The sequence below is a fragment of the Sus scrofa genome, chromosome 1 (assembly GCF_000003025.6).
Source record: "Sus scrofa isolate TJ Tabasco breed Duroc chromosome 1, Sscrofa11.1, whole genome shotgun sequence".
Classification (NCBI taxonomy): Eukaryota; Metazoa; Chordata; class Mammalia; order Artiodactyla; family Suidae; genus Sus; species Sus scrofa.
The window spans coordinates 65869735-66013913 of NC_010443.5; the positions used below are offsets into that span (position 1 = coordinate 65869735).

The window sequence follows — 144179 nt, forward strand, 5'->3', positions numbered from 1 at the left end:
ATCTTTTATTATTGAATAGCAGTGTCAATGGTGAACTTCATCTAATCATCACCACTTCTGTCATTTTTCATCAGATATAGAAGTTGAATATCCTGATTTGCCTTCCCACACAACAGTCCGTTGGCTTAGCAGTGGTAGTTTTATCTTGTTTTGTGTTGCTTTTGGCTGCCCTGAGGCATATGGAAGTTCCCAGGCCAGGGATCACATCTGAGCCACAGATGCGATCTATGCTGCAGCTGCAGCGATACCAGATCCTTAACCCACTGTGCCGGGCTGGGGCTCAAACCTGCACCCCAGCACTCCAAGATCTGCTGATCTTGTTGTGCCACAGCAGCAACTCCTATCATGAATTTTTGAGATCAGAGCTGATACCGAGATTTTTCTGATCAAGAAGAAATGCCCCTAACTGCTATAACAGAACGTGAAATGACTTTGGAATTGAGCTTTTGTGGCAGGCTGTTTCAACCAAAAGTTGAAACAACGTAAAACAGTAAGAACAGTTATTCCCACTGCATGTGGGATTCATTGGAATTCAGGGAAAAGCTTCAGATTCAAGGAGAGCTGCAGAGCGATGCCTCTCAAGGGGTAGCCCTCAGATCAGCAGCAGTAGCATCACCTACTATCATTAAAAATGCAAATTCTACTAAATCAAAAGCTGCTGGAGGTGAAGCCAGCAAAATAGTGTAAGTATCTACATTATCTCACTTTCGCCTCTTGACCCACAAAGTCTAAAATATTTACTCCCTGGCCCTTTATGAAAAACATTTGCTGACTTTTGCTCTAAAACCAGATGTTGTAGGGCATGCCAACAGGACAGCAACTCTCTCTCTTGGTTTCTTACAAGGAGGAGACTGGATTAACATTTCAATATTTTGAATGTCACATAGTACCTTCTTTACATTCTATAAGAGGATAAACACAGTACTACTAGTAACGGGCAACATTTACAATTTTAAAATTTGACATACTATATGGCTTAATTCAATAATATATTCTTATTCATTCAGTAACTATTCGCTGAATGCCTACTATTTTCCACATATATAAATTCACTCACTTAAGAACTTCGTGAGAGGTGGAATCCTTTCACATATGTACTGTTGAGGGTATCCTCAAAACTTCCCTAGAGATAGATATCTAGTAACTGTGCTAATTTTTAAACTAAACATGCTTTTTCTTAAATGACTATATCTTATAACAAGAAATTCTAGAATAGTGCTGTCCAGTGATAACCACTAGCCTCAGGTAACTACCGAACACTTGAAATGTCACTAGTATGACTGAAGGGTGGAATTTTTAATAAAGTTTAACTAAAATTAAGCAAAATAGCCACATATGGCTAATGGCTGCCATACTGGACAGCAGAGCTCCACAGGATCACCCTAGGATATGTGGACACTGGAAATGAACACTTTTCCTTGTGTGGGGAAAATAAATTTTGTCACACTATACATTTAATATTAGTTTACTATTCAAAACAGCCCTACCTTTTCATTACACGAAATATTTTCTGTCTACTTTCTTAGCAGCAGAACGAAATCAATTTACTATTTAACAAAACAATGTTTGTTTTGTTTTCTCTACTACAACTGATTTCTATTTATTTAAGGTGCTGGGGTACAGAAACAATAAATAAATAAAATCCGCATATAATTCAGAAGACTTTCCCTCTGGCAAATTTTTAAGGTATCTGCCTAAGAGTTGGAAAGCTATTTCATTTAGTAGTTTACCTCTGGTCCTTGATTATGCCCATTTTTCTTTCTTTCTTTTCTTTTCTTTTTTTTTTTTTTTTTTGCTTTTTAGGGCCACACATGCATGGAAGTTCCCAGGCTAGGGGTCGAATTGGAGCTACAGACGCCAGCCACAGCCACAACCATAGCAACTCGGGATCTGAGCCTCATCTGTGATCTTCACCACAGCTCATGGCAACGCTGGATCCACAACCCACTGAGTGAGGCCAGGGATGGAACCTTCATCCTCATGGATACTAGTCAGATTCATTTCCGCTGCACCACAATGGGAACCATTTTTCTATACTGTTATTATCCACTAGTAAAATAAATTAATATACCATAAGTGGAAAAACCAAAAATTTTCAAGTTGAAGAATATATCAACTTAGAAAAAAAATTATCTTAGGGAGTTATCCTGTGGGCAGTAGGTTACAGATCTGGCATTGTCACTGCAGCAGCTTAGGTCACTGCTGTGGCACAGGTTTAACCCCTGGTCCGGTAACATCTACATGTAACAGGCGTGGCCAAAAAAAAAAAAAGAAATTTTAACAGATGCAAAATAAGATTCTCCAACTGACTCTTCCAATTCTGTACATACCAAATTGAATACTGGCCAGACCATGAGGCTTATTATTAATAAGGCATCCATACATGCAGGTGTGAAAAATTACTTTTATTTAATGTTTTGCATAAATATCATGATACTTTATTGCTCAAAGTGCTCCTTTCAAAATAAGTTAAAATATTTCCATATTACTTTTATTAAACATGTAATTATTGACTAAAGCATAATATCACAGATTAACAAAAGATAAAAATAATATGAGCTACTCACACATTCTTAAAGTGCTTAAAATATTTTGTGATTTACATCATTACAATGATTACAATGTGCTTACATCATTGATTTAATGGACAATTCCATATTTTTCTTTAAAAGCCACTAATGTCTTAATGGGATACAAAGACATTCCCACCATTATAAAAACAAAACAAAACCAACCCGCAAACAAAACCCTACGAAAGCACATTAATTTTATTATAGAACATCTATTAAGTCATTGAGTAAAGCTCTTTTTTATGAACACTTTCGGAAAGCTCACATTGAGTTCTAGCACAGCTCTATTATCAATCTGGGAACAGAAGGACACATCGAGCAAGGAAAGATCTTTACAAGATTCCAGGAGTTTTCTTAAGGATGCTGGACTTACCATTCTTGTTCCTGTTGGGAAAAAAAACAAACAAAACATTATATAAACATTCACATAATGTCCCAATAAAAAGTCCCTTTATTGTTTATTATTTAAAATACACTTAAATAGCCTTTTAAATATTAAAAACATTTCTTAAAACAAAAGACTTCATATTGAAACAGTCCTCTTAAAAAAATACAAACTAAAATTCCCCAGCCAAGTTGGCATCTAGGACCTGAATTTTGTCAATACTCTACCCAGTCTATTTTCATTCCTATCACCCAGCCTTACCGATCAGCTCCTTCAAAGTTTCCTACTTATGTTCACCCCAGTTCAAAATTGCCTGCACATCTCATTTTCCTGAATAATGGGTCAGATCAGGCAGCAATACTTACAGTGATGCAACCTCTAACTCCATTCAGTGCAACTACTGAGCAACTACCCCCTAGAAGCTTCTCTTTCAGACACTGGAGATGCAAAGATGAGTAAGACATGTGTCTGCCTTAAGGAATACGTTGACAAGAGTAGAAAGCAAATAACCACAACACAATTTGATAAGTTTTATAGTAAGTGGTAGGTAGAAAATGGTATTACTGGAAGGATATTGAGTACTATTTAGCCCATGCTAAATCTGAAGAGACTATGGGGTATTCAGATGGAATATAAATCATGGAAATTATGTAAAACACCTGATCCATGGCAGGCACTCAATAAATACCAAATATCACTAGGCTCTAAGATGTCAACTGTTGGAACTACAGCTTTTTTTCTAGAGAGGAAAAAAAAAAAACCACAATCATATTACAAATACATATCTGGGATGGGGATTAAAGTTTCTGAAATGTTAGTCTATACATTTTTTTCTCTGAGAAATCCTTTCTCCCTTCCTTGCCATGGGCTCCAGAAGCTATAACTATACTGCTACTCTGGTTGGGCCTGGCTCCACAATAAATCCATACAGATTCTCCTGGAGATTCAGAACTGGAATTTAGTAAAGCCTCCAGTGCCCATATGATCTCTTGAATTAAAGACATGAAAAAATGGGTCAGGGGAAGCAGAGACGGCTGGCACGATGAGAAAAGAACAAAGCAAAACCAAGGGAGAAGCAGACACAAATGTCTTTGTGAGAGTAGAGCCTCAGAGGGTGGGGGGTCTGGGACAGGTCCTGAGAGTGAGGGGTAGGAAAAGGAAGGAAAAAGAAAAGTTTCCTTGTCTTCTGAGGGTTTTCTAGTCCCTTCTGAGGTCTGACTATAGCCAGCTTCTAGCCAAGGGATCTGAGAGGGACACCTGTATCTTCATTATCACTGTCTTTTTCTTAGGCCCCACATTATCTTGAGTGGGTTTCTGTTATATAAGATCAGAGAACCTCACCTAAGCCACAAGCCTCCGTGGCGTTTTTCATCTAGGGCTGTGACTGTTTTCTATTTGCCAGTCTTGGTCATTAGAATCTGAGCTTCCCGATAATTAGGAGTTCCTAAAGCCTCGGAGAATGCCAAGGAAGGAAGTCAGAGACTGAACATTTAATGAGGCGTAGGTCCCATGTTCTGTGCTCTCAGGGCACTCGTGCTGTTGTTTTTTTGGCCACGGAGGACATAATTCTGGTTTCAGTCAGCTTGCTCCTTTAGGACATGGTCATACCGATCTTATTCACTGACATATCTCTACTGTTTAAAACAATGCCAGACACAGTATGTGCTCAGTAAGTGTGTAAGGAATGAAAGAATGAAGGGATGGTGGTTAATTTCTTAATACCATCACCCTGGTTTAGACCCTCATTAGCTGGATTACTGCCAGTTCGATTATCTGGTTTTTAATCTCTTCCTTCTCCAATTCAACTACTACTCCAGGTTAAGTATTTTTTAAAAATGCAGCTCTAAATACATTACTCATACCCCAAACTAAAATCCAGGAAAAGCTCTTCCTTGTTTAATTTGGTGAGCCCATCCTGGTGTTCAAAACTCCCCATGATAACTTCATTATACCAACATTCTAAATCAAATTAGATTGCTGTTCTCTGAAGATATTCTGTGCTTAAGTCCTATGCTTTTGTTTCATACTACTCATTTTACCTAAAATCCCTCCTCCCCCAATTTCCTGTTCACTTTTCAAGGATATCTGTGAAATATCTATTAGCCTTTTTGATCAAGCTTTTCCTTATTTCTCTGATCATGTATATTCTCTTTTCTTTGCACCCCATCAAAATGGACTTGCTTCTGGTTTGCATTACAGTTATTTATATGCTTATTTTACTCCTTGCTGGTTATCAACTCCCTAAAAGTAGGGAATGTATCTTGCTCAGTTTTGTTGATCAGTAAATATTTTTAGTATGAATAAAATATACCACTTAACATTCATATGTGCTAATCACAAAATGACAAATAAAATAATGATTCTCAGCTTGGTTTCACTGAGAATCCCTTAAAAAAAATTAAGGATTCTCACAGTAAAGGATGAAAAGAAATAAAAAGACAACAATAAGGATAAAGAAAATACAGCATAGTGGTTAGAAGCACAGACTCTTTGTTCAAATCCAGATTCCTTACTAGTCGTGAGCCCTGAGCAAATTACTTGACCTCTTTCAGCCAGTTTCTTCCTCTGTGAAGAGTCTGAGACTAGATTTTAGGTCAAGGCTTTAAAACAAATGTATATATTGTATCCTTACCTAGTATGTCCAGTTGGCGTAATCTGGTACAATTACATGCCAGTTCTTCAATGTCTGTGTCACACACAGACCTGTTAGCTGTTAGGAAGAGTTTCTGCAAGTTCGGAAGCTGGCGGGCCAGTTTGGCAAAGCACCCAGTGCTGCTCTGCAGAGTGGGGCACCAACCAAGGTCAAGTTCTTCCAGAAGCGGACACCCAGAAGCCAGCTCTGCAATCCCATTCTCGGTGATATTCTTACATCTCCACAGATCCAGAGTGCGGAGTTTTTTACATTTGGCTCCTATCACGCTGGCTATCACATCGTAGTCTTCAATCTGGAAGTCACATAATTTCAATCTTTTCCGTTTTAGGCTCAGAAAAGCAAACTTTTCTGAGCATGTTAAAACATTCTTAGTCACCCCTTGTTGTTTGCTTCCATGTAAACACACCCACGTTGTCATTAATATAGTCCTGCCCACTCATCTCACAGATCTGCCATTGTTTCATCAAACAGTGAACATAATCACTGACTTAAAAATCCATTGTGGAGTTCCCGTCGTGGCGCAGTGGTTAACGAATCCGACCAGGAACCATGAGGTTGCGGGTGTGGTCCCTGCCCTTGCTCAGTGGGTTGACGATCCGGCGTTGCCGTGAGCTGTGGTGCAGGTTGCAGACGTGGCTCGGATCACGCGTTGCTGTGGCTCTGGTGTAGGCTGGTGGCTACAGCTCCGTTTAGACCCCTAGCCTGGGAATCTCCATATGCCGCGGGAGCGGCCCAAGAAATGGCAAAAAGACAAAAAAAAAAAAAAAATCCATTGAACAGAACTCCAGATAGAAGAAGTTAATGAATTAAGTCCCAAAGCAGTCTGAAATCCTTAGTCTCTCGTAAAGAATCTGAGAATCTGAGGATTATGTATTGTTGTTGTGTGCCTCCCATTTTGACCGTGCTGTTGCTGTTCTGATAGGTAAGATCTCCCTGATAAAGCTATGTGCTCTGCTAGGCTCTCAGAGAGCAAGTGAATATGATGATGGTACTAATATGGATACAAGTTTTGAGTTAGAGGAGGCTTTGGGGACGGGATAGACAACACACAACTATTAGACTGTGATACATTAGTTGTCAATTATTGGAGGTGTCCAATGATTTACTTCATGATCACAGGATAGGTTTCTACGAATCAAGGATTGGACATTTCAGTTCATGGGCTTTGTATGCTTTAATAATGTTTCTTTAAATAGATTCTCTGGGGAGTTTCCTTCGTGGTGCAGTGGAAACGAATCCAACTAGGAACCATGAGGGTGCAGGTTCAATCCCTGACCTCGCTCAGTGGGTTAAGGATTCGGTGTTGCTGTGAGCTGTGGTGTAGGTTGCAGATGCAGCTCAGATCTGATGTTGCTGTGGCTGTGGTGTAGGCCGGCAGCTGTAGCTCCAATTAGATCCCTAGCCTGGGAACCTCCATGTGTCGCAGGTGTGGCCCTAAAAAGCAAAAAATAAAAATAATAAATAGATAAATAAATTGTTAGATTATTTGAAGAGTTTCATTTGATTTTGTTATAATCAGGGATCAAAATTATCACTGGAAGTCAAAAGGAAACAAAACAGCAAACATTTTCAATGATTATTTCCTTTTGTTCATTTGTTTATTCATATTTTCATCTATGATGTGCCAGCAATACTCCAGATACTAGGAACAGCAGTAAACCAAAAAAACAAAAACAAAAACAAAAAAAACACGATTGTGTTCACACATTTCTTGGAAAGATAGACAAATAAATACAGACAAATGAGCAAAATAAATTCAGAGACTGGTAAGTGAATACAATAAAAGAGGGCGATGTTAGAGTGATCAGGGTCAGGAAGCAAGGGAAGGAGTGGTGGTTGCTAGGAGCTCTGGGAATGAACTTGGCACATTCAAGGAACAGAAATAAGATGGGTATGGCCCAAAGGGAGTGAGGGAGAGGCCTGGCCTTTGCCAGGGAGCTAGCAGAGGCCAGGCCATCAGGCCGTGAAGGACTTTGGATTTTTAATTAAAATAGTAAGAAGATCAATGGAGGATCTGAAACAAATATGATTTACATTAAAACAAAACCTGCTCTGGCTTCGGTCTGGAGGATGGTCTGGGGTGGGTAAGGACAGAAGAGGAAGCCCAGTGAAGAGGCCTGCCCTAGCTTAGAGGAGAGGTGCTGGGGCTGGGATTCAGGTACAGCAGTGGAGTTGAGAAGGGGACAGAATAGGGGCTATATTTTGAGTCAGCACCAAAGAGCTGATGGATGAGATATAATGGTGATGATTTCTAAGGTTCTTCAGAAACTATGGCTGACAGAATCACACAGAAGACCATGAGAAATGGCTTTGGGGAGAGTGAGTGGACCCAAACAACAGAGAACTGTAGCTTCGAGACTTAGTGCAATCAGTTAACATCTTTAGAAAGAAGCAATGTTTTAAACTTTCCAAAACCCATGATTCTGATTGATGTTATTTTGATAGTCAAAAATAAAATATCAAATGAATTATCCTGGCTTTTGCTCAACTAACAGGAAGGAAACTGAAATAAACATGGTACTAAAGTGTCAAGCAAGAGCTGTGTGCATTACTGTACAGGTAAACCCAGGTTTGCTGTGAAGTAAGAATAGTATTTCTACGACAAGTACAAAATGTTTCATTCATCACATTAGTAGTAGTATCAGCAATGTGAGCAGCATTTCTGAACTTCAAATGTCAAGTCCTTAAAACCTCATTTCCTGGCAAGCAGATATCAATGCTAACAATATTAGTAACTACATACTTTAATTTAAAAATAGCCTATTGTTCCCATAATATGTATTAATAGATGTAATATGGAAAAATGGATTCAATAGTCAGGCAAAGTTGGAAAACACTGGTTTAATCAAAGGCAAACAGTTTCTTTATGGCAGGACATACCATTAAAAACTCCAGGAGGAGGATACAGGAGCATCGTGTTCTAATTTTGACCCAGAATTCCTACTCCCATTACTTCCCCCCAACAACACACATCTTTTTACATTGAATATCTTTTAGGACTAATGTTCCATAGGACAACTCTGGAAAATGCAACTACACCTAACTCCAATTATAAGCATAATAATCCCATTTGGAAAGTGTCTGTGACCTAAGGCCTCCTTTTCTAGAGGATGCTGCTCTAGTTTAGGCAAAGGCAATTAGCGGGCAGAATAAGGTACCCCTAGTCAAAGTTAAAAGAGGGTCCTCACCAACCTAAAGGCGGCAAATTGGCAATAAGCAAAGACTCAAGTGGTAGTAACTGGCTGGAGTGTTGTCACGGAAAGAGCCATGGAATGTCACTGAGCCCATCTGGAAGAGCCACTAGAAGGACCCATCAGAAGCCCAGGAAATGGCTCACTAAGGTTAAAAAGTTGACCAGAAGTAAGGAAAACCTCATGCTGAGTTAGTGGGTTTCCGAGATTTTTTCCAGAGACAGGGATGGGCCGGAGCCTAACAAACTTCTCTGACCTTGCGTCCATTAGGTCTTCCTAATGCGTGGATGCAAAATTGGAATGGTTTAGGGTCTTCTGAATTTGCTTGTGGGTGGAAGGGGGTAAGGGAGTGCAGAGGAAAGGACTGCTCTATGGGCAATTCTATAGGGAGATGCAGTTCCTGTGAGTGTGCTTGCATGCTGAATACACATGCACACACACATGCATGTACATGCACACACACACACACACACACCCCAAGAGTTCTGTCGTCCCTCCTTTGAGTCTCAGTGTTATTTATAAATCATGTAATTTAGCTGAAAAACATTTAATTTATCCCATGAGCTCCTTCAATGACAGAAAATTATAAACTTAAATCTGAAAGGACTTGAAAGATTATTTATTCCAAGAGTCCCTAAGCTTTTGGATTTCATCAATCAGTAACATTTCAAAAAAATTTCAGTCCCAACATAGGATGTCTGTCCATCTTTTTATCTTATCCAGTAAGGACAGTAAAACAAACAAAATAAGCCAATCTACTATCATCATTTCTAAAAAATCATCTCAGAACTCAAAAACTAAATTTAGCATTGTGGAAAACTTAACTGAACTACTGGTATTTGGTTATGATTGATATATTATTTTGTAAAGAAGCCCAGAAAGGAAAATAGCCTGTCTGAGAGAACGTCTGGTTTGAGGCAGAACCAAACTCTTTCCATGTACTATTCTTTCCTTGTTTTCACAGATAAATAATGTCCATGTTCTGATAAGCAGTTATTTGTTGCAAAGAAAAACTTCTCAATTTAAGAAAAATGTTGGAAAGCAGGATACACAGTAGTTAACCATAAATCTGAAAAGCTGTGGTTGGGTATGGGCTGGGTGTGGGATAGGTCAGGATAAAATTCACCCCTCGGAAGAAAAAGAGAACCAGCAATTGAGTATAAAGAATTTTCAAATACTTACCATGACACAACTACCCAAACTGAGGTGCTGAAGCTCTGAGCAGAAGTTCAAAATGCTGAGCAGGCCTGTTTGCTGCCATCAGGAACCACATCAGAGGCAAATAAGGAAAGCGAAAGAAAGCAAAACGAAGAGAAGAGGTCAATTAGACATTAAAGGCTGTCACTGCTTCTCCTGAAACAGAGCTCAAAACCGAGGTTAGAGACACCACAAATGCCATTTAATGAGTCCCCGGGTGCTCCCACCATTGATTGGCTTGGAGTCAAGGTAATCATTACTCGTCTCCATGTAGGTCGTCACTTGGTGTATGATTTTGCATGCCCTCAAAGATACCTGTATTCCCCATGACCTCTCAGCTCATTTCCCAAAGCTAAGCAGTTTGAAAGTCTGGTGAAGACTGAACAGGACAGGCTAAACAATCCCTCCCTCCAAAAAAAAAGGAAAAAAAGAAAAAGAAAAAGAAAAAAAAAACCCCACAGAGGGCTGGTGACACTGTAGCACGGCGGCAGCTCTGACATTCCCCGATCAGCTGCAGCCTGATGGAACTGCCAATAGCTACCCCAAATCAGGACTGAGCTGGTGACTTTAATGTCAAAGGATTCTCTTTGCTGACAAGGATCCCAACAACCATTGAGCACCTGTCAAAGGCAACATGCTGAGTGAAACAAACATAATGGACACTTTCTAGTCATGTTCCTGCCATTTAAGCCCATCCATCCTGTGCAATGAAAACGGTCTCACCACTAAAGAAACCCAAAGGTGTGCTGGACTGCTACATAATCATGGTTCCTGAAAGAGCTCTAAACAGGCATAACTTCCCTTGATGACATGCCCGCCATGAAAAATTTAAAAACAAAAGGCAAAACTTTCAGATTTCTAGTTTTTCTTTTATGAATTAAAAAACAAATGCAACTCAAACATGTGGCAAAATTTCTTTCTAAACCTTTGAGCTAAATAAATCATATCTAACAAAATTAACATGATGTTATACAACCTCTTTAATCTGTTCCAAGTGTTCAGAAATGGAAAAATATCAATTGTGGAGGAGGTGAAGAATATGCCAATGACAATACAAAACATTTATTTGAAGCAAAGTAAAATAGTAAGTCCTAGAGTGATATTAAGTTTAAGGCTAACTGTTTCACTGTTGTGTATTTTTAAAAATTTAAGCCTAAAAAAGTTAATATTGATTTTATGTTTAAGTTTCAATGCAACTTATAACACTTACAAGACAATGCCATGTAGCTCTCAGAATGTCGACATCAGAAGAACTTTACAAAGAAAAGTTAATTTTCAGATACTTTCTAACACTTTGCTACTTTAACTTGCTGGTGGGAAAATGGCACTAGGTTTGTTTTTATCAAAATACCAGATCTTGTAACAAGGTTGTTTTATAAGATTTCACCAGAGCAAGATCCAGGACATATTAGAGAATTTTTAGAGAGGATCCCATATATTTTTGTGGATAAGAAATTTTAAGTTAAAATAATACACACACACACACACACACACACACACACACACACTTCATTCATGATTCATGGAACTTGTTTGGTAATTTACTTTTAAATTACTTAAAATGAAGAGTCTCAAATACTCAGATAAGTACAGAATCCAAGATAATGAATATCTCTGTAGTCACAATTCAGATTTATCAAATCTTAACATTTTGCCCTTCTTGGCTTATCCTGCTCTATTTGTGTGGTCCTCCATCCATTCACATACATTCTCAGAGGTGACCTTCATCATGACTCAGTGTTTAAAAACATGCTTCAAAATTTTATAATTTTATTACACATCATGGATCTCTAAGTAGCATATATTGTTCGACATGGTTTTTATATAAATGGGATTATAGTGGACATCTACTTCTGCATCTCCCTCAACCGTGGTTGTGAGGGATCCGTCCACATTGATACAGCTTTAGTTCCCTGACTCTTTAATTGCTGTGTATTAATCCATTACACAAATATATTGCAATGTACACTCTCATTTGATGAATATTTGGTTTAAAAGTTTACCATAACAAAGAACGCTATAATAAACAGTCTCATACATAGTTCTGTGTACATTTATAGAAGAATAGACCAGAAGAAGGAATTTCCAGGTGTTTAGGTAGGCTTCCATTTTATTGGATTTTGCAAAATAGCTCTACTGAGTGCTTGTATCAACTGATCCTACCACCAGCAGTCTAAGTGTTGGGTCCCCACTTCTTTATCAATGGATAGGATAGTCTTTTCAGTACAGTCGTTCAAATGTCTGCCTATCTGATGAGTATGGAATGGTGTAATCTGCATTAGTATGATTGCTAGTGAGGTTGAAGATTTTTCATATGTTTATTTCCTGGATTTCCAATCAGTTCTTTTTCACAACAATTGTTTTTGCTGTTTTAGCCTATCCATGTTCCATCAATTCTTGTTCTATTTAAAAAGATGTGTTCGGAGTTCCCGTCGTGGCGCAGTGGTTAACGAATCCGACTAGGAACCATGACGTTGCGGGTTCGGTCCCTGCCCTTGCTCAGTGGGTTAATGATCCGGCGTTGCCATGAGCTGTGGTGTAGGTCGCAGACGCGGCTTGGATCCCGCATTGCTGTGGCTTTGGCATAGGCTGGCAGCTACAGCTCCGATTAGACCCCTAGCCTGGGAACCTCCATATGCCGCGGGAGCGGCCCAAGAAATAGCAAAAAGACAAAAAAAATAAAACTAAAAATAAAAAAATAAAAAGATGTGTTCATGTATTTCTTTGACCTTCTATTCCCTTGACCTCACTCTTCTATTCTTCCCTGAGGGTCCTGCAGATTTCTCCCATCCAGAACTAGGGCTTCTACTGAAGGTGCAGTGGTCCTGGGGATATTGCTGAACCAGGAGGAGGCTTGGCTCAGTTCTGACCATGAGGTGCAGCCAGTCCAGGTCACTATATACTTTTTTTTTTTTTCTCATTTTTATTTTATTTTTTTTATATAGTGATTTTTATTTTCTTCCATTATAGCTGGTTTACAGTATTCTGTCAATTTTCTCCTATATACTTTTTGACATAACTACCCCAGTCCAAATCCCTCCATTTTCTAAGATTTCCACCCAACCCCTGGGGTTACTGGGATAGCCATCTAACACGGTCGAAGCAACTACCCCCATTCCGGGAGAGTAAGATTCTCTTGATGCAGTTTGAGATGAACTCCCTGTTGAATAAGTTCTTATAGTTAAAAATAAGAGTAACTAATACAACACTGGAAATCAACTATACTCCAATAAAATAAAATAAAATAAAATACAAGAATAAGACAAAAAAATACTTGTCAAGAGCACCACAATAACCTGTCTGGACTGTTCCTTAGAGGAGCCATATCTATTGCTTCCTATTTTAAAGACTGTAACTTTAAGACAGACTTAACTCATTTTTGAATTAACATTCTCATAATTATACATATATAGAAAACATCTGTGTAAAGGTCGATGTATTCTGGAGGAATTTCAAGTCATAGAAGAGGAATCCATGGCCTATTATACTTATTCAGGCAAATATTTTACAATAACTTACACAGTCTGCACATTCAATTGAGAATTTAAAAGTAATGTATAGTAGAGGGAATTATTATTCTTCATTCCTACCTCAAAAAAGGAACTAATGTAGAACATAAGAGATTGATGCTGAATGATATCATGCATCTTTGCTAAATAAGAGATGTGAGACCAAGATATGAGGGGACAAGAATGACCTTGGAAGAGATGCTGTGAGGAATGTAACAAGGAGTCAAACAGAAATAAATAAAGGGATTGACAGGTAGCACTGATGTGAGCAAGCACAAGTTAACAGTTTCCTGACTTTCTCTCCAGCAGAGTTCAGATAAGCCAGAGACTGTGGGGTACCCAGGTTTAGAGCACACATGCGTAGATCTGCTTACAATCTCTCCAAATCCAGTTATCCCATTTCCTCCTAGAATACCTTGAGATTCTTCTTTATCTATGCTATTAGTATTCAGAGTTAAAGTACTACTATTGATACTAAAGCCAAAAGGAGAAACCGACTTTTCACTTCCAGACATAAAACGACCTGATTTTAGAGAGAACACAGAATCAATGATTTAGAGCAAGAGGTGATAAAATACTGTCCATGGGCCAAATTCGGCTCATGGGCTGTTTCTATAAATAAAGTTTTATTGGATCATTTGGCACACTTATTCATTTATGTTTTGTCTACAGCTGTTTTCACTCTACAGAAGCAGGGCTGAGTAGTTATGAAGGACCATAAGGCCTGCAAGGCCTAAAATATTTACTATCCAGTCTTTCACAGACAGTTGGCCCATCCAGCTTAAAACAATTTTACCTTAATGAGTACCTGCAGCACTTATACACACAAATAGATGGACTAGAGCTATATTAAGCATACTACAAAAAAGGCATTTGGAAATTAAAACTGAACAATTTTATGAACCTCTCATTCAAGACTTAATATATCTTTTAGGTCCCCAAGTTGACAAATTCTGCTGCTTAGTTCTGTAAAACTCAAGAGAAGGACAAGAATAGTTCTATAAAATTACAATACAATTTAAATGGTTAGCAGCTTTAATAATGCAAGGCAGCAGATTCATTTTTAAAAGAGTTTGCCATTTTTAAAAAAAGGCCAAACATATTTAAATCACTGTGGAAAGGGAGTCACTAAGAAGTGACTGGATCCATATTAATTTCTTCTACAGAATTATCAAAACATTCTCTAGGTGAATGCTGCTATCTGGTAGTAAGATTTACGTTCATAAAGAAAGAATCCTTTTGCATTCCACATAAAATCTACCTACTAGCCCTGTTTAGCAACTTCAAAATCCAATGGATAACTATAAGTTACAGAGAATTATTATTGCCTCTATTGGTTATAAGGAAATTTATTGAGGTAAAAGAAGGCAGGAATGCAAATTTTCATTGATAGTTTTTAAGAGATGCTAACCATAAAGTTTATAACCTTCTATCCTCCAGACTTCTAAACTGCTAAGCAAAAATACTTACTAAAATAACTGTTTATTATACTCACGTATGTTTTAGACAGTTCAGATGTACATCTTAGTAGAGCTATATTTATGCATACCATGTACATTTTATAATATAATGAGACCTTAAATGAGCCACTATGCAATATTGTGTTCACTACTTCACATGAATATAGGCTCACAGTTATTATAACTAGTTAATAATTTTTACAATTAAAATTTTTTCAGTTAAAAATTGTTGCTCATCTTTAATAAAGAATACAATCCTTACTTGTGACACTCTTGGTATAGGAAGGTAGGATGCTAAATCAGTACTTTCTACTCTAAAACATGATTCCTAGAACATGTATTAAAGAAACATATCACAAGTTTATACAACACAGGCATACACTAGCTAAAATATAGAGGTTGGTGACATGACCAGATCACAAGTGTACTTTCACTGAAGATATATTTCAAACACATCAGAGCTGTATCTCAAGTAATGAGATGGGATTTTATAAAAGTATATTCACTAACTGAAAGTTTATAAATTCATATAACAGGAGTTCTCCTTGTGGCTAAGCAGAAACAAACACAACTAGTATTCATGAGGATGTGCGTTCAATCCCTAGCCTGGCTCAGTGGGTTAAGAATCTGGTGTTGTCCTGAGCTGTGGTGTAGGTCACAGACAAGGCTTGGATCTGGCATTGCTGTGGCTGTGGCATAGGCCAGTAGCTACAGCTCCAATTCAACCCCTAGCCTGGGAACTTCCATATGCCATGGGTATGGCCCTTAAAAAAAAGCAAAAAAGAAATAAATTTACATAACAAATACCACCAAAGAAATCTTAAGGACACAATCACTCAATTATTGCAATTTAAGATACACATATATGTATGAATTTCTAGTGTTCCAATCTCAACATATTTGGGGAAGGGATATATAGAAGCTGAAATATTTGAAGAACTATCAAAAGTACCTGAAACTATATTTAGAAATAAATAATTATCATTCCAGAATACTTAAGTTTAATTACTTTATAAATATTTAGTATGAACCATCTACTATAAATTGTTCTCTTTTATACATATTAAATATACAATACGGTATAATTTATATACTGATACATAATCACAACCTGAAAATAATATTGTCTTTTATAGCTTAAACTTGAATGTCAGCACTGAGGTAGAAAAGTTAGACTTTTTCTCTAAAACGAGAATGTTCAAGATTAAAATTGACATAAATTAATAAAGCCCTTATACATGCCTTTGAGGAAAAAAAGGAAAGTTCTCTAACCCCAACTGTAGACCTATCCTAAACTACAGACTCTGAAATTTCAGTATAAGGTTCAAATAAAGTGTTAAATTCCAAAAAGCCATGTATGTGAAAGAACAAAACCTAAGTCACACACACTTTCCTTGCCCTGTAGTCTCATTTCAAAACCTATTTTTACCATTGTAGTGGATCTCTTCTATAATAATACAGTTGAATATATCTTTGCTAACAGATGACTAAACTGATCAATTTCCATATCAACCCATGATGGATGATGGCAGAGATCTGCAGCCAGAAAGTCACGGCAATTTGCACTCCAGCTGGACTTGACTGTAACCTTATTACCTCTATAAAAGAAAGAATTGTTGATCAGAGGCATAAGGGATGGACTGTCAAAAGAGCATATAAGAAGAGTCTGAAGCATATGTTAGTTGACATTGTTCATCTAAATGATGCTCAGCTGAAGAGGGTGCACTGATCCAAAGGCTAGCTTCTCCCACTTCTCCACACTATTATATATAAAATTGATAACCAACAAAAACCTATTGTGTAGCACAGGGAAATATACTTAATATCTTATAGTAATCTATAGGGGAAAAGAATCTGGAAAAGAATATATATATATATATACATACACACACACAAACACACACACATATACTAAATCACTTTGCTGTGTACCTGAAACTAACACATTGTAAGTCAACTATACTTCGATAAAAAAATTTTTAAACACTAAAAAATTTTTTTGAAATGTTAAAAAAACCACATCTTTCCTTCCTGTTATAATGACGGTATCAATCTGTTTTGTGCTGATGGCATTTAAGCACTTAAGTCACATAACTAACACTCCCTGTTTTCATTCTAAACTCACCAAACAGGTCCTATTACTATAATTTGGTTTCCTTTATGATATGCCAACATCAAGAGCATGTGTTAATCAGCTGTCTCTAAAGAATGTGTCTTTTCCAGGTAGACTTCTTATACTTGGCATGCTGGTCACTGTCATGAATGTGGATGATAGTACCTAAGAGGCTTCTCAACTGTGAATAAACCACAGCCTATCCTGCAGATCTCACACACTCAATCCCACCGTAATCCTCGTATTCCCACTGGAACTTTTACAAAGCTATTCAAGACAGAAAACAAGTAGAGACATATTCTTACGTGAAGACATACATTAAAGACATTTAAATGTTTGTTAGTTTCAGAGTTCCTGTTGTGGCCTAGAGGTAACAAACCCAACTAGCATCCATGAGGAGTCAGGTTCAATCCCTGGCCCCTCTCAGTGGGTTAAGGATCCAGCATTGCCAAGCTGTGGTGTAGGTTGCAAAAGTGGCTCAGATCTGGTCTTGCTGTGGCTGTGGCGTAGGCTGAAGGCTACAGCTCCGATTCAACCCCCTAGCCTGGGAACTTCCATATACCGTGGGTGCAGCCTTAAAAAGACCAAAAAACCCCAAAGTTTGTTAGTTTCAGTATATAATAATATACTAAAAGTTATTCAAATCTTGATTCTTGATTCTATTTAAGAACAAAGTAATTATTAATGCCTTTTGTTTTATATGTTATCTAGCTAAATGAATCTGTCTGCAATGGGTCTGAATTTCAGGTGACAGCTAACAACAGCCTGCATTAGTCAATTTAGGTGACCAAAGCAGGTTCTCGCTACTTCAAGTCCTCCTCTTGAACTTAGTACTCAGCACTGGCTCTGGTGAGAGGCCATCCCTCTCCTGGAGTCTGTTAGCTGCACTGGCTCTACTAAAACAAAAGCCACCCATGCTTCTACTTAACAATATACAAGAATGTGTTCTTTAAATTAAGAATGCAATCAGGAAAACACTATTATCTATGTTTCAGAAAGTGCATTCATGGCACTCAATCAAATCATACTATTTTTAAAAGACAGTTTATGTATCTTTTGTAGGAAAGCCCAGGTGCTTGCATCAACAGACGGGGAAGGGGGGTATTATGCCTTTTTACTGATGCATCCACTCTGCTGAAGAAACTGGCACAGAAAAAAAGAAAACAGGAGGAGAGTTGTTGGTATCCAACAGAAGTAAAGACCAAAGACTTTTGCTGTCTCCTAGTTCATGAAGATGAAGGCAGTGGGATCCTTGAAACTGTCGTCTCAGCCTAGTAGGCCAAGTAAACAGTTGCTGAACCATACTTACGGATTACTGTCATATACTAGTCCCCTACAATACCTATAATCAGTTTTTTCACTTCTTCAGATTCTTTCAATTTATGCTCTATCATTCTTGAAGTGAGGCAATCAAAACTGGATGCAGGTGTTCCATTTATAACTCCAACTTTTAAAAAACACTCCTGGTTTTCTGTCTGCTGCTAAGCAACAGAATGACATTCTTACTGAGCTACCTAACATGCCCCATCTCACCCCCCATTCTTGATATTTTTTTCCCAAACAAAGAAAAGGTAAACAGCCTCAAACTTCCAACACAATCCAGATTGTTTTAGACAATGTGGAAGACTTCTCTTAAAGTCACTTTTTTATGCAATATGTTAAAAAGTTATCCTAGGCCATCCTTTAGAAGTTGCATAAGTTTGCTAGAACTGTCATGACAAAGTGCCATTGACGAGGTTGCTTAAACAAGAGAAATTTATTTTTTCACAACTCTGGAGGCTAGAATTCTGAGATCAAGGTGTCAGCAGGGTTCATTTTTTGTAAGGCCTCTCCTCTTGGCTTGAAATTGGCCATCTTCTTCCAGTATTTTCATATGGTCTTCCCTCTGTGTGTTTCTGTGTCCTAATCTCCTCTTCTCATAAGGACACCATTCATATTGGATTTGGCCCCACTCTAATTACCTCATTCAATTTTAATTACATCTTCAAAGACCTTATCTCCAAAGACTATCACATTATGAGGCACTGGGGTCAGGACTTCGACACATGAATTTGGGGGAAACACAATTTAGCCCGTGGCACAAATATTTAAGAAGAAGTTGTAGATATATGCCACTTTAGGAGTAAAGGAGAATTGTATCTTCTATCTACTTTCAAATGGTGCAGGAAAAAAAAAATACATACATACAGTAGGGGAATCTACTTTTTATGCAACTTTTCTGTAAGTCTAAAGTTATTTCAAAATAAAAGGTTATTCCTTTTAAGTGTTTAAAAGTGTACTTAATAAGTTAAATTTCCACAGCCCTTCTCTTATGAAAATACATCACCATGTATGGCTGAAGAAGTACCTGCCATGAGTATTTATCATATATAATAAGAATCTTGCAAATAGAGATGAAAAGAATAACTAACACCTACTCTCACTGGACTAGTGTAAAGGATTAAATAATATGCAAAATGTCTAGGATAGCAACCAGAATACATCAGTAAGTTTTCTCAAACTTTGGGACTAAAACTCAGGTCTCCAATATCCTCCAAAGCTTTATTCACTATTTATACAGATTTGCTTTCAAGTCTTATTAAAATGGCATACACACATTTTGTTTATTAATGTAAATTACATAGGTACATAAGATATAATTTAACTACATCATAAATCTGACCTCTCTGAAGATAATATGCTATAATACAGTTAATATTTTATATTACCAACTTTTATTTATTTTATAATTGTGCACCACTTAGGAGAAGAAGGGTAAAAGTACCACTGGATAATCTGTATTCCTTTAGACAACAACAACAACAACCCCTTTCCCAGGAAGTTCTTCTTCTCCCCATACATTTTCTTAGAGCAAACAGAGGCATCTGAAATCAACAGCTGTTCTTTCATTTCAAAACACTTTATAACATCTGAATATTCTGCCAATGAGTATGTAGAAGGTTCAGAGACAAGCCAATCCTCCAAATCTTGTCTCCTCACTCTATTTTCTCTCATCTGCCAACATCATTGAGTGCGGGACTGAAAGGGTGCATGTATGAAAGGGAAAATGGGGTGAGAGAATGCTTTGCTTATGTTACAAGGGAGGTGCTTACAGATGGATACCAATACCAGTGCTGTGGCTTCTGTTTGTTTTAAAAGAGACCAGTTGATTGTGTTGTCTTTTCCCTTTATTCTCTGAGTTACTTAGTGCCCATGTGGAAGTCTAATGCAGATCCCAAGAATAACAAGATAACAGAAGTGATAAAAGACAGGCAGAGAGAACTGAACACAGGGTTGGGAAGCTATGAATGCCTAGGTAGGTTTGTCTCAATTTTGAATTTTGGCATTTATTTTACTAAAATGATATATTTTTTAAAATTTTATTGTAAGTCAACTGTAAATCAATGAAAATCAATGTTATAATTTTTCTATGTACTAAATGTCACAAAAATTGTGTAACATAAATTTATAAATGATTTTATGGAATTTTAGCAGATGAACTAATAAAAACAAATTTTAATAGTAGTTAACATATAGTAAAAACCAAATTTTACTTAATGTAATCATACAATGATTTTGGATCTATGTTTAAGTAACTGAGGGAAGGTAAGCTGATGCTATTTAGACTTGTACACATAGAGGTCTCTGCTCTTGAGATACGAAATTTTCTCAGTCCCTATTAATCACTTTTTTAAAATATATAGTCACATTCTATCAATTTCTTGAGGTAAACTGAAGAAAACTGTGCACTATTTAATGATTCCATGACATGCTAATCATATTAATTTATAACATTTCAAAAGCATCACTTGGGAAATATTTTTATAAAAAAAATCACAGATGTAAGATGCCTAGCAAGTTTATATAATTTCTTGGTTTTTATCCTATTTTTCTTCCTGAAGCTTCACTTAATAATTATCTATGCTACTTTCTTCTTAAAGTTAACTTGAATCAGAAAAATTTTAAATGAGGTATTATCTTGCTTAGAGGATATCAGACCTATTAGCACACAGGACTATAAAATATTAAATACACCAGTAAAAAGCAGGTATGGCATAATTTCAGAATGGACAGGTCTATTTAAGAAAAGCTAGCTAACAATGTTATACCCATATAAATGCTGAGTCATTTCACCACAAACCAATAAAGACATGGGCCAACACTATCTTTAAACAGGCATTCAGTGCCAACAGTCTTCTCATTTTACAAATAAAGAATCTGGGAATGTGAGAGACTATGTGGGTTAACCTAGATCACTACACTAGTCACTGGTAGGGCCAGAACTAGAATCAAAGTCTTCTTTTCAACAAAATAGGTCACTGGTTAAACTCTAGCTAAACATTTTGCCCCAAATCAGGAATACTATATTCAGGCTTACACAGATTAGTTAAAAAAAAACTATGTCAAGAAAAAGATACCTACTCTGAGCTACCAATAAAAAGACTTATAGATATGGTCTTATAGATAAGTTCTATCTAATAGATAATTCTCACTTATTAAAGCTATTTCAGATCAAAGAAAAAGATGTATACTTCACAAATCATTTTGCTAGGATGTCATAATCCTAGCCCCAATCTGATAAAATGGCATGAAAGGGGAAAACACAGCTCAATTTCATTTAAGAAAGCAGATGTAAAAAGTGTTAAGTGTAAACCCTTAAAGAATATCACTATGAACAGGTACTGTGTAGACACTTTACATATGTTAAATCAGTTGATCCTCACAATAACTCTCTGAAAGGCATACTATCATTACCTCCACTTTATAGAAGGGAGAGCTGACGCACAGGGGGTCAAGAAACTTCCTCAAGGTAACATAATTAGTAAATGATACAGCTAGAATCCAAATCCAGGCATTTTGGCTCCAAAGTATTATAAATTAACCTTGCTATATAGTAAGTTAAAACATACAGTAATTACTCCAGGAACATAAAGCCTGCTCAACATAAGTCATTATATTAAGAAATAAGAGAAGAAAAAAGATCAGTATGATAATGAAGGCTTAAGAAACTTTAACTACAATACACATTTTGGGGGGGGGGTCTTTTTTTTTTTTTTTTTTTTTTGCCTTTTCTAGGGCCACTTCCTGTGGCATATGGAGGTTTCCAGGCTAGGGGCCTAATCGGAGCTGTAGACACTGGCCTACGCCAGAGCCACAGTTAACTCGGGATCCGAGCCGTGTCTGCAACCTACACCACAGCTCATGGCAACGTAGATCCTTAACCCACTGAGCAAGGCCGGGATCGAACCGCAACCTCATGGTTCCTAGTCGGATTCGTTAACCACTGTGCTACGATGGGAACTCCTATAATACACATTTTTAAATAAAATATTCTTAATCAAATGAGAATGATAAAGACTACACACCAGAAAGAAAATCAAGTAACATATAAAGTTAGTAAGTTACATAAGGAGTTGTCTGTTTAGTTCAATAATGAAGTCCCAGAGCCTAGAACAGTGCCAACATATAACAGGCATGCAAATATTTGTCATATAAATAGTTTTTAAAATTAAACATTAAAAACATTCCCTCTATATTAAAAATGACTAGTATACCTATTGTGACTCTATTATTCTACATTATTTATGAAGTTCTACTTAATGTAGCAACATTTTAAATACTGGAAAAGAAATAGTATATTAATTTCCAGATTTTATATAACTGTATCATTAGAAAGCCCAAAAGACATAAGTAAAGTTATTAGATCAACTATAAACATTCAATACAGTGAGCAGATACAAGATAAATATAAAAAGAACTAATTTTCCTTTATACTAACAATAACATATTAAAATTAAATAGAAGAAAATAGTACCTGAGATTATAAAATACTAGGGATAAAGTTAACCAGAAAGATATAAAACGTAAGTAAAGAAAACGGTAACATGCTCTTGGATGTAAAACAAGACCTGCATGAACAGATAAGAAGCCTTATTAAAGAGCAAAATGAAATATAAAAAGGCACTGAAAAATATATCTGGAAGAATAACACACAAGGATTTTTTAAGTTTAAAAAAATAGGTGACTTTCCCTACCACATGATAAAACACATTACAAAACTGCTATAATAATATTATTACTACTGTTATTAGCAGCTAATATTTATTGAGAGTTTACTAAGTGTTAGGCACCCTCTAAGTGACTTACATGTAATGAATTCTCACAATGACTCTATGAGATCTGTATTTTTATTATCTACATTTTAGATATGAGGAAACAGAAATAATGAGAGGCTGAATACTTGCCCAAGGACACATTAAGACAGGTGAGGAAGCAACTGGTACACCATTTTGGAAAAGTAATGTGGTGATCTTATTCATTTATTTAAATATTTACTGAACGCTCAATCTTTACTAAGTTCTCTACTAGATACCAGGAACATGGTCACAAAAAAGACAAGGCTCCTACCTTCATGAAACATATTCCAGGGTAAGGTGACAGATAATAGCAAGAAAACAAATAAGATAATTTTGGAGTGATGAGTCGCTCAAAAGAAAATGCACTGGGTGATATGACAGAACAAACTAGAAGTGGGGGGGGGGTCTACCTGTTATCAATGTCTAATAAGACATCTCTGAAAAAAAATATATATATATAAAGTTGGACACTGAGCTGACAAGAAGGCAGCCATGTAATGAGCTGCAAGGATAGCCCAGACAGGCAGAAGAGAAAAAGTCATGAGCTGGGACCAGATCAGAATGATCAATGAATAGAAAGAAGGCCAACATGACTGGAGCAGAGGAAATAAGCATAGCGCAGTAAGTGGGTATTCCTACAGGGGCTCAGGCACTCTTTGACCCAGCAGTACCACCTACAGAACTCTGTCCTGTAGCAATTAACAGCAGGTACATATAAAACTGTGCAAGAGAATGTTATGGCTAGATTTTTGTAAAAGAAAAACAGCTGAAAACACCTAAATGTTGATCATTTGGTAAACAGTTGAGTAGATTATGGTAAAACATGAGCTACACAGTTAGAGTCAGGTGGTATATGTGACAATCTGATAAGCTATCCAAGAGATATGTGAATAAAGCAAGGAGATAAATAAATATTACATGACTCCATTTTTAAAAATGAGACTCCTAAAATATGTTTTAGGAATTTTATCCAGGACCCATGTCTGGTCCTGGATAAATTCCACTTTGCTTCCTCCTACTCTAAGCAAATGTCTTTCTCCATACTTTCCTCCTTTCTCTTTCTCTAATTCCTTTTGGCTCACCTCAGCCCATTGATTGTTTCTTCACCTAGAAACATAAACAGCACTGCAAAAATTTTCAGAGCACAGAAGATAACATTTTCTTAACATGGAAAAAACAAAAAAACAAAAAAAAAACCCAAAACATAGCAGGCTAATTCTGAAATGACTGAATCAGCTCTAATGATTTTAGAATGCTCAGATGGCATAATATTCTTAATCTATTTAAAAATCAGAAATCACGTTATTATGAGCAATTATATGCACCTAAATATTCAGTTAGCTAATACACTAGCAAAGGTGTAAATCTTACCTCTACTTTTGTTCGATAGAGAATGAGTCGTTTAAGGCCGCATAATTTGGCAATGTGGTTGAAAGCCTGAGGTGGTAGTTTATCACAGGATGAGAGATTTAAGTCCTGTAGATTTGGACACATCTCAGAAATAATCTCCAAGCAAGTTTCATTAAGGAAATGGCTGCAAGATAATTCAAGGCGTACTAATTCAGATCCACAGACCTTCAGAAACCTGTAAAAACAATGTTCCATGTCAATTTTGTAAAACTAAAAGATATTTTTTGCAAGTACTTTGGAATTACAGAAACTCAAAGCAGACACTTTCAGAAGAATGGATTGCTTTTAGGGAAAATACAAAACTCGTTTCACTTAAATTCTCATTTACCGAATGCTGAAACAGGTATTGTTCCACTGGGGAAAAAGAATCATCCTGAGAAGATAAAATGCATTCACATAAAAAGTCAGCTAATGCTAGGTGGAAAATTAAGAAAGCAGAGGGTGTATTTCTTCTACTTACCTGTAATTCTCATCTGAGTTGGCAGAACCAAGAAACAAAACAAAAAAAAACTCTAAAACTCTTGGATGAGATTTTCTGCTCAACAGTATACACTCAGTAATGGATGATTTACTTTGAACGTGGCACCAAAGTGACAGCTTCAAATAAATGATCTCGGAACAAATCAGACCAGCTTCTTCTCAACTCAGAACATTTCCGGATTGGTTTAACTGTGTTGTTATGATATGTTTCTTGTAACTATTACTATTTAGCACCTAGACTGAGGTTGAAATTAATACAAGATATTTGACTTCAGCTTCCCATGAAATACACAGAAACTCTTCAATGTGGAGGACACAAAATCCCTTATCAGAGTAGGAATAACAATATTTATCTTCACTACAGGACAGATGGGGGAAAACAGTCCCATCCACAGTTATCATCTGATAATAAAAGTAAAAGGTGAGTCTGGGACTGTTACAATCCCTGAAACCTGATCATCTAACAAAGCAAACCCTTAAACAAATGCACCACACATTCCTGTCCAGGTCTCCTGACAGTTTCTTGCCCATCTCAGTATCAGTCACATACTGTTAGTTTATTTATGCCACATTTTTTTCTACATGATTTAATTAGTTTACAAATACATATGCAAGATAAAACTGACTAAATCAATCACTTATGAAAATAAAAGAAGTAACGCTGGACTTCGAAGTCAAAAGATGGGTGTTTTGCCCTGTTCCACTCTTTCCTAGCATGTGACCTGGGAAAAGCCCTCTACTCAAGTCTCAGCATTTCCTCAGCCTTAGAAGGCAGATTAGGATCACGTCATAGCACTTACTCAAAAACAGTGCTGTGTGGTTTCCAACAGCCAATAACAATGTGAGAGCAGGCTGCAAAGGTGAAAGCACCCCATGTACACTAAAAGTTAAATCCTGGCCAGTTCATATTCAAACACAATTAAAAACAAATTGCTACATATTTATTTTAAATATTGCAGTTAACTCAGTACCCTACACATCTTATTTACACTTAAACATCCATTTATTCTTAATCCATTGCAATATGTGTTTTGCGTTCTCCAAATTCACCCTTTCCTTTTAAATGCCAAATGCAAAGGCCTTTCTTTTCAGTCCTTGTACTAGAGTCACATTTCACACAACCACCCTCCTCCTCCGTCGAATTCTCTGACACTCCTCCAACTCCTCCCTGTCCTTGATTTCCTCCAACCTGTCTCACTAATGTGTCCTTTGCCAGCTGTAGTAGCTAGACTGCAGTTTGCATCAAGCACATTCATTCATTCATTCAATAAATTTTTACTGAGCTCCTACTTTGACCCAGGCATTACTCCAGGCACTGGGGAGTTAGCAGTGAGCAAGGTCCCTGCTCACATGGAGCTTATTCACGCCTTGGTCGGAGAGGGAGAGGATGAACAAATACATTCAATAAGGAAAAATAATAGTATTATTAGAGAGTGAAAAGTGCCAAGGAGGAAATAAAAGCAGGGAAGAGCAGCAGGAAGTGTCAAGGGTAGACAGGGTGTTGAGAGAGGCTTCACTGAGAAGGTGAGTCAAGACCCAGAGGAATCAAGGAGCTGAGCAAAGCAAGTTACCTAGAGAAGCGGCCCTCCAGGCAGAGGGAAAAGCCCTGGGGCAGGGGCTCCCAGACAGGACAACACCTAGAGACTGGAACTCCAGGGAGACACAAAGTGAGAGGGCAATGAGCAGAGCAGAGAAGGTCAGGAGCAGGTCATACAGTGTGTGTCCTATAAAGGCCCCAGCTTTCATTTTGAAGGAAATGGGCTTCTCAGTCATCAGAGGGTCTTGAACTGAGGCAGGGCCCCATCTGCTTGTGTTATAACAGAGTCACTCTGGTTTCTGTGCAGAGCACAGACTGAAGGGGCACAGGGCGGAAGGTAGGGGGACCATGAGGACAGCACAACGATATTCAGGGAAGAGATCCGGGTGGTCGCATTGGATGGGATGCTCAATCTTCAGACTCTGGATCTATTTCAAGGGGAGGCAACGTGTACTAAATTATGACATACAATCTACATACTGGACTAAAATCAAGCTCATCTAATATACAGATTTGTTTATGTTGAGTTTTATAACCTGCATCAAGTCCTTCAGCAAGTGAAATGGATTTTTGGTACACCTTGTTCTTACCATGTAAAAACTAAGTACATGCTACTTGTCAGGCATGTAAAAAACATTTGGTGAGGAGTCCCCATTGTGGCTCGGCCAGTGGTAACATACCCTACTAGTATCCACGAGGATGCAGGTTCGATCCCTGGCCCCGCTCAGTGGGTGAAGGATCCGGCATTGCCGTGAGCTGTGGTGTAGGTCACAGACTCTTCTTGGATCTGGCATTGCTGTGGCTGTGGTGTAGGCCAGCTGCTACAGTTCCTATTTGACCCCTAGTCTGGGAATCTCCATATGCCACAGATGCAGCCCTAAAAAGACAAAAATAAAAATATTTGATGAGTTTGTTGAATAAATCTTCCAATAACGAAAATTCGTTTGAAGAATTTAAATTTTGCCTCTTTTGGAAGAGACTAAATTCTATGGACCCAAGAGTATTTTTCCCTTAAGTGTGTCAAACCAATTCTAAGAAATATGACAAAATTAATATTTTTATCTTACTTTGAATATACATAGTAGTTATGGGTAGTTTTTATCCATAAGCTAGCAATCTAGAAATGAGTGAGGGGTATAAGAGAAGTAGAGTATCATATTTTGATTTGATACTTTTAAAATTATTTGCAGATTACAAAAGTTAAATGAGCATATTAACTCAAAATCTTTAGTCTTATCTCTCAAAGGTCTTATTTGGCAAAACATTTTCTTCTACAATTCTCTTTGGGATTAGACTTGGAATAGTTTAGTCTTTGCTCTCATTACCGAATTTTACCCTTCTAAAAATGGCAAGTCAATCACCAGAAAGTCAACTGTTATTACACTAAAAAAACTTCCCCAAAATGATAGAATTTGGAAGCATAATACAGATAATAGTCATATTTATATTACTTTTATGACTCTCTCTCTTTCCATATTGCATATTTTTACTCTGAGTGGATTACTTAGTCAATACCCCCATAGTCTTTCTTCCAAAACTTACAAAATCTATACTACCTACTTTTCCATAATATCTCCATTCCAAGAAGGCAGCAGTAGCAGCAAAAGCAGTTAATTAGCTGAACACGACTCATTTTTCTGCTTAATGCTCCGCATAAGATTTTATTTTAATGCATTAATTACATACATTTTTTTTGTCTTGGTCATCTATTTATTCATCTCAATTGTGATGAAAAGAGAACTATAACTTCTTTATTTGCTATGGCCTATTCATTCCATGTTATGAATTCTCATCAAGTATTTCTTGATATTGAGGGTATTAAGAGAAGACCTAAGTTCATATAAACAATCCCAAGCTAGGTCTCCTGCTACCACAAAAGGAGTCTCTGGAGAGAGAAATAAATTGCTTATCCTTATGAGGTGAATTAATTTGTCCAGAGTAATATAAGTACATAAGAAGTAATTTACTAAATGGTAACTTGCACCCTAAAATAATTAACATCACATGAATAAATGATTTAATCTGCATTTACTCGTCATAAAATAAAAGGCACTAATCTTTATAGCCAGCCTGAAGTATAAAGGTAAAGGGAAGAATTAGACATAAAATCCATGGCTTCTGATTCTTCATCTCATGTTTTGTTAGTTGACTAACACTGAGTTTTATAAGACAGCATATTTAAGATAGCTTTAATCCCAAATAGCTGGAGCACTATTTACTGTATCTGACCCCAAATCAAGTCAATAAAAACAAAACTTCTTGCTTAACTGTGTATGGAACTAACCAGCAATGGTAGAAGAAAGAATTCTTAAACTGTCTTTCATCTCTAGGACCTGACCATCTAAAAGGGATAACAGTATACAACATAGGCAGGCAGCTGAATAAACAAATATATGCATAGGTAAAAAGTCTCAATTCTATAAAACTGTAGCTCTGTGTCACAACATCAAGTCCTTGAATATGGGAAGCATCCAGTAATGTTTTCTGAAGGGAACAAGTAGAAGGGCTGGGGGTGGAAACTTCTATGTAACTGAGGTAGAGATCAAGGTGATTAGTTTGAGCAACTATCTGAAGAAAAATGATAGTAGAAAAACAAACCTAGTGCTTTTCAAACATCAGAAAGACATGATTAAGCAGAGCACAAACAGGTAGGGAGGTGAAGGAATACCCATGACTTTAGGAAAGTGTATTATAAAAGTGGAATTATAATAGATGTGACTTTAATGAGTAACGATATACATGAGCAGTCCTTGATGCTGCAAATTACAAATCTGCAAATAGAAGAGAATGTTAATAACTGATTAAAAGTTTTAAGTTCCTTTTACTCCATCTTAACCTATTTCCTTGCTGTTGTGAATAAAGTAATTTCCTAAGTTCTTTAAAATCCAGTGAAACAGTTTCAGCTTGTGAGGATAAGATTTTTAGGCAACAAAAATGAACTCTATCCAACTTCTCCCAAAGACTTGCTCAAAAACCAGCTCCTCACCATTGGTCTCTATTTTACATCGGTACTTTTTTTCTTTAAAGTATTATAAATAAGTCTTCTTCATAGTAATGAACATAAATAGATCATACTTATTCACAGATTATTCATTAATAATCAAGCCATGAATATTTATTGTTTATTCTGGGAATGCTGCCTACAAGCCATAATGACTATCAATTCAGCAGTCACGTCAAGGGGGTCACAGCAATCAGAAGGCAAATCTCCAGTATCTCTCACTTGAAAAAAAGATTCTTCCGCCCTGTTATTTAAACTTTTTATTTTCTGAATGGGAAAATGACCATGCTTAAAGGAATTTTATTAAGATTTATGGTTTTATAGGCTGAAATACTCCTGTGAAATAGAGAAAACTTAACTTTATGTATGTACTTTTGTGATTATTCAGGCAGCCCCATGGCAACTAAATGGCTGGGTTGAAAATGGAAGAGAAATTGCTGGTGAGAAAGTAGATTGGAGCTTTAACCTTGCAAAAGAAGATCTTTATCCATTATGCGTCTAAAATTTTAAAAGTAGCATTGTGAAGTTTTCTTCTCACAACTTACATTTCTAAGCTCATGCACCCAAAGACACTACATAAAGGGAGTTTTAAAAAATTGATTTTAAATGATCTTTACATTTTACCATGATTATATGCAACCTTTTGCCCAGAAAGCTGGATTTCAGCCATTTGTCACCAATGTTTTCTTTATTGTCTATACTTATTCATTGCCTCCCTGTCATTTATTTATAAAACTATAGGAAGAATATGTTTAAATGTTTATCCTGATATCTTTATCTTTTCTGTCTCAGGAACAATATTACTTATCTCTTTACAAGGCTCACAACACTCACCACAATGCCTTACACACTGAGGGCAAAAGCAAATACTTAATAAGTTCCTAATAGTGGGAAACACTGAAAAAAGAGCTGTGAGGGCAATTAAAATACTCCAAAGTCCTTATAATGTAAAATAATGCTTACTGATACCAATGGTTCTATCTGCTCTCTGAGACTGTCAGTATTGGTTTATGATCCATAGGGCAAATCTGAATACCCAGTCATCATTAGCTTCAGTTTTTCTCACTCCCATTAGCAGCGAGGAAAATTGGCCAAAGAAGTGTGTGTGTTTGTGGCAAAGGGAAGTAGAAAGGACTAAGCTGTGTTCTGCTGGAGAGCTGTCAAAGGTCCAGCAATTTTCAAAATGTATTCTATAAAAATTCACCCAAATCACACTGCCAAAAAGAAATGCCTTATTTTTCTTATATATATATATATATATATATATATACACACACATACCCTCTTAAGCAAATTTTCAAAATAAAAAAGAATTCTGTATACATAGCATGTTTAAAAATCTTTAGACCTGCCCACAGTCCCATGATATTTTATCTAAGAACCCCTCCCCGGCTCTATTTCTGGAAGAAAAGAAAACCTAAGTGCATCCTTGGTTTCAACATGTGCTATAAGCCATTCCTGCTTGTGTTTATTTTTTACTTTGTTGCATAAACAATCAATATTAGCATTCTGAACACACTGTTACTATTTCAAACATGATTTCGTCCAAATCTAATGACATCAAATATTTATTTCTGGGACGGCATCTTTATTTTTATAATCTAAGTCAAGAGGAAATAAAACTCAAAATACAAATTTCTAATTCATAAACCACTGTTCAGGAATGTATCCATGGGATGTGTGTAGTGAGGGCTGTAGATAATTTTAACTCCAAAAAACAGTATAGGAGAATATTCATTAATCAAAAACAAGCAATTTTTCCCAAAGAGTCTACTTCTTCATTATTTAACTTAATGAAATGAAGGGATTATATTGTAACATATAATGAGAATAACCATCATCAAGGTTAAGAGAAAAACACCTGTTTGTATCACAGGAACGATGACTATGGCATTACTAAATGAATATGCACTCATGCAAGCTTTCAAATGTTTAACAGGTGACATTTAATAGTAAGGAAACTAAATGCTTAAATAGAAAGGAGCAGAAACACCTGGGCAGGTCTGCAAGTGTGGTCGCCTATTTAACATGCAATTGCATTTTCAACATAATTAGTTTAAATGAGCTTCTAAATTTGGGTGATGTATTGCACATGTAATTAAGATTTAATTAAAAATGTTCTATAATAAATTGTTTTCCATTTCTGACAAATCACATTAGAGAGGTAGATTTTGATTTGGAAATAGTTTTTAAAATGTGTTAATCATCTGTGCTGAAAATATGAGAAAGAAAAAAACAGAAGGAGCCCTGTTGAAAGTTACTTGGGATTTTAAAAATGTGAGGTAAAGGGCATTATTTCCCTCCATCTTACAATGTCTAGCAGAAAAGGATGGTGAAACTCAACTACTTTTATAAGCAGAAGTATTCTGAACGTGAGACACAAAATGGATTTCTCTAAAGTATGTGGTACATAATTTCAAACTTTTATTATGGCAACTCTTCCAGAGTCAATACAGCCTGCTGGTGAAATCACCTCCAATGAGGCTTGGCACTAACCTGCTAAATCCTGCAACAGAGATGAAGCCCCTATTGCCAGTCCAAGATAAATTAAGCCACTGGACGAGAGTACAGCGAGCTTGCAGAAATTCCAGAGAGGTGTCATTTAGTTTTGCCCAGTATGGTTGCAGATTGAGGTGGATGTACTGCAGAGGATCACAGCAATGCTGGTTCAGTAGTTTGCACGTCTGTGCTAATCTACACAAATCTGGTAGTGTAAGATGATTCAGAATCAGTTGAATGAGCTACATAAAACAGAGAAACCAAGATCATCCAGACTGAAAAAAAAAAACAGTATCACTTTATGAAGCATATAATATGATCTAATAAAGACAACAGTATCATCTATTTTATAACAGTATCTTTACATACTAAATAAGTGAACACTCAACAGAATCATCCTTACACACATAGGGCTAATATGTATCATGTTTCAAGATTATTCAATGTATACTCAATTCATGCTGACTATTCATTTTTATTTGCAGCACAAAGATATATTTTGGTAATCTATTGAATAATAAAATTTTTAACAGACAGCATTTACTGAATATTGATTACATATCAAACACTGATGATAGAAGAGCTCTCACTTTCAGGGTTTTCAGAGTCCGATGGGGATTGGTCAGTACAATGACATGTTTTAATAGCTTTTGATAGACACGTACACTGCTACTAGAGCCTGACACAGACACAGGCTAACCATAGTGGAAGTGTACTTGTACCGGGAAGGTTCAGCTTTAAAGAGTGAGAGGCGAAACGAGAGAGGAAAGACTAGTTAGTGGCAAGGACGGGGTCACAGAGAGCATCACAGAGGAGCCTAGACTGATTCTGAAAGCAATGAGGAGTCTTGAAGGGATTTAAACTGCAGAATGACAGACTCAGGTTTGTTGTAGAAAGATCATTGCAGAGGGCTCTGGTGGAGACAGGAGGCAGGAAGGGAAACCAGCCAGGGGCTATTGCAGAATAACAAGGAAGCGGAGGCAGGGGCCTGCTTAAGGCACCTGACAGTGATGGTGGAGTGGTAAACAGATACCAAAAGCCATTAAGGAGGAGGAAGCAAAAAGATTTCTATCTCTAATTAGAATAGTTTCGGAGTTCCTGTCATGGCTCGGTGGTTAATGAATCCGACTAGGAACCATGAGGTTTCAGGTCGGATCCCTGGCCTTACTCAGTCCGTTAAGGATCCGGCGTTGCCGTGAGCTGTGGTGTAGGTCACAGATGCGGCTCGGATCCGGCCTTGCCTGTGGCTCTGGTGTAGGCCAGGGCTACAGCTCCGATTAGACCCCTAGCCTGGGAACCTCCATATGCCGTGGGTGTGGCCCTAGAAAAGGCAAAAAGACTAAATAAATAAATAAATAAGTTTCTTTGAACCAGTCCAAGATTTGTTTTTTGGGTTTTTTTCCTTGATGTTTATCAGTTAGGGACTTCTGAACTAATTTTCAAAGAATCACTGCTAAATAGCCTTTCTGAACCAAGAAACACAAAGAGAAAAAAAAAATCAAATATTTGCTAAACAGTAAAAATCTTGAGATATGAGAGAAAGGTTGAGTTTTTAACTCAATCTTTAGCATATTTATCTAGCTATACTTTTGTCTGGCAATTATGCCCTTTAACCTAAATGTTCTTTATTACTTTATTTAGCTGTGTAGGCTCAGTAGTAATTTCAGGTCAGAATTATCATTGTTGGAGGCTAAAATGTGACAAGAGTGACAACAACATATTTAAAATAAGCTTAAAGGAGTTCCCGTCGTGGCGCAGTGGTTAACGAATCCGACTAGGAACCATGAGGTTGCGGGTTCGATCCCTGCCCTTGCTCAGTGGGTTAACGATCCGGCGTTGCCGTGAGCTGTGGTGTAGGTTGCAGACGCGGCTCGGATCCCGCGTTGCTGTGGCTCTGGCGTAGGCCGGTGGCTACAGCTCCGATTCAACCCCTAGCCTGGGAATCTCCATATGCTGCGGGAGCGGCCCAAGAAATAGCAACAACAAAAAGACAAAAAATAAATAAATAAATAAATAAAATAAAATAAGCTTAAAGAGTACATATAAAATACAAATATTGCTGACTAACACATATATTGAGTATCAGAAAGTTTGGGGTGTTCTTGCTATTTATTTTTAACATTTGAACTGGGCTTTTGAAAAATAACATTAAGGGGTGTGTGTGTGTGTGTTTCAAAAACAATAAAATATAAAGAAATTAAAAATTAGCCTAAAGCTCATCATCCAGATAACATACAAATTGTCGTTAAGCAAAATATTATACAAATAACAAAAGAAAATTCAGGTAAAACATTGGAATATCCAAATATTGAAGATAGGTAGAAAATGAGAAGTTTTTCCTTCACCTTGAATCTAATAATCCATCTCCCCCTTGGTAAACATTATTAACATTATTATTAACTATTCTTGGATTTGTACTAAAAGAATCATACTCTATTCACTGTTCTGTGCCTTGCTTTTCTCATTGAATGATGTATCTTGCAGATATTTCTCTGTCTGCGCATACAAATCTATCCCATTCCACTTTATAGATGTGTCACACTAATTCAACTAATTTCTCATTGATGTACTTCCTGCTTTTTTTTCCTACTGCAAAGAACACTGCAATATCAGCGTGTATGTATGTGGGCATATCTTGGAAAAATTTGCAAATATATCTTAGGGTAAATTTCATGCATTTAAAAGTTTTGATATAAACACAAAATTGCCCTTCAGAATTTTTGCATCAATTTACCACAAACAGTGAATAAAAGTAACCATGCACTCATATCCTAGACAGCAGTGATGTCAATACTTTAAATGTTTGTCATTCTGAAAGGCAGGAAAAGGACAAAATAAAATAAAATAAAATAAAAAAGAGTATTGTGCTGATGTTTGGGGTTTTGTTTTGTTTTTAACTACAGAAGTGTAATCCCTTGCTGAGAGAGTTGCCAATGTTTCCTTCTTCCTGTTGATCTGTTTCTGGACTCTATACTGTTTCATTTATTTCTCCCATTTCAACAGCCCTCTGGGTCAAATAAATAGGTTTTGTTCTGAATTTTTCCAAGTTTGTGTGTGGGAATGCACTGGATTGTTTGGTTGCAGATGAGAATCTGTCTTCATTCTTGACGCACAAATAACAGTACTATGGCTTCATCATCTGCCTTATTATCTGGTTGGACTAATGTTCCCTCCATCACTCATCTTCTCCAGAATTTTCCTAGTTTCATGGTTTCTTAGGTGAACTTTTATATTAAAAAAATTCTGTTTGCATGTTACCTGAAACTTCCTTGAATACATAGATTATTTTAAGGAAAACTGACATCTTTATTGTGTCTTTCTACTCAAGGGCATGGCATGATTTATCATTTAATGACCATTTTTGATCGAGAGTTCCTAAAGCTATTGATTTTTGTCTATTTGTTTGTAACTTGTCAACTTACTTATTGTGCCTAATAGTTTTTGGTCTATTCTCCTGAGTATTCTTTTTTTTTTTTTCCCACTGTACAGCAAGGGGGTCAGGTTATCCTTACATGTATACATTACAATTACATTTTTTCCCCCACCCTTTCTTCTGTTGCAACATGAGTATCTAGACATAGTTCTCAATGCTATTCAGCAGGATCTCCTTGTAAATCTATTCTAAGTTGTGTCTGATAAGGCCAAGCTCCTGATCCCTCCCACTCCCTCCTCCATGCATAATGATATTATCTGCAAGTGATAATAATTTTACAGTCTTCTTTCCAAAAACCCTGCCTCTTATTTCTTTCTTGCATCTTCTAACATTGGATAGTACTTCCAGAACAATGTTAAATTAGCATGGTTTTCTTGTCTTTAATTATATGTGAACCATAAATGTGAAGCACATATGTAATTTTAAAAAGTAGTAATTACATTTATTATTTATTTATTTATTTTTGCTTTTACAGGGCTACACCTGCAACATATGGAAGTTCCAAGGCTAGGAGTTGAACTGGAGCTGAAGCTGCCAACCTACACCACAGTCACAGCAAGGTGGGATCCTAGCCACATCTGCAACCTACACTACAGCTCACGGCAATGACAGATCCTTAACCCACTGAGGGAGTCCAGGGATGGAACCTGCATCCTCATGAATACTAGTCGGGTTCATAACCTGCTGAGCCACAATGGGAACTCCAGTAACTACAATTTTTAAAAGTCAAATACAATACAGTACTGTATACTTGAAAGTTGCTGAGAGTAGATTAACTATTCTCACCACACACATACAACAGTTAACAAGGTGAGGTGACGTATGTGTCAATTACCTTGATCTTGGTAACCACTCTACAATGCATATGTACATCAAATCATGTTGTATACTTTAAATATATACAATTATATTTGTTAATTATTCCTCAAAGAAGTTAAAAAATAAATTCAAAAGAAATAGGTGATACTGACTGTAATATATTTTATTTGATGAGATATATTTAAATGGTCATCTCAACATGTGTTCAATATAAAAATTACTGGAGTTCCTGTTGTGGGTCAGCCGGTTAAGAACCTGACTAGTATCCATGAGGTTGAGGGTTTGATCCCCGGCCCCGCGCAGTGGGTTAAGGATCTGCTGCAAGCTGTGGTATAGGGCACAGATGTGGCTTGGAGCCCCACTTGCTATGGCTGTGGTGTAGGTCTGCAGCTCAGACTCCGATTCGACCCCTAGCCTGGGAACTTCCATATGCTGCGGGTATGGACATGAAAAGAAAAAATAATTAAAAAAATTTTTAAATATATAAAAGTTATTACTGAGATACTAAATCTTTTTTTGTCATATTAAGTCTTTGATATCCTGTGTGTACTTTGTACTTTCAGCTCATCTCAATTCAGACTAGTCTTAAAGTGCTCAACAGTACCTATGGCTAGTAGTGGCTACCATATTAGACAATGCATTTCTAGTGTTTGATAATTAAATATGATGTTAGCTTTTAGTTACTACTATTTGGTAGCAGACAATTCATAGATAGCTTAATAAGGTGTTTACTTTTTAACAGACACCGATAAAAATTTGGATATTTATCTGCCATTTGTCAACCAATTTTGATGATAGTAGGATTTTTCTTCTTTGACAATGTTATTTTATAGTACTATAATATTATTACACAGATTCTCTAATACCCAAACATCCTTGAATTCCAGGAATACATTCTGAATGACTTTCTTGTATTATATTTTAAAATAATTCTTTTCACTCTGTTTGCAGAAGAAAAATTAGTCTGTAATTTTATTTTATGTGCTATAGTGCTATATCAGCTTCATTAAAAAGTCAAAAACTTTACTTTTTGTTATTCTGTAAGAGTTTAAATACAGGATTTTTTTTTAATTTCTTTTTTTTTAAGTATTAAAGTATAGTTGATTTACAATGTTTCATCAAGTTCAGTTGTACAACAAAGTGACCCAATCACACATATTTCCCTGTGTTGTAAATAATACAGAATTTGATCATTTCTTAAATGTTTGAAGGAAACCATGAGCCATCGGGGCTTGGCAACATTAGGATCTTAAGTATCTGTAGAATGAATTAAAAATTTGTTGATTTAACTACAATATTAAAAGTTATTTCAGTAAAAATTTTAAGCAGTTAGTGCGAAGAGTCATTCAAAATATATCCCTGTATCATGGATAAATAATTTCCTTTTCCCAAATGATTTGTAATTTAAATAACTCCCAGCAATTGCTGGCATCATTCCAAACAAAAGTCACCAATATTAAAAGAGGTATATTGTGTGAAAACATTTTCTGAGCCTTAATATAAGCATATATCAAAATAGGAAAAGCATAATGAAAAGTTACTAAGACCATGAGATTGGCATGTGAAAAATCACTGGCTTTGGATTACGTAAAAGATAACAGGTTTCAGGCCCACAAGACAGTACCTATTAATCATTACTCATCAAGTATCTAGTGTCTGTCAAAACAAGTTTTTACATGGGGATATCAGAGCCTCAAGTACATCTGAGCACATGTTGAAAGTAGGATATGATACGGAGGGGAGGACTCTCAAAACACAGTTGATGTGCCCTCAAAACCCACTCTACTCATAATACTATTATTTTCTACCATGGAAACACTGCATCATGACATTTAAATGTGGAATTTTTTTTTTTTTTTTCCTTGAAATGACTTGGGTAACTTTTTTTTTTTTTCATTTTAAGTTTCTCTTTTCACTCACCTGTGACATCATTCAGTGGGCTGCAGCAGTAACTCTTTATGCACTATACTGCTTTCATCAGGCTAATTAAGTTCTCCAGGGTGACTGATTCTATCTCCCCGCCTCCTCTACAAGCCTTTGTTGTATTGATTAACCCCCTTGCATGTACTAGGAGCTTTTACTTTCTAGGCTCCTTCCCTACAGCACAGAAACATGGGAAAATCTCTCTCAACCCGCATCACAAACAGAAACCTTCCCATCCACTGCATCCACTTACTTTTCTCCCTTGAAAGGGTAAGTTAGAGCAAATAATACCTATAATAACTTCATACTCTCCCTCATTTTGATATGCCCTTTTCTGAGTTTGACATGAAGGCATGGAGTGTTAGAAAAGATGCCAAGTATTGTATACAGTTGATGGACAGTCTTACCAATGCTGAGTACATTAACGGAAGTATTGTTCTAATTATGCTCAGAGAACAAACACTTCTTGTTTCTGCTTCTGCCACCTCCTTGATGCCTTAACCAAGCATAATAAGGATTTTTCATCTCTCCCTATGGTCACAGTTTCACTGAACTGATGACGGTAAAGGACTGTCAGAGATCGCGCCATGACCAAAACCAGCAGGCACTTGTAACTGCGCTCTCTGCAGCAGTGTGGCTGACTACAGCTGTTTTATATTCTCTATACCTCTTTAGCTTCCTATCACTGATTTGAGGACACTCTCATCTTTGTCTCTGACTTGTCCTCCTCTAGAGACTCTTAGATATTTGTAGTCCCAGAATCCTATTCTTGGCCCTTTCGTCACACCCTCAGAGTTTTACTGGTCAGTTTCATATACCCTGGTGGCCCTCCCCTCTTCTGAGTAGACTCACACCAAGGTCAACTCAGACCCTCCTCTGGGTTTCAAACTCAAATAGCAACACTTACTGTCCTAATCTGATTGGCTGCTTTTGATGAATCATAGGCACCTCAAAGTCAATACACCCTACCCAACTTTATGCCCCGGTTTATGACTAATGGCATATCCATCTACCAGCTCATTTAAACCAGAAACACAAAAGTCCCTGTGCTGTTCTGCTTAATCTCCATATTCATGAGTTACTTTTGATTTTTATCTTCTGCATCTCTGGAATACTTCTCCTGCTCACCTCCTTTCCAAACGTGCCAATACCCAGGGCTTTGTCATTTCTCACCAAAATTACTGCAATAGCTCCCTAACTGGTATCCCTGCTCCTTTTGGTCTGTTCTTTTACCAACAGAGTAATCTGAGAAAGAAATCTCATTTGTTATTTTTTTTTACAATAAATAAAAGAAAACCTTCAGTGTTTCCCTACTGACTACAGAAAAGGCTCACAGTTTTTTCATACCATGACACACATGAAAGATAAACTTTACGTGAGGCCAAACACCTGGGCAGTTACTCTAATTGTGGGTCAAAGCATGTACAAAAATGCCTGCCTGTTGTGGATACTTCCTGGAATGCCAGCTATTACTCTACATCTTTTTCTCCCACTCAAAAAAGCATATGGGGACTATAAGAGAACACAAGAAAGGGAATGTGAAATTATTATAGGTATATTCTTGGATCTGCCCTCACTTTTTACCAAAAGTAAGTGATTTATAAAATCTAAAGTTATCGATAACTCCCCTCAACAGATTTTGCTGTGTATGGGACAGACACAGCACTCCAAGGACCACTGGTTGAAGAGATTCAATGAAAAGCTCTTGGGAAAACCCTAAGAGCCCTCTGTGATGCAGCAGGGTGGGCTGTGCACTGCCAGTGCTGGGATGTCCACGTCACTGTCATCCATGTGGACGGTGGCCTGCAGAGTGACGCACTGAGGCAGCTCTGAGCCCCTGTCCAAGTTCATTTCTTGCAGCTTCTACTGCCAAATCCTATTCCAGCCACACTGAAATACTAGAACCCCACAGAGGCCACACAGTGTCACTTCTTGCCTTGGGACACTCTCTTCCCTCTGCCTGCCGTTCCCCTCAGTTACTTATTTGAATGTGGTATGTCAAGCATTTTATCAGGTCTGGATACAACTCAACAAAACAAACTGTTTTAAAATGCATTGGCTGAATTTGTTTCGATTTTGTAGTTTTAGGAAGTGGGTAAGGATTAAAGAAATGAGTGAGTTTCCTTCAGAAAAACTGCTCCCACCACTGCCAGGACAGAGTGTCCTTGGAGGCCTGCGAAGCAACACTGTCAACATCCCACACTCCTCTGTCCCCAACCCAGCTCCTCCTCCATCTTTCCTCCCTTCCCCCACTAAGGGCCTGAGAATCTTGTCCAATCAAAGCTTGCTTCCATAACATAAGACTTGACGGAGAAGGTCTAGGTTGGGTCCTAGTCCCATGGTTTACTGACTAAATTATGTTGGATCCTTAAATTTAGCTTTATGTGGCAACTTTAGCTACTTCACAGTTCATAGGGTCTGAACTGTGAAAAGTTGAACAAGCACTAGAGTTACAAGTAGGCATTCAACAGGCTCTCTTATTGTTCCATGCATGTTAATTTACTTATATTATTACAATGGAACCTGAAGTATCCACCAACTTGAAAAGTTGAACTGGTTAGAGTTTGAGTTTATAAAATTTTCTTTAAAAGATCTGATTACATGATTTTAACCACACACAGCCCTTCTCTGCAAAGTACAGAAATGCTTGGCCCTACCCCTACCTCAGGGGTGTGCTATTGGCATTTGATGACTAGGAGCCAGGGATGCTAAACAGACTGTAGGAATATCCCTAGAGAGACACACTGAAAACAAGACTCTAGGTAAAGGCACTCAGTACCTGCCTAGACCAAAAATCATAGCTAGTGAGAAGAACATGGAATAGGGTTAAAATAGAAGAGTAAATGACACTTGGAGAAACTGCGTACTGTTAAAGAGAATCAGCATTCCTCTCGCAATCTTACTAATACTCTTATTTTTAATAGCAAATCATCTTTAACATAACTGGTATCAAGTCAAGTACATATTGCCCATACTTACATGGTGTAATTAGGAATTAAAGTGGAGTGTAATTTATTATTGGTTTATGCATTCTGGTTATTGTAAATCAGTGGTAAGATAACATATACTTAAAAGTTTACCCAGGATCACTAAAATCAAGCCAAAAAACAAAAGCAGTGAAGTTACTTAAGACAATTTTGTCTAGTTTTTCCAAAATCAAAATACACAATACAACAGATTATGTGCACCTTGCTAATGCTCCTATTTCTCTAGCAAAATAAACATTGATATATAAACATTTAAAAATTATAGTATGTCGAATATTGCTAGTGAATATCTGGCTTACCTCATAAGGTAGTTTATCAAAATATCCATTACTTGGCCCTTCCCTGAGGGCAATACTGCTAAACTTTTTGTTCAGATTGTCCATTCCACAACCATCCTTTTCTTCATAGTCATCTTCATCTAGATCATTCATGTCAATAAGTGAAGTCTTGAGAGAAAGCAGTGGCTTGTCCTTCACACCATGTAATACAACTGCATCTAATTCAGTGTAATAATCCAGAAGAGAACTATTTACTTCCAGCCGTATAAGATTTGTGGGGAAATTTATCTGCTTAATACAAGGTTTAAACTGGCGAGCCTGGGAAGCATTCACCTTCGTAGGTTTCTCTGACCAAAGAATCTCCCATCTGCCAAAGAAAAAAACTCCCCTATAATACAGTTTAGAATGAGATTTACTGTTATTAAGGTTAGGGGCCCAGCCCAATACATTATAGTGTGAAGCAAAGGCATTAAACACGGTGAACAGAATCAAACCAAGTATTATTTCCAGGACATGAAAAAAAATTTAAAACCTAATGCCATAGACCTTATTACTCAAAATACTTTCACTATTTAAGTTATTTTTACAGCTCCCTAGAAAGTCATGTTTTGGCAGCTTTCACCTTGGTTAGTTAAGACCTGAAATGGTAGTCAGAGGTTCTGAACAACATTCAGTTTTACAGAAAGAGTAAACGTGAAGTAGTAAAGCACACAGTTGAAAGCTCTCCTGTGTGTGTGCCCTAAACCCACAGTGGGAGCTAAACTGATCACCGTGCCTCACCAAGTTCCCCTTTACTATTTGTTACTGGCATCATACACACTCAACACTTTCATTATCTTTGATTTCCCCTTATCCAGTCATTAAGTTTTATCACATTTTTCAAGAAATTGTCTCTTATATACTGCCCCTCTCCTAAATATCCATTATTGTCATCTTCTGGGCCTCCTTGTATCCTCGTGGGGATACCTGGCCAATATCTAACATACGACAGGTGAGTAACATCTTCTCCTATTCCCCCAAAACGAACTTCCACTTTTCAGCCAGGCTGATCATTACTTTCCAGATAATAAACTTATTTCCACACAAAGGTATGTGCTCATGTTGCCTCCCCGCCAATGAAACAGCTAACCTGTAATTATCTGCCCATCTATTCTTCTTGACATAACTTATATTCTATCTCTTTATATCAGTCTTCTTATAAAATTGTTTTCCAAAATTATTTAAAGATTCTTCACAACACAGCATCATTAGGTATATAACATTCTCATATATATGGTATAAATACCCAGTTCTCTAATATTTTTCTGAATATATCAGAGATAATTAAAGACATAGACAAAAATATTTAAATGAACATCTCTCCCCTCTATTTACTTTAGTTATCAGAATATTTAAATAAAGATTTTATATCAAAGGCTAAGAACACTTAAGTCTCCCAATACATCCTATGAACTGCTTTCAAAGAAGTTTATGCCAACACTGTATAAGAATGATCACTGAAACTATTCTTCATTTTTAAAGGTTTTTTTTCCCCCTCCAATATATTCTCAGTTCATTTCCTTGGCCCAAAGGCCTATTGAGATCTAAGCAAAAATTGATGACAGCAAGGCATTTAGGAAACTGAAATAGACAAGAGTGTGAAACTCAGGGGAGAAATCTGAGCCAAGACTATAGAAGTCAGCAACATACAACTACCATAATGGTCTTTAGGCCAAGACAGGAGCAAGAAAGGCATAAAGCACAAATCTCCAAAGAACGGAGAAGGTAAGTATGGTAATTTCCACCTTTAGGTATAAAAGCATAAGGCATAAACTCCATGGGGATTCCAGTAAACATCTCACCAACCGTAACAGTAGGAATTTTACGGTTAACAGATCCTAATCACCCCATATTTGCTACATTTGCTACTTCTCTCCTGAAAACTAGGAATAAAGACATAAAGAGCCTGTGAGTATTTGTACTTGGAGACAATGCGAATGCAGGAATGGAGAGGCTGGTTCTGCTCTATAACCAACCTTGGGAGGCAGAAGAAGAGTTCTAAAGAATAGCGCAGGCTGTGGCAGATTTAAGGAGGAAACGAAAGGAGGCTAAGCATCTTCTTACTTCCTGTGACAAGGCAGAAAAGCAAATGTGGAATGCCAGCCTAGACCTAAGATGTGCCGCTAGAGCTTAAATGCAAAAATCTTGAGAGTTTCTAACAATGGAATTGATTCGAACGTTCTACTGAAAATCCACACAGTTAAACAGAGCCAGACATACAGGAACAGAAGTATGAGACATTTAAAACCATGTTAGTGGGAAAATGAATTCCTAGTTTTGGACAGTACATTTCCAAGAAATGGTGGAAGGTATGAGAAAATTCAGATTTTCGGTTCTGCTCACCCTTTCGTTGCTGCTGGAAAGTGACATCAGTGGATGCTGGAGAATGTCTCACGTCCAAGAAACAAGGACCACTCAGGACCCTGTGAAATAACTGCCTATACGGGTTCACAACACGTGGACTAAACCAGCCTATTTTATTGTTTGGCTTCAATGAGAAGTTTTTATGAGGCTTAACAGAAACACTGAAAATGTAATATAGAAATCACCTCTGCCAGGTCCTTTGCAATAAATAAAGACAGACAAAACATGTTCTTCATGTATAGCTTAACCTGCATCATAATGCAAATTACATTATAAAATTACAAATGTAAACTTAAACACAAGCATTGATTAGAGCAGAAATAGTCTATTGTAATAATGCATTAATCTATTAAAGTCCTCTCTCTCTTCACCTTGCAGAATAGACAAGGTTAAGATGATGCTTTAAATTGATTTCTACTGTGTTTAAACCTATGAGGGTTAAAGCTATTTTAGCATCATTTTTGCTTCTGACTTTTATATATCATGAACATTACATATTTAACATATAAGTTTAAATGTGATAGCATACTTAAAGTGGAATATCAAATCATCAGTTTTTAGAACTATTCTTAAATGTCTAAATATAAAAAACTCAAACATGTTTTTTTACATTTATGTTTTATTTATATTTTATTTTTATTTTTGATAACCTAAGAAGTAACAAAGAAGAATGGAAAAAAGATAGAATAAGTATTTTATAGGCCTGTGGTCATTTGAATTAAGTTAACATTAACTATGAGACCAACACAAATTGATTTTGGAGTAGCTGTATTAAATTGAATTTTTGTTCGAAATTCTAATAGAACTAGAATACATTATTTTAAATTTATAGAGAGGAAGAGATATGTTTACCCAACAAGAGAATATGCCAATATCTTTTTTTTAATTACACTGTAGTTGATTTACAATATTATATGAGTTTCAGGTATATAACATGGTGATTCAACATTTTTATAGATTATACTCCACTTAAGTTATTATAAAATAATGGCTATATTTCCTACGCCAATATCTTTTTATTCTAGGAAACCAAAGCCAGAGTTTTAAAAACTAGTCAGTGAAAACAAGAAAGCAAATACATACATGCATGTATACACACACAGACACATAATTTTCTGTGACACAGCCCTGACTCTTAATCCTTAGACCCAGAGCAGAGCTGGTGGGATTAAATTGCTTTAAGACATGTACTTTGTAGTCTGTAAATTTATATGCTAACTATATATGCCCCCCCCACCGTATTAATCTTCTGGACAAATTCAACAAACACTGTTCCATGTAAGTATTTTAAAACTGCAGTATCACATGCAAAATTCAGTTTGGGACCCCTTTCAGGCAGTGCCTCATCTGCACTTGGTGTATTCAGTCCTGGCATAGAAACCAGTATTCTCTTCACCAGCCCACCTATTTCTCCTCCTATTGATTGCACTGAATACCTATCATTGGTCTAGTGCTTGGAAACAAAGAAAAAAAAGCACATCTCTGTGACTGTTGACCTGACCTATTATTACCCTACTGAGAAAGTCTCTCTAAGGCTCCCAGGAAGCGGCAGGTAGACAAGAGAGGAAGAGAGATGCTCATCAATGGAAACCAGAGAAAGCAAATTTTCTAACGTATTCAGGTTGGAAGCCAGGCACATGGATGCAAAGAGCTTTTCCATAATCAGAATTTCTCCTGCTTAGTGAGTACATCTGGTAGCCAGCACAAAGAAAGTTCTCTTGCCAACACTGTTCCATTTTACCAGCTGGAAGCAAAGGGACAGAACAGGAAAACACACAAGAAGAAAATTAAAGGACTCAAATAGGTACACCTAAATACCCCTGCTTCTCAGCCTGTCTCTAATTGGAACTAACAAACTGGCATCTGCTTTAACAGGTACCAACCAGTAAAGGAGCTGATCATTTCTGACTTAAATGACAAAAATCATGCTTCTTGACTCACAAAGTGAAGGGGACCAGACCATGACCAATTCGTGAAATCACTGCCTAAGCAACTTCCTTTGGCAGCGAATTTTTTCTGTGACAGGCACTTTCTTTCTCCTTGCTTTCTTAGCTTCAATATTATAAAGTGAAAATGCTTTCAGTGCTTCAAAAAAAAAAAATTCCATACCACTAAATTCTAAATTTTATCCGCAAATAGCTTTATGCCATCAGTTTCTTTAATATGACCTCGATTTGTCATTCTCTTCCTCCTGTTTCCCCTTTCTTCCCATATGTAACCCAGCACTAGCCTATTTCTGACTCTTACACAGCATCTATTAAGATCTTATCCTCAGGACCAGGACACTCTATACTACCTTTTTCTTTTCTCTTAATAGAACACTAGGCAAGAAGTCAAAAGACTCTGAGATCTTATAGAACTACTTGTAACTTTTCTACTTCACTCACGGAACAAATGCAATCAGATAAAATGGGGAAGACTGCTTTTAAATTTTAAATGTTCTGGGACAAGTTCATTTCCCATAAACAAAAATTCCTGAGCTACTCCAACATACTCTTCTCTGTTAACTCCTAAGGTGGGCATAAAACTATGTGGTATTAATTTAAAATAATAGTCTGCATAGTTCAGTGGTTCCCAAGCAACAGTGTGTGATAGTTTTCCATGATTAAATGTGAAAAGTAAGGAATACATTGGTATATGTAAAGTTATGCACACATATACATGTAAAATTGCCAACTGCTCTTTGAGATTCTGACCATGCTAATTTCTCATTATAAACTATGGTTTCATAGTGATGAAAAATGATGTTGTTAGCAAAGTAAATAATCTGATAACCCTAAATCAGTTCCCTTTGATTATCAATACCATTATATCAGAGCTGACTTTCCGTATCTTGCTCTGCTTAAATCTCCTGGCTGGTTTTGGTGCCCTCCCCCAGGTCTGCTGGTCTGCTCCTAAGGGCTCCCAGCTGCCTCCTTCTACTGAGAACTCCTTGGGCTCCTGGAGCTTCTTCATCCTGAGAGTGGCATGTGCCTGGAAGACTTCCATTCCCCTTCCCACTCCCCTAGCCCACAGCCCAAGATGGGCAGGAGTGTCAGACCCCCTCCCTGGCAGCTCTGCCACCAGGCTAACTGGGACTTCACAGAGAATGGCATCCTTGCCCAACTTCTTCCCTTCCCTCCGGCGCTTTCCCACCACCTCACCTTCCCCACCCCTCACCTTCCCCACCCCTCACCTTCCCCATCCCACCCCCTCACCTGCCCCCCCCCACTGCCCCACCCCCTCACCTGCCCCACTCCCCTCACCTGCCCCACTCCCTTATGGGTTCTCCAGGAGCACTGTCCTAATAAGTCACTGGCAGAGGAACAGTCCTCCCAAGGTTGGCGTCTGAGAAACTGGATCCCAGAGCTCTATGAAATCTATAAATTCCCAAAGTCTGGAAAGCCCATGCATGTGGTCTTTGAATAGCCTGTTTCCTCCACTCTGGGACTCTTCTCACTTTTTGGAACACCCAGATCTCACCTCATGATTTCACCTTTGCACATGCTGGTGTCTCCCCACTTTTCCTACCTAAATGAATGCCTCACTTAACATTCAGGTCTCAGCTGAGTCCCTGCCTCTGGGAGGACTTCCCTGAGCCCCATGGCTTAGGTGTTGCCCTTTGCCAGCACATGTGTCCTGCAATCTTCCAGCCTTCCTCGAGGCTGGCCTGTAAAACTCACACAAGAGGCTATGTCTGTCCTGCTCTCTCTTTTGTTCCCAGGAGTGAGTGGGCAGAGAAGGTATTCAATCAATGTTTCTGATTATCTGAAGAAATTCACCAAAATGTTAACGGTTATTGAATCTGGGCAGAAGAATTTTCCCCTGTATATTTTCCTTTTTGGCATTTTCTAACAAATGTGTTAAACAATGAAACATCTACTGATTTCATAACCAATAAAATTTAAAAGGCCTTTTTTTATTCTGTAATAATATGTAGTGGTTAGAGTCTTTTTCTCTTAGAATTAATGGTATTTTCTGGGAATAAAGCTAAAAACCAGGCAAAGGAGAGAGACATCTGCAAATGAAGTTGTCACTTTAATCACAATCACACACTACAACTCTCAGCTAGGAACCCAAGAGCATGATTTATACTCAAAATCAGTTATTCAGACGCTAAGTTTTAGATGAAAGACATTACATGTTTCATAAATCTTATCCCCATATTTGTTCATCTTTTCTGAGAAAAAAGTAGATAACTGTGTAGGAAAGAGGCAAAGAATGGCAGAGTCCAACAAAACAATTTTCGCATAAGAAAGGATCCTACCCAAAGTATTTGTTTTCCTCTCAGGAAAAAAAAAAAAAAAATCTGTATATTAAAGGATGCTGGTTTTTCTGTGTTTTAAGAGAATTGATCCATTAATAATATTGTTCATAATGAATTATCATAATCTTTATTGTAAAAACAAGGATTATACCAGCAGTCTTCAGCTTGAGTTGAGCTGTACTGTGGATTTGCTTGCTGGTAGCCTGGGAGGTATTGCATGGGAGTTGAGAGGACAAGGAAGCAGTGTGTTAGGTGGCACTTGATCCCTGCCCCCACTCCTCCTCCATAGGCAGCTGGGGTCCTACAGTTCAACAGGTGCCCACAAATTGCCCTTGGGCTAGAATAAGCTTACAAGGGCAGGGATTTTTGTCTCTTTTGTTCATTGTTCACTAACGTTTCCCCATACCTAGAACAATGACTGAATGAAGCAATATAAAGATCTAAAAACTGATAAGATCAGTTAATTAATAGAGGAATAGGCAAATAACATGATAGTTCAAGAAGAAGGAAATATAGTTTCTAAACATAAAAAAGATATTCAACCTCAGAGGTGCGAAAAGAATTTTAACTTAAAGTTAACACTTTTCACCTACTAAATTGACAAGGTTTTGGCAAAACATGCATGCACATACACTGCTAGTGGGAATACAAATAGGTAGAACTTTGGAGGGAAATTTGGTACTATATATTAAAATTACAAATACATAGCCCCTTGGCCCAGCAATTCTTCTGGCAACTTATCCCACAGATATACTCGCACATATGTGAAGTGACTCACGACAAGCTTATTTACTGCATTAATATTAATAATAACAAAAATATGAAAACAGTGAAGAACCCATCAATAGGTGAATGGTTAATAAGCTGGGATACACATACACTGTGCTTGACCTGGTACTGTACAAAAGAATAAGGAAGATCTCTTTGGACTTAATGAAAAGATCTAACATAGCACTAGGTGAAACAATTAAGGTTCAGAACAATGCGAATAGTGTGCTTATTTTTGTGTATAAAGAAAATTAAAATATATTAGTATTTGCTTATATCTGCATAAGGAAACTATGGAACAAAGCAAGGGAAGTGGATAAAAGTGATTTCTTTGAGGCAGGGTGGATCCTAGGCACGTGGAGAACAGGGTACACGCCAGACTGCATTATGTACTTTTTAGATTATTGAACCATGCTAAGATATTACCTAATCAAATAACTGTATTTTTAAAAATCAGGAGACTAGACTACAAAAATGAGAGAGTGAGAGAGATGCTGCTTTGCAAAACAATGATGTAAATAAACAGGATTTTTTGGGAGAATGCATGAATACTTAAAGCAACATTTATTTTTAAGTGAATATGCCTGTTACAAAAACATCCACCTAACATTAAAGCTAATCCCCTAAGGACCTCCTCTAAAGTAGCACTCTGTAGGGCAACTTTGAGTTAAAGCATTTAAAATCAATATCATGACACCTGTTTGACAATATGTTAGAAATCATATTTCCAACTAACTTCTCAGACTGGCTCTTATCCCAATTAGTTCGAATCATGCTTTTCATATATAGTAAATTCACACACACAAATCTCACAATCTAAGAATATTATGGTGTGAGGTTTTATGGGTATAAAGAATGCATTAAATTTCGTATGTGTGATTTTTCTTTCCCTATTAGAAAACCAAGGAAAAATTTTAAAATTGGATTTGTTTAAATCACTTAAGAGAATGCTTCCAATGAAAAAAAGACCCCCCGACACTAAAACAACGAAAAGCTTTTAGTCTTAGAACGTGATCATTATAAAAGGAGTCTTACCTGACTTCCGCTGGTGGACTTGGGGAATAGGGATTTGCAGAACAAGCTAGAATTCTAATGACTGCTCCAGGATGGTAAGTTTCCAGAACGTGAACAGCTGTGGGATACACCTGCTGTTCAAAAGCAAGTTCCACGTAGTCTTGGCTCTGAAAGTTAGGTGGCGTCCTCTTGAACGGTACAGAAGCACTAGGACACTGGTCCCACCACGTTCCGTAAGTTCGAAACACAGCCGTCTGAGTGAAGTCACCAGAACTTGGGAACACGTTTGGGACACCTGCTAAGTTCCACATGGTATAGGACATGCTATTCTCACTCCCATAATGGGAGCTGAAATCAACCACTTCTTTGGCATACTGGACCACCTCTGCATTGAGAGGGGAAGCCCGGCTGTTTGATTCTATAGTCCTATGGCTGTTCATTATTTCTCCTCGTGTAGCTATCCTGGCTCGGCGCCGAAGGCACATATAATAAAACATAGTCAGAACTGTTAACATGGGAAAGACCGGTGACATCTAGATGTGAATTATGAGGCTTCAAAAGGTCAGGTGTCCTCGGTAAGACGCATGAACTCTTTGAAGGATGTTCTAAAAAGATGAATGGCTTGCTGAAGTAAAATAATATAAGTAAGCAGAAAAATGCATGGATAAAGGTAATAAACAGGCTTTTGACCCAATGTAATTCCCCAGAGTGAAGCGGAAAGAAAAAACAACTCTCACTGTAAATGTGAATCACTAATATAATTTATCTAACGTACTTTTAAGAAATCTAAATATTGAAAAAGTACACAATTTTATGCTATATGAGAAACAAAACTGATATTAAAAGGCAATGGAAGATGTATGACCAAAAGAAACATATTTTATATCAAATTATAACTATCCTTCCAGAAATACTAAGCCCTTGAACTTTTAAAACTAAAATTACTTAAAATATATGGAGAGCCACTAAAATACTGCTATAAATCCAAAAACATCTTAGGCATTTTATAACTTCACATTTTAACAAATTATTCCCTACTGTTAATTATTACTTCCAAACATGCTAAATACAGATTTCACATTATGGGAATATAGTTTTCAGGAGCTGACAGTTCATTCAGACCAACTAAATTAACTGCCTTACACATTACAGATTGCCAGATAGTGTTTAATTTATAACTCTTAGCATTATTTGTTAGGGCATCCACGGTTGGCTGGCATCCAGTTTGTTGCCAGCTACTCTCAGAGATCACTCACCCCAGGGAGAATGGTCGTAGGATATGCACTGGAAATGCAAAAGTTGGCACTCATCCATGTGGGCGGAAAATTACACGCTGATTTCAGATACAAATGTAGAAATAGGATATTCTTTTACCTGTAAGACGAGTTTTAGAAAATATTTTTTATTTCTAACTTAGGAAGTCAAACATCCCAACAAGATTATTATCACAGATAAATAGCTACTACTTAGGTACAGAATGTTCAGTTTGAACAGGTCACATGTTTCTGCATTTTTGTGGACAGTTTTGATTAATATATATTTAAAATAGATGCAAACAATTACATTTAGAATAGATTAGCAATGAGACCCTACTGTACAGCACAGGGGACTATACCCAGTCTCTTAGGACAAACCATGATGGAAGATAGTTTGAGAAAAAGAATGTATGTATACGCATGACTGGGTCACCATGCTGTACAGCAGAAAATGATTCAACATGGTAAATCTAATTAAAAAAGTATTACAGAATAAAAAAATATTAATGAATCTCTTCTATATATGGAGGATGCAAATCCATAGCTTATGAGTCAAATTGTGCCCACAGACAAACTGCATTGGGACCAAACAGTGATTTCTAAAATTTGGAGGCGTCTGCAATGTTTAACAGTCAAGAGGACCACTGTAGAAGAGGCCTGACCCGCCCTGGCAGCCACCACTGTTCCCAGACAGCTCTACCAGCTGACTACACAGGCCGGGCCCCTGTCTGCACTGACTACCTAATCTCTCATCTACTCAAACAAGGAAATCAAACATACCCTTTTTTTTTTTTTTTTTTTTTAGCCTGTGAAGTCTTGAGTTTAATTTCTAAATAAAAGATGGCACATGTGCAATGTGCTTTTTAATGGAGAAAACTGCTAGCCTTTTAAAACGCTGACAGTAAGATTACAAAACATTAAATATCTCTCCCACCCAAACCTCTCATGGTTTTTGTTCTTACCTACAAAATACAATTCAAATCCTTCAGTGTGATTATTCAAGGCTCTCCTCAAGCTTTCCCCATCTCTTCTTGTCTAAGGTAGTAAACTGTCACCTTCTAAACCATCTTCATGTTTTACTCAAATCTCTCTGCCTCTACCATTCTCTTTCCAAACTCTTTATTCTAGAAGTAGGATTATTCTCTGGCAGCATTTTTGTTTCAGATATCAGATACAAGCCCTCACTCCACGAAGGTCTACATTAGGCCCCAGTTTCTTGAAGGAAGGAATCTAGTCAAAGATTTCATTTCTCAAAGTACTCAGTATCTAGCAAGCACAAAATATCTGACATGTTGACATGAAGGAGAGAAGCAAACAAAAACAATTATAAAGGCCTAAAATAATTAAAAAATCACTAACAGCATCCTCTCAATCCTAGCCAGAGGCAAACACACTGCAAAATATAACCAGTAACACAGTAAAGAGCTGAGTTTTAAACAAGAAAAACCCACAGCTGTGAGAAACAAAAGGAAAGTCAAAAAGCAGAGAGCAGGAGCTGAAGCTAGCCTGACTAGTCATAGGTCTTAGTGGTTGTAATAAGGGGACTTTCTAACACCCCTGCAGAGAGGTTATTTCAAGCCACAGGTCACATGTGCAAGAACCCTCCTAAAGTCAAAATTCAGGAAAAATCACCCTATCTGTGAAAGCAGGAAGACAAAAACTTAGCTCATTGGCCAGGAAGCCCAAGGATGCTTGACATTAATCTAGGCAAGGGGAGGGGGGAAGTCACCAGAGGGAAAGCAGAACCCACTTAGGCATGTACCATGCAGAGTGTGGGCCCAAATTCATACTACCTTCATGGCTGAGAATCCCTACACCATGCCCAAGACAAAAAAAATCCAAAAAGAAGAAGTAGTCCTGAACTAGCAGTGACAGAAGTGAAACCTCTTCTTTGCAGGGACGCTTCCACAACACAGAACTGCCTACCTCTTCCTAAAGATGCATGAGACTGCAAAAGAAAATGAGCCCCAGTAATGGACAGTCAGCAGGTAGACTTACTAAACAGAGAAATGTGGGACCTAAGAAAAAGAAATAATGGAATACTCTGAACAATACATTTTCTGGGAGAGAGAAACAAAGCATGTATTAAAATAAATAAGATGTTTCTACAGCATGTGCTCTAATGCTGATATATCATGAGTCAATGAATCAGATTCAGCTCAGGACATATAACACCAAGTGCTGAAGTATAGGACACGTAGGGAAAAATAATTATCTAGAATAGCACTTCTCTTAAAACAATTTTTTTATTATAGTTGATTTATAATGTCCTGTCAATAGCCCTTCTTTAATCAAGCATTTCACCTGCTATAAGTATAAAGCTGCCAAAAAAATTACAAATGCACGAATATCAAATCTTTAATACTAAAACCTGAAATGACACAGCCCTTTCTTTTACCATACATACTTTATTTCAAAAGAGGGCCACAGGTAAATTAAGGAGGGTAATTTTCCAAAGAAGTTTCTTGGCCCTTCTCTTTCATAAAAGAAAATGAGTTAATGAAATAAGTTTAAACTGCAAAAAAGAAATTTAGGAAATAAAGAATAATGTAAAAGTATCCAAATCAATTGACAGATGAGCTAATTTGGAAGACTGTGGATGTTTCAACCCTGGAAATCTTCAAGGGGAGGACAGAAAACTATCTGTCAAGATGGATGGATGAGTCTGACTATATAATCTTTGGCTATCACTTCTCCTTCCGCAGTCTATAAATTGCTGCAACTAAGCTCCTGTTACTTTCTTTATAAAACTGCACTTATCAGAAAGTAATAGTTTTATAAAACCACAGAAACATCTGCAAAATAAGATATCATCATTCATGAGAACTTTCACAATCATTCTGGACAAAAAGACTGAGACAAATTGTGAAAGAAACTCTATTTGACCTACCCAGCCACAAACTTTATAATTGTTTCCCAGCTAGCTTTTACTATAATAGGTTATGGGATAATATCAAAAAGCAGCAAGACTGTCATGTGGGTACTATTGTTTTTAGGCTGTGTTAAAGTTGAGTAAAATCTTGCATTGAGGGCAACATATGTAAAAGTGAGTTATGAACTGTAAACATATGTATTATATGTTCAAACTTCTTCCAGTGTAGAAGAGAAATGTAAATGGATGCTTTATTTTTTCCCCCACTATGGATAACAATAATCTTTATAGAGTTAATTTTTTTGTGAGATAGAGCTTAAATGATAAAAAAATTTTTTGTATTTTTTTTTTAAAGTATTGAAAAAACAAATATATTTCTTTTCCCAGCCATACTATTTGGAAAAACGTAATGAAGTTAAAACCCCTTTTGGAAAATAAACACAGCATAGAAATAAAAAAGGGAAGTGTATAAACCCATTGGTAACATCCTTCATTGATTCTAAACTTCTTTCCAATCAACTAAGATGACACATGAAAGTATTTTGGGGGGAGGGGTGGGAATGAGCATGTGGAGAAGAAAGGACAGTTCACTCTACTTTTCCCTGGGAAATAAAGGCGAAAACACAAGGAGACCCACAGTTTCAGGACTCACGTGGGCAGCAACAACCAATGCACAAGTTCAAACTGTCCATGCACTGTCTGGACTCTTGCCAAGGCCTGGAAGCAATTTGTGATAACCAATGAATATCTCAGTGGGCAATGAACCAAATGCAAAAGGTGCAATAATTCCCCTTTAGGAGGAGAATGGAGTTCACAAACAAAATTATTTTTCTCACGTGGTGCAAATAAATAGATATTAGTCTGGTACAATAAATTTGTCCAAGAAGGTGACTATAAAATATATACCTTTAGGGAACATTTTCTTTTCTAGTTGATTCAAAAAGGCATGTTAAATTTTAAGGATTCTCACAACATATAAAAATATCATTTTTTTTTCCATTTAACAGAAAATCTTAATTAGAAACACGGTGATATTTTATAAGTTATTTAATTCAACCACTTAGCAACAATGGCTATGAAGTAAGAAATTCTCTGCAACACACTGAACTTTTAGCACGATCAAGGAATACAAAACAACAGCCACTTTAACCTGTGTCATGAGACTTTCATATACTCCTTAGGAAGCAACTTGCTTTATACAACGTGATTTTATTATAATACAACTTTATTGCCAACTACATCTTTCATATTATAAAATGCTTAACAAAGTAAATAATACAATTACAGAGAAAGCAATAACAGTAGAAAAGAGAAATTAAGAGGTAGAGACAAGGGAGAACATATGTTTACTACTGAGATTTGAAGTGAGATGGGGAGTCGATGAGGCGGAGAGAAGCGGGATGGCAGGAGCTGCAGAGAAGCCGGCAGAGGAGCAGGGAGGAAGGAAAGGGGCCTTTCTTGAAGCCAACAAAAGGAGGCAAGTGGAAGAACTCAAAGCTAGGTTGACAGGGTGATGGAAGAACCTGGAAAGCAAGCTTAAAACTCCAAAGAGGATTCTCAACTTACATTAAAGTGAAAAGATGGGGGCAAAAATAAAAAGGCCAGGGAAAAAGGCATAGGCATACACTGAAGGCAAGTCATAACACAATACTTACTTGTGAAATAGCCCACAGAGATGTCAATGAAGTGACAGAAAGAAAATGAAGGTTTTGAAAAAAGAAGTAGGTTGGTTGACATAGAAGAGTAAATGGAGTCACTAAACAATGACTGTTTAAGCAGAATTAATGAAGAGAAACAATAAGATAGAGATTATAAGCCTTTACTAGATGATCAGTAAGTATCAGTATTTGTTGAATTGCTCTAGCACCTACCTTCTTTCAACTATAACCGTTTTTTATGACAACAGATCTAAATATTTTCTTCCCTGGAATTAAAAATATTTCAAGCATATTCCTCAATGGCCCATACACTCATAGAAAATACTTCAAGCATATTTAAAGGTTTCAGCCTTGCAGGATGTTACCAAAATGTCACAGAGTGCAAAATATGGTAACACGTCAAGAAAAAAGGCTGAACCTTAAATGTTACCCTTTCTGAATCCTGCTGAAACTGATTAAGAGATACTACTTTGAGGAAAGGACTTTTCTGGTTGAGTCTAAAAAATCAAAACATGGGGGAACAGAGGAAAATATCAATCAAGAAAAGAATGGAATGATATTTGAACTTGGTGCAGCCACTGACATTCAGAATCAGCCCTCTTCCCTGGCCTGCCCCCTGTAGGCTTCTAGGTCACCACCTGCTTTTCCATCTCTCGGCCCCAACATCCCCCCACCCCCGATTCTTTGCTAACTTCCCAGTCTCCTCCTGGGTCTTCTTCCTCCTCATTCTTGTAAAATATACAGAAGTCCCACTACAGAAAGGCTTTTTGATAACAAGATACGCAAGAACTTCCCAGGCTTCTAGATGTCCCTTCCACTTCCAAACTCCACCACCCTTCCTGTAGAGCCACCAGAACATCCACTATGACCTCAACTGCACCTGTGCTTTCCCACCTCAGCATTTTCAAGCAGGCTGGGTGGCTTTGGAATTATCTTGCTCTTCCTCTGCCTAGCACCCTCTTACTCACCTTGAAGGTTCAGACTGATTCATCACCTACCTTTTCTTTGCTCTTTCATTTTGTGTGCCATTTCTCACATGCCGAGATATTTTTTCTCTCCTAATAGACTACGAATTCTCCAAGTTCAAAGAATGTGTCTTAATTATAACTACATCCTTAGGGCTTAGCTCATGGCAATATATGCTCAATTAACGTGTATTCTTGTTTTTTTGGGGGAGTGGAGCTGGTACTTTTTTTGTTTGTTTTGAGACTACCAGTGGCAGAAGAGAATTAAATAAGTTTAAACACAGAAATAAAACCAGTGGCCCTTCAAGATAAGGCACATATAGACCAAAAAATGAAGTAAAAAAAATATTCCATATCTTGGGATATAGAAAAAAAGAGGGGGAAATGGAGTTCCCATTGTGGCTCAGTGGTAATGAACCCAACTAGCATCCATGAGGATGCAGGTTCGATCCCTGGCCTTGCTGAGTCGGTTGAGGATCTGGCATTTCCATGAGCTGTGGTGTAGGTCAAAGATGCAGCTCAGATCCTGCATTGCTGTGGTTGTGGCGTAGGCCAGCAGCTATAGCTCTGATTCGACCCCTGGCCAGAGAACTTCCATATGCCTCAGGTGCAGCCCTAAAAAAAGGAGAAAAAAGAAAGAAAAAGAATAAAAAGAGGGGAAAATGGATAATAAAAAATGGATACACAATAGGTAAGAATCAAATGTATGACCTTCCTTGAAGCCCTCAAATACGGAATAGTATATATATTGAAATTTTACTGTTCAAAGAGAATGTAAAAAAGCGGTAACTTCTGTTAGTACAAAAGCAACCTTGAATACATAAAAGAGACCTGACCTTGGCCACAAAGAAACTCTGATTGAAATTAAAGGAAGATTCATGGAAGAGATGATTGGAGAGGTAAAAGAAAGCTATTTTCTCAAATATGATGATTTTTTGAACACTCCAAATCTATGTTAAGACCACACGGTGATTAGAGAGAACTGGAAAAATTGTGGATGAAAAAGAAGTTCTTTGAAAAAAGGAATACTTTCAGAGCAAAGGAGACAGGCCAAGACAGGCAATAATCTAAGAGTAAGGGTAAAAAGACAGGTTAATACTGTTCTGGTATTAGATGCTGGGGAGGAGCAAAGGCCATGTCTTAGCAAAAGCACCCCTTTTCCTTCATCATGATTATTTACAACATAGTAAATTGAAAAAAAGTAACAGTGTCAGTAAGGAGACTATTGGGTATGGAATACTGTGAATTTATGTGCCTCTCTCCTCCTCTAAGTAAATTCTTCTCCAGTTAAGACTTTTTACTATGATTATAGTTTTTAATGAACAAGGTCCCAATATCAAATAAACAGGTAGCATTCTTCACTATACCAAGAGGATGAACAGGGAGGACAGAGCCTCCTATCCAGCTTCAAGCCTTTTTGAAAATCCAGGCAAATAAAGCAGGAGAAGGCAGGGGAATTAATCAGGAAGCAACACCTAAAGACCAGGGGAAAATCTTGAAACCAAAGAAGTAAATAGTACCTCTCTCTTCTGAGAATCAAAGTAGGTCTCAAGAATACAAAAAGTATGCAACACAGCGAGTTGTTCAGCATGTCTACTGAGTTAATGAGTACCTTAGTTGGTGAGGACTAAGCAAGAAGTGCCTAACTAGTCAAACTAGGAATGAACTTGTCAGAAAACAAAGGATGAGGTTTAGAATCAATTTAAACTAGGAACCGACAATGGTTGGTTCCACAGGATGTTTTATTTCCCCTTTCTTTCCTATATTTTAACAAACTTATGCAATGTTTCATAATCTTTAGTAGTAAGAGAAAAGAATTAAGGAATCAATGGTTAAAAAAAATAGCAGAACTGCAGTACAAATGAATGGTCATTTTCTGATACAATAGATCTGGAAAACCTCTCCCCCCACCAAGATAATATCTCACAGGTGACAAAGAAAGAACATGTTTCTAATTACACAGGTATGATAGATACTAGAAAGTACCTTATTTACAAATGCCACTGTACTATATTATCTCTATTTTACATTTTTCTTTATTGTCTAATGATGAGTAAAGCATCTGAATGAGAACTATAAATGAGAATAATCCTAAACCTTAGCAGACACACAATGTATATTAAACTAAAACCTAGAGTATTAAAAATTAAGAATATCTGATTGAGGATAATTATAATGGATTCACTGGAGGGAAAAAAAAAACTCTCTTTAGCTGTTAAAATCATGAAGTAAAAGTGAATTTATTTTAGCCAAATACTAGCTACATTTGTACTTTACAGTAAAGAGCATTTTACCCAATAAAAATATATTGAATTTAGCGAGTTCCTAACAAAAATCCAAGTACAAGATCATAGGTATGTCACTGCTAGCCATTTAAGCTAAAAGAACAATTAATTTAAAAGGTGTAATACTATTAAATTAACTTTGGGGTATAACTTTCATTCCAAAACACATACTCCCATTTTAAGTATACAGTTCAATGAGTTCTGACAAAGACACATGTCAATGCAACCACCACCAGGACCAAGATACAGAATATTTTTATTCCTCCGATCACCCATCCACTTCTTGTGCCAAGGGAAAAAAACTGGTCTGCTTGCTGTCACTATGAATCAGATTGTCTTTCATTCTAGAGTTACATATAAGTGAAATATATGCATGTACTTTTGTGTATAATTTATTTTGCTCAGTATAACTGAGATTTATCCCTGTTGTTGTTATCAGTAGTTTGTTCCTTTAGTGCTGAATCACCTCTTTTATACATATTCATTCACCTGTTGTTAGACATTTGGGTTGTTTCTAGGGCCAAAATGTCTGTAACATGTTATATTCCCACCAGCAATCTATGAGAGTTCTAGTTGCTCCACATCTTGGCCAATGGTTAATACTGTCAGTCTTTAGCCATTCCAGAGGGTAGGTGGTAATATCCTATAGTTTTAATTTGTATTTTTCAAGTGACTAGTAATGATGTGGAGCATCTTTTCATGCCCTTATCTGTCATTTGTATATTCTCTAGGGAAATATCCATTTTGTCCATTTTTAATGTAGTTTTTGTTTTCTTATTATTTATTGAGTTGTAAGAGCTCTTTATACATCCTAGATAAAATCTCTTATCATATATATGTTTTGCAAATATTGTCTCCCAGTCTGTGCATGCCTTTTCATCTATTTGATAATATCTTTTAAAGAAAGCTTTCAATTTTTAACTCCAATTTATCATTTTTTTTTCTTTTACGACGTATTTCTGTGTGTACTAGCAAACATTTAAGAGCACTTTCAAAAGAATAAACCCTAAGACAGATAGTATTTAATATCTTAAAACTAAATGGGAATAGTTAAATACAGATTAATCAAATTTTGAGATGATATCAAATTGGATGTTACAAAACGGCAGTCACTTTGGGAAAGTTTGATAAATTCTTATAGAATTTAACATACCCTTATGAAACCATCCAGCAATCCTACTCCTAGGTATTTACCCAAGTGTACCATATGCAAACAAAAATCTGTACACAAATGTTTATAGCAGATTTATTCATAATTATTCCAATCTGGAAATATCCAAAATGTCCTTCAACAGGCAAATGGATAAATAGTGGTATACCTGTCCAATGAGATACTACTCAGTAATAACAAGGAATGAATCACTGATTCAGGCAGTAGCAGAGATGACTCTTTAAATGCATTTTGTTAAGTGAAAGAAAACACGCACAAAGTCTACATATTGTTTAATTTCATATATGTGATATTCTGGAAAAGGAAAAATTAGGGAAGGAAAACAGATCAGTGGTTACCAGGGAGTTAGGGGAGAAGACAAGTTTTCTCCAAAGACTACAAAGGGGCCACACAAAGGAATTCTTAGGGCAACGGAACTGTTCTGTACGCTTCTGTTCTCAGTCTTTTCTTTGGACCAAGACAGTTAAGTTGGAGATGTGATAGCCCAGTATTGGCTTGTTTATGGGCATCCTTGCTTATAAATCTGTTCTTGACCAGCACACCCTGAAAAGATATCTACTAGTTGGTATGTCCTGCCTATTCATTGTGCCCAGGGCAAACCCTGAACTCAGAGCCCCAGCCACTCAGTTGGTCTCCAGAAAAGAGAACTTCATGACTTCAGAGAGATTCCTGACTGGAACAAATGAGTTACTACAGATCTACATTTATACATATGAGTAAAATTAACCACTTTACAGATAGAGAAACAACTTGAGCAACTAGAGCAAATGGTCACCAACAAAAGTTAATGCAAAAAATAAGAGTTTTAAAATAATAACCATTATTTTAGTGTGAATTAATAGCCCATAAAAACAATACAGGCTAATTTTAAAGAAAAAAGAATTTAAGTTCTTAGAAATTAAAATCATGGTGGTCAAAATAAATTGAAATTTTAAATGGAAAAATTAATAAGTAACCTGGAACACATGCAAAAAATCTAATATCTATATAAAATGAATTTGAGAAGGGACTGAAGTTGATGAAAATGCTAGAAGATTCTGTAATATTTTAGAAATATTAAAGAACTGAATCGAACTCTTATTCACACAGAAAAAAAAGCACCAACGAAACGAAAACTATTTCTGAACACGCAAGTATACTTCCCATAACTCTTCTTAAACATTACTCAAGAAAGTATCCCAATCAAAAAGTTTTTTTAACCAATGCAAAATAAATGAATAAAGACAAATTTTCAAATGGGAGGAAGGAAGGCTAGAAGGAAAAATACAAGTCTAGCTAGATGATGTTTGATATTTATAAGAGAGGCAAGTAAACAAAATGATGTAGAAAAGTGGGAAGAAAGACATGGGTAATAAAGACCCATCCAGTACACACAAATCTGATAGAAATGGGAATAGTAATATCAGACAACACAGACTACAAGGCAGGAATCATTAAACAGGGCAGAAAAAAAAACTTACTTAGACTTTATAAGATTAAAATCCACTGAGAACAAATATAGTAATCTACAAGTATGAATCTAACCAAATTCACAGTCACAGTAAGAAATTAACATATTTTGCTTACTGATTTGTCAGTTTTGAGAAAATAATAAATCAGGATATAGTATGATAAATATATCAAGCCAAAAAACAGAGAAAGGAAAGCTTATCAAAATGTTTAGGGAAAATGTCTGTGCATTTAGAAAAGCAAATTTGGAATACAGTTGATCCCTGAACAATGCAGGGGTTAAGAGAACTGACCCTCTGCGCAGCTGAACAGCCATGTATAACTTATCATTGGCCCTGCACATACATGGTTCCTCCTTATCTGCAGTTCCACACCTGCAGATTCAACCAACAATGGATTGTGTAGTACTGAGCATTTACTATTGAAAAAAAAAATCCACATACATGTGGACTCGTGCAGTTCAAACTCATGTTATTCAAGGGTCATCTGTATTATCAAAGCAACCATTAAAAAAAATCTAAACATATAGCACAAAATATCCAATAAGAGAATACCCATACAAAGAGTATTTTAACAATCTTGGGGTGGAAACTCAGAAGGCCATAAAGAAGAGAATACAGAACTGACAACATAAATGTTAAAGAATTCTATGTGGTAAAAACTCCCAGACGCATTTAAAGAATAAACTATGAAAAATACTAGCAAATGGTATAACAAGTCACTGATAGTCACTACATGTAAAGAGCTATTATAAATCAATAAGAAAAAGAGGAACACTGAAAACTAAGCAAAAAATATCAACAGGCAAGTAATAAGACATTTACAGATATTCAACTTGATCAATAAGCAAAGAAATGCAAAATCAAAACAGTAATAAAATAGTACTTTTCACCCATAAAATTACTAACATGTAAAAAATGATATTTTAGCAGTGATTGTCTTGGGACAATTCTTCATAGGTCTCTCACATTTCTGCACATCTTATAAGCAGGGGCACTGACATTCTCTGTTCTAGACTATCTTTTCAAGGGTATTTAAGCTTCGAACACTGTCAGCAGATAAAGAGAGGTCTCCCTCTAGAGTAGAGGGCAGGTTTTTTTACTAATAAAGACAATGTCCCTCGCTCTATGACAAAGGTTAGGCAGGTTTTCTTGCAGCCTATTATGAAAGAGTCAGGTTCCCTAAGGTCAGGGTACATCTCCTGTAATGCAATCAACTGCATGTGTTAGAAAAATCTGGCTACAATACCCTGTGGAAATTAGGGTTCAAGGAAGTGGCACAAGAAAATGATGACTCTCTGGCTACTGTTATTGTTATGCTCTGTCTCGAACTCAGGATCTCATGTCTTCCACCAGCATTCATGAGACTCTAACTTTCAAGGAGGATAAAATTCAGCCTTAACAGTTTCTGGCAATGATACAATAGGAGGCAGCAGTCTCACAAATTGTATAAATTTACTCTTATGACCTTTTGAAGAGAAATGTGGAACAATCTTCCATAATTTTAAATTTATATAGCCTTTGACCCAGCAATTCCACATCTAAACATTCATACTAAGGCCCTAAATAAATGTACAAATATATATACACACACAAAAGCCATCCCCAAGGCTTTGTTTCTAATAGAAATAAATCTGGAATAGCCTAAATATCAATAGGGGATAAGCTAAATAAATTTTGGGTTATCCCTACAATGAAATATCAAAAAGACTTTTAGATATAACGTCATATGCATTGACACAGAAAGATGTTCATCAATTATTAGTAACTGGAAGTTGCTGAAAATTATATAGTCTCCTGCCATTTATGAAACACATGTAAACTTGTATACATGTATTTTTAATGTCTGGAAAGAGAGAGAACAAATGCTTAAATAGTGATGATCTCTGGGGAATGGAGTTACTGAATAGGTGGCATTCAACACTTTTCTCCTTTGGCTATTTCTGTATTATTTGATTTTTTTTAAGAATGTATATTTATTATGACCTAATAAATTGCTAAGTATCTACTCTAGCAACACTTGAAAATGAATTATATTTAAGATGTTCATCTGGGATAGTAAAATACAAATGGACATAGGACAGCCACAAGGATCATTTATTTCTATAGGCCTTTATCCCTTAGAACTACTGAAACCAGGTACAGAATGACCTGAGTCATAGCCAATGAGGCATACACACTCCACTTAGTAGTACACAATGCAAAGTCAAAAGACATACAGATTTGAATTGAGCTGCTCTTCTAGGTTCTCTGAGGAGCGAATCTAACCTGGAAAATTCTGTTAGCAAGAGAAGGGGTTTATTTAATAATGGCTAATGATTCAACTGACAATGAGAAGGGCAAGCTAAAAATAATCTCAAGAAGAGGTAGAAACTTTAAAGATGGGGTGGTGTAGGAAGGAAAAGGGTAAAAAAAAAAAAAAAAAAGGAAGTCAACTTACCCCCACTAAATGTATTTTATTCCAAAAATATTTAGTGATGTCTACAATATGCCAGGCACCGTTTGAAACACTAGACATTAAAACACATTATAAAGCTAGAGTTGTAAGAGCAGCATGGTATCAGCACAGGAAGCCAGAGATCACCAAACATTAATTCAGAAAAAGTTCCAAGAATATACAAGAAATAGTCTCAGGTAAATGTAGTACTTGCCATCAGTAGGGAAAAAGAGAATTCAACAAAAGATGATAGAGACGTTGGCAAAAAACTATGAGAGGAAAAAAAAAAACCAGCCTTACTGCCTTTTTACACTAAAATATAATGAGGTAGGCTGAAGATTTAAATATGAAGAATAAGACCATTAAAAGCACTAGAGGAAAACAGAGGTGGGTATTTATATACAATTCATGTGGCAAAAGGTCTTTCTTAAGAGGATACGAGTTAGATCCCTGAAGTTAAAACCAATTATGGTGATCGCAGCAAAATTTAAAAGGATGAGGCAATGAGACTAATAACCCCTAGAGAAAGAAGGGGCAGTTTTTGTTAACTGACCATATTTAGAAGTAAAAGGTAAATAGTAACGTTTTAAGATTCCACTGTACAGAGGACTATAAATGCATTACTGGATCGTGGCGTTAGTAAAAAAGTATTAACCGTCTTACTTTAAGCTGATCTTTCTGATTTTCGACTCCAAAAAAAGACGGGATGAGCATGAAAATGTAAGGCTCAGAAAAGCCGAAATTTGGGACAGTAGTTTAAAAACAGAGAGAATGAGAAAAAAAGAAAGAGAACTTAGTATCTAATAAAGGACTATAGATGCGTTGATACATTAGGAAAATCTCCCCTCTACTCAACGAACAGGTACAATAAGTAATATAGGACAGCAGAAGCATGAAGTGAACTCTAAGTGGGGGAAAAAATGTAAGTATAAGTCTGAACTTAAGTGCACGCCATGCAGCAGTAAAGGCAACTTGGGTCCTCCCACAGACCACAGCAAGCGCGATCCCCGCACCTGGTGTGAGTCCTCGAGGGTATAAAGTCAGACACATATCTGCCAACGCAACTACCTGACCCCAGGTTTATATCATCTTTACTTCCTAATTTGTATATTTTAATTAGTGATTGCATCCGAAGCTTTGGGGCAATGAGCATTTGGGAAAACATCAAGGAAATCCAAAACCACTCCCATAGCAAACTTGTTGACAAGGAGGCCAAGCCGATGTTCACCATCTCAGTACATTCTAAGAATACCCCTAAACACAGAAACAGGGCTGCTGCCAGGTATCTCGTGGCAGTCCTGAAGAAAGGCAGGGGCCTAGTTAAGCAAAAACCAACGGGTGCCAGAAAGAAATCTATGCAGCACGCACAGGTGCAACAAGCACCCAGGCGGGCAGGTGGCCAACTCGGGGCTGGGGCTGCAGGGTCAGCACTACCCGCCAACCCCGCGGTGTAAACAACCCTGCGCCGCGCGCGGGGCGACGCCTCACGCGAAACAGAAAAACTGGGGCAAAGAAGCCGTGCCCGATGCAACTAAGCTGTTTGCTGGATCCCAGCAAGCCCCCAAGCGCAGCGCGGGAAGCGGGGCACGGAAGGCCGGGGCGGGGACCTCTGACGAGCGCCCAAGCTCCCCGAAACGAAGCTTTCCGCCCGGGCCCGGCCCAGCCCCAGCGTCGAAAGAGGAAGACGGAGACCCGCAGGAGGAAGAAGTAAAAGGGCCGTACCCTGCAGGGTCCGGGAGAGGCGCGCGCCGTGGGCTTCAACAGCTACCGGGCGGCGCGGGGAGGCCGGGGCGCCGGGGGGCGGCTCCCAGGCTCCCGCGCAGCGGCGCGACGGCTGCGAGCCCGGCCCAGCGCGACCCGGAAGGAAGATGCGCTGGCCGCGGGGAGGGGCGGGGCCGAGGACAGGGCGGGGCCACGGCGGCGTCTGGACCGCCCTCTCCGGCGCCCAGGGGCGGGGTTTCCTACTATTGCCTTCTGGGCCGGAGTCCTTTGCTGAACGTTACCAGTTACTTCTCAGCGTTCGCAGTTCGCAAATCTACTGCGGAAATAATCTCTTCCTCTCATCTGCCCGCCATCTGTAGTGTAGTCCTGCTAGAGCTTCTTCAGTCCAGAGTTGCTGGGTCGGGGATTCACAGGGATTACGAGTGTTAAAATTCTCAGAGGAAAAGTGGAAGAAAAGTTATAGGCGCTCTAAAGGCATTATTCACGAAGTTTGCAAACCTCTTCCGCCTCAGATACAGGTCTTTCCCGCAGGCTCATCTTCCTTCCAACATTCTGAAACCCAAGATCATTATCTCGATTGAAGAGGATGCTCTCAAAGTCTCCCTTAATCATTTTTTGTTTTCAGTAAATACAATGTTACCTCCTTTTTTTTTAGTTTGCATATTTATCTCGTTACAAGATTTCCATTAAGATGGAAAACATTTAATAATAAAGAAACGTTGAACTACACATTACTTGCTATCTAGGCAAAATTATAAGGATATTTATTTATAAAGTATATGCATGAACTCAGCTAATATATGATGTGCAATATAAATTGTATACGAAAATGAAAAAGTTTTAAAGGAATTGAAGCTTAATCCCTATTCCACCCTCAACTCACCTTGAGTGTGGCCACCACTTGATAATTTGCTTCCAAAGAATATGGAAAGGAGAGAAAGGCAGCTTTGCTGTGGAGAAACCTAAGAAACACTACCTTGGCCAGATGGAGGTTAAAACCTGTTAGTGATAAGCCAAGTTTATACCACGTGCCTTGATAGTGTGTCATGGGAGGGGCACTTCATCTCTGCACTATTCATTCTCAAAACCCCTAAACCCAGTCTAACCTTTAGAAAACATCAGAAAACCCAGGTGCCCTATTTTTAAAAAGCCTGAACAAACTGCTAATTTAATGAAAGAGAAAAAAAAAAAAAAGGAAAAACTGAGAAATTGTCACAGATGAGAGCTCCCTCCCTTAGAAGACAGGACCACTACATATAACATGGTATTTTGAATGGGATCCTGAAACTTGAAAAATATATTAGTGGGGAAACTAGGGATACTGGAATAAAGAGTGGAATTTAGTTAATAGTGATGTACCAGTGTTTGTTTCTTAGTTGTAACTAGTATTGTAACATAAAATGTTAACAATAAAGGGAACAATAAAGGGAAAATGGCTGAGTGGTATAAGGGACCTCTCTGGACCATGTTGTAACTTCTCTGTGAATTTTAATCTATTCTAAAATAAAGAGGGGATTACAAATAATTAATTGTACATAAACGAAACTGACCCTTTTATGGTTACCAGTGAGATTTATCGGGTTGATGTCCATAGAGCACTCAGACTCAGTCTTACTAAAACAATTTCTCATTTCTAATATAATTTCTAAGTAACCTTTTCATTGACGTATAAAATGTATTCAGAAAAATATATGTAATATATGTGCAGAGTTTGATGAAAAGTGAACACACCCATGTATTCACCATTCAGATAAAAAAAAGTAATTACTAGCACTCAGAAGCCTCTCACTTGCTCTCATAAACCTCTACCTTTTATTCCTCCTCAAAGGTCACCATTATCCCGACTTCTAATACCAGAGATTAATTTGACTTATGTAGATGGATTCATACAGTATACATTCTTTTAAATCTGGCTTTATTCTCTCAACATTAGGTTTAGAAGATTTATTCATGTTATTGAGTGGAGTGGTAATTTCTTGAGTTTCTGTTGTACAGGTATACCCTAATTTATTTACTATTCTGCTCCTGATTGGCATTAAAACTGTTTTTAGTTTTGATTGTTACAAGTGATGCTACTATGAACACCCTTATTCATATCTTTTGATGCCTATCTTTTGTACACCTTTCTACATGTTTATTTTGGTGGGTTTTTTTTTTGATATGTAAGAGATGGTGCTTTTTTTGATATGTAAGCATTGGTGCTGCTGTTTTGTTTAGTGTTTTTGTTTAGTTTTGTTTTTAAAGGTACTTGAAGATCTACTTGGAAAGCATGTAAGTTTATAATTAAGGAAAGGAGAAGACTAGGGCAAAGTTCCATTTCTATGACTAGATGGAATTTGGACCATCATTGTTCAATCAATCTCCTTCCAATCTTCTCATCTTAAGGGCCTTGTCATTGCCATACTTTGCTTGCTGGGCGGAAGAGCCAAGTGAGGCCAAGGAAAAGGGTGTTATCAGTTGGTGATGGCGCTGATTTAATGGGTGAACCAATGCCTCCTTATCAAATGGAATGTTGTTTGGAGCTGAACAGCATCCCACGCCCTAACAGCGCTATTACAAATAAAGTCCCAACAAAGCTTAATTGTGCATAAAGTCACCAGCTCAGCAGGCTGGTTGTGATCCATTCTGTGTTAGCTTCAAAAGTCACAATGTTCTTCTCAGACAGGGAGGCAGGCAAAGAAGCAACAGGTTCAGAATTCTCCTTTGTTTCTAACTCTTGAAACACTTGCCATTATGCCCTCCACTATTCTCAAGTGATTTTTCTTCATCTTAAAAAGAAATGTCTACTATTTATAAACCTCCCAGGCAAAGAGTAAGCCTGACTATAAGATACTATACCAGAGAGGCAGAGATATCATTCACCATGCTGCCAGGAGGACCAAAAATGTCTTCACAATGAGCTCTCTTGGGCTTTCTGTCACTGGTTCCCCAGTATGTTCTTCTGTCAAGACCTCTCAGAAAATGCAGTTCCATACATTTCTTATATACTCAGCCAAAATAATTTACCCCTCTGAGAAATCTTAAGTTAACTAGTTTGTTGGAAAGTGGCATTCAATCAGTAATATTAGCCCAAGGTTTTTAGTACACCAGTGGCTAAAGAGCACAAATAACTGGCAGTAGAAGTAGTCTTTTAGTGTACTTTTTTTTTTTGGCTGCACCTGTGGCATGTGGAAGTTCCACCCAGAGACTGAACCTGTGCCAGCAGCATCCAAGCCACGGCAGTGACAATACCAGATCCTTAACCTACTGAGCCACCAGGGAACTTCTAGTGTACCGTCTAAAAACCTCTTACAATCTAGACAAAATTTCACTTTCATATTAACCTATCACAAAATTAGTCTAGACATAGTCACGGCCATTGAGAAGAAAATAAATATTTTAAGCAAGTGCAAATCCCTTTTTTTACAGATGAGGAAACTGAGGCTTAGACAGGTTAAATGACTTCCCCAAATCAGTGTCAGAACTCGCCATAAAACCTAGTGCTCTGACTTTAAATCTAGAGTTTTTTTTTTAATGATACCACTTTTCCGTTTTATGATTTAACAAATCTTAACTAATCATGCTTCCATATTATCATAATCTTGAATGAACTGAATACAATAGAAAGAAAATTGAACTTGGGAGGAGCTTTGCTAAGTAACTCTGTGATCTTGGATAAACTACAACTTCTCTGAGCTTGTTCTCATGTCTACGAAACATGCCTAACTCACAGGCACTGGAGGGATTTAAAAGAAATCGTACACGTGAAAGCACTTTGTGAGCTATAAAGTAGTATGCAAATATATGAATATTATTAATATTTGTTAAAACATGTTGAGGATCAGAAATTGAGTCCTTCCAGCACAAAATGTCAGAACAAAACCTTCAATTTCATCCTAGTCTAATCCTTCCCATTGTTAACAGAGGAAAGCAAAGCCTAGAAAAAGTGAGTAATTTACCCAAAAACCTATGGTAAGTTGATGGCAAAGCCAAGACTTGAATATAGGTCTTGTAACTTATGACTTCTAATTACATGAATACTAATTACAAACCAGTAAGATGGTCTAAAATAACTAGGTAAAACTTTAAACAATTTACCCAGGCCTAGCAGGGATATCTTGAAATACATATATATTTTTTCTTTTTCTTTTCTTTTCTTTCTTTCTTTCTTTCTTTCTTGCTTGCTTGCTTGCTGCTTTCCTTCCTTCCTTCCTTCCTTCCTACCTTCCTTCCTTCCTTCCTTCCTTCCTTCCTTCCTTCCTTCCTCTCTCTCTCTCTCCCTCTCTCTCTCTCTCTCTCTCTTTCTTTCTTTCTTTCTTTCTTTGTAAGGGCCCAACATGAAGCATATGGAAGTTCCCCGGCTTGGGGTCAAATCAGAGCTATAGCTGTTTTTGTTGTTTTGTTTTTTTCATTTTAGGGCTGCACCTGCAGCATATGGAAGCAACGCAGGATCCAAGCCACATCTGTAACTTATACCACAGCCTGCAGCAACACTGAGTGAGGCCAGGGATTGAACCCGCATCCTCACAGACACTATGTTGAGTTCTTAACCTGCTGAGCCACAATAGGAGCTCTGGGGTGTTTTTATTTTAAAATTTTTATTTATTTGTTTATTTACTTTTTAGGGCTGCACCTGTGGCATATGGAAGTTCCCAGACTAGGGGTTGAATTGGAGCTATAGCTGTTGTCCTACGCCACAACCACAAAAACTCAGGGTCCGAGCCACATCTATGACCTACACCACAGCTCATGGCAATGCCAGATCCTTAACCCATTGAGCAAGGCCAGAGATTGAACCTGCATCCTCATGGATCCTAGCCAGGTTCGTTTCCACTGAGCCACTACAGGAACTCCTTGAAATATTTTTAAAAATATTTGAAGTATGTATTTTCAAAATAACTTCTCTAACTTATCCTGTTTGTGCTGTTTTGTACTATTCTTTCTTCTGCAGCTGGTATCATTTACTTAAAAATTTAGCATTAATAAAAGATGTCAGTGGTCGAGCAGAATACAGAGAAACACTACCTGGAGACAGTGGACAGAATAGATCTCTTCCAGAGACATCTTCATGCCTGTGATTCCATGATGAGTGGAATACACAGCTGTGAAAATGAAGCCTGTGGGCCGGACCTCCAGGAAGCCCAATGGAGGCTACAATCCTTCTCCTTCCTACTTTTTCCTTTTTATATGGAGATGCTTTTGAAAGAGGTCCTCTGTATCTGCGTTAAACGGATCCCTGTGGTCTCTTCACAGAGTGGCGTGGTAGTTGATAGAAAAAAAGCCAAGATTCTCTGTCCACACAAGTAAAGCAAAAGCAATATGTGACTCTCTGAGGGTTTCAATAGTAATGTTGCATATAATTCAGAGTCTTTAATTCCTCACAATTATTTTGTCCTCAGTGGAAGATTTGAGGGAGTGGGATTATCCAGATGAACACTCGGTATTCATTCATTTATTTGTGCCCTGACACAAGTGTGGTTATTTCTCCCCATTGTAACATCATCTGTGTATTTATTCTAAAAAGTATAAAAATATGATTTTTCCACATTACCCACATCTGTTGTAACATAAAGAAGTGTATTCTATTTTTGTTATTGAACCAAAAATATTGTGAGTTCCCTTGTGGTACAGAGGGTTAAGGTACAGTGGGTTAAGCATTGTTACTGAAGCACCTCTGGTCACTGCTATGGTGTGGGTCTGATCCCTGGCCTGGGAACTTCCACATGCTGCCAGCACAGCTAAAAAAAAGGGAGGGGGGATATTTTCCTCATCTAGTTAATGTGAATAATATAATGTATTTAGTAAATACAAGTGACTCAAGAATAATTTGTTAACCATAATTTAAAATGAAATCTTCATGATAATTGGTGAACTTTAATAATAAAGCTTTGTCCCAACCCAGTAGTACCCTTTGATGGTGCATTTCCTTCATCCAGCAGTATCTCTCGTGGATAGTGTGTGAAAGGTCAAAGGTCATCTGGCAAGATGCTCCCTAAAAGTGCATCTTTAAATGCACAGGATGTGATACTATAACTGTTGAGGATTTCTTGGTTAGAATTCCCCGTGCCTTATTGGGAAAAAAATCTTCTATGTCAAAGAAATATACAAAAAAATTTTTAAAGTACTTTCTTTTTTTCTTCTCTCTTCTGGTTATAAACTGGTAGAAGGTCTCCAAGTTTTGAGGAGAAATAGACTTCCCTCTTTGGTGCATTTCTCAAAGTGTTACCAAGGAAAAAATTCCCTATTACTCAGTCTCCTTTTGCTATTTTTTTCCTTGCTTATCATTTCAGTCTTTTACGCTGAGAGATCTGATTGCTTTAGAGTAGGGGGTCTTTCCTCCTAATCAAATGACTCACAAAGCAAGTCACTAAAAGAAGAGGGTGAGAAGCCAAGCTGGGCTGCTGGCAGCATTTCTCTTTCCGCCCGCCTCTTGGCCTCCTGCCCCCTGAGATTGCCTGCAACTGCCAGGACAGCACAAGCATCTTGGAGATGGGCCAGACAAGATTTAACAATGGTCAGCTGGGATCGATCTGTTACGGACCCAGCACTTTATTTACTATTTCCTAAGTAGACTGCTATTCATATCGTGTTGAACTATTTTATAGGATGTGAGGTCTTGATCTCATTTCATATTTGTATGTCCTATTTCCCTAATAATGAATATTTTTCCATAGCCGTTGGCGGGGCTAGAAAGCAAGCTTAATGCAATCACTCAAAAGTACCTCTTTAGGGAAACAACACAAGTATTTGAAATTCAGAAGAAGGGTTTTTGAGCTACTTTCTGTGAAGGTCATATTTTGAGGATGGGAGAGGCCATTTTTTGGTAAGGACAATAACAGTATTTATTCTCCCACTAATAAGAATTTATGTTCATTTAGACTGAGACTTGGACCTCACATACAAATTGTGTTTGTTGCCCTATTCTATTCCAATTTTGTCTGTGCTTAGTGAGAATCTAAGCAGGCATTCTTTTACAGGGAATGCCTAACAAATACCATTTGTACTAAAAATAGCAAAAGCCGTATATGCCAGTACTTCTCAAACTTTAATGTGCATATGAACCTCCTAGGATAGAGATTCCGATTTTGGGTGGAGCCTGAGTTCTGAATGTCTAACAAGCTCCCAGGTGATATGGATGCTGCTGAGCCCTGAACTACACTTTGAATTTAGAAAGTTTTAGGCCATTTCACTTGACAAATATTGTATTGAACTCTAAAGACGTAGCATGACCAAGTACCAATATTGCAGAGCAATATCTCAACTTTAACTGGAGTCTTGAACAGGGCAGTAAATGAATACAACCTTGTTAAATGTGTGTGACTCCTTTAGATGGTTTTAAATTTCCTGGGGAATAGAGGGAGGTAATCTATATTCTATTTTCATTTTACTGAAAAGGCAGGTGCAAGAGAAAATCTATGCAACTATAGCACAAGTGGGCATCTTTTTCTTTGTTTGTTTATTTATTTATTGCTTTTTAGGTCCTCACCCACAGCACATGGAAGTTCCCAGGCTAGGAGTCAAATAAAAGCTGCACCTGCCAGCCTACACCCCAGCCATGGCAATGCCAGATCTTAACCCACTGAGTGAGGCCAGAGATCGAACCCATATCCTCATGGATAGTAGTCAGGTTCGTTACCTCTGAGCATGTCTCTGAGGACTATAGCTGGCCCATCTTGCAAGGTACTTGAGGAAAGCAGCAGTCAGTCTTAAAGGGTCTTGGAGATAGGATTCTGGCATGTGCCAAGAATTACATGAGCAGGATGAGTTTAGCTTTCTATGTGTCAAAGTTCCCAACTACTAATGCCAATCTTGAGCTGCTATCCTGCTCTGGCCTGCTTTTGTTTTCACCAAGTGCAAGTGCAGCACAGAAATGAGGGCATGAGAAAAATATCAGATTTGTTATTCACAGCAAGAGCTCCTAGCCCAGACAGCTCCAAAGTAAATCTGAGCAAGGTCTTGCTGTGACTTTGGGACCAAAGACTTAATGTTCTCATACCATTAGTGGACTCTGGCACTTTATCAAACCTGTGATATTGACTAACTACCAGTAATTGCTGATTTATGGGCAAAATTTTCTCTGCCTTGTTTTCTTCAGGATTCTAATATACCTTCATCTTCTGGAAATGTGTTGAAGCAGTCAGTTCACGTTCTCTGTGAGCTTTGCTATTGATATATCTAAACAGAGGACATCTTGCTCCTTTACCTATTGCTATTGAGGTGACCTTGTTGTGCTTTACCTGCCTTAAGTTATCCCTTTAGAAAAACAACCACATTTTCATGCATTCAGGGAGGGCAGTTAACAGACTAGAGCATTTGGGAAATAAAGTTTATTGTTCTATAATTTTCAAAAGCTCTTTACTTAGGATAAGATAATGATATGACTAGAAAGATTTCTAAAGAGCATCTATAGGTGACAAATGGGTTTCACCTCCAGTGCTAGAGGACAGAGTCATATGAGAGTGGATGTGCCTTTTATTTTCCAATCCAGATCTAGTACCAACCCTAACTTCTTTTTTTTTTATAATTTTTTAATTTTCCCACTGTACAGCAAGGGGGTTAGGTTATCCTTACATGTATACATTACAATTACATTTTCCCCCCACCCTTTGTTCTGTTGCAACATGAGTATCTAGACAAAGTTCTCAATGCTATTCAGCAGGATCTCCTTGTAAATCTATTCTAAGTTGTGTCTGATAAGCCCAAGCTCCCGATCCCTCCCACTCCCTCCCCCTCCCATCAGGCAGCCACAAGTCTCTTCTCCAAGTCCATGATTTTCTTTTCTGAGGAGATCCAACCCTAACTTCTAATCTAAGCTCTTCTCCTCTCTGTCTCTTTCATTATTTGGCACTCTCTGTCTAGATGCAAGTACCAACCAGGCCTCAAAATTACCTCTATGGGAAGACTGGGGACATACCAAGAGACTAGGACTACTCTGCCCTCTTCACCTCCCCTTCAAACTTCTACCCCTTATTCCATGTTTGACCAGCACCTGGGGCTCCCCAGAACCGCATCCATGGCAACCTTTGCCCTCTGGCATTTTTAAAGGGGTCCACATTATGACTAGGTGCTTTGAACCTGATTCCATGCTCACAAATGATCATGTAACAGCAACCCTTCAACCATACTACATAATGTTTCTGACCAAGCCACAGCTCACAATAGTTGGGTACTTAGATGTATCTTTGGTGTCCATTTATATCCTTTTCCAGATTCAAGGCCTCAAAACTGCTGTCAGGTGCCTCCTTCTCTTTTCACACTTCCTCATTTATTATGTATCACTGGAAGGGAGACAGAGGTTGGTGACAGTGACATTTAAGATCTTATAATATTTTGAAAGCATCTGAGTATAGAAATATATTTTGTCTTGTTTATTTCTGGATACAGGAGAGTGTTAATTGCAGCCAAGAGGCCTAGAGCTGATTTAGATCTCTCTCTAATAACGTGACCTTGGCTAAGTTACTTCACCTTTTTGATATTTTGTCAAGTGCAGATAATGGCATCTGCTCTTAAATGTGGTTAATCAAAGATATGCAAAAGAAATTTGCTCTCACCACAGGAAAGGTTCTAGTCTATATAAACACAAGGAATTATTAAGATACTGATATTTTCAGACTGAGTTAAGTGTGATTGAATTTTACACCATTAAATGTGCATGTTCAGTGATTTCCTTATTGGTGGGCTGATTCTTGGTATGGTAATGAAGACCTATGTATAGTTTTCTTGATTAACTCATGGCTCAGGACTTGTTACTTCAAGCACCAAACAAGATTCAGTTTTTTGAGGCATTGCATCCAATATCTCAATTATTCATCTTAGGAATTAGTATAAAATTAGCACAGATCCCTGTTCATATGGAAATAGATGGGTTATGTTAATTGAAATGCTGTAGCTGGAAAAAAATCTTGCATAATGAAAGGATTGATATTAATACCTTTGAATGGAAGATGTATATTATATCATTAATAAGGAACAATTCATTCATGTGTACTTGTTCAAAATGATTATTTTATGTAATTTACCTTGCTTCTAAAGTAGAATCTATTCAATATATCTAGCAAATATTTTGAAATAGAAATACTCCAATACACTTTTTAACTTAAAGTAAAAGCTAGGTTAAAACATTGAAAATTTTTTCTTGCTCCTTCTCGTCATATTTTCTATCACTTTCCATGTTCAGATTTTCACACTCAGCTGCTGTAAGGATGTATTAATTCTTAATCAGAACAAAATAATTAGGGGTGAACTTCCATCAACCATCCAGATTAAACACTTGGTGTTTGTGGTAAGCTGCCATCACTAAAATTCTTTGGTTCTCTCAGATAAGTGCTATGGAGTCTTTTCTGAAATTAAACGCAAAGTTCAGCCCCAGTAATGGGAACAATAATTTATAGAAATGCTGAAGGATATGAGACAGTAATTTACATTGCATATAAATAAATACATGTTTATACTTATGTATATACCTGTACATACACATTCACACCAGACTTCTAATCAGTTTTAAATTCATGAAGCTTATTATATGATAAAAACACATCATATAAATCTCATTATAATAATACAACCTTAGTATAATATTTCACCATTCCTTGTCATTTAGAAATTTAACTCAGAAATTTAACTTAACATACTTGTTTTGAGGACCTCTTATGTGAAAGGCATCCTGCTAAATATAGAGGAAATAAATACTAACAAAGACCTCACTGTTGGGAGTTCCCATCGTGGCTCAGTGGTTACTGAATCCGATTAGGAACCATGAGGTTGCGGGTTCGGTCCCTGGCCCTGCTCAGTGGGTTAAGGATCCGGCGTTGCTGTGAGCTGTGGTGTGGGTCACTGACGTGGCTTGGATCTGGCATTGCTGTGGCTCTGGCGTAGGCCGGTGGCTACAGCTCCAATTAGACCCCTAGCCTGGGAACCTCCATATGCCACGGGAGCGGCCGAGAAAAGGTAAAAAGACAGAAAAAAAAGAAAAAGGAAAAAACCCACAAAACCTCACTGTCTAGCCAGGGACATAATCCACGTGTGCAAATATCTTAATCACAAGAAGAGGATTTAAAAGCATTACTAATAACATTCTGTGGGAGCATGAAGTTGGATAAGATGCCACCAAGCATGGTTACTTAAAAGAGCTGGCAGGTTTAACTGGGCTAAAAAGATAGGTACCATTCCAGGAATTTCCAGGCAGAGGCAAGGACATGAAGAAAAGCCTGCAGGGGAAAAAGAGGCAGGAAGAATTTGGGGATGATGGTGATGGGGGAGAGTTGCAAAGAGTAGTACTGATACCTCCACTTTTTCTCTATACACAGCATATTGTGATCATTTTACCTCCTTTTCATCAATGCTGTGAAAATATTGTTTTTGAACACAGATAGATATGTGAAGAAATTCTAAAGCAGAAGCGATCTTCTAGGGAGCACATACATGGTAATTTCACCACTTCAAATGGCCCAAGATAACTGAGATTGGCAATAATTAACATTGTCAGCATTGACTGGAAGCCTAAGGAGAGCCCAAAAGGAAAAAAATGAATTATCTAGTGATACTGTGTTGACAACCATCTGACAAGCCCAGTGCCGAGAGAAGAGGGTTGGCGGGGGGCACAGGAGGCCCCTGGGATGAGGGGCCATCTGCTGGGACTGCAAGACTTGGCACCTGGTACTACTTCATACTCCAGTGCAAGGGGAATAGGAGTTAGATGTAAAAACATTGAGCAAGTAGTCCTAAAATAGAGGGGCTTCTCCAACCATTTCTAACTCAAAATTCTGAGAAGAGAACCCCTAAGCGTACTATTTATCTACTCGTTTGCACAAAGGGTCTATTCCACTTACTATGACCACACAGCAAATGACTCCAAAACTTGGTGGAGGAAAACAAAAATTTATTATCCTCATAGATTCTGTGGAGTCAGGTTTTGGGCCGAGTATAGGGACGTTAGCTTGTCTTTGTTCTATACTTTCTGAGTTTCAGCTGGAAGACTTCAAAGCTGAGGGCTGGAATTATCTAGAGACTCAGTCACATGTTCTGCAGTTAACACTGGCTGTCAGCTGGGGGCTGGGCTTCCTCTCCACTTGGGCTTCTCCATGTGGTCTCTGGGCAAAAAAATGCTAACCTGACTTCCTCACAATATGATGGCAGAATTCAGAGGGCAAGCATCCTAAGGGAGAGAGTGAAATGCAGGCTATATCCTTTCTACACCCCAGCTTTCCAAGTTTTACCATCATTTCCGTCATCTTTTACTTGTTGAAATGGTTACCTCCTGCCCAAAATCACAGTGAGAAAACAGAGACCCCACCTCTTAGGGGCAAGAATGACAAGGCTCAGATATATTGAACTGGACATATTGTCATAGCCATATCAGGAAAACCTGCCCCAGGGCCTTGGAGAGTTCATAGGACCAATACTGTGCACTATTTCTGCCTTTCCCTCCCTTTCCTATACTCCTGTAGTGGTTGAAATTTCTAGAATAAAGAGAGGGGCAGGAGTTCCCATCGTGGCACTGTGGTTACTGAATCCGACTAGGAACCATGAGGTTTCAGGTTCGATCCCTGGCCTTGCTCAGTAGGTTAAAGATCTGGCGTTGCCATGACCTGTGGTATAGGTTGCAGATGCGGCCTGGATCCCACGTTGCTGTGGCTCTGGCGTAGGCTGGTGGCTACAGCTCCAATTAGACCCCTAGCCTGGGAACCTCCATCTGCCACGAGAGCGGCCCAAGAAATGGCAAAAAGACAAAAAAATAAAAATAAAATTAAAAAAAAAAAGAGTGGGGCAGAGTGCTTAATAGGAAGTCCGGACTCTGCTTAGGGGAATTGTTAATAAAGTTTGTTGTGGGTTTTTAAAACCCAAACTCAGTACAGATTAATATTCCTGGAGCATGGGAAGGTAAATGTATTTACAGAGGTGGGGACTTTATTTTTATTTATTTATTTATTTATTATTTTATTATTTTTATTTTTTGCCATTTCTTGGGCCACTCTCGCGGAATATGGAGGTTCCCAGGCTAGGGGTCAAATAGGAGCTGTAGCTACCGGCCTATGCCAGAGCCACAGCAAAGCGGGATCCAAGCTGTGTCCGCGACCTACATCACAACTCATGGCCACACCAGATCCTTAACCCACTGAGCAAGGCCAGGGATCGAATCCGCAACCACATGGCTCCTAGTCGGATTCCTTAACCACTGCACCACGAGGGGAACTCCCAGAGGTGGGGACTTTAAATGTCATGCTGAGAATTCAGGTTTTCTGCTGGACTCAGGACTTTGTTCTGGGGCAATGGAGAAATGGTTGCATGGTTTTGGACCAGTGAGCGACATAATCATTTAGGAAAATGACTCCCTCTGAAAGCTCTGGGCAGAAAGGATCAGAATGGCAAGAGATTGGAAACTGAGAGAAGGCAGAAGTTCTCTTAACTGATCCCCTCTTGACTGAAATGCCTCATTACTCCCAGCTCTCCATGCTGCCTCTCAGGTCCCTGGATGCTGAGACTAGGGAGAGGCCCTCAACACACCTTGTATTCCTCCGCCTTCCAGGTGAGGCGCCTGCTCACCAACAGTCAGGAGGTGTATTCCCAAATCGGTGTACGAACTTCAGCTGCAACTGCATCGTTTAATTAAATATTTTAAGACAAAGTTAATTATGAGAGCAAGAGGAAAGAGAGTGTTTCTGTAAAAACCAAACTACCTGCTTTGGGAAAGACTAAATAAGTTTAATAATTGCTCCGTGGGTGAACGAAGTTAAAAGACTAGGGAGAGGGAATGAAAATCTAGAAAGATGCTATAGTCAGGTTACTTTGTAAGAGTTTTGCACTTTCAGAGTGTAGGATGTTGCTTCAAAGCCTGTAAAGCTGAAGTTCCAGCTGTGATGTAACGGGATCAGCAGCGTCTCTCCAGCACCAGGACTCAGGTTCAGTTCCCGGCCTGGCCCAGGGGCTTAAAGGATCCGGCATTGCCACAAAGGTCACAACTGTGGCTCAGATCTGATGATCCCTGGCCAAGGAACTCCATATGCCACTGGGTGGCCAAAAAAGAAAAACAAACAAATAAACAAAAGCTTGTAGAGCTAAACTTAAATATAATTCGAGTTTACCATTTGCTATCTATTTGACTTCAGGTAATTTCCTTATTGTATGTGTCCCAGTTTCATTACCTGCAGAATAGAGTTACTAATAGTACCTACCTCATAGTTTGCAGTAAGAATTAATAGAGTTTAAATTTGTTAAAATGCATATGAGAGTGTCTGCTACATTGGAAGTGTTAAAAAAGGGTTTTTATTATTATTATTATTTCTATTATTATTATCCACTATGGAATTGAATTTTTAGGAGGATGATACAGACCAGCAATAAACGGATCAATAGTCAGGAGCATGTTCTGGCTGTATTAAAAGACGAGTGAGGATTTCCCATCATGGTTCAGTGGTTAACGAATCCGACTAGGAACCACGAGGTCCCTGGCCTTGCTCAGTGGGTTAAGGATCTGCACTGCTGTGAGCTGTGGTGTAGGCACAGCTTGGATCTGGCGTTGCTGTGGCTCTGGTATGGGCCAGCGGCTTCAGCTCTGATTGGACCCCTAGCCTGGGAACCTCCATATGCCGTGGGTGTGGCCCTAGAAAAGAAAAAAAAAAAAAAGAGATGAGTGAGTGAATGTACATTTGTATATTCCCAAGGAAATGAGTGTCACTTTTTAGAAATCCTTGCTTAAATAGACTTAAAAACAACATTGATAAGCCATTGGTCCCAATGATCTCAAATGAGAGCCTTTTGTATCTGGAGGGCTCTTGGCAGGTGGATTATGTTAGGGTCTGGGGAGGGGAGGGGGAATGGAAAGTAAGGGGCAGAGAGGAGAAGCCTGATGAGAGGAGATTCAAAGGAGAGGAGGACTATGACCTGAAGGTTTGAGCCTGAGTGCTTGGAAAGATATTCATTACAGGTGAGAATCTAGTTTGGAAAGGGAATGACGAAAACACTTTATTTAAATATAATTGATTCAAACTTTGGTATTTGCCAGTGTTTGGTCCAGGGCTCTCTTCATTTCTTCCCACAAACACTCTCTAGACAAACTCATCTCGTGCCTTTGGTTAGCATATTCTAACCCTGCCAAAATTCATGATCCAAACCTCTCTGCTGAATTTGAGACTAGTATATACAGCTGGCTCCCACTCATACCTCTTCTTGCACATTCCATAGAACATTCACTGAACATTCAATATGTGCAAAGCAATCTATAATCTTCCCACTAACACCTGCTCCTTTTCCAAATTACCTTAACAAATGATACCATCATTCACCCAATCACTCAGGCCATGGATGATCTGGAAACCAATCTAAATGTCTCCCTTACCTTACGCTTCACATTTATTTGGTCTGTAAGACTTGGCATTTCACCTTTTAAATATGATTTGAATCTATCCCTTCTGCCTCCCAACTCCTGACTTCATAACTGGTATCTTGGCCCTCATGCTTTCTTCCTTCTAAACCATACCTCCCATTGAAAGATTTATATTTATAAACTCCAGTATGATCATACTATACAAATGGTTCAAACTCTTCCATGGCTCTCCATTGTCTAAGGGTCTATCCCCAAATTCTCTAGATGGTACATAACAGACAGGACACATCGTGATCTGCTCTCTGCATCTCTCTCCAGATTCATCTCTACCCTTTGTACCCTATGGTCAGCCATATAGAATTATCATGCAACTAACTCTACCTCCCAGAATTTACTGTTCAAAAACTTCGCACCATGGAATTCTCAGGACATGAGATCTTACCGATATCAATGAAGAGCGTCTTTATTTGCTTCAAGGAATCTTTCAAGAAATAGAGAAAAACAATCTCAATCCAAACTTTCGGAATTCAGGAGTTCCTCTTGTAGCTCAGTGGGTTCGGAACCCAACGTAATTTTCATGAGAATGTGGGTTCCATCCTGGCCTGGCTCAGTGGGTTAAGGATTTGGTGTTGCCACCAGTTGCAATGTAGGTCACAGACACAGCTCGGATCACTTGTTCCTGTGGCTGTGGTGTAGGCCTCAGCTGCAGCTCTAATTCAACTCCTAGCCTGGGAACTTCCAAATGCTGCAGGTATGGCCCTAAAAAGAAGGAAAACAAAACAGACTTTCTGAATTCGTTTTAAGAATGCTTACCTAGTATAATTCCACAGAGAAAAATTCTCAAAAAAAAGGACGTTTGCAATATATATTTCATTCTAAGTATTTATTTTATGAATTTATAAATATTTACCTCTAATTAACTATACTTTGTAATTTTCTTACATCTACTTCTATGATTAAATTTAGTTATTTTTACAGTATGAATAGGACCAGAACTCTGATTCTCAGCACTGTATCTATAGGACTTTATCTAAAGAATTTGCCTAAGAATGACATGACTTCCAACAATCATACAATGAAGCAATTATGCTGTCAGAAGTACCCTATGCACAAAGATAGAAATGAAAAAGAGAACAGAGAGGATATTAAAAGAACTCCAAGAAAATGCTTTGCACATCTCTATAATAATAAAATCAGAAAGAAATGAACAGTAGTCTAAGAAAATATAAATTACCAAAATTGGCCCTTGAAGAGGTAGAAAATCTAAATAAATCAATTTTCATGGAAAAAATAAAGTTGTCACAGAACTACTCCTCAAAAATGTGCAGGACCCAGATGGTTTTACAGATGAATTATTTCAAACTTTCCAGGAACAAATTGTTTCTATGTTATATAAACTGGTCCAGAACATAGATATAGAAAGAAACTGTTTCTCTTCCTTATATGAAGTTAGCATCCATTCTAGCAAGGAGAATACAAACTTCAAACCAATTGCCCTTAAAAGAACTGACACAAAACTCCTAAGTAAGAAGTGTGCCCATTTACTTTGAATATTTTTAAATGTTAAAGAATGACCTAGCAAAGTTAATTTCAAAAATGCAAGAATAGGAGTTCCCCTGTGGCTCAGTGGGTTAAGGATCCCACATTGTCACTGCTGTTGCTCTGGTTACAGTTGTGTCACTGGTTCAGTCCCTGGCCTGGGAACTTCCACATGCTGAAGACATAGCCAAAAAAAAAATTTTTTTTTACATGCAAGGATAATTCAGTAGTGAAAATACATTAATAGATCAGAAGAGGAGAATCATATTATCATCCAATAATGCCAAAAACAACATTTAATTTATTTTGATAAACTTGAACTAGGAAAATGCTAACAGTCCAAATTTGGCATAACTATCACCTTGCTCATAAAAAGTGTATGAAAATGGAGTTCCCCAGTGGCCTAGTGGTTAAGGATTTGGCATTGTCATTGCTATGGCTTGGGTTCAGCCTGTGGCCTGGGAACTTCCACATGCCATGGGCACAGCCAAAAAAAAAAAAAAAAAAAAAAAAAAAGTATAACATGGTTAAACAACAAAACCCTGAGATGCAACAAGGTATCAGAAACTCCATACATTCTGTGCAATGGAAGAGGCTGTTTTGGTCTAATTCTGTCTGCTTCCTCCTCCCGCAAATGGAGGGTGAGAGGCAAAGTGCTTCCCCTTGTACTACCCTGAAGCAGAGTGAGTATAGACAGAGCACAAGGAGACAAGGCAGGAGCAGAGAGCACTGCATAGCTATAAAAGCCCCACTTCTGGCCAAGCAGGCAGTCACAAGAGGCATCTCAATGGCATGCTGTAAGGGAGAAATACAACTGAGGAAGCAACTGCTCATGCAGAGGCTGTTCATTCTCTGGAACTGACATCACAGATCTGGTGTAAAGAAGGGATCACTTTTTGCTTTTTGTGTGTGTGTGTGTGTGCCTTTTTTTTTAGGGCCACACCTGTGGCATATGGAAGTTCCCAGGCTAGCGGTGGTTGAGGTGGAGCTGCTGCCACAGCCACAGAAATGCCAGATCTGAGCCACATCTGCGAACTACACCATAGCTCATGGCAATGCGGAATCCTTAACCCACTGAGCAAGGCTGGGGATGGAACCTGCATCCTCATGGATACTAGTCAGGTTTGTAACCCACTGAGCCACAGCGGGTACTCCCAAGAGGTGATCATTTAACATAGACTATCAAAGACCTGATGAGTGGGAGACAGAGGAAAAAAGGATCAGTGATCCAGCTCAAACTAAGAAGAGCTTCAGAACTGGGGCAGGGTAGAACCTGTCACCTTAGCCACACCTGGAACCACACTGGGGATGTGCCATAGTTTGGGATGTTTATTTGTAGCTGAGTTCATCATACAGTCTGCAGGGTGAAGAAAGAGGGAGGTACTGATCATGTTACACAAGCCTGTGAAGACCTAAAGCCCTGTGTATACACTGCCCCTTTCTAAGAAGAGTCTCCTAAACTTTTTGTTTTCCTTTATTTTTTTTCCTTCCTTTAAAAGCTGGGGTGAGATGTGCCTCCAGCTTCAAGTGAAAACCACCTACCACTGTAGTCACTGCTGATTGGAGAAGAAATTGGTCTTCTTCAAGCAACTTTAGAGTGGAGCCATGAACTAGGCATTAAGCCAATATAAGATGATTCAAATTGTTTAGAATACATTTAAATTTCAGTGAAAAGATGATGTTTGAACTCTAAGTACATGATTACTTCTTAAGAACATAATTTTGTTGAAGTTCTCATTGTGGCTCAGCAGGTTAAGGACCTGAAAGATGTAGTATCCATGAGGATGCAGGTTTGATCCCTGGCCTCACTCAGTGGGTTAAGGATCCAGCGTTTCCAAAAGCTTCAGCCTGACTAGCAGATGTGTCTTGGATCCAGCATTGCTGTGGCTGTGGTGTAGGCTGGTAACTACAGCTCTGATTCCATCCCTAGCCCAGGAACTCCCATATGCCGCAGGTGTGGTCATAAAAAGAAAAAAAAAATTATACACAAAAAAATTATACACACACACACACATACACTTTGGTGGTTTGTATGCATAGGCAGCTATGTCAAGAGTTCCAATATCACTGTCCGGCTGAACTATTTGCTGAAAGGACCCACAGGACTCAGGAAAATTGTTGTGCTTGTGGTTAGGATTTATTACAGGGAAAAGATACAGATAAAGATAAGGATAAAGCTACATAGGGTAAAGTCCAGGAAACATCAGGCCCAAGTTTCCAAGTGTTCCATCTAGTGGAATAGCACAGGCACACTTAATTCCACCAGCAATGATATTTGACAACAAATACAAGGGTTTATTCTGAAGGTTAGTCAAACAGGCCTGCAGGGCTAAATGAATGACCTCAGCTACACAGACTATGCCCATCTGCCCGGAGCAAAAACAGGCATTCACTGTAAGCCACATTTTATTTTTTAAATATATTTCATTTCAGAGCAATTTTAGGTTCACAGCAATGAAGCAGAAGGCACAGAGATTTATAAATTGCTATAATCAATGAACCTACATTGACAAATCATGATCACCCAAAGTCCACAGTTAACTTTAGGGTTCATGCTTTGGTATTGTATAGTCTGTGGGTTTGGATACATGTGTAATAACATGTATCCACCATTATAATATCACACAGAATAATTTTACTGCTCCAAATATTTTTTGTGCTCAGCCTTTTCATTCTTCCTTCCCCCCTCATTCCTGGAGGTATCTGATCTTTATACAGTCTTCATAGTTTTGCATTTTCCAAACGTCACACAGAATCATACACTGTGGAACTTTCTGATTGACTTTTTCCACTTAGTAATAGACATTGAAGTTTCCTCCATGTCTTTTCATGGCTTAATAGTTCTGTTCTTCTTAGTACTGTATAATATTCCATTGCTTGGATAGACCGCATATATTTATCCATTCACCTACTGAAGGACATCTTGGTTGCTTCCAAGTTTTGGAAATTATTAATACAGCAATAATAAACATACATCAGCAGATTTTTATATGGACATAAATTCTCAATTCATTTGGGTAAATACCAAGGAACATGACTGGTAGATCATATGGTAAGTGTGTGTTCAGTTTTGCGAGAAACCACCACACTGTGTTCTAAAATAGCTGCACAACTTTGCATTCCCACTGGTGGTGAGAGTTCCTGTTGCTCCACACATAAATCATATTTTTAGGGTAAGCATATCTGATTAATCAGGTGTATCCTGGCCTGAGACCTCAGGCACTCTTAGCTGGCAGAATATGACAAGGTCTCAGAGGTTATCTCCCAGGAGCTGGCCAAGGACCAGCCCTAAAGACACAACTTTCTTTGGAATGGGCTGATTTGAGCAACCAAGGTCTGCTGAGATTATGCTTTCCTGCTCCATAGCACCTAGCTTCTGAGAGAACAGTTGCTCTTTTTTTTTTTTTTTTTTTTTTTTTTGTCCCATCTGCAGCATATGGAAATTCCCCAGGCCAGGGATTGAACCCATGCCATAGCAGCAACATAAGCCACTGCAGTGACAACACTGCAGGATCCTTAACCCACTGAGTCACAAAGGAACTATCAGCTGCTCTTGCTAAGAACTTGTTCTATGCCCACTTAGCAAGAGAAGAGGGAGTACACTATGATTTTCCCCCAAGCAGCCTTAAGTAACAGGAAATGTCCACTGCCTAAAATGCTGGGCCTTCTCTGCTCAGACTTGGTGTTTTCACTGTTCCTGAGGTGATGCTACTCAAACCCCCAGTTCTCACTACTTCTAGCTAGCACTGTACCCTGACTAGACAGTCGAGAAATAAAGTCCTTTACTGTTCCCTGGGCTAGAAATGCAACCCCTCCCTATCCGTGTGATCTGAAGGAGGCTGGAAGGAAGCATTGAAGCTTGCCTGGATTTGATCTGGCATTGTCTTCTTAAAGAATCCATTTGGTTAGAGGAAAAGAACCTGCTCTCAGCTTCTTCTTTGGAATTAAGCAAAATAGTAACCTTTACCTAGATTGCTTTAGAAAAGGGGCAATTCTTTGTAAGTCTGGGATGCAACCCTACAGAGTGAAGCATGTGCTCTGGACTGGCCATGTTTCATCTCTCTCCTAGCCAGAATGTTTAGGTCTGGGACACAAAGAGGGAGTAAGAATAATGCCCCTCATAATGATACCTAAGTACCCACTCTAACCAAAAGAGATAGACAAGGCCAGACCAAGAAAAATAATGCATACATATTAAGAAAGCTGGGATTTATCCTGGAGGTAATGGGAAGTTATTGAAGGAATTTATAAGGGCAAACTAAAATTTACATTTTTCAAATATTGCTTTGAACACAATGGGTATGGAGGGAAAGAAGAATGGATGCCAATTTAGGAGATTAGTGCATTAATTAAGGCAAAACTGGATGGATTAAGACAGTATCAGTGGGAATGGAGAGGATTTTGGATAAGAGGTTTTCAGAGGAAACTGACATGTGCTGGAAAGAAGTTGGCATGATGTCCATATTCTGGGCTGGAAGAGAGAAGGATGGAGAATCTATTAGTCCAGGGCTTCCAGTAGGAAATACAGAGGAAGGAGTATTTCCAGCATGGTGGACTACACTTAGGTGGGATAAACACATCTTTTTAAGTCGAATGTCAGAGAGGAATTTTAGGAAGACTATTCCATAAGTCACAGGCCCCAGTTAAGGGAGAAACAAAAGCCAGAGAGACCTCCATTAGGGTGTGGCAGAAAAAAATAGGAAAGGACTAAGCACTGGTAAAAGAAAAATCTGGGTGACACTCCACTCACATCTTCAAAGACACAGGCACCCATGGGCTCAGTCTGTCCTGCTCACTGCTGCACCCAGAGCCTGGGGCATGGCAGTGGCTGAATGGAAGCCAGGAATAAGTGGTCTGCTGAGAAATGCTGGAGCTGGAGGCCTCTGCAGGTCACAGCTGCTGCAGAAGGCCCTGTGCCTGGAGCAAGAAGGGGACTCAGCCTGGGAAATCAAGACTGCAAAAGCCAGCAGAGCTGCCGGGAGTCAGGCCCGGGGCTGTATTTCCCCCCACCCCCCCACCCCAGTTAGTTTTAGGCTCCTCTTCTTGGGGAAGAGGGTCAGGGCCACAGCATAGGGTAGTCACATACCTGGTCCTACCTGTTTCCTCATTTGCAAGAGGTGTTGAGGTTGAGAGGGAGACCCTGCAATGCCTGGGTCCCTCAGATGCCCTGGCTTCCTTTTCTGCTCAGAGCCTTGAACTTGGTGACTGTGTGCTTGGTCCTGGGACCACTACCAAAGAGTTCTGCCTTGCCCTGAGTTGGTAGCTGAAGTTGCCTTTGTTTTTCCACTTTATTTTTGACATTTAGGGATTCCTCTTGTAATTCAGCCCATTTTTAAAAAGAATTACATGAAATATTTTTTAAAAAGAAAAATATGTAACTTGAAATCATAAAACTTCTAGAAGAAAATATACGCAGTAAACTCCTTGGCATTGCTCTTGGCAATGATTTTATTTTGGATTTAACACCAAAAGCAAAGGCAAAAAAAAAAAAAAAAACAGAAATAAACACGTGGGACTACATCAAACTAAAAACTTTCTGCACAATGAAGAAAACCATCAACAAAATGAAAAAGCAATCCACCCAGTGGGAGAAATATTTGCAAAACATGTATCTGATAGTGATTAATATCCAAAATATATAAAGTATTCATACAACTTAATAGTAAAAAAACAAACAATATGATTAAAACATGTGCAAAAGATGTGAATAGATTTTTTTTTCCAGAGAAGAAGTCAGATGGCCAACAGGTACGTGAAAATGTGCCCAATATCAGTAACTATCAGAGAAATGCAAATTAAAATGACAATGAGATATCACCACTCACCTGTTTGAATATTATCAAAAAAGTCTACGAATAGCAAGTGTTGGCTAGGATGTGGAGAAAACAGAACTTTTAGGAGTTCCCATCATGGCTCAGTGGTTAGCGAATCTGACTAGGAACCATGAGGTTGTGGGTTCGGTCCCTGGCCTTGCTCAGTGGGTTAAGGATCTGGCATTGCCGTGAGCTGTGGTGTAGGTCGCAGACATGGCTCGGATCCCGTGTTGCTGTGCCTCTGGAGTAGGCTGGCGGCTACAGCTCCGATTAGACCCCTAGCCTGGGAACCTCCATGTGCCGTAGGAACGGCCTAGGAAAGGCAAAAAGACAAAAAAAAAAAAGAGAGAGAGAGAGAACTTTTATGCACTACTGATGGGAATGCAAATTAGTACAGCCAGTATGGAAAACAGTATGGAGTTTCCTCAAAAATTAAAAATCATACTACCAGAGTTCCTGCTGGTGCGCAACGGGATCAGTGGTGTCTTGGGAGCGCTGGAACACAGATTTGCTTCCTGGCCCAGCACAGTGGGTTAGGAATCCAGCACTCCTGCAGCGTCAGCTTAGGTCACAACTTCAGCTTGGATCTGATCCCTGTCCCAGGGACTCCACATGCCACAGGGAGGCCAAAAAAGGAAAAAAAAAAAATAGAACTACCCACATGATCCAGCAATTCCACTTCTGGCTATTTGTCTGAAGAAAAAAACCCACTAACTTGAAAAAATATGTGCACCCTCACGTTCATTGCAACATTATTCACAATAGCCAAGACACAGAAGCAACCTAAGTATCTATCATTTTTGGATGAATGGATAGAGCAAATGTACTCATATATTTAGCCTTAAAAAGGAATGAAATTTTGCCATTTGCAACAATATGGATGGACCTTGAGGGCACTACGTTAAGTGAAATAAGTCAGACAGAGAAAGACAAATACTGTACAATCTCACTTATATGTGGAGTCTAACAAACATACAAAAGAAGAATTCATAATTCTGATATTGATTAATAGAATAAAATGTATGATGGGGAAAAATGTTATTTAAAGATGATTCCTGTCTTCCAACTTTTAGTTTCTGGAGAAAGTACCAATGTCACATGACAGGAGTACCATAGATAAATAATACTATTAATTCTAATAAGAAACTTCAATTTGAATTTTTATTGTATGGTTATTTATTTTCCATTTGGCAAAAAAAGGCTCATTATGCTTACCACCACTATCATTGGGAAAAGAGGTTTTCTTGTCCAGAATTAAGCTGATTTCCAAATTATCATTTGTTTAATGACAAAGTTTAAGTGCCATAGCTTTTGTTTCTTCATATTTCTTGTTCCCTGATGAATGGAGATTACGTTTGTGTGACTGTTTAACGCAACAGGTTTTAAAGCCCGATTATAATTTTAGTGCGATATGTTTGAATTTTTTATCCACATTTAAATATCTGAAAAACATTTGGAAACTTCAGCTGGAAGACCAAAAATTTTCGTCACAAAGGTTCCTGACCTTTCTATATTTCTGAGAAAAGGATTAAGACTTGAGGCTTTTTAAATACACATTTGAACTGAAGTTCATTGACTGAGAGCTTTCTGTTCTGCATTTGTCTCCTTGGCTCCAACTAACGTCAGTGGGAATTCTGTGGCTCTCCATCCATTACTTTCTCTTTTCTCTTCTGACGTCTATAAAGTTCAAGTGACTTTTAGTAGAGTAAATACAAGTCCAGATCCTGTTTGGGTTTGAGCAAGTATTATCAAAGTGGTCAGAGTCTTAAACTGGGAAGCTAAGCCATCAATAATCTTAACACTGGCTGGCAGAGGATTCACTTAAATTTGAATCCTCAGTCTTATTTTTATTTTAGGACAACTGGATATTTTCCACTTCTTCATTTATTCATTCAGTGATTCTTTATTGGGGCTGTACTGTGTGCCAGATGCTTGGGATACGTCAGTGAACAGAACAAAGTTCTTTTCTGCATACAGCTTACGCTTGACTAAGGATATAAAACAATAAACACAGAGTTCCCTGGTAGCCTAGAGGTTAAAGATTCAATGTATTTTCACTGCTGTGGCTTAGGTTAGGTCCCTGGCCCTGGAACGTCTCCATGCTGCAGATAAGGCTAAAAAGGGGTAGAGGGGGGCGTAATAAATAAGTAAATCTATAATATGTGAAGAGGCGAGAACAAGAAAAAGTGGAGCAGGCTAGGGAGTATTTAGGAGAGAGGGCTGGTAGAAAAAAAGTTGCTATATTAAATGTGGAGATCAAGGTGGGCCTCATGGAGGACATGAGATAGTGGCATAAGACTGAAGGACATGAGGGAATTAGACAGAAAGATATCTGGGGAAAGAACATTTCAGGCAGAGGAAACAGCAAAAGCAAAGACCTTAAGGCAGGATGGTGGCTAGAATGTTCAAGAAACAGTAAGGATTGGGGCTTAGGGGTATTGGCAGGGAATGTGGGCTGTTGCAAGCATAGACATGGGTGGGGACTCAGAAATTCCTGTTGACAAACTCAAGGCCCCATTTGATCTGGCCATAACTATGAATATTCTGCTTGTTAAACTCATATGTTCACCAGTCCTTCTAGATTTATGTCTATTTCTACCTCTCTGCTCATGCACATTCCTCTTGCAATATTATTTTGTACCTTTTTCTTAGTAGTAAGATCCTTTTCTTTGCATGGATAGACTTGGAGGGCATTATATTAAATGAAATAAATTGGGCAGAGAAAGACAAATACTTATAAGATATCACCTATATGTGGAGCCTGAAAAATACAACTAACTAGTGAGTATAATAAAAAAAAGAAGCAGACTCACACAGAGAACAAATTAGTGAGGAGAAGAAATCGGGAAGGGCAATAAAGGTGTAGGGGATTAAGAGGTACAAACTATTAGGTATAAAATAAGCTACCAAGGGGAGTTCCCCTTGTGGCTCATGGGGTTATGAACCTGACTAGTATCCATGAGGATTCAGGTTCGATCCCTGGCCTCTTTCTGTGGGTTGAAGGATATGACATTGCTCTGGGATGCCGTGTAGGTCACAGACATGGCTCTGGTGTTGCTGTGGCTGTGGTGAAGGCCAGCAGCTGCAGCTTGGATTCAACTCCTAGCCTGGAAACTTCCACATGCTGCAGGTGCGGCCCTAAAATGCAAAAAAATTAAAATAGAAACAATAAAAAATAAAATAAGCTATAAAGATATGTTGCAAAAAATGGGGAATATAGCCAATATTTTATAAAACTATATAGGGAGTATAACCTTTAAACTTTGTAAGTCACTATATTGTACTCCTGTAACATGTAATATTATACAGCAACTATACTTCCTTTTTTTTTAAATTAGGCAAAAAATAAATTCTCCTCTTTGTTAAGATCCACCTCATGTTCATTCATTCTCGAGGATGTTTCCCTAACTTCACTTACATTTTTTTTTTCATTTACTCAGTGCTACATATTTTATCCTTTAAGTGTTTGCTGTCTTGTGTTATTCCTTTATTCCATCATGCATGTTATTCTTTTCTTATAGGGTCTATGCTTCCTGAAGTCCCAGATCACATGTCATACTTCATCTATATTTGACTAGCCCTAGACTAGCAGAGTATTTATGTCAAATCAGGCACTGGTTGTACAGAGATGAGTAAGACTCCAACTGTATCCTGGAGGAGTTCAATCTGGAGAGAAAATGACAGGCAAATCAATAAAGATGATACTATACAATCAACGTACAACTAGGATCCTGAGAGTGACAGCACTACTGAATAGAGAGGAAAAGGGGAACCAATATGTATTACGTGCCACACGTTATCTCATTTAATTCCTACAGTAGTCTGGCAGATAGAGGTTATAAACCTCATTTTAGAAGATGAGGAAATTGAGGTCCAGAGAGGTGAAGTTTCTTGACCATGGTTACTCTGGCAGATTTGATCGGGCCTGGGACAGGAACTAGCCCTTTGATTTTCATTTAAGTACACAATTCTTCCACTTACCTATTATCTTTTACCAGTCCAAAGAACACAGCAACTAAGAAATATGTTTTATACCAGCCAAATAAAAAAGCAATTTCTTTCATTTGCCTTATGTTGCCTTTCAAATATCAGAGGATGCCGTGGTAAACATACTTTGCTTTATTTCATAAACTTCAATCTTGTCTCTCCTCAGACTTTGATTTTTAAAAAAATGAAATCTAGTTCCAGCTATATGTTCCTCTTACAATCCTTATTATATGTTTGTTTAAAGATCAGTTGTGAAACGAAAATGTCAAGTTTGAATTCTAACTCTGCCTTTATTTATAATAGGTTACTCAATTTAGCGGTTTTAGGTCACCCCATTTGTGAAATAGAGATATCAAGATGAGGACCCTGGTAGAATTAATTAATATTTTTAAAACATTTGATACTATGCAGATGAAAAATATTATTTCAGTGGACAGAGTTACTTTTTTTTTTTTTAGGGCCACACCCTCACAATATGGAGGTTCCTAGGCTAGGGGTCGAATAGGAGCTACAGCTGCCAGCTTAAGCCACAGCCACAGCAACCCAGGATCTGAGCCACGTCTGTGACCTGCACCACATCCCACAGCAACGCTGGATCCTTAACCCACTGAGGGAGGCCAGGGATCAAACCTGAAACCTCACGGTTCCTAGTCATATTCATTTCTGCTGTGCCATGCTGGGCAGAATTATTCTTTTCTTCACATGCATAAAAAATTATAGGATACATGCATTAGACAATTATATGACTTCTCAAACATCTGTTGTGGGAAAAAAAAACATTCAAATGGGAACAAACAGAGGGTATTCATTCAGAGCTTACTATATAGCAAGAGAGTCAATCACTATCATTTACATGTTAGCAGAGACTCGAAGGCAGGCAGAGGAGTGGGAAAGCTTTATAGCAGAAGAAAAGGGAACCCTCAGGTTGCCCTGACTGAAGGCTGTTGGTGTGGAGAAGCTGTAGACAGGCCATCAAGAAGTGAGGCTTCCTGCATGATTAGTTAAGAGTATGTACTTGACTTTCTCTAGTTTGTCCTCAGGTGGAACCTGGGATGACAATTAGGGGAGCAGTCAGTTATTAAGTCCTGGCCACTTTGTTACATGGGTTACTATTTGGCTTTCTGGGTTGGTTGCTAGAGATAGTGGTCTGACTACAAGCCTGACTTTTGGCAGGTTCGCTCCTTAAGACTAGTTGCTGTAGATAATGGATTGGTTTCCTCATCTGGTTGCAGTGGATTGTGGGGCAGAGTTTTATTTTTATATATGCCCTGGCCATTGTCTTGTTGGATATTCATTCTCTTACTGCAGATCTATCAAGAGTTGATTTAGGAGTTCCTGTCTTGGCACAGTGGAAACAAATACGACTAGGAACCATGAGGTTGTGGGTTCAATCCCTGGCCTTGCTCCAGTGGATTAAGGATCCAGCGTTGCCATGAGCTGTGGTGTAGGTCGCAGACGGGGCTTGGATCTGGCATTGCTGTGGCTGTGGTGTAGGCCAGCAGCAACCCTAGCCTGGGAACCTCCATATGCCGTGGGAGTGCCATAAAAATACAAAAGATTTAAAAAAAAAAAAAAAAAGGGAGTTGATTTAGCAGGACTTTCTGATTTATAGACCTTTATGTTTTAATTTATTTCTGGAATCATCTAGAGTACATGTACCAATTTTTTCTAAACATTAATCTCATTAAATTTAGTATATTAACTTGAGTTATTACTATATTATTAATATATTATTATCTTATAATATAATAGTGTTAATTATTAATATAGCATTTCCTTCTCTTGTCAAAACTTTTAGCTAAATATTCCAAATGTGACCTAAAATTTCTGTTATGTTTTATTAGACAATATGTTCTGGGTGGAAAAGTCATTGTTGAATTCTAGAGTTTATTACCATTGTTAACTACCATTATTATCATTGTTAATTAGCCCTCCCAAAAGAAGTTAAGCCAATCATATATGTGTTTGTATTCTTCAAAGGTTGATAGGCAATAAAAACTATAGTTGAAACTCAAGGTGCTCTACACTAAGCAACATGACATTTCTGGAAAATGCAAACACTTTCAAAAATCTCCATGACACCCAGCAAATGTAATTCAGATACAGGCTGAGGGAGTCATAAGACTACTATCAACATTGTGGCTTTAGGAGTTCCCATTGTGGCTCAGTGGTAATGAACCCAACTAGTATCCATGAAGATGCGGGTTCAATCCCTGGCCTTGCTCAGTGGGTTGATGATCTGGTGTTGCCATGAGCTGTGGTGTTGGTCACAGATGCAGCTCAGATCTGACATTGCTGTGGCTGTGTGGTATAGGCCAGCAGCTGCAGCTCTGATTCAGCCTTTAGCCTGGGAACTTCCATATGCTGCAGGTGTGGCCCTAAAAAGCAAAAACAAAAAAACAAACAAAACAAAAAAACCCCCAAACCATTGTGGCTTTAGTAACTATTCTTTTGGTCGCTTCCCATGAAGGTGGCCAGAAAGACAGAGTGGACATTTGTTGTTTGCCTGCCTGGATATTTTTTTATTAGTGACACACACCCTTCCACTCTCAGCTCTCATTGTCAGGAGTTCGATGAGGTTCCTTTACTAGCCCTGCAGGGTAGACCCAGTTGTAAGCCACTCAACTTGTCAAATTTTATGACCAATGGTATTGGTTCAAAGACTTAAATCGGTCCAATCAAAATAAATGTCCAGAGTTTAAAGGAGAACACTGGAACAAATACTCTCACTTTCTGGGCAAGCATGAGCCAGAAATCCTATAGCCCAAGGCCAGTTGGCAGCCATCTTGCTCTCACAAGGAGAGTGCAAGTTTGAAAATAAGATCAACAGAGGAGGAACACAGTCTAGCAGTAAAGAGACTGAAACCAGAAAGCAACTGATGATATTGTCTGCATCTGAGTATTTTTTGTTTATAACTTTATAGTCTTTTCCTAATTATAAAACAAAGATGGCAAAGCGTAAAGGCAACATAAACGAGGCTAAAGAAGCAAATATCCCACTGCCCATAAGCCTTAGTATCTAGAGAGAACCACGCTGACTTTTCAAAAGGCAGAATTTCAAAAGGCAGAGTCAACTGGATGAAGACAAGCTTGTCGCTGGAAAGTGAGGGATGTATTGGGGAAGCAAACTAGAATGACAACATCACACAACACACATCATCAAGTAATCAACAGCAATTGCCATGCCAGGCAGGATAATTTCTTTGGTGAAAACCCTGTGGCAAAGATGATTCTTTCTCATGAGCAGCAACTGTGGCCCCAAACTGAAAAGTAGGCTTTGACTAAGCCACATTTTATAAGACAGATTCACACATGTAATCTCAGTGTCAAAAAAAAACTGTGGTCACTAAATGACGTCAAGATGAAAGTCATGGCTCTGAAGGCAAGCATCTGTTGAGATGTCACTAAGGCTCCCCTGTCTGCAGGAAGCTTTCCGTGGAGTTGTGCTTCTCAGCCCCTAGCAAAAGCGAGATTAGCAGCCATGTGTTTATTTAGTGTGATTTCAGGATGACAAATCCTCACTTGATCAGAAAAGTGCCTTCACTTTGGGCCTTTTGATGAGCCAAAAAAATCCCACCCCCAGAGACATTTCTGTGCATGACAGAACAAAAGCCTAGTGCGTTAGTCCTAAAGAGGTTTTTTTTTTTTAACCTCTAAAAGAAACCAAAAAAATTGAGCCAGAGTTATGTAAATGAGCCAGAGACAGCCCCTGCGCCTTCACCTAAAATGGCCCTAGCGTTACTGACTTCACAGCAGGCTCAGACCTTCAGCCCACAGCCAGCCGGGCGCCAATCTCAAATTCTCACACATCCAGTTGCTTTAAATAGAATCCAAATAAACATATTTTTAGCCATTTGAAGCCTACCTACTTTACATGAAACTGCACCCAGTATCTGCTAACCATGGATAAGACAAAGCTTTTAGCTCTAAAAGACGTCAAACTGGGAGTTCCCGTTGTGGCTCAGCAGGTTACAAACCTGACTAGTATCCATGAGGATGCCAGTCTGATCCCTGACCTCACTCAGTGGGTTAAGGATACAGCATTGCCTCAAGCTGCAGTGTAGGTTGGAGATGTGGCTCTCGGATCCAGCGTTGCAGTGGCTCTGGCATAGGACAGTGGCCGCAGCTCCAGTTCAACTCCTAGCCCAGGGAACTTCCCGATGCTGGAATGTGCAGCCCTAAAAAAGCAAAAAGCAATAAATAAATAAATAAATAAATAAATAAATAAAGACATCAAATCACTATTACCCTTTGAAGCTCTCAGACCCAGAAACTCCCCACCTACCAGCCGAGCAACATCACTAGACACAAAGCACCCACCCCCACCTCCTGTTTCCCCTTAGGCCCACGTCCCCTTTTAGGTGGTGGCCTCATGCTGCAGTCTTTGGAAAGTCTCCTGCTGGGAGGGGCTTTGCTGTCCTGCAGTCCCCCTCAGTAGAGCAGCTTGTGTGTTACTGCCTCTCGTAGTCGCACCTTTTCTTTTTTCAATCCCAACATCTCTGAATTTACCAGGGCCAGCTGAGTCACAGTCTTCCTAATGCCTTTGTACCATTTCATTTAGAAGAAATGTGTTCCTCAAATATTATTATTATTTATTTTATATTAATATTAGTACATTTCCCCTGTTCACACACATTCTGAACTGACTGAGAAATAAAGGAGTCAAGGGAAGAGGACCACATTTCTGATAAACTCTACTGAAGTCTATGGCATTCATATGTGAGTGGGCTTCTGAATGTGGCAGCCAGAATGGTGAGGCAGATTTCCTCACTGAGTCTCAGAAGGGCTTGGAGATCCAAGCTGCCCACTCCCAGGGCAGATCAAATCTCATGCACACTCCAGGCAACCGGGCAGATGCACCCAAAGTGTGATGGGCCAAGAAAGGGGTCAGCTTTTTCCTAAGTGCATCAGTCAGGGAGGCCACCGAGTGATGGGGAAATAGGCCAAGGGTTTCCTAATGGATGACCATCCACATATAAGGAAACAGCAGCGTTAGGAGGAAGTCTTCCCCTAATAATCCTGTTTTCTGTGTGCTTGCAGCTTATAACAGTAGAGCTGTTTCTGGAGAGAAAATCTAAATCCAAGATGATATGGATGATTTTACTTGAGAACCACCACTATTATAATCACACATTTTAAGGAGGAATATTATTATATCTTTGGATAAAATGTTCATTGGGTTCACTGGGATGCTCAAACTATATCATTGAAAATGACTAAATTTATTTTGATATTTAGGGTAATAATATATGTGCCTAGAAAGGTCTCAGTGTACCTGAATGTAACCCCATGGAATGAAACAACTAGCCAGTAGTTTAGTCTATGATGGTAATTTCAGATTCTATTCCATGCAAGAAAACATACCACAGGGTGCAGTGTGTTTAGAACCTCTTCTAGTGATTGTAGTTACTTTTCTTTTCAAAATGAACAGTTCTGTCTTGGTTCTAAGAAAGAAGAGGCACTAACCTTCAGCAGTGGTGATAGCCTAAAATATAGCTACAGAGGAAGGAAGACACAGGTAAGACCACATCATCCTAAAAGGCTCGAAAGCAGGTTGTACTGAAGTGTTTATCCAGTCACAACATTTATTACCAATTCCATAAGCTCACATGTCTGCCTGGAAGGCGTCTGTATTTTTAGCCGTGCTTGTAAATATCCATTGGGCAGAAATGCACACAAAACTGAAGTCCCAGGAAATGAGAAGGGAAAAGTTTGGAGCACATGAGAATGAGAGGTTATATGAGGGTACTGCGGCTTTAACTGTAAGCCCTGAAACCCTGAGCGTGTTGTGACATTGTTGTGACATTTAAGAAGAGTTACACCAGACAATTTAGATTTCACTGTGACATATGCTGTATAAATTCTTTAATGTTTAGCTTATCTTGCACTAAACAGCAGAAGAATACTTAGTAAGTGCAAGTAGGTCAACATCACTTTAATTTGCATTATCAGTTCAGAAGAACATTTTACACTATATGTGTTGTGATAAAACACTGTGTCATTTCTGTCACCCAATGCAGAGTATTTTTAGGTCTTTGCACATTATGTGTAGAGATATTTGGTATTGCCTTTAATGTAACTTGCCATCTGTGTTCTAGTTTCTAAGCTTTGGCAGAAGTGAGCTAAAAGCATTGGCCAAACTTCAAGGGGTTAAGATTTTTGCTAACAAATATGGACTATTTGATATGAAAACCATCATTGTTTGATATGTCAAATAAAACATTTGTCAATCAAAAGTCTTTAAGCACTGGGCTATGTGACATTTACTCTTTTATAAACCAACAAAGTCCCTGGTGGCCTGCCTTTTTTCCTCTCATTTAAATAGTGGTCGGAGAACAAATCATACTTCAGGGCAAGTTGATAACTGCCAGTCACGATTCCTGCCTTGTTTACTATAATGAGGAGGGTAATAAATGCATCTGACCATTTCAGCTGGCATTTGCATAGATGAATGATTTGTCCAGTCACTTGCTCTCCAGTGATTTGGGTCTTTTTGTCAGCACAAAGAGCATTCAGTCTCTCTGGAATTTACAGCAGCCAAGCTCTCATTAGCAAACATCCTTTACCATGAATGATTCAAATAATTACCACTGAAATAATAAACTGTTTCACAAAAACATTTTATTTGATGGCTCCAAACATCAACTTTTCTGAATTGTTGACATTCAAATAAGCCAGAGAGCTTCATTGTTCAGGAACAATGGCACTCTTGTTAAAGGGTGGGCATTGTTTTACCTCCCTTAGACCTTTAAACTTGGCCAGCTATCAAATGCGTCCCTCAAACTGCCAGCCAACATTCTCGGTAATCAGAGGGCATGTACCAGATGGAGCTGTTAAAACTTTACATATTCAAACTCCAGGAAATATTCTTTAGATTTTCTTTGGAGGTTGCAAACCTAGAACTCCAGATTAATTAGCAGCTGTTACTTGTATCTTTTTTGCACCTCTTGGAGCCAAATAATATTAAATGTCCTCACTTACATTGAGCTATTCAAGTGCACGTTCTTCGCTGTAATGGTATTCTATGTGTATAATTAAGTGTTATTTGATATAGTTGCAGAGTTCAAACAAATGAGCAAGCAACAATTATACCTTATTATGATCTTCTCTAGCACATAGCCATGGGGTCGCTCTCGGTGCGTTACCAAATTCATAGCACCAGGCAGACAGCAGATCCTGTTATCAACTTTTTTCACTCTCTGCGCCATGCATAATTTAGAGAGTTTTATTAATTTTGAGCTGGTTTAATGTATGCGCATGTTCTCAAGATCTAGGTAGATTGTATGACTAAGTTTAGCTTTCATAGTGCAATTGTTTATGCATGTAAATGTCTGAAAAATATTTTCCCTCAAAGCTTAAAAAGCTACGGTTTCATTTAAATTGATTAACTTGCACATTGCACCTTCTTCTTTACCTGCAAGAAAAAAATTCAGGAAGGGAATAAGTGGAATATATTTCTGTGCTCTGCAAATTTCCTCATTACTTTGCTTTCACTTTCAAATTTAGACATTTTATATATAGCAAGAATGGAAAACCGTCAACAATACTGAAATACCTTGATGTTCATACAAAATTATAACTCAATACAGGAAAATCGTGATCATTGGTAAGCAAAATTTTAAAATGTTAACTTCGTGGAATAGCTTAAGGGTATTAATAATACCAAGTGGATTTTATAGACTCTATAGCCATGTTCTCCTAGAAGTCAAGGACATCACCCTTACCCTTCATGATGTACCTGATATAGACAGCCGCTTAAAATGGCATACAATTCCTTAAGCTTCCATTTCTAGCCCACAAAGATGGGTGCAAATTAGAAGCATAATTTGTTGTATTTAAAATAATTTACTTTCCTTTATTGGGACTTTGTGTCCAAATTCTTGCTTCTCCTTTGCCGCTAGCACATCATGGTGTGGCTTTTTGTATCCCCTTTCTTGTGCTGTCTGCTCTGGTTGTAATCATGGTCAAGAACACAGAGCCCATTTTTCATTTTGTTATTTGCCTTGTCAAATCAAAGGTCAAGAGATGATGAAGGAACCCCCAAATTGAGCAAGATTGGCACATTTTCCCCCAAGTTTTCTAACAGAATTCGGTGCTTATGAAAGTGAGGTAATATAGAACTGGCTAGAGCCATAAATCATGCAAGCAAGAGCTTTCCAAGTTTTGCACAGTTTCACTGCATAGTGCCTAAAGGTCCAGGAAAGAAAAGCAGGTGTCCTCCCATTGACAGTGCTGTCCCTATAACAGCACAGCTCCAGGCACACAAAGACAACTTCCATCACCTGTGACTGGAGAGATGTGGACAAAGAGTAAATGCAAAAAAAAAAAAAAAAAAAAATTTAAGGAGTTCCCGTCATGGCGCAGTGGTTAATGAATCCGACTAGGAACCATGAGGTTGTGGGTTCGATCCCTGGCCTTGCTCAGTGGGTTAAGGGTCCGGCATTGCCGTGAGCTGTGGTGTAGGTTGCAGACTCGGCTTGGATCCCGCATTGCTGTGGCTCTGGTGTAGGCTGGCGGCTACAGCTTCGATTAGACCCCTAGCCTGGGAACCTCCATATGCCGAGGAAGCGGCCCTAGAAAAGTCAAAAAAAAAAAAAAAAAAAAAGTAAATGCAGCCTTACCTCTTTAGCTGTGATCCCTTTCAGACATGACTTGATAGAGGACGGATATAAAATCATAGACTGGACAGGAGCAACATCAGAATCACAGTAAGTGGCAAAACTTGTACTTGAACCCAGGGCTCTAGACAGTGAAGGCAAAGGTCATTCTCTTAATGTTAGAGAACAGAGATGTGCCCCTAAGGGGTCAACCTTTCAGGTGAGGACCTTTCTCACAACAAATTACAATAAGCACTTGCCTGAAACAGGCATGAACTTTTTTTCATGTGTGTAACGACGACTCCACACAGTGCTACACTTGCTCAGCAGGTCTTTTAGTGGTGATGTCATTCCCAGGGCGAGGACAAGATCAGTCACCCTGGGGTTGTCATTTCTTGCCCAGTGACGGAAAGGAGAATTGTCTGGTATTGTGCTCATAGAGTCTGGGGAACACACTCTTTGTAAAAGGCAGGGATTTTTGTTTGTTTGCATAATAAAATGTTAGTGAGACTATGATTAAGTTGCTTAGATGTTTTTAAGCCCAAATCTTCAACTCATATGAACAAAGTATTATTTTCAGATCTCTTTGGAGGGGAAAAGAAAAAACCCCATTTGGCCTTTTGAAAGTTGTCCCAAAATCCTGATATGTGTGACATTGCAATTTGGTAGTAGAATTCAGGCAAGAATTTCCTCGTTAATAAACGCTCTGATGATATTTCATTTTGCTTGAAGCTCTATATTACCCCTGCCCCCAGACTCAGAGGTTGAAGCCATCAACTCCAGTATCTCAGAATGTGATTGTATTTGGAAATAGGGCCTTTTAAAGGGTGGTTATGTTAAAATGAACCTGTGAGGGTGATCCTCATCCAATTTGACCGGTGTGCTTATAAGGAAAGAAAGTATGGACACAAAAAAGAGATACCAGGGGGGTACTCTCAGGCAGAGAAAAGACCACTTGAAGAGGCAGCAAGAGGGCACCCAGCTGCAAGTCAAAGAGAGAGGCCTCAGAGGAAGCCAAGCCACCCTTGCCAGAATCTTGATCTTGGATGTCCAGCCTCCAGAACTGAGAGGCTTCAGAACTCCTGTTATTTAAGCTACACAACCTGTGTTACTTTGTTATGGAAACCCCAGCACACTAATACCTGTTCCTCTTTAACTCTTAAAGAGGAGCCCTTGCCAAACCCTCTGCCTAAAATGCATTTCCTCCCCTCTGTCTTTTGCTTCCCTAACTCCTTCTCATCCTTCAGTTCTTGGCTTGGACAACACCTCCTCCAAGAGGACTTCCTTCTGTGCAGCCCTGGTCTACACCCCTCTTTGGGGTCCGTAGAGTGTCATGGGATATCAGATGGTACTAAGGAGGAAACCTGAGTTTGAACTCTCACAAGCAGCAGCCAAGAGTTAATAGGTTTGGCACTTGATTCTGCTCTGCCCGGTTTTAATGGGAAAACGCATTATGTTACAAATGGGAAATCACCAACTTGAGACATAGAATAAACAGTCATGTAAAAGTAGAGTTGTTAAGGTCCTGAACTTAGATCCATAGACTTGTAAAATCCTGTGCCATGCTGACTGCTGGTCTACTAGAGACCACACGTGCAGATATGCACACACCTATGTGCACACACACACACACACACACACACGCTCATACTTACATACCTGGGTACACACATGTGCATGTGCATTTGAGGGAGAGGTAAATTGGACGAGCCCAGAAGGGAGCTGTCACTCATTGATGCTTTACCTAACAATGTATATTTTTCCTGTTTAGCTTTTATTAGCCGCTGTGAGAATGTTTTGCATATCCAGTCTGACATGGAAAGCCTTAATGGGCACCATTTCATAAAGCAAGAATTCCATAAAGGAACTCCCTTCCCATAAGTTCCCTGAGAGCAGGAATGCTTCCATGCCACCCTCAGGGCTCCTCAGGGCCCAAGGGCACAGGACCTGCACTTAGAATAATGCCCAATAAATGTTGTTCCCCAAGTGAAAAGAACTGAGTGAGAGAGAAAGAGTGAAAGTGAGAGAGAGGAAGAGAGCAAGCTTCCTTACTCTTCTTTATTCCCAGCAACTTGTCTCAAAACCTACAGCCTCCAGTATTGCATTCGTCTTTTTTATACCTGAACTTCTCTTAAATGACCGTGTTCCTCTTTTGCTGTCATTTTGAAAGGGATAGATTTGGAGAGTTCCCATTGTGGCTCAGCCAGCTAAGAACCCAACTAGTATCCATGATGATTCGGGTTTGATCCCCAGCCTGGCCTCGCTCAGTGGGTTAAGGATCCGGCATTGCCACAACCTGTGGTGTAGGTTGAAGATGTGGCTCCAATGCAGTGTTGCTGTGGCTATGGTGTAGGCCGGCTGCTGCAGCTCCAATTCGATTCCTAGCCCAGGAAATTTCATATGCCATGGGTGGACAAAAAATAAAAGGGATAGATTTGAACTCAAGTTTTCTGAGCTAGGCTGACAAAATTCTGCCTTTCCTGGCTTTCTAGATAAATATTCAACCACAAACCTCCGGTAACTTCTCCTGTTTGACTCTAGATCCATACAGATGCCTTCTCCTGTTATGTGGAATAATTTTCCCTCCCGCCCCCACCCCTAAACTTATTCACTAAGCTTTAATCACAACAAAAAATGTATTTATGCAAGGAAATAGCAAGTTATTCACTCAGCTCATTTTATTCACCATTGTCTTCTGATTTCTTCACACTACTTAATTTAGCACATCAAGGGGAAATGATTAGTTTATCTCACCTTGACACGGCTAGAGTCCACTGACAAAACATGTGTGTGACATTCTTGTTGCCTACTTCCTCCCTAGTAATAGCAACCCCCGGAATTACCTACTGTTGGTTGATATTTCCAAGTCAGAATAGGTATGTGACCAGCAGGTAAATTGGGTTGATAATAAATCAGAACTGTAAGGGCATCAAAGAAAATGCCATCTCCTAGGACCACTCCACATGATAAGTGGTTGTTTCAGATCAACATCTGCTTTTACTCCTCTTGATGATAAGAAAAGCCCAATTAACACCCGCAGTTTAAAAAGATGCAACTTTTTATTTATCTAGGACTCTACTGCTAAAAACCTTGCCAGATTTACAATTCTAAAGACAACAGCTTTTTGTAAATGTGTTTTATTTGCAGTTATAATATCTATAGTTAAATCAGTTCATTAAAAATAGAGTTGTAAACTCTCTCCCAAACTGCCTTAGTTGAGCGTTTAAAGCAAAAAATGATTAAATCATATTCTGGTACCACGTTGGGGTAGAACTGTGAGGTCATCTGGGATATAAAATAATGTTCTTAGATAGGAAATCCTTTCTTAATTAAGATAGAGGTTAGGATCTTGTAATCTTATGTTACACATGTAGTCACTCAGCCTAGAATTAAATGAGCGTTGTCCCCAAGCACCTTACCAGGGAAAGCATTTGCTGCACGAAACTTCTGAGGAGTTGTTACCTATCCAGGTCTCAGAGCAAATGAGCAACAGCATTTAATCATAGAAAAATTGACGCCTTCTTAAGCCCAGAAATGATCATGTTACACACTATAGGTAGGTGCAAAGCCTCAAGTCTGGGCAAAAGCAGGCTGTATTTTGCCTTTTGAATTATTTCTTACATACTTGGTGCCATTCTTTTCACAAGAAAGCTGAGGGACTTTTTTTTTTAACAGGAGCTGAAAAGATCTTACGGCTTCCCCAAGGCTCTGCTCTGGAAAGAGTCCTGTGCATGAGGGTGTACTAGAGCTCTGACCCAGGGCCTGAAACTGGGTCCCAAGGGCAGCCCTGCTCTGCTGATTGTGTGGTTTGGGCTTGTCTCTTAATCACTCTGTACCTTTCTGTCTCCATTGTTAAACCAGGAATACTAATAGCTGCCCTGCCTGCATAGTTGTTATGAGGATCAAATGAATTAATAAATGTGAGAGTGCTTTGGAAAAGTTAAAAGTGCCCCTCTAGCACTTATTCTTATTTGGCTTTCATATGCTTAGAAAACCCCATTTGTAACAAGCCTCTCCTGGAGAAGTGGCTGTTTCTCGAAATCCCATGAAAGCTTTGTCTTTGTATTATCTCTTATGGGTTCCCTGGGAAGTCTTTGCTCCCTGCTGTGCTGTGCATACATTGCCCAAAGCCATTCCAGGACCCGCCTTTGTGATGGTCAGATTGATCACTGAGGATCTGAGCTATGGCAATTAGATTAAAAATGCATATACTGGAGTTCCCATTATGGCTCAGTGGTAATGAATCTGGCTAGTATCCATGAGGATGAGGGTGCGATCCCTGGCCTCACTCAGTGGGGTAAGGATCCAGCATTGCCTTGAGCTGTGGTATAGACTGCAGACTCAGCTCGGATTCCACGTTGCTATGGCTGTGGCATAGGACAGAAGCTATAGCTTGGATTTGACCCCTAGCCTAGCTGGGGATTTCCATATGACATATGATGGGGTGGGGATGGGGAGGGGCTAAAAAGACCAAAAAAAAAAAAATGCCTACACTATTTATGGTGTTTTTCCAATTATGAAAGTAATGCATATTCTCAGTAGCACATTTTGAAATGACAGGAGCTCACAAAGAAAGAAAAAAATGTAAATTACCGCCAATCCTACTACTTAATACTAGAGCAAACATTAGTATTTTGATGTGTATCCTTCAGGCCTCTTTCTGTGTATCTCTAATACATGATGTGTATTTGTAAATATACATGTGACTTGCTATGGACTGGATGTTTGTGCCATCAACGCCCCCCCAACACCCACCTTTCTTATGTTGAAGCCTTAACTCTCAATGTGACTGTGTGTGGAAATAGGGCTTTTAGGAGGTAACTGAGATTAGTGATGGCATAAGAATGGAGCCCTAATCAGATAGATCAATATTTTTATTAATTAAGAAGAGGCATCAGAGAGTTTCTTCTCTTTCTCTTTTTTTCTATCTCTGTGAGGACACAGAGAGACATCAACTCCCTTCCACAAGCCAGACAGAAAATTCTCACCAGGAGCCACATTGATGGCTGCAAGTCCATTGATCTTGGACTTCCCACAGCCTTTGGAACTGTGAGAAATAAATTTCTGTTGTTTAAGCCACCCAGTCTATGATATTCTGTTATGATACTTGGAACAGACTGATACATGTGTATTATACCCTGCTATCATTTGTGTTTTTTCCATTTAGTATGTGATGAATATTTCTCCAGGCATTAACTAATCTACAATGATTTTTTAATGACTTCAAAGTATGAAAAACATAGATGCAACCTAAATTTTTTTTCTTTTTACAGCTACGTGTACAGCATATGGAAGTTCCTGGGCCAGGGGTTGAATCAGAGCTGCCGCTGTCAGCATACACCACAGTCCCAGAAACGTAGGATCTGAGCCACATCTGTGACCTATGCTGCAGATTGTGTGACCTATGCAGCAACAATGAATCCTTAACCCACTGAGCAAAGCCATGGATTAAACCCCCATCCTCAAGGATACTATGTCAGGTTCTAAACTCACTAAGCCACAATAGTAATTTTGCAACCTAAATTTTTAATAATCCTCTATTGCTGGATATTTTGATGGTTTTCAATTTTTTTATTATTATTATAAGTATTGGGGTAATGAATATCCTTGGATTTACTTCTTTGTGTAGCTCTCATTCCTCAATGCAGAACTGATCAGAAAAAAAAATGAATATTTTGTTTTTGATACATGTATCAAACATCCTCTAGAAAGACTGTATCAACTTACCCTTTTATTGACATTTATTCGAGGTTGCCGATTTTCAAGAGCTCCCACCAATAATAGTCTCTGTCATTGTAAAATGATTGTGAGGGCAAAAAGTTCTCTCATTGCTATTTTAATGTGTATCCTTAATTACTAAAATAATGAATTACGTTTATTTTGGATTTCTTCTCTAGGGATAAAAAGAATGTTCTTATTACTATTAACTATTTTGTTCTTAAAGTCTTAATTTCTCCATATTTTAGACATTTTGTTTTATACATACACTTTTCCACATGTAGAATACATTTAATGTAATCACCAGTCCTGTAGTTTCCAACGTCATTTGCACAACCTCACTGCTTTGCCTATAACGATTCTCAGAAAGCCCCAGAAATATGGAATCTTTATAGGTTTTATGGAAACTGGAACCTAAATCTGAATTAGCCTTTTAAAAAACTTTGAAGAATCCTTAACACAGAGGATTATGAAATGTTTCCAGGTAAATTACATGCTGGTAATACAATACTAGGAGCTTCAAAATAAATAAGTTTATTTATTACTTCTGGGTGGTTTTTTCTGTGAGCCTTAATTATCCTTTTTTTATTATTATTATTTGTCTTTTGTGTTTTTAGGGCCACACCCACTGCATTATGGAGGTTCTCAGGCTAGGGGTCCAATCGGAGCTGTAGCTGCCAGCCTATCAGCCACGTAGGATCTGAGCCATGTCTGTGACCTATACCACAACTCACGGCAACGCTGGATCCTTAACCCACTGAGCTAGAACAGGAATAAAACCCGTTTCCTCATGGATACTAGTTGGGTTCGTTAACCACTGAGCCAGGACAGGAACTCCTAATTATCTATTCTTATTCTTCATTATAGCACATAGTAGATGCAAAATAAATATTGAAGGAATTAATGGGGGAATCATCTACTATCTTCTTGTTTTAAATAGAGGCAAATAAAGTCTAATCCTATTCTAAACCATTTAAATTAATACCTATAATCTTGTCCACCTCTATCTCCCATGTAATCCTCCTTTACATCCTCCTCTGATGATAAATTTTACTTTTTTTCTTCCAAGATCTCCTGAAAGACTGTCTTTCTGGAAATTATTGAGTGGCTAAAGGTTCAAGGAATTGTGCTTCTAATGCTTTAAGTTGATGACCAAATCTTTAGCTGAGTTTCCAAGTTGGCAAGGAAGGGATAAAATTAGCAGAAGCCTGTTTCACAATTTCTCCAAGCTGGATAGAGAACAAATGACATGTAAAGCCTCTGTTTATTCTTTTGTTTAACTGACAATTGCCATAGAAAATTTGCCCAAAATTGGCCTTGGAAAATTCATTGTTTTCTTTCAGCTCTTTACCCCAGGAGGTATTTTGATCTTTATTTGCTTTGACCAAGACTAACCTTGATATACCCTCCACTTTTGTCCACTCCCAATGAAAATATCTTTTTCAAAAATTAGTGTCTATTTTATGGTCATTTGTAAAGAGGCAATCACTGAGAGATCTGTCATCACATTTTTGATACAGTTAAAAAAGAGTTAAAAGAAATTTTCTTCAAAAAGACCAGTACAAAAGTACTCCTACATGTACTAGGCTTTCGAATGCCTCAAATATTTTCATGAATGAAAGCCCTTTTGGTTATTTTCATTATAGGAGAAATTCTTTTATGGAAAATTCAAACCAACAAAGGAAGCTCAGATTGCAGTTCTAACAGTTTTCAGCAGAGTTGACCAAACACGAGTCCTAAATTGACGTATTATGAACACAATAAATAAGGTTTTAAAGGCTGACTAACACTGCAAAGCTTTTTGAAACAGACCACTTCTTTATGTATCTATCTTTCTGGGAGTTCATGGATCGTAAGAGGACATGGAATTTGAAGGCCTCTGATTATTCATATAATAGTCACAGCTGGCCAGTGAGGGTCAGTCCCTTTCTGTAGAAGTACCTGTGATGAACTGTCCCTGTTACCAGCTTGGAAGTGGAGGAGCTCTTAAATTGCCTGACCAGGCAAAGTCATTAAAAACTGCACTGGCACTGTAAAAGGTTAATTCTAACAGATAAACAATTCAACTCAGTTTCTGATGAATTCCAACTTTGTGCAAGGCACAAAGTGTGTTGGAGGCCAGGGCACAGGCAGTGGTGATGGTGATGGAGATGGTGGTGGTAGTGGTGGGGGGGGTGTGAGGGGGAGAGAGTTACAAAGGGGAATAACCTAGTCCTTGCCCTCAAGGGTGGAAGTGTTGTAATAGAGCCACAGATAAGGGCTGTGAGCAAAGAAGCAGGAGACATCCATTCTAAAAGATGGGAAAAGGTATGATTCATCTGGGAGCAGCCCAATGATTCTAGTCTCGGGGTATAAGAAATCAAAATTAAACTACTTGCAGTGGGTCAAGAGGCAGAGGGCAGTTTTAGAAAGAAGGCTCTTGTAAGTGGCCAAGGGATTACAGCTCAGACTAAGGATTTTTTTTTTTTTTTTGTCTTTTTTAGGGCCAAACCCACAGCATATGGAAGTTCCCAGGCTAGGGGTTGCATTGGAGCCACAGCTGCCACCTATATCACAGCCACAGCAATGAGGGATCTGAGCTGTGTCTGCAACCTATACCACAGCTCACAGCAACATCGGATGGTTAACCCACCGAGCAAGGCCAGGGATCAAACCTGCATCCTCATGTTACTAATTGGATTCTTTTCTACTGTGCCACAATGGGAACTCTACAGACTGACTAAGGATTAATCAATGAAAGAGAAAGAGAGAGAGAGAGAGGCAGAGACAGAAGTCTCATTATAAAAGAACCAGAACCTGGAACAGCCAAGGCATTCAGTGAGACTCTTCTCCTTTCAGGTTCTTATCTGTAATTGTCTACCTACATGTAGAATGTCTGCTCCATCACAAGAGTGAAAGTTCCATGGAGGCAGACAATACATCTGTTTTGTTCACTGCCCTCCAAAAAGCCCTGGGCACTAGTAAGCATATAAAAAACATCAACAGAAAGCATATATGAAAGTACATGATAGATGACTTACATAACTAGTGGGGAAGCCTATGTTCCCAGAAGATGGGATCTGAGAAACTGTCTCCCACCTCACTATCAACTCAGAGCATACACCTATAAAGAGCAGACATTAAGAGACAGGGAGGAGAGAACAAGATGTTGATTAAAAAAATGTTTTAATCTCCTTGATTGATGTCTAGGAACCAAGACTGACACTAAAAAGGAATCAATGCCTCCATATTATAAAGAGAGCAGAAAGCAGTTAGAAACAAACACTTCTTTAGAGCCTATTAAGAGTTACTAAATTGGTTCTACTATTACAGGGAGGGAGGGTTCAAAGAAATCACCAGACTCAAAAGTCATCTGCTCAGTGGGATGTGCTGGGGATGGTTTTCTTTCTGTCATCCTCCCCGCCAGCCCTCAACTCTGCCCAGTCAAATGGAGGGCTTTGAGAGAATTACTTACAGAGATGGTCATTGTCTGGAAGAGACTGGCCTCTCACTGTCTGGTTGAATAGGTACTATGCAGTCTACTACTCTGGGCACCTTTTTGAATGGAAAGAAAGAGATGGCAGAGAGGAGAGAGGCCTCAAGGCAAGTGGCCTGTCTCACACCTTCCAGTGCGGTGAGAATGGCTGAGTTCCCCAGGGGTGAAACAGATGCAACAGCTGAAGCCCAGAGGGAAAGGATGCCAGGAGCAGGAGGGCATGAGGCTTGTTCCTAGAGATGAAGTGGGGGGGGGAGCGGAAGAGATTGAGCCCAGTGGACCACCAGGCAGGTCATTGTGCAGCAGGGTGGATGTGACATCCCTGCAGGGCCTCTGCAAAGAGCAGCTCTTGCTCCTACCCTCCTGCAGGAGGCCTGGAACAACTTCATTCCTGGATACCTGCCACCCAGAGGACCTTCATGGCCAGTCATTCTTGGCCAGGGAGGCAGAAACTGCCATGAGAGGACCACGGTAAATAAGAGGTGCTTGTCTGTTTCCATTGTCCCCCTTCCCTGTGCCGAGCCATGGAAGGGGAATGAGATCCAATTGGAGAAGATGACAAGCTCCTCTATCAAAGGCCAGTGTTGGGAGGGGAGAAGGGATGAACACTAACTTGGAAATGAAACTAACGATTTCCAGTAGAATGGATTTTTTCTACTCAACCGAAAATGACTTTTGAAGATGTTGTTATGGAATGATGGAAAAGGAAGATTTGGCAGTACAGTTAAAGGCTGTGATTAGGGGGGTGGGGATTATGTTTCTACTCCATCGACACCAGACTATTCGACAATGGATTATAGGCATAATCACGGTCTTTCTTCACTGGGGAATGGGGGACTCTCATCTAGGACAGAGTAGGTTGGTGATTCTATTCTAATGCTGGCCGGAAGCCTTATTGTTCATTATTCTGGTTCTGCTTCACCTGTTTGACATGTCGGTGATTCATTCAACAAACACTCATTGAACACAGTTATTATCCACAAAATTGTTCAACTGTGGTTACAACTGGCATCTGGAAAATATTTACTGAGTTAAATTAATAGCAGAAGCCAATTATGTGGATGCTTACTATGTGCCGAGTACTCTTGAAAGTACATTTATTATTTTGTTCCATCCTTCATTCATCCTCAGAAGAGGGTATTACCATCTACTCTAGTTTACTGATAAGGGAGCTTAAATATGAAGAGGTTAAGCAACTTGCTCAGAGTCACACTGTGATTAAAGTTAAACAAGTTTAGGCGATTCCAGATCATTGAACATGTTTATTGGTTTCCAGGGGGTTTTTTGTAAATGCTCATATATATTTAGTATTTAGTTATCATTGTTGTTGTTGTTGTTGTTGCTTTTTAGTGCTATGTCAGCAACACATGGAGGTTCCCAAGCTAGGGGTCCAACTGGAGCTACAGCTTTTGGCCTACACCACAGCCACAGCAACATAAGATCCGAGCCACATCTGTGAACTATACCACAGCCCACAGCAACACCAGATCCTTAACCCAATGAGCGAGGCCAGAGATCGAGCCTGCAACCTCATGGTTCCTAGTTGGATTCTTTTCTGCTGCGCCACGACAGGAAACCCAGCATTTAGTGTTTTGTTTTGCTTTTTAGTTATAGTTGATTTACAATGTTTTGTCAAGTTCTGTTGTATAGCAAAGTGATCCAATCAAACACATTTCCATGTGCTGTACAATAGTATCCCATTGCCCATCTATGCTCTTTTTTAATACCCTCTTTTCTGCCCCAAACCAGAATTGTTAGCAAACAACACTAGGTTATGTGAAAACACTTGTATTATATAGTTATGTTCTGAAAATAGGTCATTTTAAAAAGCACAATCAAGTAATCAAGGGAACCTCTTCTGTGATCACACACATTTCCCCCCATAATTCAATAAAACATGTCATTTGCATTAAGGTCATTTTGTCATTTGCTTTTATTGGACACATGCAAATTTAGAAGATACCTTAAAATCTGCCAGCCTTGAATTGCATAATCACCACAGCATTGATGTAAATATAAATCACTTAAAATATATCAAAGTAGGAATTCTAGGAAAAGTTTGATTGAGGAAAAAAAATCATAGATGTCTATTTTTGGCTATGTTCACATCTACCTATGTAAATAACCATCTACTCATACTCATGAATATTTAATTCGGCAACATTTTAAATTTGGATTCCTACCTTTGAATGGAGCTTACACACTGCTCACTGACGAATTTAACTTAAAAAAAAACCTTTCAGCAAGTCGTCCACCAGAGCATTTTACCCAGAAAGCTAATCATTTTTTCCAGTTGGTTAAACAATGCACTGCACACTATTGAACAGTATTTCCTCCTAAGCCTCATCCTTATTAAAGACACAGAAAGATTCAGTAGGCTGAATAGTTTGCTGAACTGGGATTCAAACCCTGACATGACCTTGTCAGGATATTTAAGCTGACTAGCCCTCAGTGTTTTCGTCTGTAAAATGGGATAATAATAGTATCTACCTCCTAGGGCTGTCTGCAGTGATCATTAAATAAATAAGGGTTGCGAAGGGTTTAACAGGTTAATGACTCTAACTGCTCATCTACATTAAAAAAAATAAATTCCAATCATGTTTTCAGTGGCTGCCAAAGAACACTTGGTAGATATTTACATAATCATTGTTGAGTTGAATTAAAATTCAGAAGGAAACTGTTTAGAGTCAAACAACATAGTCTTAGTTACTACTTAGTCTTTCCCCAGCACTTTTCAAAGGCAAATTGCAAAGGATTCACCCTGAAAGCTTTGGAAAATGTGGGGTTCTCCTTCTCTCAAGGTTCTGAGTCACTCGGAAGATCTGGTACTTTTAAAAACTGCCACAGGGATTCTGATGGCAGCCAGGTTCGGGACATTGCCAAATGCACTTTCAACTTAATAGACAATGTCCCCAGTACTTCTACTTGGCCAGATGAGCTGCCAGTAGATAGAAACTGGGTCCCATGAGTTCCCATATTATAGCACCTCAGCCTCATGTCAAAAATGACCTTTTCAGCTCTCTCAAGGTTTGGCCAATGGAAGGAGGACTCAGAATTGCACCAGGGAAACCCTAAGGAAGGGGACCTGATCCCCAGCATTTCTCAAGGTATCAGTGCCTCCATCCTGGGGGATCCCTAACTCCTCCCCCCAGAGCTGGAACAAGTGGAGTTAAAAGGAAACAACTTTTTCTCACATCCTCACTGAATTTCCGTTCATTTGTTATCTCTCTGCCACATAGTACAAAGGTGGTCAGTACATATTCATCAACTAATTACAATGCGCTTAGAAAGAGTCAACCTCCCACTATATGGGCCCATAAGACACATCACCTAGGGGATGTGAATTTAGCCAGTGAGACTGTGTGAGTTCCTATGCCTCCTCATTAAATTCTATGAAAAAACGCATACATTTCATTTCCTCTCACCTTCATGCTGCCTCTTTTTCTAAGTCATGTGTTTCAATCCCCTCTCACATGTTGTACTCTTCTTTCCTGCTCTAACACCTTCAGGCATGCCATGAAGCCACATGCTACAGGATATAAATAACTGAAAAACAGTAATCTCAGTGGTGGCAGGGAAGCTGCTGCCACTTTTTTTTTTTTTTCCTGGAAACCTGCCTTTAATGTGACAGTATACTACAGCAGTTTGAAACATTTTCACAAAACATTTCTGAGTGAAGCCGAGAGAGGAGATGGGGAAGTTAAGATACTGCTGTGGCCTTCACACATCAGTTTATAACTTGCCTAAATATTTATTTGTCATCATGTCAACAGGGCTTAAGCATGAGCCAATAATTCATTTCGATCCAGATCTGTAGTCTCTGAAGTGTTCTTGGGGAGAAAAGTTGCTCTGTACTTCTAAACTTTTCTTCTTTTTTCACTGGAAAGACAGCAATTATTGACTTATTTAGGGTTTTCTTTAGGAAACTGTAACAAAGATGTAAATTCCATGAGCAGGCAGTGTCTGGTTTTGTCCCCCATTTTACCTCCTATATATACTTAAGCCAATGACAGGTCATGCTGGGTGCTTAAAAATATGTTTTTTAATAAATAAAAACACACTTTAGAAAAGAAAGTTGGAGGATTCAAGATGACAGACGAGCCTTTGGAAGACTATTTCGGGACAAAGAGAACCCCAGTTTTCCAGATAGGAAATTTTCTACCAGTGCACATCAGGTATACACACATATACACACACACGCGCGCGCACACACACACACACACACACACACAGAATCATAAAGAGATGAAAAGGACAATACAGTATTTGTCAAGAAAAGGAATTAAATGTCCCTCTTCCCCTTCCTTGCCCATGAGAACAAGGTGAGTATATAAGACATATATGTGCTTCAAATAGAATTTCCTGGAATAGCCTCCCCCCCCCCATTTCTCCAAGGGTGAATCTGAACTTAGTAAGGTTTATCAGGCACCAAATGACCTTTCCCCTGCCCACCTATCTAGCTTCATTGTCCTCGTCACCAGTCCCTCACAAGTGTCCTATATTCCAGACATACTGAATTTCCCTCCTGTTCTTTGGCATATGGGTCTTGATATATGCTGTACCATCTGCTGGGAACATATTCCACCTCTTCATTGGCCAATTCCCTTTCCTTCTTTAAGTATCCGCTAATGTCATTTCCTCCAGGAAGCCCCCCAGGCCTTTGGGTTGATTTCCGCTCCTCTGTTAACTCACTACGGCATCCCCTATATGCCCTATAACTGCTTGTGTTGCTGCCTCTGTGGAGATCCTAGGCTCCGGGGGACAGTGGCAAGCCTGAGTTGCTCACCATTGTTTCTTCAGCATTGAGCAGAGTCCGACTCTTAGTCAATAAGTACATATTGAATGAATGAAGAAGAGGGGAAGCGAAGAAATCTACAGCCTGAGTAGGGAGGGACAGTGCCAGCCAGGGGAGTGATGGCAGGTATGCTGAGTCAGTGTGCTCTCGGTTTCCTGGCTCCTGTGAGATCCACTCAGTGGAGTTCCAGAAGATGTAAGAGGGTGGACAATGAAGCAACTGAGCCCAAAACTATGTTAGTGAAAGGAGAGAAAAAAAGAGTATGATGAGGTGAATACGTTTTGAAAATCCAAGACTGTCTGTAGTTAATACATTCATTACTAGCTATATACATGATGAAGTGGTTCTTATTCAATAAAATTGTCACTTAACATCAGACTAAAAGCTCTTGTCCTGTTTTTAAATTTTATCCTGACTTATGAGGAATGAGGAATATGCCAACCAATGCAATCCCATGCAACTATTTTCTAGGAAATTCCTAAAACAAATAACCTGATTTGGTTGTACAGAAACCATGAAAAAGAGAGTTGTGGGGTGAGGTTGCAAATTTTTTATAAAAAGAGAGTTTTTAATTAAATGTACAATTCATGTTTTGAACACAGAGCTCATTTAAGTCAGGAGATATTACCTTTGGTTTCTGCTATCTATTAGCCTGTCTTGAATGCTTCTGTGCTCAGAGTGACATGCCAGCAAAAACCATTTGTTATCCTAATTGAAAAAGAAGGAAGGGGAGTTCCCGTCGTGGCGCAGCGGTTAACGAATCCGACTAGGAACCATGAGGTTGCGGGTTCAGTCCCTGCCCTTGCTCAGTGGGTTAATGATCCCGGCGTTGCCGTGAGCTGTGGTGTAGGTTGCAGACGTGGCTCGGATCCTGCGTTGCTGTGGCTCTGGCATAGGCCGGAGACTACAGCTCCGATTAGACCCCTAGCCTGGGAACCTCCATGTGCCGCGGGAGCGGCCCAAAGAAATAGCAAAAAGACAAAAAAAAAAAAAAAAAAAGAAAAAGAAAAGAAGGGAGGGGGTTCCCCTTGTGGCTTAGTGGGTTAAGAACCCAGCATAGTGTCTGTGAAGATGCAGATTCAATCACTGGCCTTGCTCAATGGGTTAAGGATCTGGTGTTGCCACAAGCTGCAGCATAGGTTGCAGACGTGACTCAGATCTGGCATTGCTTGTGGCTCTGACATAGGCCAGCAGTTGCAGCTCTGATTCCACCCCCAGACCGGGAACTTCCATATGCCCCAGGCAAAAAGGAAAAAAAAAAAAGGAAGGAGGAAAATGGAGTCATAGTTATGAAGGTGACCCAAATCACCAGGCATTTCCTGACTGGCTTCATTCTCTCACTCCATTAAGGTGCAGGGTTTCATGGAGCTCTCCTGAAAACAGGTTCTCAGTTCCACAACGTGAATGCAGCGGTCTATGGGCCACGAAAGTGGCAGTGAGAGGTCTGACAAGAATCCTAGATGCTCAGGTCATTTGGAGGTCCTTTCTAATTTGCTACTCCTCTGGTACTTGACCAGAGTTATGGATTGATTGATTGATTGATTGGTGGGTGGGTGGGTTGATTGATTTTTTACATTTGATGCATTTATTAAGGCATCCTACATTTGTAAAAATGGTAAAGTTAAAAACTCAGTTTACAGGAGTTCCCTGGTGGCTCAGAGAGTTAAGGATCTGGCGTTGTCAACGCTGTGACTCCAGTCACTGCTCTGGCCTGGGAACTTCCCCATGCCTTGGACACAACCAAAAAAATTTTGAGTTTACAAAATAGTGAACATGGATAGAAATGTAGAAAAACGAAAAGGACTGATTGAATAATAAGATCTTGGGTACTGAATTTACATTGGTCATAAACAATTCACTTTCCTTTAAAGACAGTAGGTCACTTTAAAAAACTTATAGGTCTCTCTCTATGATTGAAACATACTAGTTCCAATCCAATGATTCAGTATTTCATTATATACTTAAAATTTTTTAGGAAGAAACTTTCATTTCAGTTTTTTGGCATTTGTTAAAATTTGTTTTCTTTTTCTTTTCATTTAGAGGAAAGCAAGTGCCTTTTTTTTTTTCTGGTCTTTTTGTCTTTTTTTTTTTTTTTTTTTTTTAGGGCCGCATCTGTGGCATATGGAGGTTCCCAGTTCCCAGGCTAGGGGTCTAATCAGAGCTGTTGCTGCCCACCTAGGCCAGAGCCACAGCAACGCCAGATCTGAGACTCATCTTCGAACTACACCACAGTTCGTGGCAACCTGGATCCTTAACCCACTGAGCGAGGCCAGGGATCGAACCCACAACCTCATGGTTCCTAGTCGGATTCGTTTCTGCTGAGCCACGACGGGAATTTCATCAAGTTCCCTTTTGTAAAAATCATTTAAATTATATTTAATACTTAAAAGTGTCTATTAAGTTAGCATCATTTAAAATTAAAGTCAAAGCTGAAAGATAAATTACTACTTCATGCAAAGTACAGCAGATACATAAAACATCAAGTATAAAGCTATTGTGTGGGCGTTTGTGTTTTAAATTCAATTAAAAACATGTAAAGTTTTCCTTTGGACGTTTCCATTAAATTAATGTATTCATCCAACTAGAACAATAAACATAATTGTCATTTTAACTGCTATTATTGAAATGTTTTTCTTATTTTCTTATTTTCTTACCCTGACCAGAGTTATTTATTTGAATTTTGGTTCCCTCATTTTTCCAACTATAATGGGAAATTTTCTTATAATTAGTTTTGTATAATTATATACAACTATCTTAAAATCTACCCATCTTATTTGAAACTCTCATGTATTCTATTTAACGTCATAACCATTTTGTGCTTTTCTCTCATATGATTGGGCTTTTCAAATGAAAATTGTTTGTTTAGAGATTAAAGAAAGAGAAATGTGACAAGAAACATTAATTTAATAAGGAAGTCTATTTTCTACATTTTTTATTTTATATCATCAACCGCTTCATTAGAGGTAAAAAAGAAAAAAAAAAGTCTAATAATTCTTTTGAATACCACCGAGACACTTAGCACGGATATCTGACTAATCCTCATTGATACACTATTCTAAGCATATTAGGTACTGGTCAAATATTCTTTATCAGCCTATATCAGCCTATGATAATTTTCAACTGTGGGGTAAGATGTTGGGCAATAAGGCTTAATTGATATAGAAATCATAATGCTAAGCCTCAAAAAATATGAAGTGTCAAGAAATTGAAGGGTAGAATAAAAGCATGCGTTGAAAATATGCTAGAAATGCATTAAATGCCATACCTTTGAAATTACCTTGTTTCTTAATTAGAATTCTTCAAGCATATCAATTGAACTTGTCCTCACTGAGGACCACACCCTAGGCAAATTCAAAGCATGGCAAGGAATTATTTTCTAGTTAATGGAGCGTGTAAGTTTATTTTAATATTCAAGGTTATGATGGGTGAAATGTAAACTAAAAAGTTTCCCTTTTTATCATGGCTCATGGTATAATAGCAGTACTTACTTTATGAAATAAAAGTCCAATTACCATGAAACAAATGAAAGGTCATTTTATTTTACTTGGCTTTCATATGCTGTCTGTGAAATGTATTTCCTCAAGATAGCACGATATAATACTTTGTATCTGGAGTTAATCCTGGGACCCCAGCCTTCTCTTTTCATCATTACAAACTTCATGGGCTCCATTCTAGCAGCGATAACAGAGTCTTTCTCATCTCTGAACGTTTGCATAAGCCTTTCTCTCTGCTTAAAACGACTTTTTCTTTTCTTCCACCAATGCATGAACCTTTTCTCCTTTGTAAAGACATTTAAAAAACTCACCTCTCCTACATATGCCTTCCCTCTCGCATCCTTGAATCATTTATAATTACACATACGTGAAGCTTGGGTAACTTATCTTAACAGGCTAGATAACCCAAAGCAATAGATGAGTCACTTAGCTTGGCCTAAGGAAAGACTGGGGGTCTCATCTCTCTACTATATGTTTGTTTATTGGGAGAGGGGAGGTGGGGACCAGAAGGACTAGTTAGGAATATTCCATTGTGTGTGGCTCAAGGCTAGTTCATCACCCTTGGAACTGAGTTTGCCTTATATGCCAATATTATCCTTTTCCTTTAGTTGTTCTTTGTAATTGTATGCTTATTTCACTTGTATTTGCCTGTCTCCATCATTCAACTCTATTTCTTCTATTTATGGTGAGTCTTTTGAAACCAACAATGTTAGAATTATTATGTATTTCTTTGAGGAGGAGTGAGAGTATGTTGGTGGATGGTGCCACAGTCACAAACTCAACTGCCTCCAGAGCCCAGGCAAGTTATAGGAATGTGGGAAAAGACACAGCGTTAGACAGGAAGCAGAGGCTATGGAAACCGGAGGGTACCTGCCCAGCTTAGGGGCATTCGAATGCAAAAATTCATGACACCCTGCCAGTCCAATGGCCTTCTAGTGACTAGTTGGCAACCCCAGATGCCCTTATTTCTTGCTCTGAGCCTATAAGGTATGTTGGTGATGACAGGGTGATTAGCTACATTTTATTGGTGAAGGAATTGAAACACAGAATAGTAACTTTACAGAAGTCACAGGAAAATCAGCTTCACACACACGTCTTATTCAAAAGAGTAGATTGCAAGAAAGGTAAAATGAAAAGCATGACCTAAAACCTAGAAGTGAATGAACAAGACTATTTCCTTAAAGAAAAATATTTTCCAATATTTGGAAGCAGTTTTTCGATATATTAATAAGTTTTAAAAGGATAATTGAGGAGTTCCTGTCATGGTGCAGTGGAAATGAATCCAACTAGGAACCGTGAGGTTGTGGGTTCGATGCCTGGCCTTGCTCAGTGGGTTAAGGATCCGGAGTTGCCGTGAGCTGTGGTGTACGTCGAAGACGCAGCTCAGATCTTGCATTGCTATGCTATGGCTGTGGCATAGGCCAGTAGCTGTAGTTCTGATTCAGCCCCTAGCCTGGGAACCTCCATATGCCACGGGTGTGGCCCTAAAAGGACAAAAAAGACAAAAAAATAAAAGCATAATTGAATAAGTCATTCCCTTTCTCTGAGATTTGAATATACTACACACACACACACACACACACAAACACACACAATTTTATGACTAAATAACAATGACCTTGGGAAATTTTTTTCCCTAAGATTATGCTTTATTTGGTGTTCCTACCCTTAGCTTTGAATGGGAGAAGAAGGTTGGGTAACAGATCCTAGAATCCACTTTTTAATGTGAATTCTTTGAAATTTCTATTCACTCCTACTACAAGCTGAGAAGTAGGCAAAGCATATTCTGCAAATCAAGCCCGTTAAAATTCCAGTGCAAAGCGTGGACTTGACTGACTGCAAGTGGAGCTGTCAGCTCGTACAGGCGTCACTGTCAAAGGGCCGTGTCATCTGTCAGTGTCGGTTCCAGCTCACTGTTCCACATAGAGGGAATGCACTGTTGCCTCCCAATTGATAACACGCTGCCAGAAGCATGTTACTTTCTCATCCGTCTTCTTGTAGCTGTCAAAAATGGAATCCATTAATTAGTTTGTTCTTGTGAATTTTAGTTGTTCTAAAGACATGTAAATTTCAGAGTGAGACAAACAAAAATCCCAACCCAAACCAGGATGCCCATAAGGGTTCAAAATCCCGAAGTGGCCATTGCTGCTGACAGTGGTGAGTACTGACCAGCTAAACTCTGCCTTAAGTGAATGTAATGATGTGGCTAGTTTCCAGTCCCTTTTAATGAGAGCACACTTCCAAAGGCAGCAGAGGGAATGGAGAGAGGGGTTGAGAAAAATGCGGGAGACGCCCTGAACATGGCTCTAACTAGTCAGGCAGTTTGACACAACTTAGGGAGTCTGGTTGCTGCTGCTACTGCATGATTACCTTTTTGTATTTTATTCCTCTCCAGTGGCTTTCAAAAAAAGTTTGATGGGCTTTATTTCCCTCATTTGGAGGGTCCCATGAAGCCAAGGCAATTCTGTAAGCTCCATATACGTTAGACAGGGTGCCTCATGTATAATTCACTTCCACACTCCAATATACAGTATATCTATGAATTGAAGGAATAGTCTATAAGAAACTTGAGACAAATACATTGAACAATCTTCTGTCTGATCTAGTATATTGCAAACATGAATATGGTTCAGCTTAACCCAATTTCTTCCCTCTCCGTCTTTTCAAGTCAGTGATAAAGGATGGCAGTGACACTAAATTATTTTATTCTATTCAATTCAATAAGCATTTATTAAGTGACTACTCTGTATAACTCACTGTGCCAGCTACTCAGGGAAATACAAAAATGATTCAAATACAGCTTTAGTCCTCCAGAAGCTCATGTTTTAGAGGAAGAAGCAGAATGTGTACACAAAGCCCTGGTTTAAGACAGACCAGAGGAAGTAGTAAATAATGAGCAATGGGAGAAGGAAAGAGAAATGTGCTCCATCCCAGGGACTCTGAAAGGGAGGGACTCCTAGAGCTGGCAGTGTTCAAGCAGATTTGAAGAAAGGGTGGTCTACACATGGCTCTAAATCTTCAATTTTAAGGCATATACCATATATGGAGGGAGAAGTCTACACCAAAGGAGTCTGTTTGCAAATGACCTGGAAGACAGAACTTGCACAAATGGAGTATTCAGGGAAGAGTTTTCCAGTACAAGAGCTGGTCCAGTCCAGGGCCCAGAGGATTCTAAGCACTGTGCATTTTACCAAAGCTAACAGATAAGGCACTCCTTTTGTGAAAAATGGGCCATTTTAGGTGAATGCACAGGGGCTGTCTCTGGCTTATTTATATAACTCTGGCTCAGTCAAATTTTTTGTTTCTTGTAGAGTTAAAAAATTATCTCTTACGGAATTCCCATTGTGGCTCAGCAGGTTAAGAACCCAACATAGTGTCTGTGAGGATGCAGGTTCAATCCCTGGCTTCACTTACTGGGTTGAGGATCTGGCATTGCTGTGAGCCAGTGTAGGTCGCAGACATGGCTCAGATCCCAAATTGCTGTGGATGTGGCATACATAGGCTGGCAGCTGCAGCTCTGATTCAACCCCTAGCCTGGGAATTACAATATGCCACAGCCTTATTAAAAAGGATAGATAGATAGATAGATAGATAGATAGATAGATAGATAGATAGATCGAAAGGTACTTCTGGTTATATTTATCATTTATTTATGTCGCAAATCATTAGGTATAATCCCAATAAAGTATAGAACCAAGCCTAGTGCATTAGTTGTATAGATAGATATTTATCTATCTATCTATAAACAAACGTGGATGAATATCTCTCTCTCTCTCTCTCTCTCTCTCTCTCTCTATATATATATATATATATATATATATATATATATATATACATATATCTTAGAACTAATGCACTAGGCTTGGTTCTATACTTTATTGGGATTACACCTAATGATTTGTGACATAAATAAATGATAAATATAACCAGATGTACCTTTCAAATATTTTTTTCTTATTTCCATGTTTGCTCACCTTTGCCAGGAGAAGATGTACAATAGAAAAATATGATCATTAGAATGAACAGAAAATAAGATTAAAAAATAATTTAGCAGAATTTTTCTTGAAGGTCCTCAAAACTTTTAGGGAATTTCTCATTCTTTTCCCACAGTGATTATAAGGCCCAGAAGGGAAGGGACTTTATTTTGCTTTTGCTGAATCCCTGCCACTCAGAAGAATACATGGCTCATCACAGGAACTCCATCAGTGTCTGTTAAGTGCACTTGTCACAAAACCTATCAACTATAGCTCAGCCAAGTCTCAGGAGTGGAACAAGCACTGCTCAGCCTCATGCTGCCCCCAGATAGGAAGGGTACGTTCAGTTTGAGATGAAATATCATTAGAAGGACAATAGCTTTTTACTAGGGGTTTAAAATATGAACTTTGTCAATTTATTTGGTCACAGTTATTTCTCATGATTTGAGTAAAACTGATGTAAAAGGGAAGAAAACTTAAATGGATGGCTTAGCGAAATGAACTAGCCACAAAGGAATTTTGCTAATGCTAAGAATATTTGAAATGCTCGTGTTTTTCGTAAAATGCTAACGATAAGGTTATACCTAGAATGAAGCAAGATTGTCGATTCTCTGGTTAATTCAGTGCCCTTAACCAGCCAATTTAAATAATTCAGTCAGAAAGTGTATTTTACATGAGGAAAACTAGTTTGACTGCCTTCACATCTAAATAAGCCACATAACAGGAACTCTAAGCTTCCCTTTGGGGAATATAGGCTGAAGATGTAAACCAACTGATTCATCCATTAATGGCTGTAAGGAATTTACTTATGTGCTTCTGAGTGAGTAGGAGTCAGTGACATGACCCCTCTACACTAAGGCAATGAGAGGATGCACATAACAAACGTTAATGAATGCTAAGGGCCTCGCGCAGGTGTAGGCAGGAACAATATTCAAAATATACAACACAGACCTATGAATGGGTACCGGTTGCACTCATGGTTCAGAGTCCTGGGGGTCCCCTTCCGGGCCAGGCCTTTAGTTGCTGGGTAGTGAGGGAGAGGCCAGCACAGCAAGGGTGGGGAGCCTTGGGTGGAGGCAGGGGTGCTGCTACAGCACCCATTTACCACTGGTACAAAAGCATTTTGATCTCTTCACAGTAAATCAAACCAGTGCCAGCAACTGAAAGTTATCCTCAAGCATTGGCATAAAATCTGCTTTCCACCCATGAGGAGCTTCTAATAGGTGCTCAGTGGAACATCCCAGCCAGTGTGAACATTAGACCAAGCGACCAGAGAGGAAACACCAGAAAACGGGGTGGGTCCTGTGTGTCCATGACTAGATCCAGTGTAAGATGTCAGATCCTGCCTAAAACACAAATCCCTGCCTGGCTTCAGTAGGACCCAGAGAGGAGCCTGTTGGGGGCTGCTGTCATTTATCACACAGGGGGACCAAAGGGTTCCCTTTATATATTTATTAAATTTATTTGCTTTTTAGGGCCTCACCTGTGGCATATGGAGGTTCTCAGGCTAGGGGTCAAATTGGAGCTGTAGCTGCCGGCCTATGCCACAGCCACAGCAACGCCAGATCCCTGACCCCCGGAGTGAGGCCAGGGATCAAACCTGAGTCCTCACATATCCATACTAGTTGGACTCATTAGCCCTGAGCCACAACAGGAACTTCCCAAAGGGCTTCCTTTAAATAGTCAGGGTGTCATACTTCTGGAAGGTCCTTCGCACACTTCTGACACAAGGTTACTCTTCACGGCAAAACCCAGCTCTTCAAATCCAGTTCTAGAATGCAGTGCAAGTTCTATGCGGCCATGACAGAACTGCAGCTGACTTGATCATTTGGCCATTCTCATCTCTTACAGTCAGTAGCAATAGCTTGCTTCCCTCACACTAACTTTCCTCCCCCTCTTTCCCTTCAGCTCCTCTCCACACCCCCAACCTTCTCTCCATAATATTTATTAAAACCTATAATGCTAGGTACAGGAATGACTTTAAACAAGAGATTGTTTGAACACTGAACTGCACACCAGTAATCCATCTAAGATCTCTCCCAAGATCCTCCCACCCACAGCAAACTACTTTGCCTTTGTGGGTGAGACAGTGATGGACACAGCAGAGGGTGCCTGCTGTAGGGGTGGGGTACTGTAGGAAGAGTGAATTGTATAGGAAAGGTCTTTTCAGCAAGGAAAATCATCCATCACACACACCAAAGCCCTCTGTTCATGCACGTGTTTCAGCGGCCCTGATAAGAATGGGCTACTGTGAGTTCCTGTTGTGGTGCTGCAGAAATGAATCCGACAAATATCCATGAGAATGTGGGATCCATCCCTGGCCTTGCTTAGTGGGTCAGGGATCCAGCATTGCCATAAGCTCTTGCAGACCTGGCTCGGATTCTCTGTTGCTGTGGCTGTGGTGTAGACCGGCAGCTGTAGCTTTGATTCGACCCCTAGCCTGGGAGCCTCCATATGCCTCAGGTGCAGCCCTAAAAAAAAAGAATAGGCTACTGGCGTGGTCTTAGGCACACCAGTGCCATGTGATCAGTTAATCTCAGGTACCCCCAAGAGTCAGATGTCAATCACTAACTTGACTTTGATCCCACCAGAGATCAGTCAAAAGTAGGCTGGTTTACCCAGCAAGAATCCTTTTTAAAGAAACGAACCTACTTACGGATGTTGGCCCATCCATTAGAAGAATCCCTTAGAAACATCCAATTGTTCCTTTAACTTTTTTATAATGAACATATTTATCCTTGACTGTGAACTCTTGCTATAACATAAGACAGCAATTTTGTTGTCTATAAATAATAAAGCAAGATCTATTAACCTAATTTCTCTTTGTAACGTTTCCCCCTCTAATTGAATGCTTTTCTCTCTCTTTCATGAAAGTCAGCTTCTTGTGACCTTTAAATTCAGTTAGAAAAGTTAATCCTCTGGTTAATCTGGACCAATTGGTTTCTGAGACACCACTCAGTGACAAACCATTATTTCTAGCTCAATTTTTAATTGGTTAGAATGTAACTGCTGTGAGATCCAGTAGCTGTCAGATTTGCCTGCTAGCCAGTCTGAGCTTTCTGGACGTATTCCAAGTCATTAAAGCAACATCTCCTGTTCAAGCCGGGGATATTTATCCTGAACCCAAGCCCAATGCTCTCTCCTGCCCTTATTTAATTAAGGCCTAAGGAATGTCGGAGGGAGTGAAGATTATGGACAAGTACACTTTGGGGGGGGGGAATCTGAGATTCAGCTTTCTTATGTTAAATGCTATTTTTGAATTATTAAGTGAAATTGGTATATGCATCACAACTTAGCACTGATCATAAATACATGTTTTCTCAGATATTTATGACTTTTGCCGCAGCTTTGAGTTTTCCCCTGTACCAAAGAGCCCAAAGGAACCCAACTGTGTCACAGAGTTAGAGTTGTACTGATCTAAAGTCAAACAAATGAATAACTTATGACAATTATTTCACTCTTGTAAAGAACAGAGGATCCTGGGTCTTCTTTTTAATTGTCCTATTAGTATCTGAGGAATCACAACAGATAACAGGTGATTATTTCCACCATCCTTTTTAAAAAATCACCAAATCAAAAGAGATCATCCACATAGTTGTGGTTTTTTGTTTTGTTTTGTTTTTTCCAGCTCTGTATGTCTCTAGAGAGGGCCTGGGTTGAATCCTGGATTTAGGCCTGAGCTTTCTCCTGAGTGGCTGCGTGATCGTGCTTAAGTGATTCAGGTTCTCTGGATTCCAGTGGCCTAGTCTGTACAGTAGCAGTACTGAGTGTCATGCAGTCAACATTTTAAGGTAAAATCCTCCCTTTAAAGGAGTTCTTGGGGTGGCAGGCAGAGTGTGTTCCCCTAAACAGCAGAACCTCATTCTTTCTTCGATCTCTCCTCCCCTCGCTCCTCCGGGCACTGCCAGCTGCCCCTCTCTGGGGCCTGCTGCCACCCTGAGCTCCTACCCCAGCTTCCTGTCTTCCCACAGTCTGGGCCCTTGATTTGCCTGACTTCACGAGGGGGGAGTGGTCCAGAGGATGCTTCTGCCTCACTCCTGATGTCTCCTTCCATGAGGAGACACCCCACCAGGGAAACCCTTGTGGTCCCCACCCCCTCTGCACTTGCTCAGCCCTTTGGCAGTGGGAATCAGTTATCGCACTGGTAAATGTGGAAAGGATGAACTGGTTATGTTTGACCTAACACTTCCTAGTTGTCTCAGTGCCAAGTGTCATTGTTGCTCCCAAACACGGGACAAGTGTCATGGTGGAGGCCCCAAGCCAGGAGGAATGGTCTCTGGCAGTTGCCTGTCACTGGATGGTTGATTCTGTCTCATTCTGTGCTCAGCATTACAAAGTCTCCTTGTCTGCAGATATGAGCTATATTCTCCACTGCGAGTCTTATCAGTTTGGTCTTCTTTCTTTTTCTTCTGTTTTATTTGATTGATGCTGAACTAGATGAAAAAGTGGGGTATTATTTTTTAGTGGACCCTTTCAAACCTTCCAAACTTACAACACTATACTTCCATCCTTTACCCCCGGCTGAGCTTCAGCTCCATATGCCAATTACCCTTTAAAGAATTCTAGCTATGGGTTCCATCAGTACCTAAAATGCATACCAAAAACAAAACAAAACAAACCTCAACTAAGTTGTAAGAGTAAACTGATCTCTTTATCTTTCACCTGTCACATTAGATTGCAATCTTGTATTTGCATGGTTTAGTATGAGTACCAGGAGGGCAGGGATCTGGCATAACTCCATCCCTTGGCTGATATAGGGAGCATGGTGGGGGTCCAAGAAGGTTCACTGCGTGAATAAACGAGTGAGGGAGCAACAGCAAAACCTCTGAGATGCGACTGCAGCGAGTCAGGCTCCTTTGGCGTCCTGGCCCTTTTCTGCTGCTCCAGCTCCAGACTGGCCCCAAGGTCCTGGGTCAGGGCAACCAGCAGAGGTACGCAAAGAAGTGAGAAGTCAACTCCAGGGGCCCTCAACTCAGAACTGAGAATCGGCCCAGCACTGCCATTCTGCTAATGTGGACGACCCGGTCATGGTGTCACTAGGTAGGAGGGACTCCATCCCCATCCTCTTGACCTCTGTGCATCTCCTGATTGGGCTCCATCCCGCACCTCTTCTGGACCCCTGAACACTTCCACTACATTCTCCAGAACAGACCCAAATCCCCTTTATCCTTAACCTCCTCTCCCAGCGCTCCTTCCATTTTCTTATTCCAGCTAAAACCCAGCCAACCCTGCATCCTTAAAGAGTGGAAGCCATCTTTCTTACACTCTACCTATAGGTGGACCTGGAGCTGAGGTAGCCTCCTTCCTCCTCTTTTCCTCCCAGATCACTCACCCTCTCCCGCCTTCAAGCTCTCAGCTCTTTTGAGGTTCTTGCTATCAGCCATACCAACCAGAATTCTGCTTGGTGCTGTCAGCTACCAACCCAGAATAATCCCATTCATTCCTCAAAGATATCACACCAAGATTGCTGTCACCTCTTCACACTACCTCAGGCTTAATTCTTGGTGATTTTCTATCCCTAGGGATGACACTTCGGGTATACTGGCCTCTCTCTTCAACACATTTGACAGAAATATCCATTATAATAGTTTGGAACCTCATTTAAAATAATTCATTTACATTAAACTACAGATGGAAAATAACATGGGAAATAGAGTAAAAGCTTCCTTGAAAATCCACCTTAAAAATCATTTCCTATATCCGTTACTTCCACTGTGAGGGTGGGAGGGCAGGGGGGGATGGAAAAAAGATGTCATCAAAATATCAAAAAATTAGAAAGGAAATACCAATTAGGTAGCAAGTCTATACAAGATTGAATTAATATGAGAAGAATTTAGGGATTTTTGGAGATATATGTCTATATATACAGATATATACAGATATATAGATATAGTCTTAGTGTGAATTTGGTAAGAAATAACATTGGTTTTTTTTTTTTCTGTTCCTCTTAAATTTTACCACTATGGAATGAATTGCATTGGAACTGAAACAGAAAGGATGGATGTGTATTAACTCTTTGCCTAGAGAGGAAAATTTGTGAGCATGACCTATCTGCCAGTTAAAATCAATTAAGTACCAAGAGAGCCATAAACTGGCTCAAGTCTGAAACCTGTTGTAAAACTTCCAGGAAAATTGGAACCTAGAAAAGGTGCTAATCTCTCACAGTAGAGGGAAAACATCCTTTTAATTGGATCAGATTATTTTTTATCTCCTGGATTTTAAAGACTGATCAGAACAATAAGTACCTCCAATAAATTTTAACCCGATCAATGTGACTGGAAGATTAGAGAACTCTGCCATTCTTTCACCTGACAGGTAGCAAGGATCAGGGGACTAACAGAGGGCTGGTGTCAGCAGTACCAAGGGGGGAAAAATCATCCATAATCTTACTACACAGAAGCATACAATTAACATTTTGGCAGATGACTTCCAATATTTTTCTACATTTAAAATTTTTTAAATGATTTTTATTTTTTGCATTATAATTGGTTTATAGTGTTCTGTCAGTTTTCTACCATACAGCAAAGTGACCCAGTCACACATACATATATACATTCTTTTTCTCACATCCTCCATTATGTTCCATCACAAGTAACTAGATACACTTCCCAGTGCTATAGAGCAGGATCTCATTGCTTATCCATTCCAAAGGCAATAGTTTGCATCTATTAACCCCAGATTCCTAATCCAACCCACTCTCTCCCCCTCCCCCTTGGCAATCACAAGTCTGTTCTCCAAGTCCATGAGTTTCTTTTCTGTGGAAATTTTCCCTAATTGAGATTCTACTGTGAAAGCAATTTTAGACACACTTTAAAAAGTGAACCCCATAAACTTTACCCCATTCAAAACTTTAATAAACATGAACAGATTATGAGAAAGCTTGATGGTGGCCAGAGAGGGATCAAAGAATTAGATGTCTTTTTTTTTTTTTTTTTTTTGTAAGATTCTCCTCAGCAGAAATCATTTACGGTAGTGAAGTTGGAGACATGGGAGGCTGTTGCCATAATCCAAGAGGTGGACCGTGAACAGTGGTGGGAGGAGTGGACAAAGTGAAAACATATTAAGAAGGTAGAACCTATTGCCTCAATTTTCTGGGCAACTTACCAACCAGTTGGTGGTGTTACTGCACCTGTTTTCCATGGCACATGGTTCTGTTTTATCTTTCTCCACTTCCTCCACTTCTCACTTTATTCTCTAGTCTTCCCCCATTGCCCTTCTGTGACTCATGCCTGGTCTGTTACCCATGACACCTGAGTCATGGCTTGACTCTGACCATCTTCCAGAGTTCAGGACCCTGAAGGCCCTGTGGGAATAACACAATCTGACAAATGAGGGGTCTCAAATGTAGATGTCTGACTCAATCAAAAACAGTAAACCACAAACCAATCTCTAATGCGGTACCGACGCTAAAAACCCCAACAGCAGCCATTCCCACATTTAATCCTCCACCGCTGGAGAAGAACACACAAGATAAACAAGTAACAGATAAACCTGAGGGAGGGGAGAGAATCAACAATTGTAATTATTACAATTCTTAACAATCTGATAGAAATTGATGCCTTTCACTAAACAAATTCTATGGTACCAGATGACACAGTAGGGAAAAATTTCAGTCATCTAAGGAAGATTAGTGAGTGGTGTGATGAGGCCTGAGGACAGGAATATTGGACCTTAAAAACCTCAAATCCCTGTGTCTATCATCCACAGATGTTCAGTAACTGTCTGCCAGAGGAATCGGTGGAATACTGTTCACTACCATGGAAAACCACTACCATGGTTTCTTTTATTGGAAGGCAGTAGGAAGTGGTGATTAGAACAAACTGTGGTCAACTCTGCACCATCCCCAGTTCCTTTGGAACTCTCCCTGGCATCACAGGGGAGAAGCCTGGGAATGTGTTTTTCAGAATTCTTTGTCTGTAGAGGTCCAGATTAGATTCCCAGATTACTCTGTCAGGTGAGATGCACTCCCATAAAATTTAGAAACTGAAAGAGAAGAGAAAACACTCTTCTCTGGCAATTGCTAGGACACTGGCATTAGCAAGAAAAACACATGGAATTTTGCGGGCAGCTTCCAGGCGTCCATCTCAGAATCATACAATTTGTGCTGGAGAAAGTTGAAGTCACCAATGTTGACATTCCTGCAACTCTGGCCAGTCAAGATTTTCTGAAAATCAGGAGTGGCCTTCCTAGCCTTTGCTCCCAGAGTCCTTCCCAGAGTTGTATAAGCCTATAATTCCCTGTGGCAAATCCCTCCCCAGTCAGGGGACCTTGGTGGTTTCTGCTTTGCTAGATGAATGGAAACTGATGCAGTGATTACAAGGCTTGGGTACAGAAAGTGTGGGTGGAATTGGATCCATAATACTTGAGGGAACTTGTACAAATTTCTTAAATCCTTTAAAAATCATTTTCCTTGTTTAAAAATGTAGGAATAATAAAATTACACCTGCCTTTCTTATGCAGTTTCATCCAAACCCTTATCAAGGATTAAATGAATTCAGGCATGTAATAAAAGTACTTCACCCAGTGCCTAGGGAAAATAAGCTTCTAAAAATATTAGCTTCTCACTTTATATATAAAAAGATATAATAATAGCAGCTCAACAAATAGCTGTTTCTCCCTTGTCCTTGTGGCTGCTTTGTCTTCTCCTTCGAATAAAGTACAACAGAAGCCACAACTCAGAATGCGCCACTGGGCAAAGATAACGAAGGTGTGGTTTCTACAACCCAAACTTTAAAAGAATGAGCAAGAACTCTGGACAATGCCAATGACCTGTGGCATGACTGAGACTGGATGTGATTACAGTAGAGCTCTATCTGCTGCAACACAAAGTTTTTGATGATCAAATAGAAGTTTGAGTGGATGCTGGTTAGAGTACAAGTTGGGAGAGCTCATACTTCTAATTATTGCTTTGTGCTCTGAGAATCTGCTTCTTGGGGAACTTCCTTTCCTTCTAATTTTCTGTAGGTAGGCAGTAAATATTCCAAAGAAGGAAGTCAGGAGACCAAATGCATTTGAAGATGATCAATTAATTCAAGAGAAGCAGTACCAGATTGATCCGACTTTATCCTTAAGGAAGAAAAGACCTTAATTGTGAACTCATTAGAAGCCTCTCTGTGACATTAACTTAAAGGAATTACAAAGCTGAAGAGGAGCTGACTATTGGCTCTGTGGTGGAAACTTTAAATATTTCAGAGCACTGTATGTTACGGAGAAGCTTGGTGAAGTGGTCTGTTAGAGCGTGTGCAGAGGGACTTACATTCCCACTGGGGGTCCCAGGTGAGGCAGTGAAGGATGCTCTAGTCGTGGTCCTGCCCAGGAAGAAGCAATTGGTACCGCAGAATCCCAATGGCTTCTGCTTAACCAGACTTAAGCAAAGTCAGACTTGGTTGTTTTTCACTGCAAGCAACATCGCCAAGTCACTAGCTCCATAAGGAAGGGGAACAATGTGAATTACTCCCCAGAGTAGAGCTTTACTATGGTTCAGGAAAAGGTGACAGGGTGGCCCTCTGGGAATGAGCTGAAATGATGGGCTGTCCTTTGATTCTCATGGGGGTTTCCTTACAGGGTACAAAGGCTTTCCTTATACCCATGTCATCCAAGCTTCCTGAAAGCCCACCTTTTTCTTCTTTCTTTCTTTTCACGGAAACTTCCACTTATTTTCATTTCCCTAGCCTGTCGTTTCCAGTAGAATTAAAAAAGCACTTTCAATTAGCCAACTTAGAGACAGGAGCTGGCTTTCATTTCTCCTTTCATCCACTTCAATTGTAGAATGCAGGGAGGATTCTCCCACTCTTTGAGATGGAGACTCTGAAGACAATACTTAGCTAAAGAGTGTAACCCCAAACCTAGTGCCCTAGTCACCAAGATGCTAGTGTCTGGCAGGTCTGGCTCATTGTCCACACAGAGGAGGCACAGAAAAGCATCCAGTGATATATGGGTAACTTACACAGGTGGTTCACAAGCTGAGAGACCTGCCCAGATAACAGGGAGTGATTCTGAAACTTCACCGCCAGAAATCCCAGGCCTGGGTACAAAGAGGGACTGAGGAGTTCCCATTGTGCCTCAGTGGGTAAGAACCCAACTAGTATCCATGAGGATGCGAGTTCGATCCCTGGTCTCATTCAGTGGGTTAAGGATCTGGCATTGCCGTGAGGAGCCGTGTGCATTGCAGATGCAAATGGGATCCTATGTTGCTGTGGCTGTGGGTGTGGCTAGTAACATAGGTAGGACCGTACTGTGGCACTTCTCAGGGAGGGCATTGTGTGCCTTACAGGGAAGCACATTACTCCAAATGGCTTTGAACTGCATGGATTGCTCTGTAAATTATCATGTCATCAGACTAGAGGTTACAATAATAAACTGTTTACAATAATGTTTAAAGTCTCAAGTCTAAGTTGATAAGGACCATATCATCTTTCTACCTCCACCAGACCACTGCACGGTTAGTCTACCCTTGGAGATACTAAAATCTTTCATGTGTGAGGAGCTTTCAAATTTACAAAGTGCTTTCACATCAATTTCTGACTTAATTCTCACAAAACTCTGTAAGTCTATCCCCATTGTCCCCATTTACAGAGGAGCACATCGCCGTTCAGAGAGATGAAGTGCCTTGGCTCAAGGTCATACAGAAATAGCAGACTCGACACCGAAGACTATGTTTTCTGTCTCAGAATCTAGCGTGCGTGGCTATTATGTTGTAACTTAAGGTAGAATTTCACCTTCATTTATTTTCATTTCTGAGGCAAACGTTCATCCTGCTGTATATCCTACACACTTTCGCATGTCCTCTTGTCTGGCTGTTAAGTAGGTAATAACCACCTAATCAACCTTGATGACTCGAGTCTTAGATAATCCCTTCTGTCTACAGGAGTCACCGTCATCATCAAAATAACTTTGAGATTACTCTTGACATTTATAACCAGGATTCAGTGAATCCATAGTAACAGATAACTTGTAAGAAATTGAAAAACAGCTAGTCTAGTGTTACTGTAGACAGAGAACTGGATTAAGAAAATGGAAAATGAGCCCCCGGGTGTGTACATTTGGGCAAGTCAGTGCCCTTCCCCGAGCTCAGTTTTCGCATTTGACATCCAGGGGTAATGGATTAGCACTAGAGCATCCCTAACCTCTCACAAAGTATGAATCTGTCCTTTCTAGCTGAGATCTAAAGGAAAGCTGTGAGTGCGGAGGCAATGGGAGGCCAGCAGGAATTAAGAGAATGAAACAAGCTTCTGTCACCTCTGATCCACCCTCCTAGGTTTCAGGTCACACAAAGTGAGGCCTGAGGCGAGGGGGAGGGGGAGGTCGGTACTTGGGGAGGTCCGAACTTGGGGAGCTCCTGGAGCCACCATCAGAGGCCTTCTTGCACAGTCACACCTCAGCTATGCAGCCAAGGCTTGAGTCTGTAGACACCCAGAAGGGGCTCCAGAATCCCCAGAAATGCTCTCTATTGCCAGTAAGGTCTTCTTTACAAATCTCCTCAACCACCCGCATCATCTATGCCTTTCTCCTTTGCTTCCAGTTTCTATGGTTGAAAAATGTTTGATGACAGGAGTTCCTGCTGTGGTGCAGTGGGTTAAGGATCCGGTGTTGCCATAGCTGTGGCATAGGTCACAACTGCAGCTCAGACTCAATCCCTGGCTGGGGAACTTCCATATGCCACAGGTGCAGCCATAAAAAAAAAAAAAAAAAAGTTTGATGACCGTCAGTAGTGTAATAGCCAACACAGAGAAGCTGTTTGGCCAAGATTAGGACCCAAACTTTAGGGACATTCCAGGAAGCCTTTCTTAAGGTTCAGTCACAATGGAGGATGTCATGGTTGAGTCTCGGCACCCACCCTATCTTCACCAGATGTTCACCAGCCCTGAGGTCTGGGGGCTTAGATTCTGCTGCAAGCTCAAGTTCTGAGACACACAAGCCAAGGGTAGGATTATGGTGTTTTTCCCATCCCTCTTGGTTTAGAGATCTAGGCTTGGGCCAATCAGCACAAGACATTTGTCTGCGGGTGGGGAAGGATTCATGCAGGAATTGACTCTTCTGGGCAATCTCTTGTCTACTGCATGACTTTGTCCATTCAAGTCTGGCCATACCAGCCTCCTTGTTTCTTTTTTTTCTTTCTTGTATTTTTTTTTTTTTATGGCTGCATCCACAACACATAGAAATTCCTTTGCCAGGGACTGAATCTAAGCCACAGCTGCGGTAGCTGCCAGATCCTTTAACCTACCGCTCCTGGAATCGAACCTGCACCTCTGCAGCCACCCGAGCTGTTGCAGTCAGATTCTTAACCCACTGCACCACAGTGGGAACTCCTCCTGTTGTTTCCTGAACATGAACGTGCCTGGAGGGTCTCTGTATGTGCTGTTCCCTCCACCTGGAATGGTTCTCCCCACATAATCAAATGCTAACTTCATCTCCTTCAAGCCTTTGCTCAGGCATCACCTTCTCTATGAGACCTTCTCTGACCACCGTATTTAAAGTCACAACCAACTCCCTCACCACTCTATGTTTCTTGGTTTTCCTTCTCCCCCTCCATTATATTTTTGAAACATTCTATATAATGTAAGTAGTTATACATTTATCGTTGCAGGTTTCTTCTCCCTTGCAGATAAGCCCCTGGTTCACTGCTTCACCCTGAATGCTCCCCATAACACCTGTGTGCTGTGGTCAACACACAGTGCCTTCTCTTCATTGCACCTTTTTGTGATTGATCACAATCTCGATCCATTTTACCTGGGTAGACTTTACCTACCTAAAATTTTATGAGGTTCAAATATGGAGTATAATAATTACATCATCACAATCATTGCTCATCTGATAGGGACAATTTTGAGAGTAAACAGAGAAGCTATTAGTATTTATGGCATGACAATGATTTAAACAGACATTGCCGCGGATGAACCTATTTGCTTAGGGTCATCCTATTTATTTGGGCACATGGTCCAGCCAGCAAAAGTGAGGAACCAGGGACCAAGGCAGGGAAAGAGGGAGAACAAATGCAAAGATCTCTGATTGAGTTGCCTCCTGCTCTGGGAGCCTGGCTGCTGGCCCCAGAAGACAGTCTGCAGGGCCATAAGCAATGGGTCTCAGGGTTCCTGTGGGGCCCCTGCTGAGAGCCTCCTAAGAAGCAGCACATGTGAATCACTAGGAAGAGGTCATTGCAGGAGTGACAGCTCTAAGGGGCAGATAAAGCCAAGAGAAGAGAAGCGGTGGATCCCTGGAGCCAACACAGGGCTTTACACGTTGCAGTGTGAGATGCTGTGCAACCTCTCGCTGGAGGAAACTATAAAGGACCAAGAAGATGAGGAGCTTGTCCAATGTGATAACTATAAATACTTCCATAGGCTGTTAATTGATCTCCAGACTTCCCTTTACATTCTATACCAATTCTTTAACAAACAAAAAAATATGCACCTCTCTTGAGTCCATGCATGGTTGTTCTGTGTGGTGTGCAGGAAATAACTTTGCTTTAAAGAGTTTCCTTTGATAGTTTCTTTCTCCCCATGGATAAGATGGCTTTCTCCTGGAGACAACACCATAAAACAAATCTTTCCATGGCTGAGCTATTGTGTCCTTTCCTGGTGCTGTAGTCTTTCCACCTCCTTTTCTCTCATCCACCCTCCCTTTCTCTGCCCTCTTGCAGGCTACACATGATGAAGAGATGAGGCCTGGGGAGTCATAAAGGGTTAGGGCCCGCAATGCCTGGGCAAGAGCTATGATGAAGCTTTTCCCCGAGGAGCTGAAATGAATCCCAAGTCTCCCATAGCATTTGGATTCTCAAGCTTTCAAAAATGCTACATCAGCATGGGCCAGGAACAACACAGATGATCTCTATTTGGTCTAAATATAAAATAAATTTAAAGAAATCCATTGTGATAAAATTAAAATATGGAACCCCTGGGCATTCTAAAGGGCTACCTAGAGGTTTGCTATGGAAATTCTATGAGATATTGTTCTTTGAGCTTTAGTATTATCATAAAAATAGTGGGTCCCTGCAAGTGGCTGCTTTTCTCTCTCTGAAAGGACATAGGTAGAATTTAGCTGTACAGTTTGGGGGGGAAAAAAAAGAATTTTAGGGAGGTAGATGGATTTGGAGGTGTATACAAATTCCATAAAGATTTATTTATGGGCGATCTGCATATACCTGAACTTAAGTGCCAGCTAGGGAAAAACAGAACCTCAATGTGAGAAAAAAAAAAAAGGCTCACTGGGCCCAGTGATCAGAGGCTGACACCAATCCTGAGGCCATGGACCTCTTGTGTTGTGACCTCAGGCCTCCCCCAGACAGAGTTTGTGAGGGAGACTGCAAGCCATGCACCAGGACCCAAGACTTGACACAGCAGCCCAGTCAGAATATATGCTCAACTCTTCAGGCAAAATTCCACAGACCTATCCCCTTAGGCAAGTCTAGACCTATTCTGGGCAGGAAAAAATATTCATTCACAGTAACACATTCTCCCCTTACACGCACACACAACCCTGGAGATCTGAAGAGAAAACTATTTAAACAGTACATTAAGAGGAAAAATTAGAAACTATTTCACAAAGAGAAGGAAACAATTTTATAGTTGGAACATATAAATTAGGAGGCATTCTCTCTAATTTTACAGGGAAGAGGAGTCCCTCTTCACAGACTCCAGAAACTTTTTTTTTCTGCCTTCTTCACCGAGCAGTTCTGTCCTTAAACAATTTTGCTTCTTTCTCAAATCTATCTTGCAAACTCGACCCAGCAGTTATGAGAACTACCCTCTCTCCTAATGGAGGACATATTCAGAGGAATCCATAAAAGTACCCTGCTCCTGTTTTTATTTGTCTCTTCTGTTCTGTAACCTCAGACATACAGCAGAATCATCCTCAAGAATCATTTTGCAATATTCCTTATGAAGAAATTCAATCTCTTTCACAAAGTTCTCACGGTATTAATTAACACAACCTAAGCAAAACAACCAATGCTTTGATGGCCCTCTCTGCTTTAAAGTAAAATTAGCTTCTTAACCAAGACACAAGTGTTTAACCCAATCTTGATTCCAAGCATCAGCCATCCACCCCTTGAGGAAGGTATAGCCACTTTTCTTATTCCTAGTCTGTGTCCACGGTTCAATCATTCTGCCTTCCCCACCTTCCCCTCTTCCAGGCACTGATCACAGTCATCTATTATTTGCAGACCGTCCCCTCTTCAGTCTGATTTCAACTGTAGAGTCAAAAGTCACAGCTCTGGAAGTTCCCATTGTGGCGCAGTGGAAATGAATCCAACTAGAACCATGAGGTTTCAGGTTCAATCCCTGGCCTCGCTCAGTGGGTTAAGGAGTTGGTGTTGCCATGAGCTATGGTGTGGGTCGAGGATGTGGCTTGGATCTGGCATTGCTGTGGCTCTGGTGTAGGCCAGCAGCTAAAGCTCTGATTTGATCCCTAGCCTTGGAACCTCCACATGCCACAGGTGCAGCCCTAAAAAAAAAAAAAAAAAAAAAAAGGAGAAATAAATAAATAAATAAAAGTCACAGCTCTGAATTGTCACCTTTGAGCAAGATGCCTTCTCTCCTTCAAAGGCTACACTGGTTTCCAGAGGTCAACACATGGATTTTAAGGACCAGACCCTTCTTGATACCTGAGGTGAGGAAATAGCCTATACTGAGGGCTCTTAACCCAGAGCCCCATGGGTGGGCTTGGGAGAATTTGGGACTCTCATAATTATATACAACATTGTACCTATGGTTGTGTGTTTGTACTTTTTCTGGGGAAAGAGCACTTAAACTTCATTGAACATCCCAAGTTTTCTGTGACACTCCCAAGATTAAGAACCCTTGAAATAAAGACTTTCTCTGACTGACTCGTCTGACTTTCATACTTGAGGAATTAGAGTGAGGCTCAAAATCACCAGCAATTTTGATCCAGCCAAATGAGGACAGGTTTGCCGAAAGGATAACAATTTTTTATCTAGTTTTCGAAAGCAAAAAAGAGAAAGTATTGCCTGTTGCAAGAAATAATAAGAATGTGTAGTCTGAATCAATGGCAAGTTCCCTGGGTGACTTCCATGGGCAGGGCCCTGAGACGGGGTTGAGACTGCAGACCCTGTAACCCTCATCCTGCTTGCAGTGCATCCTGGGAAAATCTCTTTCCTTTCAGTCTCTTTCCTTTGCAAGAAAAAAATCTTTCATTCTGCTGGTGCAGAACAAATAAATCCAAGACTATAAATGCAGAAAATCTCCTCTCCAGCTCTCTCTCCCCCAAACTCTATGTGACCATTTCCCTCCTTGGGCTTAGGTGCCACAGGCTCCTGTCCACGAGTCAGAGACAACTCACCTGACTTTGTTTACTAGTCATGTCAATGACAATCCCAGCAACAGCATCAATGTCACAAACCAACAGCAGCATTATTGAGTGTAGGATTCTGTGCCAAGTGCTGTATGTGCATTATCTCATTTAATCAAAAAAGTCTCAGAAGTAGGTATTATTATCAACTCCAGGTCACACCAGCTGGTATGGCCAAGCTGGGATTCCAGCCCAGTTCCATGCGGACCCAAAGTCTGCTCTGAGTGGTGTTCTAAACCACCACTCTGTAATGCAGCAATCGGATAACTAAACCAGAATGGAGTCTCCTCACGTTGCAAAGCAATTTCTTCAAAGTAGAAATTTCACAGGTGTGCTGCAGAAGACGCTACCATGATCAATACTTGAAAATGCAAATGCAATCATTATATTATGTTCACCTCAGAACACAAAAGCTTGATTGCATAAAAATGCTGCTTTTATTAGTAAACAGGAGAAGGTTGAAACAGCCTTGCAATTTCTGTATTGCTTTATCACTCCTGGTTTAGCGTATGAAAATTTGATCAAAGCACCTCCTTAAGAATTCAGTTTCATTTATATTTTCCATCCCCAAACATAAATATGGCGATGGTACATATCAGGGACATTAAGGACACTTGTAGAAAAATGGAATTGAATGTTGCATTGTAATCCTCTCTTTTATCCAGCAGAACGTGGGGGGAAAATATGCTTAAGTGACTCTGGAAGCCATAGCTCAGCAAAATGCCAGAAAACAAAACCTCTCTCTCTGCTATCAAGTATTCAGGAATTACATTTTCAATAAAAGCATCTCTCTTGGGTTTACAGCACCAAAACAAGAAGAAGTACAAGATTACAATTTTATGATGTGTGCCACTTAGAGAAAAAAAGAATAACTTTTTTCTTCACTTTCTTTGATGTTATCAAAACAAATCATCCTCCCAGTTGCTACATTTCTCTCCCTTGTGGGTCAAAGTCAATAGGGGAAGATGTGTCTGTACCCCCATAAGAGTCCTCCAAATGTTCCTGGCAATTAGAAGATCAGATATGGGTTGTAACAAATCTCCTCACCATTCTTTGGGTTAAAAGTTCCCCGAAGTTCTCTTTTAAAGAACCCAGTAATGAGTTCAGGCATGGTTCAAGAATGCAACTCCTGAGCTATGCTGGGCCTGAGAGTGGCCGACCCAGGGGAGCCTCTGATCGCCTCAGTCTTTATTTTCAACTCAGGCCACCACCAACCAGGAGTCAGGCAGATAATTTGCGATTTAGCATTGGCAGCATTTGGAAGGATTTTTCTGAGAGCTGTAATCAAGGACCATGGAAATCAGGTGCAGACACATCAGTCAGGAAAACAGCTTTGAAAACTCTTGTGTATTTGGCGGTTTCTAATTTAGAAGCTGACTTTGCCTATTGACTGCTTGTGGGTTCGCCTGATCCGTGGCAATGCTCACTCTAACCTGGCCCAGTGGGAAATTACTATCACCTTGGCTCAAAATCAGTCAAAACTATGGAAATCACCATCTGGTGTGATTCCGGGTTTGTGAGGAGAGGTGGGGAGAGCATCCTTCACAGGCGGTACCCACGGATGGAGCAGGTCCATCCTGACTCACAGCTGCGGGGAGAAGCATGCTGTTCACGATAGGACATGACCGCATTTTTGAAAAGTTTTCCTGTGTCTCAATGTTTTTAAGAAACCTAAATTCCCTAAAAAGCCAAAGAACAAAGTTATATTTGAATACACTTCTATTTACGCTCCCTAGGAAAAAAAAAAAAAAAACAATTTATCTTCTATTTTAAGATAAGTTGCCTAAAGATCACAGGTGAAGAAAGGATTCAGTAACTCACAGTGTCAACCAAAGAATATCACCTTTCATGAATTATAGATTTTCTACAGTACTGTTTTATCTCAGCTGCCCACCTGAAGTGGCAGGGAGTTAAAAAGAAACTTCTCTTTCAGGTAGTCTTTTTTTTTTTTTTTTTTCATGATGGAATGCATTTACCATATTTCATCAATTCTTAGACTTCCTTTTTCTGAATAATTTAAAAATCTATGAAATTCGTGTCTTAAAATTTATGAGGTATTGTAGCTTAATTAGCAGCATTTCTTCTGTCTTAGTTTCAAGGAAATATGGTATTTCTGTGATAATTTACCTGTCCTATACTCCACGTCTCCCCAAACTTCCTTTCTTATAAATATGCCCAGGGCTATTTTGAGATCCATGAAATTCATGAAGCAAAAACCTGCCTCACAGCTGTGTCTGAGGCTCCAGCCTCTGCTTTCCCAAGCATATAGGATCTTCTTTGTGAATCTATATCCTTTATTCCTTACCTGGGGTCTTGGGCAATGACAGACACTGCTCCGGCCCAACCTTGTCTCCTCTGGGCTAAAGATGAGCTTTTCTCACTATGTCACTTCCATGGATAGCCACCACCACGATCTTCTTTTTCATTTTTTGCTTTTTAGGGCTGCACCTGCGGCATATGGAAGTTCCCAGACAAGGGATCTAATCAGAGCTGCAGGTGCCAGCCTAAACCACAGCCATAGCAATGCCAGATCTGAGCCATGTCTGCCACCTACACCACAGCTCACAGCAACAATGGATCCTTAATCCACTGAGTGAGGCCGTGGACCAAACCCACATCCTCATGGGATACTAGTCGGACTCAATTCTGCTGCACCACAATGGGAACTCCCAACCCCTGGCCTATCTTCTTTTCTTATTTTGTGTGTGTCTTTCCAGATGCATTTGATAACTGGAAATAAAACAAATAATGTAAGGACTAAAAAGAAGTGCCAGACAAGCTGAGTATGGGAAGAGCTAGTGAAGGAGTCCTCCAGCAGGTCTTTGCATAGCCAGGCCCTGGGATCTTGGACATCAATCAAAACTTCTGGGATCTCCCCCGGCATTAAGAGACTTTGTAGAGCTTGGTGTTTTGTGCAAAGATAAATTAAAGTTGACCTAGTACCTGCCCAATGAGATAAAACAGAACAAAATAAAAAACAGGAAAATAAAATAAATTCCTCTCGTAATTCACTACATTGAAAGATGCAAACTGACAGCCAGGCTTCATACAGCTGCTTGTATGTTTATTGGGCTATTTTGTCTGCTCACATGAAATTTTCAAAGGCAAAGAAGACAGATTTTGTTCTGATTGTACGCAAGCTGCTTTAAGCAGTACCACTCATGAAAACATGGATGTCGGGTACGGAGAAGGTGATTGGGGAGAAAAATGCTGATAAAAATGCTGTTATGCTGATAAACTGATAGGACATTTAACATAGAAGGTAGGAAGTCAAACTAAGGTAGGGAACCCAGAGTTCCCATCCTGACGCAGCAGAAATGAATCTGACTAGGAACCATGAGGTTGCAGGTTTGATCCCTGGCCTCGCTCAGTGGGTTAAGGATCCGGTGTTGCTGTGAGCTATGGTGTAGGTGGCAGACGCAGCTCAGACCCCGAGTTGATGTGGCTGTGGCATAGGCTGGCAGCTACAGCTCCAATTTGACCCCTAGTCTGGGAACCTCCATATGCAGCAGGTATAGCTCTAAAAAGCAAAAAAAAAAAAAAGTGGGGAACCCATCACAGAACAGGGCAGACTGTCCAGATGACGGTCTGTGGGCTTGGCCCTGGAGAGGGCACAGGAGTTAGTACACCCTGACTGGAGAGATATATGTTATCAGAGCCATGGGAGACAATGAGATGGCAGAGACAGAACATGGTGAGAGGAGAGTATAGGTCCTTTGGGTCGAGAGCCACATTCAGGAGCTCTGAGGCAGAAAAGAAATCTGTGAGGGAGACTGACATATAACTGAGAGACAAAAATAGGAGGGTATTGCATCATGAAACCTGAGGCAAAAGATGCTCAAAACTGAGAAAAAAAGAATGTATACATGTATGTGTAACTGGGTCACCTTGCTGTACAGTAGAAAATTGATAGAATACTGTAAACCAGCTATAATAAAAAAATAAAAATCATTATAAAATAAACAAACAAATAAATAAATGAAGAGATGCTCATTGAACATTACCAAATGCTGCTAAGAGGTCAAGGATGACAGCAGAAAAAATAAATAAGAAAAAGAGGTGTGGACTCTGACAGTTGCCAGGTAAGTCAAGAAGAAACTGTGATTAGAACAGGGGGGCAGAAGCTGGATATTAAATTAGGAAGGGAGTGGGGACTGAAGAAGGAACCCTAAGACTTCACTTTCAGAGAGTCAGATGTTTTAGAAAACCTGCATAGAACACAAACCATGTTGGTAATATACTCATTAACTGGGAATCCCAGCTATGGCTTATTGCATAAAATAATAGGCACACTTGTTTTTTTTTTCAAGACATCCTGGTTCCTGGATGTTTCAAAACCACGCTTTCCCCCATCAAATTAATTAATTCGCTGTTTGTACAGCAATTCTTCTTTGCGGTCAGGATCAGGGCTTGGAAATCGACCCTTTTCTAAGGTCAACCACAGCACTGTGGTTCTGGCTCCCTCCCTGCCACTCAGCAGCTGCCCTTCTAGAATTTACTGAAAACAATTCCCCTGCCAGGAAAATTTGCCACAGCTATTTATTGATTTCAGAAAGCTGTGACAAACAACCATGATACCGTGGATAGTAAATTGTCAGAATATAGCGTATCACCTACAGCTCTCAATCGACTTATAGCAACACTGTGAAATCACCCAAAACCGGTGGTTTTAGGGCACACCAAATCTGCCTTGTAGTTGATTCTTTGGAGGCTCATCAAACTTCAAGCTTGATCTCATGTTAATTGTACTCTCTAGAAATAACCAATTTTATGCACATGCTCTGTGGCATGCCACATTGCAATAAGCTTGGGGACCATTTAGTTGATATGATGACCCCTCGGAAGCTAGAAATTTACTCCACGGAAAGGGCTGTAACATATCAGACTAGCAACCTCATCCTCCGCTCTCTACGTTATGTTTTATCTGCGATGTGTTTTGCCCTTTTAGAAGTACTAATCTACAGTTAAATCACAGGAAAAATGATAGAAGTTGTCAGCAGGAGAAGCCAGATAGCCACTCGGTGCCAAACAGTCATTTCCTCCCGTGATTCCCTCCATCCTGAGTTCCGTGCCTCAGGACTTTATTTCAGTCTGTGCACCTGGTGTCAGTTGGTTTAGCTGAGCTCGCATTGATTGAGCTGGAGACGATGATAAAGGAAATTCCACTTTATTAATTTGCTGTGAGAAGCCCAGCTTCACAGTGGGTGAGGAACTCAGCACATCTTCCTGCAGGCAAATCTGCCTGATGGAGAAGAGGAGGTGACCTGGCCTCAGGTGGAGCTGGATTTCACATCCTACCTGCCACTCAATGGTTGCGTGATCCTGGTCAATTAAACTCCACTTTTGTGTCCAAATAAGTGTGGTTGATGCAGTAA

The 144179-nt window shown here is 39.3% G+C and overlaps 1 protein-coding gene across 6 annotated transcripts; it reads right to left on the reverse strand.

The window, feature by feature from the left end:
- On the reverse strand, positions 2385 to 66708 carry FBXL4 (F-box and leucine rich repeat protein 4). Of its 6 annotated transcripts, none has more exons than XM_013992716.2 (9): positions 66690 to 66708; positions 51249 to 51366; positions 50014 to 50597; positions 41583 to 41928; positions 32119 to 32363; positions 24566 to 24779; positions 9982 to 10053; positions 5588 to 5900; positions 2385 to 2954 (listed from the first exon to the last, which is right to left on the reverse strand). In XM_013992716.2, exons 3-9 carry the CDS (start codon positions 50523 to 50525, stop codon positions 2791 to 2793), a joined length of 1866 nt encoding a protein of 621 aa, XP_013848170.1. In that variant the 5' UTR covers positions 50526 to 50597; positions 51249 to 51366; positions 66690 to 66708; the 3' UTR covers positions 2385 to 2790.

What these genes read in the sequence shown, in the direction of transcription:
- FBXL4 (XM_013992716.2), bottom strand. Translation starts at nt 50,525, where the DNA reads ATGTCACCGGTCTTTCCCATGTTAACAGTTCTGACTATGTTTTATTAT. An exon ending in AGTCCACCAGCGGAAGTCAG is followed by an intron (nt 41,929 to 50,013) that starts GTAAGACTCCTT and finishes TTTCTTTGGCAG; the next exon opens with ATGGGAGATTCTTTGGTCAG. An exon ending in TCTATCGAACAAAAGTAGAG is followed by an intron (nt 10,054 to 24,565) that starts GTAAGATTTACA and finishes TCCTGATGGCAG; the next exon opens with CAAACAGGCCTGCTCAGCAT.